General features: G+C 51.1%; 1 protein-coding gene across 2 annotated transcripts; it reads left to right on the forward strand.

Moving 5' to 3' along the window:
• The first annotated feature begins 68,123 nt into the window (after nucleotides 1-68,123).
• On the forward strand, nucleotides 68,124-106,907 carry JDP2 (Jun dimerization protein 2). 2 transcript variants are annotated; one of them, XM_045823751.1, is made up of 4 exons: nucleotides 68,124-68,889; nucleotides 77,509-77,732; nucleotides 98,954-99,058; nucleotides 105,838-106,907. In XM_045823751.1, the coding sequence occupies exons 1-4, from the start codon at nucleotides 68,709-68,711 to the stop codon at nucleotides 106,021-106,023; spliced, it is 696 nt and encodes a 231-aa protein (XP_045679707.1). In that variant the 5' UTR covers nucleotides 68,124-68,708; the 3' UTR covers nucleotides 106,024-106,907. The 2 variants fall into 2 exon arrangements, with proteins under 2 accessions (XP_045679707.1, XP_045679708.1); XM_045823752.1 differs by lacking the exon at nucleotides 68,124-68,889 and adding an exon at nucleotides 69,019-69,297 and having other exon boundaries at nucleotides 105,838-106,905.
• The last annotated feature ends 35,457 nt before the right edge of the window (nucleotides 106,908-142,364 follow it).

A 142,364-nucleotide genomic window follows, 5' to 3' on the forward strand; every position in this document is an offset into this window, starting at 1 on the left:
CCCCGCCTGCAGAGATTTGGACTCCGTAGGTCTGGGGTTGGGGTGAGAAATTTGCATTTTATTTTTATTTTTAAAAACTCTATTGGTTGGGGCTGGCATCGGTGAATAATATTATATAGGTTTCAAGTGTACGATTCTAGCACACATCATGTGCACGTTGCATTGTGTGTTCGCTACCCAAAGCCAAGTCTCCTTCTGTCTCCATACACTTGACCCCCTTCCCTCTCTTCCGCCTGCCTCCCGTCCCCCCTTCCCTCTGGTCACCACCCCACCGTCGTCTGTGCCTGTGAGTTTTTGTTTGTTTTGTTTGTTCAGTTCTTGTTGCTTTCAGTTTTATGTCCCACACATGAGCGAATGCATATGGTTCTTGACTTCTTCCATCTGACTTATTTTGCTTAGGCATGATATTTCTCAAGACCCACCCATGTTGTTGCAAATAGGAGGAATTTGCATTTTAAATAAGGACCCTGGTGACTGGGAAGAGGTGGTGGAAGGAGCATAGCTGGGGACAGGGAAGATTCGGGAAACACGGCAGCCCTGTGAGGAAGGTGATATTATTTTCATTATTCTCAGTTTCTAGATGGCTAAACTTCAGCTCAAAGGGTTGAACTAAACTGCCCGAATCTCAGAACTAGTAAAAGGCAGAGCTGAGATTCCAACCCAACTAAGTACAAACTCCGCTGCTATCTGCGTTCTGGGGAAGAATACTAGGGGACCCAGCTGAGAGCATCCAAATGCAGTTTGTCTCCTGGCACCCCCTACATGTGCTCTCTGTTTCAGCCAGGCCAGTGACCCTGGAACAGGCAGGCTAGGTGATGCTAGCTAGCAAATGACCATTCCAACCAGTAGGGGGCTCTATTCATTCTGGTCAGTCCCCGACACAGGCTGATGGAAGCTCCACCTGGACATGTTTCCGCTATTGGAGAGGTAGGGAAGGGGGACAAGGGCTCTTGAACCATACATTTCTGTCTGGAAATGACATGCGTGTCACTTTGGCTCCAACTTCCTTGGCCAGGCAAGTCCCATGGCCAAGCCTGAGTACATCGGGGTGTAGAAATGTAAACAAGAATGGAGCTGACCACACCAACCCACTCATAAGACCTGAGTGTGTCTTCCTTCTCACGTCTGTGCACAGGCCATTGCAGCCGTCTCAAGAGTCCTGTCCCTGCTTCTCAGCCGGGCTAAGTAGACCCAGTGTCTGATTCTAGAATCACCTGCCACCCGCTCTGGGCAGCCTTCCTCAACCCACCCAGGCTGGGTTGGGTTCTCCAGCCTCCAGGGGGCGCTGGGCTTATCTCTGTCAGGGCACATGCCACATGCTTGCTTGTCTGTCCCCCAGCCCACTGGACTGTCCCAGGAGACGGGAATGTGTCATAGTGATAGGTCTTGCAGCTGTGGCTCCTGGGAGACAGGGGGACAGGAGCTCAGGGGAGAAGACCAGAGTGATGAAGAGGTGGATGCTGGGCGCTGGGGGGCTGTCCCCCCTTTCCCCAGTGGGACAGAACGGCTGGGGGCTTTAGAAAATGGGGAAGAGGAAGGCAAGAATTCTAGGCCTTCAGGATGAGCCAACTGCCGATGGGGGAAGAAAACCCCCTGCAGAGGGGGTGGGTTTTTTCCACAGCTTTGTTGCCCCATCATGGAAAGACACCTCAAACCCGGGTTAGTCACTGTCTGGAGCGGGCTGTGTCACCGCAGGGTGAGTGTCAAGAGCCCAAGGGAAGGACGTTCTGCAGCTGGGAGAAAATCCTTGTTGTTCTTGCTCGGGGCTACTGGTGCCTGTTGAAGGTCAGTGTTAGCAAAGGGGCAGGTGTCAGTGGCCTCCTCAGAGAGAGCATTGCCTGGGCCCTGCCCCACAGCCTCTGGGTCCTAGGGAAGGGTCCTAGGGTATTTGAGGTCAAGAACGGGGTCAAGAAGGCCTGTCCAGCAGGAGAGGCCTGCCTGATGTGGGGCTCTGCACGGGCTGGGCTGCCTGTTGGGTGCCCACATCTGGAGCAACTGCAGGAGAAAGGCGAAGAGGCCCAGAACTATGCACGGGAGTGCAAAACCAGGTTCCCTGAGCTGCACCAGGCAGGACCTACCACTGTCAACAGGGCTTCCAGGCCCCCATTGTCCCCCCTGCCCCACTTCCCACCTTACACCTTGGGTTTTGGGGGAAGAGCCGTTTCAGTTCCCAGGGTGTCCCATGCTCTCTCGCTTCTGGGCTGATGGATGCACTAACCCAACACAAATCTCGGCCTCCACACTGCATTTTTCCCCAAGACCCTAAACTCTTTAGGGGTTTTGCCTCTTTGTGGTGTGGCCTTTATTTTATTTTATCTTTTAAAATGGATCTCCCAGGCAGAAACTGGGACATTTCACAAAGCAGCCCAGGAGATCCAGCCATGGTGGGCCTGCATTCCAGCATGGCCCAGCCCCCGGGGGCTGAAAAGCTGGGCCTGTGGTAGCTCCGCTCTCCCGTCTGCCAAGGGCCTCTCTACTCCGGCGACTTCTGCTTGGGTGCCGCCTCAGCCGAAGCACACACACAGGGGGCAGCATCTCTCCTCACCCCCGCTGTGGGGCTCCGGCAAGGCTTGCAGCTTCCTGGAGACCCCTTCATCTGTGAGATGGAGTTTCTGATGGGCCCCAGAGTCTGGGATGAGGATTGGATGAGAAAGTCCTTGGGGAGCGAAGGCGCTCGGCCCTCCCGCATGTGCTGCTCCCTACTTCCTCTTCCTTGGGCACCCACCCCAGACCCCACTGCTTCTGCCTCTGGACTGGCTCTCCAGCCGGCCCAGGTGGGTCCCTGCTCAGAAGCTGGATCTGCCTTCCGGGTGGGGAGAGCTGTGGGCAGGCACTCGCTGCTGGGGCCCCTGCGACAGTGTGAGGTCTTCACCCAGGAAGGATGCACATGCCACGATGAAGGGGTGACTGGGATTTAGGGGGGCTCTGAGTCCTAGCTGGGCTTGGCCTCAGAACAGTGAAAAATGAGGTTTGAGCAGTGGCCAACCGTCTGCCTCGGGTGACCACCACACGGGTGATGGCCACCGAAAAGCCCTCCCTTTCCAACCCGAAGGTCCTCGTTCTAGAACCAGGTCTCACAGCCGCTGCTGGGGAAGTCAGCTGGGTTTGCTCGGCTTTTCTGGGAGGCACCTGCCTCTTTCCCCTTGGAGCTATTAAGCTCCTGTACCCTTTAAAAAGATTTTAAACTTTTATTGCTTCTTTAAAAAAAAAAGCATTCTGCCTATTTCAGAACAAATGACACTTCAAATGGACTTCTCAAGACTTTCTTGTTTTGATTACAAAGGTAATCCATCCAGACTTTTTATACAAAGACTATGGAAATGTATAAAGACACAGAAAACATGAAAACCTCTCATAGTCACTTAATATTTTGGTGTATGTCATTCTAGGCTTTTGTCTGCATACTCCCAATCATTCATATTATTCATTATCATTATTAACCTACTTTTGCCCACCCCTGTATCTCTATGTATATATTTTTCACATATACATGCAAGAGTCTTATTATACTCACTATTTTATAATACACAGCATAAGAGCTGGCAAATGGTAGGCGGTAAATAAATATTGCCACTGCTAACAAGCATCACTTACTGATTTGCTTACAATATGTTAGGCATGATGTTCGGTGTTTCATATGTTCTATATCATTTAGTCCTAATAACAACCCTCTGCTAAGGAACTGTTCTGTTTATGTTTTACAGATGAGAAACGTGAGGCTCAGAGAAGTTACGTTGCTTGTCAAAGGTTACAAGGTCCTCAATGAAATGGACAAAACCTGTTCTTGTATTTTTGTATAAATGAAATGTACATTCGCTGGTTTAAAGGTCTTTCAAAAATTTACTGAGAGTGGTGTGGACACACGTTCTGGAGGCAGAGAACCTGGCTCTGCAGCTGACGGGTTGTATGACCTGGGACAAGTGACTTAACCTCCCTGAGCTCCCATCTCCTCGTCTACAAAACAGGATTTGTGTGCAGACACGGGGTAGGACCTGCCGGGCATGTAGGAGTAGTTGATGCGATTGACAAACGTTGATGACAACTGGAAAAGATCAAGAAACTGCAAAAGCACACAACATGAAGCTGGCTCTTGTTCCTCTTGTTTTTTTTCCCACATGCTCAACGCTGGCTTTTTTTCTCAAGGCTGGGATCCCGGAAGGGGCTGTCTGGAACATAGACTTCTTTAGTGTTTCTTCCAGCGACTCATGCATGTGCATGCTCAGTAGATCTCGCTGCCTTGAATCGCGTCTGATGGATGGCTCTTTCCTGCTGACTTCTCCCCCAGCTTGTGCTGTAACCCTCGGGAAAAATTGCTGCAGCCCCCGAGGCCGCACACACCTGAGCTCTTGGCTCTGCTGAAAATGACAGCTGCGGAAGTCCAAGGGCCTGAGTGCCACCCCTGAGGCCAAGGAGATGGGCCTCTCAGCCCCCCTCCGGGCCCCTCTCGGCCACCTGACTTGACATCAGCGCCTTTGTGGGACAGCTGTGGCATCAGAGGTGAAGATGCCTCCTTTACTTACCTTGTTGCTGCTTTAATGGCTACAGCAGGTCCTTCTGTGGTCCCACTAGGTAAGGGGTGGGGGCGGAGAGAAAAAGTTAAACATGAAAAAAGTGAGGAAGGAGTAGAGTGAGGACCTGGCTGTAGATTTTCAACATTTGTATTTCATTCCCCAGGCTGAGCATGTCATTAAAAAGAACTTTCTACCCGTTCAACTCCTCAATTATTTCTAATAGTTTACCACTAAAAGGGAGACTAAAGATGAATTAAAGTGAAATAACTGACCTTCTGGGTAGGGCAGAGCTGAGGGCTGGATATGCTGATTTGTGGGTCTGAAGTCGTCCCTCCCATCCCATCATTTCACCGGTAAACACTTCAAAGAGTGTATCTCTAGTAGACAAGGACTTTAAAACTATGACTGCAATAACGCCCAACACCATGAGCACTAGTTCAGGAGGGGGCGTTTTACAGACCGGGGAGGGGTGTGGTAGAGCCAGAGTGTCCCACCACTGTGCTTCGGGTCGGCGCAGGGCTCACTCCTCCGGCCCAGCCACACTGGGCAAGCAGGAGCGGCCAACGGGGGAAGGAGCCGGAGTGAATTTAGGGAAGCACAGGACTGTGGTGAAGGAGGCTAGTTCAGAGGTCAGCAGCCCGTGGGCCAGAAGTTTGAGGGAGCCAAGGGCAAGCCCTCAGCCCTGGGGGGGGGGGGTGGTCCCTGGCAGGCAGGGGGTCCCTGGCAGGCAGGAGGCATGGTCTGAAAGAGGGAGAGTGGCAGTAGAAGGGATGGAGCAAGATGCAGAGAGAGAAGCGGTGGGAGGAGAGAGAGGGCCTGGTATTGAGAAAGGAAAAGAGGAAGGGGAGAGCAAAACTAAGTAACTGAACACCCACAGCATGCCAGGTGTCAGGGGGTGCTGCCTCTGCCCCTCCAGGTTCCCAGGAGAGGCCCCCTCTACCCGCCCCCTACCTCCTCTGAGCGAACCTGCCTGGTTTGTTGCTCACCCCCTCGGTGAGCTCCTCTGTTGCGGAGTGAGGCTAGGGGCTAGTGTTTGTTTACAAGGGAAGAGGGCTACGTGCCTCAGGCTCAGGAGGGGAAGGCTCTGCCAGTGCCGCAGCAGCTGTGGGCAGCACCTGCGGAATGGGGCCCCGCAAAGCAAGGGAGAAGGAAGGCCGCAGAAACGAAGGGGCTGTCTTTTCATCAGGGGGCGCCACAAGGCAGCAGTCTCCCCAGCCTTGGGTCTGCGCGGAGCTGGAGTCTACGCCAAAGCGTTGGGTAGGAGGCGCGCCCTGCGCCCTCCAGCTGGTGGAGGGCTGCCTCCCTGGTTTTGGCTGTGCAGCCCGCACGGCGGTGGGCGGAGGCCGGGAGGGAAGCGGCGCAGCTTGTGGGGAGGGTGAGCTGGGGAAGAAGGAGGGGTCTCTGTAAGTAAGCGGGAGAATTTCCTGAGCTCCTCGGGACTGGGGCAGGGGGCAGCGTGGGGATCAGAGCGCGGCCGGCTGCGGCTGCTGCGGTGGCGTCCAACTTCCTCCAAGTTGGAAACGCTGCGGGTGATACCACCGGTGCGATGGCAAACCTCGAGGCCAGAGTGCCTTCCTCGAGGGCTTTGGGGCAAAAGGCGAAGGGGGCTGTGCCAGCGGTACACTGGACGTCCAGAGGGGCTCCAGGCCCCACACCCCCTGACATGAATGGGCCCACGCCCTCCTGGAGCTCTCTAGTGCCATCTTATATAAATGCTGGCTCATCCTCCAAACCGGCGCGAAAGTGCCCAGGAGAACAGAGACTGGCAGTTACTCAATGGCCACTTTGCCCTTTGACGCCGCCCTGAGTGCACAGTGGCTGAGTGCTTCCCTCTGGAACCTTGTGGGTTGGATTGCAAGAGGCGGTGGTTCAGTGAGGCCCCTACCCCAGGGAAATCCTTCTTCCCTCTTGTACTAAGCCAGGCACAGGCTGGAGGTGAGCTGCCTGTGGATTACTATCCTCACAGGGGCTGGTGGCCCCATGAGTCCCGGGGATGAAGTCACCAGCAGCGTGGCTTCCCAGACAGCTAGCTGATGCTGGTGAGCACACAGCCAAAGGAGGCAGACCCAATTAGCCAGAACTGAGGACTCGTCCTGACCTGCGAACAGGAATAATGAACACACGGAGGTCTTCCGTTGTGGCTGGCACTGTTCTGCTCAGATTGTTCTAATGCATCTCGTGCATGTTCTGAACATGCATGATCCAGTTTCATAACATTATTCCTGATTTTACAGATGAAGAGTCTGAACCACTAATAGGTGACGTCACTTGGCCAAGGTCACACAGCTTCTGGAGCCAGTGTTCTGCTCTGTCTTTACGCAGGAGAAGGACCGCGCATGGCACTTTTCTGAAGGAAAAACACGCTGATGTGAGGGATTCTTTCAAGAAAGCAAATTTCAGGGCCACTGCTGAGATCACCACCCATTCAGCAAATGTCCCCCACGCTGAATGCACTTCTGTATCTCAGCACATGGAGTGACTGACGCCACCGTAATGGCCTACAACCGCCAAGGAAAGGTTAAGCCATATTTTGCAAGCTCTATCTAATAAGGTGGGGGAGCGAGTAACGAGCTTTAAAAAGATCTCCATCAAAACCAAATTGCCAAAGTTAAACGCTCAGAGGGATTCACCCCTCTCTGAAAAGCTTGGCTTCTCCCGGTAACACAGTCTAGAGGACGCTTAGCTTTAGCCGTTGTCCCCTCTGTCCCCTCCGTTGTCTCTGCTCTCATGTCACCAGTGTTGCTGCCACATCTGCGAAACAGGAACGAGCCGTCTCTCTCCATTCTTTCCCCACAGGCCCTCCCAGAAGATGACCGGGGGAGGGGGGAAGGGGGATCACGTGGGGGAAGTTCTCTTTCTTCCACTGGTCTCAGTCTGAAATTCCCCAAATGCTCGGGGCTCTGCCACGCTGGGCAGCGGTTGCCCTGGCATCTTGCCCCCTTTGCACAAAGCAATCACTGTTGCAGAAAATGAGGGTCCTGTGACCATTTGGCACCATCCCCTGCCTGGCATTTGCGTGGGAGAAGGAACGTTCTTTCTCCCTGACAATAGACGCTGGTCACAAACCAGGCCTTTCAGGGAAACAGCTTCCCATAGAACGACTGCCTCCAGGTGAGAACCGGGTGGTGCAACAGAAGCGACTTCCTGCGGGAAGCCTGTTAATGTCACTGGGAGATCAGTGACAGCCTGCGAGGGCCTCCGCAGCTTCCCACACCCGCTGGTTGCCATCAGCCTGCACCCAGGCCCCTCTCCCCTCACCCTGTTCCTCTCCTTGAATTTGCTGCAATGGCGGCCTGTCTGCTCCCTGGCCATTGTGACAAGTTAGTGGCCTAGAATTCCAGCCTCACCCCTGAATGCAGCAGGTGTAATAATCCTTTCTTACAGATAGCGTTTCTTCCCTGGGTTACTTTACTGAGAAATCAGCATCGGTAGAATACCATCCACTAAATGCCAGAGTTCCTTTGGATTTCCCCACTCTTTCCACGAGTGTCCTTTTTCTGTTCCAGGATACCATATTGCATCACATCTCGTGTGACCTGTGAAAGTTTCTCTATTGTTCCTTATTTTTCGTGACCTTGACACTTATAGGTATTTTACTCAATGTCCCTCAGTTGGGGTTTGTCTGAGGTTTTCTCGTGATGAGTGCAGGGTTGCGAGTGTTCTGGAAGACTACCGCAGAGGTGATGCCCTTGCTCTTTGCGCCGTGTCAGGAGGGACAGGACACCACCATGACTCATGATGAGGTGAGCCTTGGTCACACGGGGGAGGCGGCTCTGCCAGGCTTCTCCACTGTAAAGTCACTGTTTTTCCCTTTCTAGACTCTGTGAGGAGCGGACCCAGAAAAACCCCTGGAATTACCTTCTGGAGGGCGGTCCCTTGTAGTGCAGGCTCCCCTGCTGGGTGAGGGCCCTAGGAACCCACCTGTGTCAGTGTATTAGCTGGCGGTGCTGTGAGAGGCCCCCTATGGCTTCAGTAAAATTTTTTTTAATACTCCTTGGACGCATCTGCCCATTCCATGATGGGTGATTTATGAGCGCACCTGCCCACACTTGCACTGAGTGTTCAGCAGTTTTTGACCAAAAAATGGCATGACCCTTGTGTCTCACCCTCCCCATTCACCCAATCTCACCCTACCAACTTTTCTTTGTTTCCTCGATGAAGAAAGCCCTCAAAGGGAAACGTTCTGCTGATGTGGAAGAGGTGAACCAAAAAACGGCAGAAGCACTAAAAGGCATCAAATCCATGAGTTCAAAAGCTTTTGAGCGGTGGAAAAAAGTCTCAACGGGTGTACTGCATCAAACGGAGAGTACTTTATCAAACGGAGAGCACTTTAAAGGTGGCCGAAGTTTAAACGTGTAAGAATAAATACACACTTTTTAGTAAGTAAGCCCTGGGGTTATGTTGGGCCCCTCCTCGTGCTTCCTGGCAGTGAGTCCCTCAGTCCAGTCCACGCACAATGGACAGGGAGGGGAATGAGGCGCCACTCTCTGGAGGTGGGAGCATCTATATGTGTAATGTGGACTTCTGCTCTGAAGGTTTGTCTTTTCTCCATGATTTACTTATTTAATCAATTATTTATTTCTATCAGCATGAACTCCAGGATGTTTAGTTTATTATTTGAGCTATAATCCAATACTTTCTGAAATTGTTTCAGCTTTGGGCATTGGGAACTCCTCCAGGTTGGCTCCTGGGTCCTTTTCACATGCCCCCGGTCTCCCCCCCCCCGCCCTTTTCCATTTCTTTACTTCCTGGTACTCCAAGACGCCCTAGGCTCTTCTTTTTTTTTTTTTTAAGATTTTATTTTACTTATTTTTAGAGAGGGAAGGGAGGGAGAGAGAGAGAGAGAGAAACATTAATGTGCGGTTGCTGGGGGTCATGGCCTGCAACCCAGGTATGTGCCCTGACTGGGAATCGAACTTGCGATGCTTTGGTTCGCAGCCCGAGCTCAATCCACTGAGCTACGCCAGCCAGGGTGTCTAGGCTCCTCTTGGATTTTCCCTGCTTCAGCCCTGGTCAGTTCTGTCTCCAGGGAGCCCTGGTTCCTTTCAGTGGAGAATGGTGTTCGGAAACCAGGTTCTGAGCGCTGGGCGTGCTCTCTGCTGCTGGGTGTCACGGCCTCTCAGGGACAGAGTTAGGAAATGTACGTGTACACGCTAACCTGTGCGTAATGCACATCTCTACATGTATCTCTGTGTCTGCGTGTACACTTCATGCCGATATTTCCAACTCTAATCCAGCCCCACAGGATTCACTCTGGGCTCCTTCCTTTTTCCACTGCCACTTCTTCCTCCGGCCGGGAAGAGCCCGGTTCCCATGGTGTACAGTTTCTGTGTCGTACTTCTTTGTTCAACCCTGGCGTGCGAGGAGTTTCAGGATTGCTGATCCTTATGAAAAACAAAACTTTAACTAGAATACAGTGTTTTTGTATCGTTCTTTTTCTCTTTAGCCCTACTATTCCAGTCAAAACATTCTTCAAAGTTACTTGGGTCAGCCCGTTTTTTACCCTCTTGATGGGTACATCTTCGTAATTTCAAAGCATTTCCACATCTGGCTTCACCTCTGCTTGTATCACTGTTGTTCTGTGAGGGAAGAGGAAGCCCTGACTCACGGAGGTTGGACTGGCTGCCTCATGTCACACCGTCAGTTGGATCCATGGTTAGAACTTGGGGCTTGGGGCTTTGCCGGACCACTCTTCCTTCTCCGGAGCTGCCGTTTGCTTGGTGGGTCTGGGCTGCAGAGAGAGCTGTTACGCAGATTGTCTGGCCAAAGCAGACGGTGGGATATGGCTGCGCAGCTTGTCTCTTCCTTGGCCAGGCAGAGTCACCAGATGTTAGAGGGAAGGGAGGAAGCTTAGAGATCACATGGCTCAACCTACTTCCCTTATGGATGAGGAAACAGAGGCTTAGAGGTGATGTGACTTGTCCCAGATGAGCTAGCTGGTTAGAGCCATAAGTGGGGGCAGGAAATAAGACTTGGCATCTGTGCTCTCTTCGGCACTTTGTGTGGGCTACAGGGTCAGAGGTCACAGGGTAGGAAAAAAAGCCCTTTGAAATCATTGAAACAGAGTTGGGGGACTTCACCATGGTTTCCTGAATAGAAAGGTAGATCAAGCTTCCTTCATACCTTGTGCGTCCTGAAATAGGGGGAAGGCTGTTAAGAAATGACTAGTGAGCCCGGAAATTTGGCCCCTACATGTCACACAGTAGAGTTTTCGTTCAAAAGTAGTGACTTCAGGGATCTTGTGAATTCCAGACCTACCTTTAAAAAAAATCAGTGTCATATCCTCTCTTAATTATCATCCCCCTACAACTGAAAAACTGAGGGGAGTAGTATGTGTACTGCCCAGACCATGGGGTTATTTTAAGGCTCCCTACCGAACTGTGAGAAAGGAATTTTTGTCTTTATTTTCTTGTTCTTTTTCTTTACTAACTACTGATTTCCTAATCTCCAGCATAGTGCGTGGAACACAGTGGGAATTCAACAGATATTTATTGAATGAACTAAGGATCATATGAGATGCTTCAGGTAAAAGTACTTTGTCGCCTCCACAGCATCATGCCGACGTAAAGGGTCATTTGGATGTTAACGAATGCTCTGACCTTGGGCATGTTGCTTGATCTCTCTGGACTTCAGTATCCTCATTTGTAATACAAAATGCTCCAGGCTTATCTTATATTTTGAATTAAACTAGATGCTCACTAAGGTCCCTTTGAGATATGTAATTCCGCAATCTCATTGTTCACTGTTACACTGTGAGGATTTCCAGACTGATTTAGGATACAAAAGCATCACAAACCATTGTGGGCTAGAGCGAGGATGACAAGTTGATTTCTGTTCTCGAGTGCATTCCAGGTGATTGGTGGTGGTGGCTACTGGGAATGCAATGTTGAGACAGACTCTGAGGGTCTGTGCTACAGAGTGATAATGATTGATTAGTGATGTCTGTCATGGGCATGGACTACAAAGCAGTAGCAAGTTGCCAAATAGATATCTGCCATCGCCAACCTACGTGCTCGAAACAGCAGCTGTTCTGGCATTTCTTGGAGCCATGTTGTTTTCCTCTGATTTTGCATGATAATGGAGAGGCCATTTGGGTGGGGAGGGGGGTTTCTTGGAGGTAAACCCGGAAGTCCATAGACTTGTAGTAAAACACCCTCCTGCTTTTTATTGCCTCTCTTTTTCATTTACCAGACAAGTGAAAAAAAATTAACATGATTGACTAATTGTTGAGAAGTGAAACCCAGACTCAGAGTGTTTCTACCACCCCGAGGTTCAAACAGATACTATGAGAATGGAGGGTAATATAAAAATTCTACACCTAAACGTGAGCCCATTCGTCCTACAAGTATGTGTTAAACACCTACTATGTGCCAGGCTGGCCCAGGTAAATGCATGATGCTGAAAACACAGATGATCTCTCCAGGAAAAAGGCCTTTTCCCCTTCTCCTGTTTTCTTAGGACAGGTGGTCAGACCGCCGACTGGTTAGTGTGTATGTGTCCATGAGTTTTCTGAATGTAACCCTTATGTTCCCCAGTCTGCCCCAGGGGCGAGGAAGTGATAGGTTTTGGGTGTGAGTCCCAGAATTCCTGAATGAAATATACAAGTGAGGTTCCTCGAGTCTCTCATGGCATGCAGGGCATGCTTGCCAGCCAAGGGCAGACTCTCACTGCCCTCGGCACCGTCCAGTTGCTCATTTTGCTGTTGAAACCCAAGGGCACTGTGAACGTGAGCATGCGCTCTCTCGGAGTGTGGAGAGGCCTCTGCTTTTTTGGTTGGGGGCTCGTGTGTCTTGATCCCACTTGTCACCACTTCACAGCTGTCCAGAAATGTGTCACAGCGGAGGAGTGACATGCCACCCCCCTGCCCTTCTCCCTCCAGGTGGTCTGCCTGGGCTATTATAACTTTGGCTTCCAGTTACCCTCCCTCCAGACTGGTCTTTCTCTACCTTCCAGGCAGTTCCTGAAAAGGCTGCTCTGAGTGAGTGATTACTTCACGACTTGAAATAGCTTTTTTCCTGTCCCAGATACAACACAGTCACTTCCCCAATAGAGCCATCACTCCAAGAGGAACAGGATGTCCTTGTAACAGAGCCAAGAGGGTCACATGATCAGATAGCCAGGGGGCCTCCTGGGACCTCTGTTCCCCTGAAGCTGTTGGCCGGGACTTGTCCACAAAAGCTGATCTGGCAAGCCATCCTGAACCTACACTCTTACAGGGTTTTGGTCCAGAGCAGTTTCTCCGGGAATAAATGTTTGATGAACTGGAAGGGTAGTAGGAGAGAATTCCTGTGCAGCATCTCTGGTGGCCGCATGGAAATAAACCCAGCCTGCACGTGCTTCTGCGCCAGAGCTGGGGAATCCCCATGACTCCCATCCTTGTCCTCAGTGGCGCCCCTCGAGGAGGCTGTACAGTTTGGACACGCAGCCCAGCTTGCTGACTGGGGAATTCTTGGCCTAGCCTGGAGCCAGCTGGAGTGGAGAATGGAAGCAGAGGCAGGAAAGGTTCACCTTAGAATCCAGGTCAGGCAGAGGAGAAGAGGCATTTATGGAAGACGAACCGGCCCTAAGCCAGCCCCAGACCCTCAGACCTCGCAGGCACATGGTCAAGTTTGATTGGGAAGTTACCAGGCACTTCAGGGGACGATATAATTTAGGCAGCTGTGCAGGAGCAGGGGCAGGGGGGCCAAGAAAGGTCTTCAAGAGGCCTGAAGAAAGGGAAAATGAGCTGAGTCAGAAGCCAACAAGAGGAACCTGGACTAGAGGAACTAGGTCCGTACTGTCAGAGGCCGCCTCACGCTGGGAGAGAGGGTTTGTTTTTTTTTTAATCTTAAATTTCTGGTGCCATAAAAATTTTGAAGAGACATAAAGCGATTTACGTTTATTTAGTAAGAATTCTAGTCAAAAGTCACCTTTGAGGTAAATAGGAGAACTCCTAATCGGACTAGGAAAGACTTCCAGAGTGCCAGAACTCTGAGCAGGTTTTCCAAGGCCCTCTGGTCTCGCTGCTCAGCCCCTTCTCTTCTCTCCGAGAGAGAGAAGCAGCAGATTAAACTCAAAAGCCTCAAAGCTCTTGGCCTCTGAACGAATCGAAGCTGGCCACTGCACGGCGGCAGTGTGTGCCTGCGTCATGGGGAGGGTGGGAAAAGCCACGGGGCCAAGTAGCAGCCATCAAAGCTGTGTTGGTTAGAGCGCCCAGTTGCAGTTTAAGCAGGATGGAGTTCATCTGGGGACCTTGGAAAGCTGGAAGAATTGTCAAAAGGGCTGGAGGAGCAGGCTTGAGGCTGAACCTCTATGAACAGTCCCCAGAGCCACACTGCAGGTTTGGGCTGGGAGGGAGCAGCTGCCACATGCAACCCCAGGAGCCTACTGCACCTGCCATCACTTGGGCCTGCCAGATACGTGCCCTCACTCCTCCTTTTTCTCATGTGGGTGCATATCAGTGTCAAAACCTAAGCCATGGGACTATACCAAGCAGCGAAGGAAGATGAGAAGTGTCTACACACAAACACACACACACTCAATCAATCAATTAATGTGGATATCTTTTAAATGTGGCAGAGATGTAAAGTCTTCTGAGAAGTCAGGAACGACAGACAGCGGCTACAAGGTGTCTGTGAGCTGTGCGGCTTGGGATACCCAGGAAAAGTCAATGTGAGAAAGTGCCTCCCTCAGTAGCTCTCTGTTCATTTGGTCTGAGACGAAATGGAGAAGTAAGAAACGCTTGTGTTCTAGGTTGTTCCTGCAACCAAGCCAAACTGTCATCACCATTTAGTTTTAAGATACTTTCAAAAAGAGACTTGAGTCAACCAGCATGTTGTTTTGCATGGTACGTTCTGGGTATTATGAAAGACTGTGGATTGAACTAAGGTGGCATCGGTCCCGTCAACTAAGAAGCCATGTTTAGAGCATGCTCAGTAGAGCAATGACTCAGAGAGATGATGCAACCCCTTGAGCATGCACAGTGCACGTGGTAGACGGCACGTCCTTATCTGAAGGGTAACATCACTCTCTCAGGACAGGCACAGTAGAACAACGTAATCAACACGTGCTTATGGAGGTGGCACAAAACAACACGTGTTCATCAAAGACTGATGCAGTGTTGCATTAAACAAGAATATGGCAGCAGAGGCCTTCGAACAGACAGCTGAGACAGCCAAGAGGAGCTGAAACAGTGGAGAGACGCTCCACTCTCCAATCGACCCTGCTCTAGCTGACTGTGCTGTCGCTGCAGACGCTGCCTTGCAAGATGCTGACCGGCTGCCTCCAGGACCTGGACCTGATCTGGACTCTTGGGACTCAGGTTCGCTATCCCCCAGTTCCCTTGTGTGATGTTATTGCTGATTGTTTCTGAGTGATGGCCATTACTGTTGGATTATTAATAAAAACTGAATGCATAGTCACCTATGTTGATTCACTGTTATTCCTTGGCACTGGTGTTGCCTGTAGGGCTGGTGGTCCTACAGGTGGCCTGGCACCTCCAGTACGTGACAAAGGCTAGTGGCTGGCTTATGGGAAAGACTATAGCTCGGATACTCATAAGGTTAGAGTATCACTCGTGACAGCAAGACACTTACATAGATGGCTTCTAGTCTTAATGGGGAGCCAGGAAATCGTGCTTGCGCTAACGTGATAGAAATAACCACACCATGACAGGCACCAAATGAGTGGCACGGATAACAGTGGTCAAGAAGCCCTGAGGAGAGCTGTGGTTTGGAGTCGTTGGGATGGCTTTTTGGAGGAGGCAGGACCGGAGCTGGGCCGTGAACAATGGTTAGGATTTAGGCAGGCAGTCCTGGAGGGTGGGAATGAGGTGAGCTACGCTCAGAGTGGGTGGGGCATGTGTATATATATGAGATGAATCAGGGAAACTGTAAGTTACAAGTCTGGAAGCCTTGCAGGATGCAAGTAGAAGAATTGTAGAAGACACCAATAGAAATTTGAATTGGGACCATGTTTTGGAGAATCTCGATTGCCCTATGTATTGGTCAGGACTCTTTTAGTTTGAAGTGATAGCAATCCAACTCAAATTAGCTTAAGATAAAAGGGGATTTATTGCTTCCTCTAACTAAAAAGCAGGAGTGTGAGACGTGGCTAAATCCAGGTGTTCAGGTGATGTCATCAGGACTCCGTAGCTCAGTTCCGGGTTCAGCCGGGTTGGTTTTATTTTCCAGCAGCCTCTCTCTCTGTCATGGTTCCTGGCAGGCCCAGGCTTATACCACCTCCCGGTTCAGTAATCTCTTGCCCAACATTTCTAACAGAATTCTCAGAATTCTCAGGGCTTGTCGACTGGCTTAACCTGAGCCATGAGCAGTCCCCCGCTCTCTGCACTAGAACTGTACCGATGGCTGGGAAAATGTGGGGTCTCCCACCCCCCATGGCCCAAGAGGGCAGTTGAGCGCCACCCCAGCCGCCAGGAGGGGTGGTCACTGTAGCAGGTGCTGTCAGTGCCTCGTCCTCACCCCTGGGCCCTTCCCACCTCAGTGGGTGCTGACTCAACTTCCAACCGTTCACACCTGCATCCCTTTGCCTGAGGGTTTCCTCTGACCAACCAGAGCCCACCCAGCACATTCAAGGCAGGCTGGAGGTGCCAGGGAATGAACACCTCCAAGGAGCAGTTTGCAACCGATGGCTGACAGGGCTGGTGTATCAACGCCCAGCTCTCTTGCCTCGTGGGTGGGATCGCTCTGAGGCTCATGTTCTACAGTGTTTCTCCGAGTTTCCTGGTAGGATGAAGTTCCAGGTGCCCAAACCGGTCACTTGACTGATAACAGCCTTTATTTGACTTCCTTTCCTCATTTTCCTTTCCTGCCTCCCTGGTGTTTCCTGGGATCGCCTCCTAAGTCAAGTCCTTGCACTTGAATCTGTGTCTCAGAGTCTGCTTCTGGGGAAACCCAAACTAAGATACCCTCCTACGGAAGAGCAGGGTGCTGTTGCCAGAGCAGGGGGAATGAATACTGAGGAGGCAGAAACAATGGATGCCGACTTCTCTTGGTTGGGTAATTGACACTTTGTTTTCTTGCCTATTACATGTCTTCCCTCTCCTAGGGACAGGCAGTGAGCCCCTTGAGGGGAAGATCATCACTTGTTCACTGTGGTGATCCCAAAATCTTGTGCATAGAAGATGTTAAAAGAATATTTATTGTACTGAATTGGATTTTAGAGGCAATGAAGAGCCATCAAAGAATTTTGTGAACCCGGGACTGGCAGACGTGTTTTGTTTTTCTACTAAGGTAAAATAACGTGGAGGCCGGGCACGGGATACACTGGAGGAAGAGAAGCCGGGGAGAGCCGGTTTCCCAGGCACTGTGCTAGGGTCTGCCTTTGCATTATGTCACTGAATCCTCAGAAGTCCATGGGGTATGCACACTGGGCTCTAGAACCTTGTTCAGCAGTTAAAAAGTACATTCGTCCTACTCCGACACCTTCTCCTGCATTCTCCCAGGAGGACCTGGGTGTGAGGAGCCCTGAGGACAGACCAGCCCCACTGAGGCTGTGAAATTCGCAAGGCCAGGCCTTCAGGGGGTTCTACCCTGGCTGCTACGAACAGCACCGCCTGATCCCAGCACCTCATACTTCCCTTGGTGTCAAAGTCCTTGGGGGCACAGGGTAACCATAGCTCCCAGAACCTTCTTTTCATAAATTAGCAACAAACCAAAAAGGAGACAGCCATATACAGGAATGGTGGAGGGACTTCAGCCTCCTGTGGCCTGTTGACCATGTGGAGAAAGGTCTCGGGACAGTGGGAGTGGGGAGAAGGCTTGGAGTGGATAAAGAGAAACTTTTTTTTGCCACCTTCTGCTCTTCTCCTCTCTTGCTGTTGCCCTCCACTGCCTCGGGTTCAGAGGAACGAGAGCTTTGGCCTGGCCAGAGCTGCCCCAGGGAGAACTGGAGCGCACCCCCTAGCACCCAGCACACGAGAGGGGCTCCTTTCCTAGGCTGGCTCTTTTTAGACAAACAGGAGATTTCACCACGGCACATTCCAAAAGCTCACAGCCTGTCTCCCTACATATAATGTATTTAAAACTTTGGGGGCCACCAGCAGCCCAGGGTGATGCGAGAGGTGTCTGGGGTGAATGGTTGTGGCTCTGCAATGCTTACAATGCCGACCTCCCATGCAAAGTTGCCCCTCTTCCCGTGCCACAGCTTGGATGGGAGACCTTTCCCGGGCCTGCTCCTGCACGCACTGTTCCTTTAAAATGAACTTCCTCTCCCTCAAAGTCTACCTGCTATTTTCAGCAGTGAACAAGTGTACAGCAAATATTTCCTGAAGACCTACTGGATGATAAGCCATGCCCACAAAACGCTGGCTTTCTCGGGGTTTGTAATCCAGCAGCAAGATCACTTACTCAGCCCAGTGCAGAGGCCGAGTTCCGAGTTCTTAGCGTATCCTGGTCTCGCCTTTGGCTCTGTGTGGCGGGAACGTTCATAACTCGTTAGAATTATAAAAACTTCACTCAACCATCCAGAGGACCCCCAGCCCACACGGCTCTCCTCCCTTCCTATTGAATCCTGGAGGCTGCATTTCCGTGTTCAGAACACCAGGACCTAGGAGGGGCTTTGCTCTGACTGTAGTGGGGCCAAGACTGCAGCCGGCAAACATTCTTAGGGGCCCGCTCCAGCACTAGCCGCGCCAACAGAGTGGAAACTGGAGACAAAAGCCATCCTCACGCTCGCTCCAGGCTTGCTGTCTGGGCTTCCAGAGGTACCGAGCTGGCAGGTGGGAAAAAGGAGAGTCGTTAACCTCAGCAAGCACCCCCAGCTCCTCCCGCAGTGGGGTGACCAGCATGCCGTGAATTTGCTGTGTGGTTTGGACAGGATTCCCGAGATCTCTGCCTCGTGCTATGATACCGTCAGCTGTTCCCTCATAGTTTCAAGGTCTGACCATCTCTCTGTTTATACTCAGCAGTACAAAGCTCTGTGAGTTTGTGTACACAGGAGGCCACCAAATGTCTGAAGAAGGAGGAGGGAGGTGACAGTGTGCAGACATTTGCTTAAGTGGCAGCTGGATCCTGTTCTTACCTAGGAAATTGGTCTGAGGTTCCCAGCCTTGGCACTGGCACTCCAGCGCCTGCACGGGTGCCGTGACAGCCTGAACTGACTCGGGGATGGTCAAGGGGCAAAATCCTGGACACTCAGGGTGGAGGGCTTCTGATGTGAGTCTGCCCGTTCGCAGCGCAGCAGACTGAGGTCCAGAGACGTGAGATAACTTACCCTCAGTCCCACAGTCAGCAACAGGGCTGGCCTGGGACTGAGGATGCCTGTCCTTTAATTCACGCTCTTCCTTCCTGTTTTACATTTAACCCATCGATAGTAGTCTGATTTCCCTGGAAGGACATTACAACCCCATGCTCCTAAGCAAAAATCTAATCCAACCAACCTGAACCTGCGGTGCCGCACTTGCTGTGAAATCTGTGGGGGGCGGGGTGTGCCTCTGTACAGGTGTACAGGGATTTTTGTTGTAATAGTTTTTGTTGCACCAATAACTCAAATGAATTTGTGGAAGAATTTGTTTCTTCCGGAAGAGACCATTTCTGGAAGAATCTGTCCTTCTTTAGGTAGATTCTCAGGCATTACTTATTGCCAGTGGTGGTCAGTATCCCTAATTCTTTTTTGTGGTTTTTTTTTTTTTGGCATATGTCGGTGATACTGGAAAGGAAGTACCCAACTTTCTACTCCAGAAGTTCATTCATAAAGTGGTTATGAGGACTGAAAATTCATTCTCCCATAAAAATTATATGTGGCTTAATTAATCCTTATAACTTCATATGTAGTTGAAATGCTGCCCATTTGGACTTTGTGCAAGTATGAACACCACTTTTTCACCATCAGTACTTAAATAGGAAAGCTATAAAATCAAATATGACTAAAAAAATCAGCATGAATGTGCGCGGTGGGGGTGTGCAGCTTTGCTCGAAGCGGAGGCAGATGGAGACTTCGCGAGAGCCCTGACGGAGCCTTCAGGTACCCATTCCGAGTGAATGGTGTGAGTGGTCCCGGTTCTTGGGAATGGTTCACTTCACCCTTGTGCCTTCCTCTGCCTTCCGAAGGCATCCTTAGCCCCGCTGTTTAAATTGATCTGATGGGAATAGGGCTTGGGCTTTTGCTGACAAAGGGAATAAAGCAAAGGAAGAGAGACAGAGGGAAGGATTTTTCCTCCTGGGATCACTAAGTAGGAGTTGGAAGGAAGCAGACAAAGAAACTGCTTGTGTACGTGAGCAGGGACACCACACGATGTGTGAGTCCTCTGGCACTATTTTTTTTTTTGGGCGGGGGTTGGGGGGTAGTAAGGGGAGCAGGAGAGAAGTGATGCATGGCCCACCCACGTGACCCAAGCTCACCGTTCAGTAGTAATCACTGATAGTTCAGAGCCCTGGACTTTCTTTGTTTCTGATCTCAGTTACCCCAAATTAGCATGTTGGCACCATTCTGGCAGCCTAGTGTCATAGGATCCCATGAAAGAAATATATGCTGCTAGCCAGCAGGAATAATCACCTTGCCCTGATGCCCTCCTGATACCTGGACCCAGCCAGAGTTCCAAGACAAATCCACAGACATGAATTCTGGAACCCCTCTAGCCATCTGGTCAACCCCATATATCTGGGGAGTGGGAAGAGGATAGGGGACTGAACAGAGGATTGGAGAGCATCCCAAAGGGAAGACATGGGGTTTTTAGAAAAAGAGAAGGACTTAAAATGTTTTGAGTAGGACGTGAGTTTCATTTGGTTAGACGCATTACTGCGTGAGAAAGCTGTTTGGAGATGGGCCCAGCTGGACCTTGAATGGTAAAGTGGGGAAAGGAGAGGACTTGACATTTCAAGTCTTCCCTGTGAGAGAAGAAAGGGGAGGGTGGGGATGAGTGTGGTAACTTCCCTGCACCATGTACCGGGGACACCCACCTACCCCTGGCGTGGCTCCAGTTAAAGCAGAGTGACGTTTGACGGCCATCTCAGACGCTGGTCAGTGGAAAAGTAACCGTAAATTCATTGTGCTCATGATCCTAACGATTGCTTGGTTTACACAAATAAAGAATTGTCTGAAAATTATACAGTCTATCTATTCTTTTCAATTCTTACAGTCTGTTCTTGAATTACACCAGCTGTGGCTGTAGTCTTCGGGCTCCAGTGGAAATGTTTTTAACAAACTCAACTTTGTTAAGAAGCCATCAATCTACGTTTAGGGGTGTTCTGAGAGACAAAATTATGGAACTCCCTGTCATGTCTATGGAAAGAATACTGTTTTCTTTCTGAGGATCAATGGAAGAAATTTCTCTGAGGCCTTCGTTCCAGGAGGAGTTGTGTTTCTCCTCTACAGCCAGCCTGTAGTTTGCGGACACTGTAGGCCACATCACTGGCCACGTCTCTCGTCCACGGGATCTCACATTCAAGTTTGAAGCAATGGCGAACGAGGGTCAGAGCCCCACAGCCTGAAAAAGTGTAATTTCATCCTTAGCATCTGCATCTTATTGTTTCTTTCTCGTTTCCCCCTTTTCCTTATTTCCTTATCTACCTATTGTTTTGCTTTCATTATATAGCATGTATATTTTTAAAGGTATTTTAAATTGTGTTGGGAATAAGGGGCTAAATCAATACAAAGGTGGGGAAGGGGAGCCAGCTCACACCGGTCCGTCTGCTGACTGTGGTGGGGTGGCTTGAACAACAGGCCATTCATAAGTACAGGAAATTTGCAAGGCTGATGTTAGAAACTCTGGAAGTACCTGCTCTATTTATAGTTGCATTTTTAAACAAATTCTTGAATCTGAGCTGTGAATATGTGCCATTCTAACTGGAAAGGTAATTATCAAATTCCTTGGTAGTCCACTTGGCCATGGTATAGAAGTACCTCCAGACTCAGGGGAGCAAGACGCTGGTGATCTCTTTCATCTAAGCAGCAGTGTTTTCTTTTTAAGGTTAATTCCATGTATATATCCAGTCAAAGATCAAAGTCCAAATCGTTCATCAAAACCACTGATTCTGCAAATCCTTAGCCAATCTTGGATTAGACTTGCAACCACCAAGCAGTGAAGGAAGCAAAGCAAAATGGAACCAGGCCCCTACAAAATACACACTGTATTGAACATAGGTTTTGTTTTATTTTTCCTGTTACTCGATACTGAATGATGTTGACCTTCAAATTATCCCTTTCTCTTCAACTGGGAGCAGAAACAAACTGAGGCTAGAAATGGTTTGAATGGGGCAAAGGAGGGAGTCTACTTTCTAAACGTCTCTCTCGACCTAAGTGTTCCTTCTGTGTCTCCCTGTGTCCTCTGGTCTCAAAAGGGAACAGAGATGGTCCTGCCTGTTCCCAGGTGGAGCGGGTCCAACGGAGTGTCCCAGAGTGGGCAGAACACAGGTGTAACTTAACGGAAGCGATTCGGCCTTCCTAAGCCTGCTTCCCCGCAGGACTAAGCGGAGGCCAAAGTGGGAAGAAGAAGCAGCTTGGTCCTTGTTCCTTTGGCCTTCCTCCCACTGGGAGTGATTCTGACTCTCACCTGCTTAGAGTCGAGGATGCCAAGGAGTTTTCTGGTATAAATACTAACAGTGCAGAAAATGAGCCCAGAGTTTGGATGGGATTTTGAGAAGAAGAGAATCAAGCCCCCCATTGTATTCTTAAAGGGAAGACTTTGAAAAAAAATCACAATTTGTAAATTTCAAATGAATATCTTTCCAGTTTTCCCTTTTTGAGATGGGGCTCTAATAAATACTCATGTGTACCCACTTGCCTTTTGTTAAAAAACCCCTCAGCAATGCACGGTGGTTATCTCTGAGCTGGTGGGATTCCAGAGGAGCATTTTTCTCTTGTTTGGCTCTGTGATCTGATTCCCCCTCAATGGAAGTGGATGACGATATGGTTGGATGCTCTGTCAAGTTCTAGAGGCAGTATGCAAAGAAGAAAATCATGTCCAGTAAAAGTATCATGGACGATAACAGCCTTATTAAAACAAGATACACATGGCTTTGTGCATCCCAAACTAGTTGCCTTGCACTTAAGGGCCAAGACCTATGAAAAGATACACATCCTTATCTTTACACATCAAAATCCGCCAGAGGTGCCCAGTGGTGCAAAGCTTTGTGGGCCCTGATGCCGGCAGTGGAGGGAGTGTCTGCCATCTGGTTCTTCGGTCGTGGAGTTTGTCCTTGCTGAGTGGAACGGCCTGAGAAACATCTTTCGTCTTTCGCATCCAAGTGCTTTCTCTTTCTCTCCTCCTGCTCCCGCCTCCAGGTTGTGGTATGGGGCCTCGTCTTAAAGCTGGACTTGCAAGCAAGCCATTACCTTAACTTGGATTGCATATTGCAGATCAATAAAATTAGCGCTTTATTCTAAGGTGAATGAATTTAATTTATTAAATTCTAAGGTGAATTGGTTCCCATTTCACATAAGACTAAGAAAGCCTGAAGACGGGGAGCATAGGAACGAGGTAGGTCTGGGAGTAAAAGCAGGGTCTTTTAGGAATCCCCGAGGATGAGGATGTTTGCCCGTGTTTGCTCGGAAACCCGACCCGGGAGCTCTGGGCTGCAGCAAGAGTCATTTGTGAGGGTGAATCTTCACTGTGGGTCATTTTCCTATTTGGGGTCCTGCTCTGGTAGGTTGGGGTTTGAGGGTAGGAGGAAAGATTATTTGGAGGGATGGAGTGAAGTCACTTTTATTTAGTTCTCTCTCTCACTCTCACATCTGCAAAGAGAAACAAGTTCCCACAAGACGTATGTGCCATTGAGAGATACTGGGGTCCCAGACGGAGGGAACGTTCACCCAGCACATGCTTACTGAGCACCTGTTATAGGTGAGGCTCCCAGAGTAAGTACTGAGTCTCCTTGGGGGCAGCCTATACACTTTCCTTCCTCCCTGCCAAAGAAACTGACGGAGAAGTCACAATTGTGGCTGTTCATTGCCATCTCATTCAGTGGCTTGTCCAGCCTCTCATATCATGCGGAACAGGATGATGGAGTTGAGACCTGGGTTTTGGAGTCAGACAGACCCCGGTTCAAATCCTGCTTCTAGCTTTTGTGAGCTGCATGTCTTTGATCAAGTTATTTCTGAGCCTCAAGCAAGTTATTGAATCATTCTGTCGGTGGGAATGGTCCTTACTGAGCACCTCCTGTGCAGAAAGGACTGGGGACAGGTACCGAGCAGTGCCCGCTGCCTAAGAACCTGCAGGAAACACTCATGCGTGTGAGTACAAACCTCGGGGGATCCTCCAAAGGGAAAAGGAAGAACCCTGTGAGGTTGTGTAGCCAAGGCCATGACTTGGGTCACTCTGGGGAGAGGGCCTCTCTGAAGGGCTGCTTTCAGCGGGGAGCTGTGGGGCGAGAAGGCGCTAGCCGGAACACGAGTGTGGGAGAGAGCATTCCAGCAGGGGGTAAGGCATTTGTCCCACCTCCAGCCTGTGAGGACACCCCCCAGCCACACACACACACACCATCCCCCCCACCCCACACAGTAGAGGAAGCCCTTCTTAGCTAAAAATAAACTTGCTGAGCCTCTGGGGAAAATCCTGCCGCTGCCCAGAGCCCCCCAGAGAGCCTGTTCTGTGGCTCTAACCCTCCATGCTCCACCCCACAGGATGTGTGGGGCTGGTGGTCCTCATGCGGCAGCCCCCGACCTTTCCGGCTCATTTTGCCTCCCCGAGAGTATGTCTCCAGCGAGGCTGGGCTCCCAAGCTGGGCGTCTGCCAGTCAGTCTGGCCAGGGAAGTAACTATTTTGGGAATTTTTATGATGGAACAATATTTTTTCGGTAAACAAACGGAAAGCTGTTAAACAGGGACGCTCACCCCCTAGGTCTTGGTTCACCTTTCTCCACGTGGAGGTGCCACAGACGCGGCACTGTCCAGGGGGGAGAATGTCCCCAGGGCTACCCACCTTCCACGCACACCCCATCATTTCTCTTGGGATAAACACCTATGGAAATTGGGGAGGTTTCCCCCCACACACACTTCTTGCCTTGGATTCCTTAAAAGCAAAAGCCTTTGGAGAGTGGCCTGGGGTAGTGGGGGCCAGCGTCTCATGAAGGGACCCAGCCTGATCAGCCCCTAGCACTTAAGGATGGCTTGGACTCCAATGTTAGCTGTGGAAGGGACCTCAGCGAACATCTGCCACCCCCTTTTCATCCCCCTTTCCAGGAAGGGAACCCAGGTCCAGAGAGGGAAGACCGCTTTCCTAAGGTCACGGAGCTCGGCAATTACAAGTGAGGTGAGAATCCCAGACGCCAGACCCTAGTCCTCTCCTCTTTGTGCAGGACGATGAGCCAGACCAGTGGTCAAGGAAAGGAGAGAGTAGATTTTGAGCCTGGTGTTTTGCAGAGAGCCTGCAGACCATAAACTCGTAGGAAATCATGAATGTGCTAAGTCCCTAAGCACCGACTGCACCCTCCACCTCACCTGGGAGAGGGCTCACCTTACTTCTGAGGACCAGCCCTTTACCCTGGCCCTGACCTGACCTCTCCAGGGGCGGACACCTATAGTGGTAGTCACCTCCGATGGGCTGCTGTGGAGGCTGCGAGGGTCCCGGTCTCTGGTGCTGGGAAACCGTTCCTACCTCGGAGACCTTCCTCCAGCGGTTCCGTCATCATCTCTTCTTCTACCCCGCGGCTCCCAGGCATCCACGGCTTCCTGGGCCTCGTTTTCTCGGACAGGGCTCTGGTCGTTTTTAATGTTTGTGCTCAGAGAACGATAATTAGGGCCCCCAACTGAAAACAGGATCAGTACATCGCCTTCCCCTACTGACAGAGCTAGGAAGCCACTGCATTGCTAAGGGAGAAACAGTAATAAAGGCCACCTTTTATGGAGCCTCCCCTGGATCCTTAGAGACATCTTTTCATTTCACATAACAGCCACTCGTGGTATGGATTTGTTTGTTTCACTTCACAGGGGAAGGTTCCGAGGGCCAGAGAAACCCGGCATCCCATGACCAGTGGAGCTGGGATCCACTCCAGCTTGCCCTGCCAGGCTGCCTCCTCCCACCACATGCCCGCAACAGGCACCGGGAGGGACTTGGTTTTCAAGCTCCAGTAGGTCCAATGTTGGGGTGGAAGGAAACAGGCGAATAGAACACTTCACCTAAGTTTCGCGTCCTGTATTGGTCAGCAGTCTTCCATTCTGAGTAATAGAAACCCAGCTCATCTAGCTTATGTGAAAGAGACCTTATCTTCATTTGTGTTTCTGGAAAGTCAAGGGTTACAGCTAGCTTTGGGAGCAGCTTGGTCCCGGACAGCCTTTCTTTGTCTCCTCTTGGCTCGGTGTGGCTTATTCTTCAGACGGGCTTTCTCCACGTGATGCTATCAGTGGTTGGTGGAGCCCCAGAATCACCCTCTCCACAGAAAGGGGCCATTTTCTTTCATGGCTTTGGTGAGAAAAATTCCAGAAGGACTCCAACTGGCTGACTTAGCTCGTGTGTCCATCTCTGAGCCAACCAGTGTAGCCAGGCGGATGGAGGATCCTAGCCTGGGGTTGAAGGTGCTTCCCACGGGCTGGGGAGGGGTGAGGGGAAGAGCTTGGGTATCTGAGGAAGGGGACAAAAGGCCTAGGAAGACAGAAACGACAGATATCCTTGGGCTTGAGGACTGGGAGCATGTCGTCACCACTGATGACCAGAAGGAAAAATCAGGAGGAAGAATTACTTAGGAATAATAATACTAATGATCACAACAGAAATGAACAACATGTATTACTTCACTGCTTACAAAGCCTTTTCATACTCCCGTTGAGTCCTCAGCTAACCCCGAACGGCAGACAGAACAGGTGTTGTTTCCGACCTCATTTTACTGATGGGGACAGGTCGGCAGGGATGAATGATGTGCTCACAGCTGCGGGGTGGCAGGTCCGGGACTCCTGCAATGGGCTCACCCTTGAGTCCTCTAAGATCAGGAGGAGGGAAGACCTGCTGAGTGTGAGTGTCTGGTGTCCTGAAGACAGAAGCTACTCTCAAGGTAATAGGCACGCCTGAGCATGTCACCTTGCAGTCATTCAGCCTTGTGTGGTCCCTTGCTAGGTGTTGAGTGGCGCGCGTGCAAGGTTCTTATCTGTCTAGTTCATTGGTCTGCCTTAGTGCCAGGCACTGTGCTTGGCATACAAGAGACACTGAATACAAACTGGTCCAGTTGAGGGGCTAAATCTACTCTGGGGGACACAGGGTGGGGCTCAGAGCTGCGGGCCTAGGACTGAGCCCCGGGGAATGAGTCGGGAGAGAGATAATGAGGGGAGTTGGAAGTGCAGCATGGTTGGCCCCAGCTCCAACCAACCTTTGCCAAATGCACTGCAAGCCTTTGCATCTGCTGGACAGATTGAGCCAGACAGATGGGACCTATAGGCTCTGAAAATGCCACTGGGGCAACTGGACCAGGTTGGCACCTGGTCAGCTGCACCTTCTGGGGTCTGATTGCACTTCTGTTTAATTAAGTTCACGTTAAATCAATCGAACTCCGTTTACTGAGCACCAACTACATGCCAGCATTGTGCATATATTGTGTACCAGATGTATGGTAATAAGACAAAATTTCTGCCATTTTAAGGGTCACTCATTCATTGGACCCCCGTTACTTCCCAGGCACTGTGTTAAGCACTGGGTGTGCAAGATCTGGTGAAATTCTTCTTCGAGGCTCGGTGGAGTGACACATTTATGCCCAGCTGATCATAACACATACGACGTGACAAGGGGTTTGATCAGCATATTGAAAAGTACTTTGGGATTATAGAGATAGAAGTGATTAATTTTGTTTGGGAGATTCAGGGAGCTCTTGCTAAAGAGATGTTAGCTGAGCTAGCCTGGCAGAGCAAAGGATAAAAGGTAAGTGGCCAGCATACCCTGAGGGTGAATGGCGAGCTGTTTGGGGCGGGGAGAGTCGGTGCACAAGGCCCAGTGGTGGGAAATGTGGGGAGGGAAGGAGGCTAAGCCTGAAGGCCAGCCCAGGGGTATCGGTTTCATCCTTTGCTGCTCTAGTGCCTCGGAAGGGAAATCCTTGCCCGGCATGTGTGTCTGTGTTTTGCTGTTCGGCCATCTGTTGGTTTCATGCTTTGCTGTCTGGTCGCATGCCCTATTACGTTTGACCTTGTCGCCGCGTACAATATAAGCCTCCCAGTGGGCAAGGATCTGCCCAGTTTTCATGCACTTTTAATTTTTTTCTCATTGTTAAAAAAGATTTTATGTATTTATTTTAGAGAGATGGGAAGGGAGGGAGAAAGAGAGGAAGAGAAACATCAATGCGAGAGAGATACATCAATTGGCTGCCTCTGGCACGCCCCCACCTGGGGGTCTGGCCTGCAACTCCAGTATGTGCCCTGACTGGGAATTGAACTTGTGATGTTTTGGTTTGCAAGCTGGTGCTCAGTCCACTGAGCTACCCCAGCCAGTGCATATATATATATATATATATTTAGTCCTGAGCCCAGTACAGTACAGATGATCATAACCAGGACCCAGGATCCCAGCACTGCTGTGGTTCAGGCACATCAAAGGGAGAGGGTGGCCATGAGCTCTACTGAGAGGCTAGGGAGCAAACTCCAGGACAGAGTTGCTGACACTGAGCTCTCCCTGGGGGTCCCTCATCTGCCACCTGGGGGTCGCCCACAATGTACACGCTGGAGTGTGCTCACTGTCCACTGACTTCCAGTCCATTTGCTAACAGAACTTCTCAGTCTGACCAGGGCACATGCAACCCAGCCTCTCCTGAAGCTTGGTAGGTCCACACAACTGTGTATGTTCCAGCCACCTTGATGAGAGTGGAAGTGACCCACATTTGAGCTGGCCCGCAAAGGAATGCACAGCTGCTCCCCCGCCCTGTCTCCCTTTCTGCAGCAGGGTGTGAGCGCCACCGGAGAGGTCATCCTGGACACAGCAACGGATGCTGTGTGTCTGAGGATAGCAGAGTCACCGAATGGCTTGGGCTGCCTATCGAGGTCCTGGTGTGTTTTTAAGCTGCTTTATTATAGCACCTTAGTCTGTACCTGAATCTTTTAGTAGCAAGAACCTTGGACAACTAGTTCTTTGTCCCATGGTCTTAGACAAATCACCTTATCTTTTCTCATCTGTCAGCTGCGAATACTAATAACTCTGTCCTTGCTCCACCGGGGACATTTAAAAGGCGCAGATGTGGCTATGACTTGGAAAGCACAGGAGCAAGGCAAAGGTGCATGGGATGCATTTGGGGTGGGCGAGTGTCTCTGATTGTGGTTTACTATTCAACATGTTGATTCAGGAGTTCCCAGTGGCCCGTGGAACTGCTGGCCCAGCTAATCAGAGCCAAGGAGGGCCCTGGGGGTATTCATCATCTGCCCAGAGCAGTTCTTCCCAATCTTTAAAGTGCTCAGAAAACGCAGTTTGTGTTGGCTGCAATGGGCCAGGCCTAAGGAATGATGGGGGGTGAAAGCTCTCATACAACTGTAAGTCATAAAACATGCTGGGCCCAGATGAACCTCATTAAACTGCCGCGGAGGGTTGAGTGTTTGTTTCATGTTCGTGATGTTTGAGTGTTAAATTCACATGAACACACGTAAGCACTGAGATGACGTAACTGGGCCATTCTTTCAGGATGACGAAGGGCACTGGATGGTGACAGCAGTGTTGACGGAACACACTCACTGTACCTGGGGGGCCCAGCTCCCACTCCGAGGGCCCGCCCACTGGCTCAGTTTGCCTTTTCTCATGTGACCCCGTGTGAGGTGCTCACGCAGCACACACACGGCTGGTTTGTAGCAAGCGAGGGGCAGAGTCCGTGTGACCTGAGGGGATCAGACAAAGAGCCGAGTTCAGGAGTTTATTGAAGAGAGAGAAGGAAAAAGAATGGATGTGCAGCAAGGAAATGACAAGGTCGTTGAAGAACTGGAAACCAATTGCTTAAATACCTTAGAGTAAGAGAACAGTAAAACAAGTCACGGCTTAATCACGCATTCCGTTCATTTAAAAAACATCTTAATTGTCTATAGTACATTTAGTTTCCAGGACAAAATTCCTGACCTCAGATTAAGCAGCTATCTTAAATGATAGGTATGAGGTTTAGGCAACAACGTGGAAAATGCATTTGATGTAAATTTAGCAGAAGATGAAAGGGTCAAGATTTGTGCACAGTCCGATGACAACTAGACTATAAAGAAGGGCAGATACAGAGGAGAGTGAAGTGAGGACCACACGGCAAGGCAGTCACAGTTGTGTGAGGTTGGTGACGCCAACCGGTCTTCATTTCCCTCAATTACTACAGTGATCATATTCCATCGGTAATTCAGAACATAAGAAAGGACATCATCTGACACTCACACATTGGCCACGTGGTCCAACCAGCCTTCGACGAGTCCTTCACATCGGACACACCCAGCTCCCCATGCCAACTGACCACGGGCATGCTCCAGGTGTCTGGGCCCGCTGCTCGGAGTCTAAATCATAGACGTTCAAGTTTGGGAGGGGCCCAAATAAACAAGAAAGCACCCCTGTTCTCAGTGATGGCAAGTCAGCAGCTTTCCAGTGGAAATGGTCCCCAATCCAGCACCAATGCGGGGGCTGGTATCCCCTCCCCGCCGACTCTCAGCGCCTGGGCGCCCATCCATTTGGAGCACGAGATGAAAACCTTGGCCAGCGTCCCACCTGGGGGGTGGAGGAGCCAGGCACCAGACGCCAAGCCACAGCCAGGCACTCACAGCTGTTCCTGCCTCTGCTGGAAATGCGAAGGTTCTGTCTGTCCACTCCAGATAGGCCTGTCTGGGGCGTGACTCTGGGACGCGGCTTGGAATCAGACAGATCCGAGTTTTGAACAACTATGCAAATATTTAATTGAAGAACTACGTGCACATGGTTAGAAAAAGAAAATGATTCAGAAGGGCTTACGGTAAAAAACAGACCTCTGTTCCACTGCACCTGGATTCGGTCTTGTCTCCCAGAGGCAATGGCTTTTAATTGTTTGGGTTTTTGGTTCAGCCAGTTTACCTTCCTATCTTGAAGTGGTGGGCTAATAATCCTGCCGTGTCCTGGTGGATACTCTGGGGCTTGGTCTCTCTCCTTCGGGAAAGTAGGATTTAGCTCACTGTACACGTGGGTAGACACAGAGAAGAGCCATCCAGACCTTCCCTTCAAAACAGGCTTGCTGCCCAGCTACCGGGAGTGCAGTCAGCAGATGGCCACCCGCTGCCAGCTCCTTCGGCGGTGGCCTCAGAGGCATGGAGCACCCGCCCCCCCGCCCCAGGTCACACCCTTTCTGGGACAACCGCATCACGCACAATGAGGGAAAAAGGCCAGGCTGTTCCCACTTCACCCGGAATTCTGGGCCCTGGTCGGAGGTTTGAAAGGGTCTGAATCACAGTTTGACTTCTTGCGCCCAACCCTTTCCCTGCCCCTTCTTTCACAGGCGTCCATCCAAATAAACACCCTGTGTCCCTAACTGTTTCCCTGTCTGCTTCCAGGGAACCTACCTGTAACAAGTGTCCTCGTCCCTCTCCCGGTTTTTCAGAATTTATCAAATTGTACTGTGTCAGTGGGAACCACAGTTCCCCCAATTCCTCTCCTACGTGGTCTCAAGTTAGGGTTAGCCAAGAGGGAGGTTTGTGGAAAATTTAGAGGGCAGAAGTGAAGCAACAGCCATTTTCACTCTTTGAAAGTGAGCGTGGGGCCAGGTGCCAGCCCTGCCTGTTGTCATTGCCTTGTCGGAGTGCCCCCAGGGCTCCCCCAGCAACTCTGGGTCCTGGGACACCTGCTTCTCTGAAGGTTGTGGAGATCGGAGGTGGAGAGAGACGGATGCGGATTTCAGGTTGGCCTTGTGGGTTTCAGGCTGTCCCTCCTCTTCCTCACTTTCATCTTTTGCTCCCAACTTCCCGTCCTCCTGACCACAGGCGCAGCACCAGGGGAACACACTATTGAACCAGGTCCCATAACTACATAAGGTCTAATCCCCCCTTTTAAATTCTAACGGGTAACAGTCACTGTTTCTAGCTCTTCTGTTGTTAACTTTGTCTCATCAGCTCTCTGTTGTACTTTACCTTATAAGTTAGGGTGTTGGTATTGCCATCCTTGTCTTCGTCTCTCTTCTTCTTATCTCACCTCTTCTGTCAGCTACCTTTAAATTTGTACATTTTCCAGAGTGGTAACATTACATACTATCCTAAAATCATAGTGACTCTTTCCCTTCTTTGTTTGTGGTCCACTGTAAAAATGTAAGACCAACAAGCAGCAACCGGAGTAGGGTATTTTGTGTGGGTACATGGGCATCGGGCCTACTGATGGTCTGTTATCATATTTCCCCCCTGTATGCTCAAAGACAGACACCTGTGCCACTCAAAGGACAATATCCTGACCTCAAGATCAAATAGATTTTCTTCCATTATGTGTCATCATTTGCTCAAACACATCTTACCCCTCATGTTGTTTCATTTTTGGACCATAACTTTTTTGCTTAGTGGTTTGTTTTTCCCAGTTTTTGATTGCTTTCTTTTTTTTGTTTGGGCAAAAAAAATATGCTAGGTCTTTGTTATCATGTTCCAATGATCTAGTTTTTTTACTTATTTTATGTATGTCTTAGGATTTATTATATTCTCCTAGAAGACTCTCCTTGAAACCCACTGACATTTTGACACCAATTTCTTTTGAGGCTTTTAAAGATATATATTTTATTGATTATGCTATTATAGTTGTCTCATTCCCCCCCATCACTCTCCTCCACCCTGCATACCCCCTCCCACCCACATCCCCCCTTTAGTTTATGTCCATGGGTCATACTTATAAGTTCTTTGGTTTCTACATTTCCTATACTATTCTTACCCTCCTCCTGTCTATTTTCTACCTACCCTTTATGCTACTTATTCTCTCTATCTTTTACCCCTCTCTCCCCCTCCCACTCCTCTGTTGATAACCCTCCATGTGATCTCCATTTCTGTGGTTCTGTTCCTGTTCTAGTTGTTTGCTTAGCTTGCTTTTGTTTTTGTTTTAGGTGTAGTTGTTAATAATTGTGAGTTTGCTATCATTTTACTGTTCATATTTTTTATCTTCTTTTCTTAGATAAATCCCTTTAACATTTCATATAATAAGGACTTGGTGATGATGAACTCCTTTAATTTGACCTTATCTGAGAAGCACTTTATCTGTCCTTTCATTCTAAATGGAAGCCTTACTGGATAGAGCAACCTGGGATGTAGGTCCTTGCCTTTCATGACTTGGAATACTTCTTTCTAGCCCTTTCTTGCCTGCAAGGTCTCTTTTGAGAAATCAGCTGACAGTCTGATGGGAACTCCTTTGTAGGTAACTTTCTCCTGTTCTCTGGCTGCTTCTAGGATTCTCTCCTTAATTTTAATCTTGGCTAATGTAATTACGATGTGCCTTGGTGTGTTCTTCCTTGGGTCCAACTTCTTTGGGACTCTCTGAGCTTCCTAGACTTCCTAGAAGTCTATTTCCTTTGCCAGATTGGGGACGTTCTCCTTTATTATTTGTTCAAATAACTTTTCCACTGGTTGTTCTTCCTCTTCTCCTTCTGGTACCCCTATAATTTGGATGTTGGTATGTTTAAAGATGTCCTGGAGGTTCCTAAGCTTCTCCTCATTTTTTTTTTTTTTGATTCTTGTTTCTTCATTCTGTTCTGGTGGAATGTTTCTTTCTACCTTTTGCTCCAAATGGTTGATTTGAGTCCCCGTTTCCTTCCCACCATCATTATTGGTTCCCTGTACATTTTCCTTTATTTCACTTATTGTAGCCTTCATTTTTTTCATCTAATTTGTGACCAGATTCAACCAGTTCTGTGAACATCCTGATTATCAGTGTTTTGAACTATGCATCTGTTAGGTTGGCTACCTCTTCATCGCTTAGTTGTATTTTTTATGGAGTTTTGATCTGTTCTTTCATTTGGGCCATTTTTTTTGTCTTGATGCACCTGTTACATAGTGAGGGGCAGAGCCTTAGGTGTTCACCAGGGTGGGGCAATTACATCGCTGGGTTGTGACGCTGTATGTGGGGGCGGGGTCCGAGAGGGAACAATGGCACTTGCTCCGCTCTCTGCCAGATTTCAGTCACTTCCCCTACTTCCCACGAGCAAATTGGGCCCCTCTGATGCTAATTCCCGTGTGGGTGGGCTTGTGTATGTTCTAGGACCCTGTGGGTCTCTCCTCTGAACTCTCTTGTGAGGCTGGGAGTCTCTTCCTGTGCCTCAACCCCCACAGGTGTTTTCAATCAGTGACTTGGGGCTTATTTCTCTGCGCTGGGGCCCTGGGTTGCCCAATCCATTCTGCTCCCCAGTTGTTTCACCTGGTTTATCTGCATGCAAATGTGGGACACCCCCAGTCCACAAGCTGCAGCCTCGCCGGGTCCACCGCTGCTGCATTGCCGCAAGTCCTCTCTGTTCAGCTGCCTGTCTCTGCCCCTCCTGCTGGTCCAGATGAATGTGTTTTCTTTAACTCCTTGGTTGTCAGACTTCCATACAGTTTGATTTTCTGTCGGTTCTGGCTGTTTTTGTTTTTAAATTGTTGTTATTCTTCTTTTGGCTGTGCAAGGAGGCAGAGTGTGTCTACCTATGCCTCTATCTTGGCTAGAAGTCTCTTTTGAGGCTTGTTAAACAGCTGTCATACTAAAATTTCCTTTCATTGGATTCTTGGATTAACTCCATTATTTATTATATTCCCACATTATCTCTCTGTTCCCTGGATGTTCACTCAAATTTTGCTGGAATACATTCTTGTTTAGCTCATCCACAAGGTGTGCTCAAGGAGGAAAGATCAAGCACCTGTATGGGGATTCAGCTGTGTGACTTTGGCAAGTTCCTAACCTCTTTGTATTTCAACGACCTCAACTACAACATGGGGATTATGTCACCTACCTCACAGGATCACTTTTTTTTGCTAAGAGATTTGAAAATGTTCCCATTGCCTCTGAAATAAAGCCCAGATTCTTTAGTATGGTCCAAGGCCCTCCATAATTGGATCCCAATTGACTTTTTCACAATTGTTTTTTAGAGAGAGAGAGGTGGGAAAGGGGAGAGAAAGGGAGAGGAACATCGATGTGAGAGAGAAACATTGATCAATTGCCTCTTGTACACACCGTGACCAGGGGCTGAGCCCACAGCCTAGGCATGTGCCCTGACTGGGACTCCAAACAGCGGCCTTTCACTCTGTGGGCCAATGATCAGGGCTAAACTTATTTCTCATTACTCCCTTCATGTACCTTGAGCCCTGTGAAACTCTTCTCCCAGCACACACCTGTGTCTCCCAGCCATCAGGCCTTGACTTTCTCTGTCCCCTCTGCCTGGAAAACTTTTGCCATAATGTGTGTGTGTCCAAACCCATTTCCCCTCTTCACCATACATCCTTCCCTGATCTCCAGGTACAATCTAGATGCTTCCTCTGGCTTTTGTCCCTTTCTAGTGGGTATTAGAGGTATTATGGCTACACCCTTGCCTGGCCACCTGTGGATGGACCAAGCTCTCCCAGTGCTTCTCTGCAGCTGAGGCAGCCACAGTGGTGAATGATCCCCTTTTTACAGGCTGGACAGAATCCAGAATGTCTCTAGGCAACATTTTCAGAGAGCCAGAAAACGGCTTCTTTCCTCTCTCTTGCCAGTGTACCTTCCCTGACCCATAAACAGCCCCTCTCTACCCTCACCCATGGAAGAGCCAACTTTGCTTTTGTGGGTGCCACCTATTTCATGAGGTCTTAAGGCTACTGAGAACGTGCTCTGCCATGAAGCATCTCTCCCATTGGGATTTAGTTAGAGAAACAAAGTGCCCATGCCATCGGGATGTATGTACATTAAGTATAACATTATTAACATTGGCATTCACTCACTCACTCACTCACTCACCCATACTGTATTTTTCGGAATATAAGACGTACTCACCGCCCCCAAATTTGGGAGGAATAATGGTTGTCAATGCTGCTGTTGAGTTCTATTTACATTTACATTGGCGAAATATTTTGTTATTTATGTTATGAAATATTTTACCACATTTTTGGCTTCAAAACTTTTTTTCTTATTTTCCTCCTCTAAAACCTAGGTGCGTCTTATGGTCTGAAAAATATGGTATGAGATGACTCTGTTGTCCCGGGCACTGGGGAGGACCTGGGGACTCAGAAAGGAAAGATATAATCCTGCCCACAGGGAAATCACACCTAGCTTAGATTGAAGGTCACTTTCCAGCTGGAGGCAGGCTGCTGGAGTATTTGAGTGCTAGGAGCGGGTTGGGTGTGTGGGCGGTGATGGTGCAGGGGCAGACGGTGAGGCCCTGGCTGGGGCCTGGCTGGAGGAGGATCCGCAGAGAAGTGCGGTGCCTGAGACAGAGTTTTCTTCTTCTCCCAGTGTAGCCCTCAGGTGTGACAGAGCCTCACTAGCCACCAGGCGAGGCAGGAAGGAGACTGGAGAGAGGGTGGAATGGGTGATGATGTAGCCTCAGAGTGCAGGGTTCACCCACTATATTCATGTGCCAGACTCTCCCCTGCCCCAGGTGAGACCCTGGACAGCTCCTTACAACACTACCTGTGTGGCAACCACAGGGAAAGGAAAATCCCTGAGTTCACCCAGTCACATTCCTGGCCATGTTTGCTCTTTTTTAGGGCAGGCGTAGGAGGTGTGGGAAAAGAAGGGTGGCCCAGGCTGGTGCTCATCCCAGGCCCTCCTCCCCGCTGCCAGGCCAGGCCCAGTCTCCCCAGCCCAGATCGATGCAGACGGTTTCCAGCGCTGGAGGTGCAGAGGCTCGGCATCGTGTGCTTCTGAGCAGACACTGCAGCCTATTAAAGGGTGGATTCCATCTGGTGGTCACATCCTGAAGCTGGCTGCCCCGCGGCAGACAAAGCTCCTTCTGTAACCAGTGGGACCAAGGGAAAGCGGAAGCTGAGTTCTTAATGTGGCCAACCAACTTCCAACTTATATCAATAAATTTATTCCTGGACCTTTCCAAAACAAAGCTTCGCTAATGTGGAGACGTGGGGCTGCGGGAGCTGGCTGAAGCCTGGTGGTGTCCGCAGGCCCAGGTTCTCCTTGCTCTTGGCCAGAGCCAGTTTGCGGCTCAGACTGTGAAGTCTTGGGACCCCAGCTTTTTCACTGGGCTTCTGTGCCGGCTGCCCTGTCCCAGAAGAAGGCTGTCAGGGGGCCCACGCACACCAAATCAGAGGCCGCAGGTTCTTGTAGCCGGATGGGTCCTCAGAGAGGGCCAGTCCAGTGCTTTCATTTCACAGGGAGGTGGGAGGGAGGGTGCTGGATCTCTGTAGCTTACAGAGACAGTGACCAGGCTCCAGGTGTCCCCACTCCTCATCAAGAGATCCTTTTCCTTACACCAAGCAGGACTTTTCTTCTGGAAATGCGTATGCTTCAGAAAAGGATAAAAGGAAGAGGGCAATTAGCTCTGGAAAACCAACCGATGATGGTGGAGGCTAAAACAGCATGACTGGCCTACGGGCCAGGGGCCGTCCTGCTTGTCCCCACATCCTGCTCTAGACCAGCGGTTCTCAGCCTTTTTCATCTTGTGACAACATAGACTAATTGCAAAAATTCTGTGGCACACCAAAAATATGTTATATTTTTTGCCAGTCTGACCAAAAAAAAAATCGTTTTGATTCATTCACACCAGACAGCTATTACTGTGTTGGCTGTTGCCTTTTTTTCATTTGACAACGTAGGGGAACAGAGGTCAGCGCCGTGGCACTCGGCTGAGAGCTGCTGCCGTAGACGATCTGGAGACCCAAGGAAGCAATGGCAGAACTCCGAAGGCCTGAGGACCACGGTGGCCAATATTGTAACTCTCAGTCCAAGGGCAGAAGGCCAGTGCCCCAGCTCAAAGGCGGGTAGGAAGAAAAGGGGGCAAACTCCTCCTTCCTTCACCTTTGCTCTCTACAAGCCCTCACCTGGTTAAGTGATGCCCACCCACACTGGGGAGACCAGTTCACTGAGGCCCCCAGTTCAGGTGACAGTCGTGTGTGGAAACACCCTCACACGCACACCCCGAAAGAGCGTCCAACCAACACTCTGGGCGTCAAGTTGACATGTAAAATTAACCATCACAGGGCTTTAAATCTTCTTTTTTTCCCTGGATCTTGAAAAGAAATCAACTACAGCCCCTCATCGCCGCTAACCCTCCCACACCTACCCAGGACCCCCCAGTGACGCAGAGACTGGGTGGGTGGGAGTGAGAACTGCAGTGCGTTCACGATGTGGTTACAGCTATGGACAAATGCCCGCTAGAAATGTAAATCACAGCCGTTTGTTCTGTTGCTGAGATGGCAACGAACAGCTTTGGGGGGACTATCTCGATAAGTCTTTTCAGGGTCTTACCCACCTTGCAGGAGGCGATATAACCAGACATGGGCCTGCCTTTAGAGCTCAGCTCTGCCGTGATCTGCTGGCTCTGTGGCCTGTGGGCAGTTACAGAACCCACCTGTGCACAGTTCTCCCCTCTGTAGAATAGGGATAATATTGGGGTTGTTTGGGAGCATTAAATGAATTAATCCATATGAAGTACCTAGAACAGTGTCTAGCACATGGTAAATGCTCAGTAGATGTTAGCTATTATTATTATTATTGTTATTGGAGAAATGAGTGAAAACAATGAATGTCTGTGGCATGTTTGGGTGAGGTATTGCATGAGAGATGCCAGGCGTCTGGGGAGATACGAGGGTTAATAAGAGGAGTAAGACCCAGGCCCTGGTCTTGGGTGCTTTCAGTCCACAAGCAGAGAGCGGATACGAGCGAGTCAAGAGGGAGGACCCCATGTGACTGCAACCGATAAAGAGACTCCTGAGTTTTGAGAAAGGGGATGGGATCTCACAAGGGGCAGAGCAGAAATCAGGCCAAAACCTGAACATTCTGCGATCTCAGAAATGGGAAAGTCATTCTGAGTGATTTGGGGCAGTTAGAAAGATGCAGTTTTTTCAGGTCAGAGGCCTGGGTGTGTGTGTGTGTGTGTGTGTGTGTGTGTGTGTGTGTGTGTGTGTGTTCCCACTCACAAAAAGAAAGGCCACTTTTTAAAAGAAGTTGAATTTTTATTGTATTTTTTCATTACATTTAACCCCATACGCTCTTCCACCTCCACCCTCCCCCATGAACCCCATTGTTGTCCATGCGCATGAGTTTCCTTTCTTTCTTCTTTTTTAAAGAAAACAGAGAAAGAAACGTTTCCAACACCTCCCTGTAACCTCATTCCCCTTGGTGGCTTCATGAATTCATTAGCTCATCAACTGTGGCACCTTTGTTCCAGCGAGCCCAGCCCCCCGGAAACCGGGGGGTTCTGAGAGGCCGCCTCTGCCTGTGAGAGACAGGGGGAGCCCAGCAGAGGTGTCCAGGTCAGAGCCGCGCCGGGCACCTGTCCCTGCTGGAGCGGACGGGGACCCAACCACCTGACGCAGGAGCAATGGGGCCCAGGAGCCATTTCTGTAGAGGCCGATTGTGTATAAACTTCTAAAGCATTGTTGTCTTTGTCTTCTTAAACAATAACTAAGATTTTAAAAAAGGAGGACTTGAACCTGATTTAGAATCTCTTCACCTGGTTACTTTGAGCCTCTGTAGTAAGACCTCAAGTTACATTTTTGGAACTGCAGAGGAGTAAGCTGTCCCAAAGGGTTAAAACTTGGGTGCTCAAACTTAAAGTTAAATCATGCTGATGGGCTTTGAAAAAGTACACATGCTTCTTCGCTTTTTTTTTTTTACTAGAATATTTGGAACGTGATTTACCCTTCTCTTGATGACTCAGGGTGCTTTCCATAGTACTCTGCTGCCCTTACGCTTTTGTGAATAAGACGACTTGACCCCACATGAAGTGGGCCCAGACTATTATGTACTTCAAATTTTATTTTATTGGATGGAAAAAACCCAAATAAACTCTGAATTCAGCTGCGGCATGTAAAAAGCTTCTTTTTGTTATTCCTGCCCTTACAACAAGAAAAGGCTGTACAAACTAAATGTCCACGACTTCTCTTGAACTACGCAGAGAATTGGGGTTAGAGGGCAAATCACCACCTTGAAATCCGGAGTTACAGATGAACACAGAAACACATGGCTTAGACAAGCTCACCTGGACGGTGTGGGAGCCATGAGCTAGCGGGAACACAGGCAGGATAATCACATGCTTTGCTGGAGATTGAATGTGGACTCTCATGGGAGTGAGAAACTCCTGGGGGCCATGATCTTAGGGGCCCCCACATTTCTGTGGGTTTTAACTCCAGGAGCTCCACCAGGTTCTCAGGGTGAAAATCAAGAAAGGGCCCCGTGGCTCTGGCAGGGAGAGGGAAAGCAACCGCCTTGAAATGCGGCTCCATGATAAAGGGCTGCTGTCCAGGGAGAAGGCTCTCCCAGAGCCGTAGCCCACCCCGGGAAAGGGCACCAGCCTTCTGACTCCAGCTTTCTTCAGCGTTTCTGCCTAAAGTGGGGAGGAAGGCTAAGAAACATCTGTGAAGGTCTCAGTCCAGAATACAAGCCCACTAGAAGACTGAGATTAAGTCATGAGATGATATAACACACCCTCTTCTCACACTTGACCACACCAACAGGGCTTCTGTATGGCTGAAGAAGACTACGGCTGCAAGAGCTGCCAGGTGCAGATTCTATGTAAGAAGGAGTTCTTAGGGCCCTGCCTGGTGTGGCTCAGTGGATTGAGTGCCAGACTGTGAATCGAAAGGTCGCCAGTTCAATTCCCAGTCAGGGCACATGCCTGGGTTGCAGGCCAGGTCCCCCGTTGGAGGCATGTGAGAGGCAACTGATGGATGTTTCTCTCACACATCCATGTTTCTCTCCCTCTCTCTAAAAATAAACAGACAAAATCTTAAAAGAAAAAAGGAGTTCTTAGGGAAGGTGAAAGGCAATGGAAGACACATTTTTAAACTTTTCTAATGGTAACTGACGTGTGATCACTGGCCAGCAGTGATCACGCAACGCTGCAGATGGTTCGTCGAAACACGAGAAAAACATACACAGAGACAGCCAGGTCCTGTGGGGGAATCGGGATGGCAGGGCCACTCCTCACGTGGGGAGCGCTTAGGCCACCCTCTCTCCTGGAGGGTGCCATGGCCACTCCTCATGTGGGGAGCACCTCGTCCCCCTGCACAAGCAGGGTTTTATTCTTCAATATCAATCCAGTTTGCAAATTACAAGTAGTTAGCTTTTGAAAGGTGCTGGCAGATTTCCTACTGGGATCCCAAGCCAGAGATTTTGGGGTTTTATCATTTAAAAAGACTACAGGACTTAAAGCTTAGTTCTGTTTCCTCCCCATGACTTCGTATTCTAATTAAAGAGCATCCTCCAGCAAGCAGATTTCACAGGGTCTTTCATATTCTATGTCTTAGGCCTGATTACCCCGGGAGTCCGTCATTTCTGGTCTGGACTGTACCGCCCCTGTTACTGCCAACGGGCCTCAGTTGGGCAGAGGAGACAAAGGCAGCTGGGAGACTTGGATTTCTCACATCCAAGAGCAAAGACTCAGGCTTTGACAAAGCCGAAGGGGGCAGGGGTTGATGTCTGATCACCCCTTCATTTCCACAGCCCCCTGAGTTCTGTTCCTGTCATTCCTTTGTGAACGTGTCTGTCTTAGGTTTATTCTCTATCCAAGAGAATTGTTACCCATCATTGACTACCGTTCATGCCGGGGAAATAAGTTTTGTCTCCTTCAGTGGCTCCTGGTCCGGAGGTCTTTCTCTCAGCCTAAGTCACGGGGGGTTACAGCTTCCTGAGACCAGGCAGGGCGGTCCCCAACAGGTAATATTAAAGAAAGTAAAAATAGATTAATCCAATATAACTAAAATGTTATCATTTCAACATGTAACTAAGATAAAAATTGTTAATGAGATACTTTACATGCTACCTCCCTTTCTTGCACTAAGTCAAAATCCCTTGTAGATTTCTCAGTTTGCACTAGTCACACCACAGGTTTGCACTAGTCACACTGCAGGTTTGCACTAGACACACTGCAGGTTTGCACTAGTCACACCACAGGTTTGCACTAGTCACACTGCAGGTTTGCACTAGCCGCACTGCAGGTTCTCAACAGCTACATACGTGAGACAGCAGGGCTCCAGGGGATTGTATTGAGCTAGAATTAGTTTTGACAACTAGTGTCAGAAGTAGCTTAAACAAGACAAAAATGCATTTCTCCTATGTGAATGCACAGGTGGGCATTGAGTGCTTTTTGATATGATACTCTGTGGCAACATTCAGCCCAGGCTCCTTCTGTCTTATTGCCGCACCATGCATGGATGGGCCTTATTTCCAGATTCGTCAACGGTCCAAGATGACTGCTCCAGCTCCGGTCAGTGCGTCCACATTCTGGCCAGCAAAAAGGGAAAAGGGAAGGAGGAGAAAACGCTGCTCTCTTTCAATGACACTTCCAAGAAGTTATGCTCATATGACTTTTACTTTCATGTCTTTGGCCAGAATTTGTCGTGTGGCCCTAGCTAGCTGCACAGGAGGCTGAGAAAATGTAGTCTATGGTCATGTGACCAGCTAAACTTCTGGGCTTCTGTGACTGAGGAAGAAAAAGAGAACAGATGCTGGGAATTGACTGGTACGGCTGGTCTCAGAAACACGAAAGAAATGCAGATTGGAATGGTAAACCAGAAAGCCAGTTTATTAAGAGGTGATGAGACCATCATCGCCAGCCAGGCGGGAGTGCCTGAGTCTGCTGACCAGTGCGATCACTTCCCACTAGCTTCTCACTGGGATACTCTGTGTGGTTGGAAGATGAATGGATCAGGCTATGGGGGCCTGAAAGACTCCTTTCTGCTTAAGGATATGCTGGCCTGCCAAGCGAACTAAAACATTCCTGCCAGCCACGAGAGTCCTCTCTGGGATGACGCTGGAGACCCCTGGACTAACTGCTGCTCTCAGTGTTCCTTTACCTGAACTTTTTGGGGGCTCCATCCTTCCCTCGTTATAGTGTTCCACATTATAACTCTGCCTACCTCTGTTACATCTTCAATTTTGAGAAGACTAGACTTTGAAGACAAACCAGCTCCTTGTTATAGACTTTGGAAATACTGTTGTCTCTCATCAGCAACAACACTTGTTCACTGGACAAACATTTATTGAGCACCTACTGTGTGCCAGGTAGTGCCTTATGCTGAAAGTGAGTAAGACCCTAGCCCCTGTCCTTAAGGTGATCATAATATCTAGAGAACAGGGAAGGCGACGTTGGGCAAGGGCCTGGAAAATGAGTGGGTGGTCACCGAGCAGGAGATCCCACCTGGGATGCACAAGCTGGAGCAGGCGCTGGAAGGGTGCTGCTGTGAACGTGGTGGCCTTCTCAACATCCATTCTCTTGGTAACTACCGCATTTTCCTTTGGGTATCCACCTTCCCTACACTTCTCATGCGCTTTAGAGGAAGTGGACTCCACCCTAGGGGTGGGGCGAATAGCTTCAGTACAGACTCAGCAAAACTCTTTCTTGTCTGAAAGTAAGCAAGTGACCCAATGCTGACCCGAGACTGGAGAAGACTTTGCTGGTAGCTTCAGGGAATGAAGCTCTCTCTTTCTCCTTCTACATGGCATGGAGTGTGGGCGTGAAGCCAGGAATGGCTGCAGCCATTTTGTCACCATGAGAGAAGCCTCTCTAAGGATAAAGACAATACCATGGAGGGCAGAGAGAGGATATCCAGAAGGAAGCAGGGACTTTGATGACATTGTTGAGCAATGAAGTCAAACCTATCCTGAAGCCCACTCTACCCCTAGGCTTTAAGCAGTTTTGGGCCATAGTGTGAAGGACCCTGGGACTTGGCCTGCGTTCTGGGGGCAGTGGGAACTACCGGTGGTTTTCTTTCCTTCCTTCCCTCCCTCCTTTCTATGTTTATTAAAGACTTACATGGGCATGTGTCATTCCAGAAAAAAAAAACCCATTAGAAGGTAATCCTTACATGGTTCTTGCAAACCATTTTATATAATTACTTGTAAGGGAAGGGAAATTAAATGTTTTGGTAAATTTTTGTTCATTTTACCCACCTACTTGGTCATTCCCTTCGGGTGCTAGCCTCCTTCTGCCTAGTAACCTCTATTTTCCTTCCCTCTGCCTGTCAACCCCAGAGGGTTTCATGTTCCTATTACCATAACAGCATTTTCGTTTCTGGTCCGTGTGCCTCCTCCCCCCAGTCTCACGTGCTGCCTCTCTTCCCACAGGAGGCTGTCAAGCAGGGGAGGTTTGGACCTGCGTTGTAGGAAGTGGCCTTGGGTGTTGAGCACAAAGAGCCTGGACCAAGGCTAGGAATGAGGACCTGAGCCAAGACAGGAGAAAAGTGGGGGGATCTGAGTGGCCCCTCAGGCTACCCCGCCAGACTGACCAGACTAGGGGGCTCGAGAACCAGGGCGTGCTTCGGCACGACTCTGCAACTCTGAGCCTGATCACGCCAGTGGCGACTTCCTCCCTCCCTCTGCCTGCAGCGCTGTGGCCCCATGAAATGCTTACCACTGCCAGGCTCTTAGCTCTCCGTGGTGCATTCACACCTTTGATTCCAGTTCCTCACGGGCATGCCTGGTCCTCTAGAGCAGAGGCCACGCCTCGCCATCTTCACATCCCCGGGAACCAGCCTGGAGCACCGTTGGCACACGGTTGGCGCTCGGTCAACGCTGAGTTGGACTGAGTGGATAGCGCACCGGTTCTTGCTGAGCTAGGCATTAGCTGCACCCTCCTCCTGCCCCGGGGGCTTAGTCATCTCTTTTATAAGCAGCCTCCAAAAACTGCAGCCACCATTCCCGGCTTCCTTCTGGCTGGCAGGTGTTGGCAGCTCGAGTGCCAAATGCCGGGGAGCCAGGCACTGGGAACACGCTAGGATGGTGAGCATGAGCCAAGGAATCAGGGCTGTGTACACTTATGAGAGGCATGAGTGTGCTCCCCAGGAGATCTGCCACGACACCCCCTTTCCAGGAAGCAGAAACCAGGCCTCTTCCTTTCTTGTTTCTCACCTGTCGTGTCTTGTGGCCAAAAGCACATTCATTGGCTCTCCCTGCTTCTAAAATAAATCAGCTCAGGACCACACCCTTCCAGGCTACTCCAGGTTTGTTCCCAGGGAGCGTTAATCCCTCACCATCCCGTCAGGCCTAACGGGCTGGGGTTCCACTTCACAAAAATATTAACTCTGTAGCTGCCTTCAGAAGAGGGATCTCGGTCTGCCTGATGTTGGCTCCGTACGGTTTCTCCCTCTGCCAATAATTCATCCCATGGGATGATGGTCGTGGGCTGAGCAGCATTGTGGGGAGCAATATGAACCTTTACCAGCTTTGCAAAGCACTCCTCCTTTTCCTTTCCTAGGACCCTTTTCTGAGTCTTGAGGTGCTCCTTCTTCCTCCAGCCCCAAAGGGTTCCCCATCACCTTTCCAAGATTTCAAGCTTTTCCCCTTGTCTGCGTCGTGATGGAAATTCCTGGCCCCCTGTGAGCCTGCGCGGCTGGGAAAGGCTCAGACACTCAGCTCTCCCGGCTGCCCAGTGTTGTGTTGTTTTCCTGGGCGGTCGCTATGGCAGGGATTAAGACGTGAGCCGTGAAGGGGGGCGGAGGGAAGGATGTGAGTGGGGAAGGGTAAGACCAGGAGAGCGGGACAGGGAGAGCCTGATTGGAGGAGACAGAGGGGACGGAGGGATTCCTGTGTTGTTTTGTTCTGTGTTGGTTATGGTTTTTCGGTCTGGGTTTGTTTCCAGAGGTGAGGAGGCAGCCGCGTACTGCTGGATCCTCTCCCCGATGCAGAGTCGCAGCCGAAGAAACCCTCTTCAGTAAGTCAGGGATCCAGAGGCGATCTCCAGACCTCAGTTCTAGTAGGAAAAACTCTCAAAATAGCTTCCAGCTAGTCCTGGTTCACTTTATGGTCAGGCCTGCCCAGTCGGTGTGACAATGTGGCCTGGTGCTACCCAGGACGCAGGCCAGAGGGCCTTGACCTTTGGAGATCCCTGTCTGGGCTTCCCCGTGTCCTTGGGGTGAGAAGAACTCAGGACCAACAGAGATGCCCAATCAGAGCCCATGCCCACACCTGTCCTCGTTTAGACCTTGCTCCTGGGACTCAGGACCCCAAAATCTCCGCCCCAATGGCCCAAACCTGCTTCCAGGGCCCATGGGGGCCTGTTCCTGTGGTGCACTTCAGCAAGGGCGGCCCGTGCAGCCAGCTCCCAAGGGGTGACTGCTTGGGGCACAGACAGTGGACAGAACTTGGAGGTACGGGGCAAGACGCCCTGCTGAGGGTGGGGCCCGGAGGGGACAGGCCCTGATCTGGGACTGCAGTCCCCATGGCCGCCCATGCTGGTCTGAGGGGTCCGAGAGCCCTGAAGCCGTGTGTGGCCTTTCAGAGTGCTAGGGAGGTGCATCTGTGAAGATAGGGTGCTGAGACATATTTTATTTAACAATACATTTGCTTGACTAATAGCTTTTTTAAAAATTATTTATTTATTTATTTTTAGAGAGGGAAGGGAGGGAGAAAGAGATAGAGAGAGAAACATCAATGTGCGGTTGCTGGGGGTCGTGGCCTGCAACCCAGGCATGTACCCTGGTTGGGAATCGAACCTGCGATGCTTTGGTTCGCAGCCTACGCTCAATCCACTGAAGTACGCCAGCCAGGGCGACTAGTAGCTTTTAAATATTTAGATACATGGTATGTGGATCTTGATTTGAATTCTTGCCCTGGTCCCACAAACCAGTGAAAAAACAAAGTTTTGCCTGCCTGGCACAGATGCCTCTATTTCCACCTGTGCCTCCAGACTTTTTTTTTTTTTTTTTTAACTCAAGGCTTTCCAACACCCTTGTTTCTGAAGACTCTTCTGATGGGGCAGAATTAGATTTTGGAATATTTGGTGTCTCTTGTCCCAGGGCTATGCGCCATCTGCTCGCGAAAGCCCTGGTATTTTGGGAGGATACCAGCAACCAAAATCAAATATGAATTTAATGAAATTTAATACAAAATTAAATTAGAAGTGTATTCACAGGGCAGCAGCACTTCCCTTGTCCACAGGTGATTTATACAGCAACCTCGGTAATTTGGAACACTGTTAGGCACCCCAAAAAGAATAAAAATTTAAAAAATCGAAAAGCAAATGAGGAAACAAACAACCGTCCTAAAACAAAACAGAAACCACAATAATTGTCACAGAATTCTCCCGCTACCGTCTTTGTACTCGCTCACAGGCAAGTCCCGCTCTCAGACCTTCCTTCGGAGCCCGTTGACCCTTCGGGAGGACGCGATTCACGGGACAGCGTGGGCGGAAAACTTCCCACCCCACCGCGGATTTGGACAAGCGCCTCTGAAGGGGGGCGGGGGGGGAGGGGGGGGACGGCGGCTGGAGACCCGCCTCCCTGATCGGCGGGACGAGATGGCTGTCAGTTCGTGCTAAAGGCAGAGGCAAGTCTGGGACTTAAAGTGGACAGGGGACCGCAGCGCGGCCTCTGAGGCCGGTCTGTGTCACGGGAACAACCACGAGTCAGCGTCCGGAGCAGGAACGGGGAGGCGGTGCGTGCTGTGGTCTGAGTGTGTGCGCCCCCCAGCTTTTATACGAGAAACCCCGGCGTCCAAGTTGATGATGGTACCAGGGCGTGGGCTTTTGGGAGGCGCTGAGGTCAGGAGGGCCGAGCCCTCGGGACTGAGATTAATGTCCTGACGAAAGAGGCCCTGGAGAGCTCCCGAGCCCTTTCGCCCTGCGAGCACACAAGTCCTTGGTGACCCAGAAATGGGCCTTCCCCGGACCACACCGGCCCTCTGACCTCGGGCTTGCAGCCTCAGGGACTGTGAGGGCTCAGTTTCTGTAGTTTATTAGGACAGCTTGAATGGACTATGACCTTGTAGTTCATGAAAACCCTGGGTATCACGAAAAGTTCAGAAAAATGTAAAAATGGGTCGTATCTGGGACTGGTGAACCAGGGCATCCCCCCACTGCGGCTGCGAGAATAACCCCTTAGGAAGCTGGTTCGGCAGCACCTTGTGCCCCCGAGCATGTGCAGACGCCTTGACCCAGCGGTTCCACTCCTAACTACGCGTAGACAGAACCCTTCCTTGCATGCGGGTGTGGAAGACATGGTCGTGCCAGAAAACTCAAGGCAGCGAGCGCCGTTTGTAATCGTACTCAGAACCCCTCAGACGTCCATCAAACAACGGAATGAATGCCCGCATTGCGGCATACGGTGGGCGGCAGAATAGCATACAGCAGAGAAGATGACCAGACTGTGGCCACACCCGACAGCAGGGATGAACCTCAAAACCAAAGTTCAGCAAAAGGAACTAGTCACAACACGTGAGCAGGGTTCAATTTATAGAAAGTCCAGGAACCAGCAAAACTAATTACGTTGTTTGGAGCCACATTCATATTGTGTGAAACAATAAAGAAAAGTAAAGACAGGATGAACGAACAGATCGGTGCCGAGGTTCCCTCTGATGGGAAAAGGGGGGTTCCTAAAGTCCTGGGGTGATGCTCTTTGTCTTCTTATTGGGGTGATGGTTCTGTTGGTATTTACGTGATTTATATTCTTTAAACTGTACATGTATGTTTTGTTCATATATATATATTTCACCAACAGTTTTTAAAAGAAGGAAAACATAGCAGCAGGCAGGTTCTGTCCGATTTACTGTTTAAGAAGGCAAGATAGAGTTCGATAACATTAATTCGAAACATTTCTACCAATAGCAACAAAAAGAAAAACAGTTTCGAGCACGTGGAGAGCCGAGCCTCAGGGACCTGGAGAAGTATCACTGACGGGCCACGGCAGCTCAGACCTCTTCCCAGGTGCTGTGGTAACGGCCAGGGGTCCCGTCTCTCTGCAGGTGGGTTTCCGAACTTCCGTGCTGGCCGAGAAAGAAAAGAGAGAGGAGCCCGAGTGGGAGCCCCCGCCGAGGCCCCGGGCGCCCTCGCCGAAGCTCCAAGGCTGCCTTCTGGCCTCCCTCGCTCTGGCTGCCTTGGCGCAGGGGGCCTGTCACAAATGCCAATCCAGGGCCTCACCCCGGAGCCGCTGAGTCGGAATCTGTGCGCAAACAGGATCCCCAGTGCACGTGGAAGGGCTGCTTAAGTCTAGACTGTGAGCAGGGACCGAATCCTCAGCTCTTTACGTTTTCAGGAAAAGTCTGCCGTTTGGAAGGGGCCGAGGTGGATCCTTCTTGTACTGAGCTCCACGCTGCCGTGGAGAGTGCTCAGAAGACCTCGCAGTCATTCCTTCGTGCAATTGATATTGTGATGAATCATATGACGTTGCTATTCTATAGGTCACAGGTGGTTAATATTGTCCATTTGATATGGTCTCGTTCTCAATACTTACTGAGCTCCTACTATGTGCCAGGCACAAAGCCAGGTATTGGGGATGCAGCAGTGGGCAAAACCGGCCTTGGTGGCTGCCCTCGGAGACCTTACCATCTACCAGGACGGATGGTCATTAAAAAAAATCCACGCAAATAGATATAAAATCACAACTGTGGCAACAGCTACCAGGTGGGCGTCAACAGCTGCAGGAACCGCCCTTGAGTCGATGTGCTCAGGAGGTGTGGCCAGAACTGCATCTGCAGGGTGAGCAGGGGGTGGGAATGAGGAGCAGGCAGACTCCAGGGCGGGGTGGGGGTGAGGGTTTGGGGGGGAATTCTGGGCAGAGGGCGTGGCAGGTGCCAAGGCCTCCTGTAAAGGGTTCCATGGACAGTAGAGACCTCCCCACCGCAGGGCCCAGCCAGCCAGGCCCAGAGTCTCTCCTCTCCCCAATGAGCTTGCTAGCAAGGCAGCTGGGTCTGTCCATAGCAGCTCCCCAAGCTTTCTGCTTCTCCTGCAGCCTCTGTGTTTTAGAAGGCGGCTGGTGCCTTTTCTTTCCCACTGGAAGGGACTGGCTGTTCGATGGTCCTGCCGTTCCACTTGACTCACTTCACATCTGTGTGCTCTGCTTTTGATCTCTCTGGTCTGCGTAAACTTGGTGGCCTCTGGGAACTTGTTCCAATTCCCTGACTGCCTATGATGTCTCTCTTTCTGCCAAGTCTTTGCACATGCTGTTCCCTCTGCCTGGAACACCGCATGGGCAGCCTGCCCACCTCCGTCCACCCCAGATACCTGGCTAATCTTAGTCATCATCAGCGTCCATCCAGGCAGCCTTCTTCCCCTCTCTCCCCAAAGTCTGGTGCTGCTCCCACACTACCTCCTATCATTCATCACCAACCCCTCCCCCCATCCCCCGCCCCTGCACCCCATCCCCGTCCCCATCCCGGTCCCTGTCCCTGTCCCTGAACCTGGCCCCAAGCACCAAATCTGCTTTTCCTCATCAATCCTCTCCAACACTCAGCTCAGGGCACAGGAGGTGCCGGATATTCACTTGTTGAGTAGATAAATGAAACATTGTATTTAATCTGAGGCAAAGTGGCGGCCCCACGCTGGGTTGGCTTCCTTCAACTGCTATTTCCTCCTTCTTCCTTGCCTGCCTTCCCTCTAGCGGTTGGTTTGCTTTCCCAGCCTCCCTATTGCATAAAAGTGACCATGTGACACAGTCATACCAGTGAGATGTCTGCTGGGGGTTTCTGGGAATTTTTTTCCTTTTCTAGAAAAGGAACCCATAGCTGGTTCGGCTCCCTTTTCTTCTCCCTGCCTGGAATTGAGCTGTGATGCATGGTGCTGCAGTAGCCATGTTTTACCATGAGGGAAAGACCAACAGAATAAAAAAGACAGTAGTTCTGATATTGCGGAGCCACAAAACCAGAGTTAGTGGCTTCTTATCTCTAGACTTCTCCTTATTTGAGGAAAATGAGTGCCTGTTCAGTCCATTGTGGCATAGTTTTCTGTTATTTGCAGCAGACAGCATGCCCGCAGGGGTGTAGGGTGGAGGAGAAAATAGTGGGGAGAGTCCACCTGGCTTGTCAAAGAAGGACGTTAACATTTGTTGAGTGTCTCTGTGTCCCTGGTTGTTGCCTTTATATTCATGACATTTAACCTCACCATCCATCCAAGGAGAGTTCTGTTATTACGCAGACGAGGCAACGAAGTCTCGAGACCTGAGTGAATCACCCCATCCACCCAGCTGGCAGTGGTGGAGTGGGATGGGGCCATGCTCTCTCTGCCCCCTCCCGCTGCTGCCCTGAAGGTGAGCGTGCTGGGCCCTAGCAAAGTCAGTGGAGCATGGTTTATTTATTTTTAGAGAGAAGGGAAAGGGGGGAGAAGGAGAGGAAGAAGATCATCAATGTGAGGTTGCTTTCCATGCGCCCCCTACTGGAGACCTGGCCTGCAACCCAGGCCTGTGCTTTGACTGGGAATCGAACCCCGTGAGCCTTTGGTTCACAGGCCAGCACTTAATCCACTGAGCCACACCAGCCACGTAGCCAAGGCAGCACTTTCTTGCTTCCTTACTCAAAGTGCCTAGTGCTCTTGTGTTTTCTCAGATTCCTCTACTAAAAGAAAAACAAACAAGCAGACCAGCTTACAGCCCTGGTTGCATCAAAGTGTTGGCTATCTAATAGTTCCTTTCGCCTTTCAGGCCCTCCTCCCCACTGTTGTCCAACCCTGGTAGCTGGACAGCGTGTTACTAATAAATACCCTATCCCGGCCTGGACAGTCAGAACCAGCCCTGGTCCTTGGCTGGGGATGTACAACAGTCTTCTTGGCTGGTCTTACTCTGAGGCCTTGAGACATGTGCCAGGATCTGCGCTGGGCTCTGTGCTAACAGACCTATCCGTTAAGCATGACGACCCCATTTTACAGGCTTGGGCACTGAGTCCTAGCCAAGGTCAAACAGGAAGGACTCAAACCCAAATCAAGTGGACTTGAAGCCTGAACATAAGGCTGTTTCTCACCTGACCCTTCAAACACCTCCCTCCTGCTTCCCACTCCTCCCCCCACCCTGTTCTCAAGGAGCCCAAAGCTTCCCTGTAAAGAGATTTATGCCTTCAGGCTGAAAGCATTTTGATTTTCAAGAGTCCCCATTAAAATGCAAAAGCCTCTGGGAAGTATAATCCCCTAAACCTTTATCTTACAGCCTGAGAGAAGAGAGAGTTTAATGGGCCAGCGTGTGGGAGGACCAGAAGGGAGAGCCCGAGGGCAGGCGGAGAAGGGCAGAGTGAGAGGTTTAATTGGCCCAGGCCCCTTGCCCTGGGGCCTTGATGAGCCCGAGGTTAGCTTCCCATTTGATTCCCAGCGGCCCTGAGGCTGAGCACGTCCAGCAGCTACTTCGGGAGGGCAATTATCCTGAGAGCACCTCCACCCCCCACCCTCCTCCCAAGTACAGTCTCACAAGACTTCCAGGAGTCCTGGGCTTGGAAAGCTGGGTGGAAAGGCAGAAGGGCAGGCCACATGCCCTCCTCTCTCAAGCACAGGACGCCACCCCTGAGGCTCAGAGAGCCCGGGGTCCTCCCAAGGTGGGTCTGAGCCTGTGGTGTGTGCTCCGTGTGGCCCATGGAGAGGCGGGCAGAGGGTATAGGGTTCAAGTCCTGGCCCCTGGGTTGTCATGGCAACCTCTCCTTGAGCCAGTCGTTTGGTGACCCGGGTGTTTCTGAAGGCAGGCTGATAACTTCTTGGCTGACAGCGCTGGTTTAAGCCGAGCTGTGAAACCCTCTGGATCAAGGGACCGCAGCATTTCTGGCTTGACACCCGAGGCCTCCGGGGCTCAACCTCAAGAATCAATATTTTTATTTCTGTCTTGTGCGGAAGTCTCTTTGCTGACCTGCAGGAATAAAATGGCCCCTCCCCATTCTGAGTCAGGGACCGAAGGCGGGTGACAAATGTCCCCTGAGTACAGAAGGACCATTCCATGGGCTCCCCTTCACGGTCCCCCTCCCCCCCAGGGCTGCTGCCTGGTCCGCCTGCGTGTTCCCCAGGGGATGGGGTGCAGCTCGTCAACCTGCTGGGCATGGCAGGTGAGGCACTTTACACGCCTCATTTGCCCTCACTGCCGTCAGGGCGGGCACAGACGAGGCCTCGTGTCACACGTGAGGGCACTGATGCTCTGGGAGGCTGAGTGGCTTGCCTGGGGTCGCAGAGCCAGCTGTGACAGAACCTGGGTCTGAGCCCCGTCGCCTGACTGTGGAGCTGGACCCGCCAGCTCACCGCGACCGGGCCCGAGTCCCACGAGCAGGCCACCGGGCTGCAGGGAACCTGGTGACGCGTAGACACGTCGTAGCTAGAGGAAATCTAAGTGCAGCCCAGGACGGAGCGGCCTGCCCTTCACGGCCATTCCAAACTGCACGCCCTGAGTAAGAGACACCCTTTGCAGGATTTCATTATCTGGAATAAATATCAACGTCCCCTAAAAAGTTCACATTTGGTTTAAAATAGTGACGCAGTGATTTCCAGTCTTTTCAAATCTGCTGCCTTCTGTTGCTTTTGGTTGTCGCCATTTCTTTCATGTTTGTAGATATCTCTTCTGTAAAGGAATATTTATCTGTGATAGGAAATTCCGTTAAAACATGTGTGCTTCGAAGCCTTCACTGAAACCCCTTAAGGTAACTGGGGAGGCCCAACGATGCGGCCTGAAATTAGTGGGGCAGGTAACCAGGTGCGTCCCCTTGGCGAGCGCGCACCCGGCTGCACGCTTCCTGTTTGTGTGCCTTTTTGTTTGCGTAGTTTGATAAAAAAAAAAGTCAGTTAAGTGTTAGAGAAGGAAAAGGGCGAGAGCAGTCTCCGAGCAGTGTGCGGGTGAGAACAAGGGTGCGCGTGTCCACCATCTCTGCTTTTTGGTGGAGCTGGTGGGCTCTAATGCCAGACCTCAGGGACACTCTTGGGGGCCCTGCATGGGCTGCCCTACGGCCACTCCCCTGGGAAAAGCTTTCTCATGGCAGCCGTCTGGAGGTCTTGTATACGTGCCTTTTAGCTTTCAGGGGCTCGCCACGTAGGGTTTGCACAGGGTTGAGGGTGATGCCCTCGTGTCTGTGTGCATGCGCACCTGTGGGTGGGACAGACGCTGGCCACCAAGTCCAGGGTGCTTTTATTTGCAGGCAGCCCCAGTACATACTAGCTGTGTGACCTTGGGTGAGTGAGTCCCTTCATCTTGCTGAGCCACAGTTACCTCATTCACAGGGTGTGAATGCTAATATGGGCCACATCACAGAACAGCAAAGGGAAGGCTCAAACAGGATAGCGTGCAACACTAGGTCCCTGGGTCTGGTACACAGTGAACACTACAACAGTGTATGGAGTCAGGATGTCTGGGGATGGGGCCTGGGCCTGCCGTCTTGAGCAAGCACCACAGGGGATGCTGATGTATAGCCAAGGTTAAGAATTACACTCTGATCTGGCCTCTGTCCCCATCACCGCACCATGGAAGATCTAGAGTGTTCATTCTCTTCCTCTCTCATAGACTAGAGCAGAAGTTGGAGGAGCCTGCCCTTTGGAAAGGGTGCATGGAGGCGAGAGGACAGTCCTTCCTCCCTCCCTCCCACATTCACTAACTGTGGGCCAGGCACGGTGTGGGGGAAGGACAGCTAGACGGTCAGGTGTGACCCCTGTCCTCAGGGAGTGAACTGCTCACCAAGGAAATTGCCTGATGACACGCCCTTTGGTGAGGAAGCACTGAGGCCTCGGGCTCTGGTTCCAGCTCTGTCCCATCCGAGTCTCTCTGGGGCGGACTTTTCGCACCTCTAAAACAAGGGGCTCTGACTGCGCGGTTTCTGAGGGGCTCCCATCCCTGACTGTCCATGGGTCCATAAGTGTGTCCTTGAAAATTCAGCAGTAAGAAAATGAACAGACCCATTAAAGAGTGGACAAAAGACCTGAACAGACGCCTCACTGAAGAAGACACACAGGTGACAGATAAGCATATGGAAAGATGCTCCACATCCTATGTCCTTAGGAAACTGCAAATTAAAACAACGAGATCCCATCACTAAACACCTATTAGAATGGCCCAGACCCAGACGCTGGCGACACCAAATGCTGGGGAGGATGTGGAGCAGAGGGACCCGCGTTCACTGCTGCTGGTGGGAGTGCAAAGTGGTGTGGCCACTTTGGAAGACAGGGTGCTGGTTTCTTGCAAAAGGTAAACGCAGTCTTACCATGTGGTGCAGCAGTTGTGCTCCCTGGCATTTACCCAAATGAGCTGAAAACTCTTGTCCACCCCAAAGCCTGCATGAGAATGTCGATAGCAGTTTTATGCCCTAACTCAGACGTAACCAAGATGTCTTTCAGAAGGTGGATGGATAAATAAACTGTGGTCCATCCGGACGATGGAATATTATTCAGCGCTGAAAAGAAGTGAGCTGTCAAACCATGAAAAGACACGGAGGAAGCTTACATGCATATTAACAAGTAAAGGAAGCCAGTGTAAAAAGGCGACACACTGTGCCATGTCACGTCTGTAACATTCTCAAAAAGGCAAAATTACGCAGGCAGGACAGAGATCCGTGGTGGCCAGGGGTTAGGAGGTGGCGATGACTCTGTGGAGCCCGGCGAGTGTTTGGAGCAGCAACACTACTCTGTACGGCAGTATGAGGGCCGGTACCTGTGGTGGCACACCTGTCCAAACCCGCAGAGCGCAGGACCCCAGCAGCAAACCCTGGTAAATCTGTGGGCTCTGGGCGGTAACGACGTGTCGGCTGTAATGAGCGAGAGCTCCCCTCTGGCGCCGGTGTTGATAGCGGAGGGAGTTGCATGCATGTGGAGGCAGGGCGTGTGGAAATCTCTGTAGCTTCTCCTCAAGTTTGCTGCGGGCCTAAAACTGTTCTAAACCATAAGTCTATTAAAAACACAAAACCACAACCAAATAAAGTGCCATGTAACGTGTGTGGCGAAGAGCCCAGGCTTCGATGCCCCGTTGTCTGGGTTGGAGCCCTGGCTCTGCCTATTAGCCAGCCCTGGTCGACAGCAGAGGAGCCAAACACCCTGTGCCTCAGTTTCCCTGCCTGAGAAGTGGGGATAATAATAGTGCCTGTTTCGAGGGTTTTGGTGAGGATTAAGTAAATTAATAGATCCAAGGCCTTGAGCGTAGTGCTTGGCATATTTATTATAAGTACTCGATCAATATTAGCTACTATTAAAAAAGTGAACCTTGCCCTGGCTGGCATAGCTCAGTGGATTGAGCACGGGCTGCAAACCAAAGTGTCGCAGGTTCGATTCCCAGTTAGGGCACGTGCCTGGGTTTGCAGGCCATGACCCCCAGCAACCGCACATTGATGTTTCTCTCTCTCTCTTTCTCCCTCCCTTCCCTCTCTAAAGATAAATAAATAAAATCTTAAAAAAAAAAGTGAACCTTTTGAAGAGCCGACTCCAGCCGATTGGCTGGCACTCCCCTTTGGCCACAGCGATCCCTTGCGCTCAGGACAGACCACCAGACGCCTGACGGGACGTCTTCTTTTCTTTCTGTGTTGGGGTAGATCTTTGCAGAGTAGAGATCCACGCCCACGCGTGTCCTGAGGCCCGGAGAAAATCCTTCCTGATGGGAGCTTGCCAATGGACCCGGCGGCAAAAGCAGGGCTGTATCTGTGCTGGGTCCAACTAAGAGTGGCGTTCAAGGCTGAGGCGACCTTATCTTTTGATCACAGCCACCAGCCCTGAGAGCCGTGGCCTTTGAGAGATTAGTTGAGAACCACGGATGAACTGTGACCTTCTTTGTGTACTTAAGATGCATTTAATATTTATTGGAATTCTTCCAAATAGCTCTAATGGCATAACTGTGCCACATATACATATCAATACAAGTAGTTTGCATTGCAATTTAGGATTATTTTTAAAAGGACACATACCTTTTAGACCCTAAGACCCTAAAATGATGTATGTATAATGCTTTTAGATAAAGAATTATTAACAAAAATAACAGGTAACGATAGTTGACCTTGGCCAAAAAAGGGTCACTTGGCCACAGGCTGTAAAAACCAAGGAGTGAGTGCCCGAGGTAGCAGCTACAAACCCTTTCCCTTCCGTAGAAGATCTATTCGTGTCACCCCACTTTCATTGCTAAGGACGACTGTGAGGGGGAGGACGTCCGATAGTGTGGGTTGTACTAGTCTGCCAAGGGCTTGCGTGAAGACTGAATCTCCGCATCTGACCCTCACCACAGTCTCACCCAATGACTCCAAGGCTCCCAGGGGCCAGGAGTCCCACCCACTCCAGCTTTTTCAGTCGGTAAGAGGCATAATTTGGATGCAGCTCTGTGGCTTCAAAGCCATGTTCAGTCCTTTATGTTTTTACACTTTCTCCTGTTGCTGAGTGTGAACTGGTCACCAGAGTAGGTTATCACTGGTTGTGCCTCCAACCGCCCACCGCCCCCTTTCCTGTGGGCAGAGCCTTAATTTATTTAGTCCAGGTGCCCATGCTGCTTCCAAGCGACCAAGCCAACCATGATCTTGTCTGCACTCTGGCCAGGCATTGGCCTTGAGAGGGGCGTGGGACTAAGTCTGGCCAATGAGAAGCCAGGGGAGATCTAAGGAAGCGTGTTCTCTGACCTTAACAACTGAGTATGGAAGAAGCTGTCTTCTTCCATACTGATGGGTAGAGCTCAGGTCCTGGAATAACTTCATTCAACATCATGTCATCATATTGTTGATGAGATGCCAAAGGAACTTCACTCTTTGTATCAATAACCTAGGGTGCGATTGGTTTTGTTATTCGTCATTCACTTCAAGTTGCAGAACCTACCCACCTTAAGTGAGGGCTTATTGTATTTCCCTCGGACTTGTTTTATTTTGATGGTAATTTTATTGCTCCTACTCCTCTTTTAAAGAGCCCTGGGCTAAGGGGTGCTCCACTCTGGGCCTGTGGGCCTGGTTTCATCTCTCCCGGCACTGAGGCTGGGTCTGCAGGCTGCTGGCACTTCGCTTCTGTTCCACGCTGGCCTGAGGCAGGGGAGCCTCCCTTGCGGAGAGGGCACAGCTGTCCCAGCTGACTGGGTCTGAGCTGCTGGCCCAGCGGTAACATTTGTGGACTCAGGTCCTCAGTTGCTCTAGGGGAGGTTGAAAGCCAAGCCCCTGACCTGATGTTTCATTAACATTCGTGGGGGGGGGGGGTGAAGGACAGTGACACCTCCCTTAAGCGAGCTTTCCCCATGCGACCAGGATTACTAAGCACTCAAGCTTGGGAAAGGCACCTCTTCTTTGAGAGGCCCAGTCCCACAGGACAAACCTCCAAGAACCAGAAACTAAGTGCACACATGGGTATGAACCCCTTAGCTCTTAGTGCCCTGGCCAGCCTCCCAAATAAATTTAGTAAACCTTCATTGGAAGGGGAATGGGAACAGCACAGACCAATCGTGGGGCATTTCTCTTTTCAGAGTGAATCTTCTATTGCTTTGCTCTATTCTTTCGTCAGCCCAGGGAAGAAGGTAAGAAAGGGATTACCAACCAGGCCTGTGACCCTGGGAAGCGCCCCTAGGAATACCTACACAGCCATACCCAGGCCCTGGGTGAGGTGCCCCTTCTGCGGTCTCAGCCAGCCCTCATCACGACCCTGTGCCGTCGTGGGGTCGTGGGGCTGGGATGTGGATCTGGTCCCTGTTACTCTCGTCACATGACATCTCCGGGCCTCGATGTCCTCGGATGGGAAATACTGGGGCTGCAATGTGGGCTCTCTAAAGTCAGCTTTAGTCCAAACTCCATGGTTCTAACAATATTGCCCTCTGCCATTAGACAATGGGGCCGAAGCATGGACATGATCTCTGTGGAGGGCCACAGAAGCAGCCGGAGTAGGGGAGCCCTGCTCCACACCAGGGCCCTGGGCTCCCTCCTCTCTGAGGGAGCGACGACGCACGGTTGGAACGGCTCCTGCTGGTAGGGAACTGAGATCAACATGTTGCGCACCCAGTTGGCTTCGGCGCTCTCGTCTGTTCAGCTTCGGGCAGTCTTCTTTGCTGCCAGGGACTCGTCTCTTCTAAAAAAGTTCCAGCCTCTCCTCTCAGGCAAGCAGCAGCCTGAGATTCCGACCCAGGCTGGGTTCCAGAAGCCGAGGCTGGACACCTCGTCGGGGGAAATCCAGACTATAACGTCCAATATCCCTCTTCCCGAATCCGCCCTCGTGCTAAGCACGGTTCCAAGTGCTTTGCAGGCAGTAACTCTCTGTGTATTTACGTATTTAAATCTTTACAATACCCCTGTGGGTTGGGTATTATTACATACGCCCCATTTGAATGGTGATGAAATTGCGCCCAGAGAGGTGAAGCAACTTGCCCAGGGCCACACAGCTAGCGTGCACCGGAAACATGATGCAAACAGGGAACCTCTGGTTCCAGAGTCCGCCCCGTTTGCTGCGGTGCTTTATTGCCTTGCATGATGTGTTACTCTTCTTAAAAGACCAGCTAACTAGGTGGAAACTGTATGTGATCGTGGATGACAACCTGAGACCCCAACATGGAGAATGGGCCTGGGAGAATTAGGGCTGGACAGTGGTGTCTGAGGAGGTCCCCTGCCACCCTGAAACGTTGACCTGTGGCAGGAAGGAGCATGCAAGTCCCCAGGGAGGCTTTCCAGAGGACACCTGCCCCTGTGCCAGGGAGCAGGGTGGGTCTAGGACACCAGGCCGACCGGGATAAGAGTTTTTGACAAGTTGACAGAGGCTGGTTCTGACGGTTCCTCTCCAGGTCTCCTAACTCCCTTTCATTTTCCTTTGTACACTTGTAATTCCTTAGTCACCAAAGACCTGGACCAGCCTTCTTCGCGGTTGAATTGCCACGGCCCTGCACATACAGATAATCAAATATTTGCTGAATGAACGTACGAGCAGAAGTCCGGCCCTGAAGTCTAAAGTATACTTTCAGCCAGAGCTTTTGGGGAGGGCCCTTAAAGGGAGGGCACTAGAATAACAAGTTGGCATTTGAGGAAGTATTTGAAAGGAAGGGCAGACTTTAAAAAGGAGGAAGGAGAGGATTAGGGAGGTGTATTTAAGAGACAGACCAACACGGGCAGGAGGCAAGGGGAGGGAACTGTGGGCATAAAACCTGAAAGGGAGCCTGTGAGCCCAGCCTGGCTCCCAAAGCAGCCCTTGTCCGAAGGCCTCCCTGGGCAGGGTGCACGACCCCCCCACCACCCACCCACAGCCTCTTCCTGAGGCCCTCCGAGTGTCTGCTTGTGCAGGGATGAGTTCTAATTGTGAGCCTTATAAACCTCCTTGCCCGACGGGAGCAGCCTGCCCCCAGGTCCTGAGGGTGGGGAACTTCTCTGGCTCCTGGTGTGAGTTTCTGTGAGCTGGGTCTGGGGACTCCCCCAGCCCAGGTGCTGAGCTGGGAGAGCAGCGGAGCTTTCTGGAAGCTCCTTGAAGCCAACTTCAGGCAGAGTGCGTAGGAAAGCAGGTTTCAAAACCTGGCCCAGATTGCCTGGAACTGGAAGCGCTTTCCTAGAAGTGAAAATCCCCCCTCCGCCCCCCCCCCGCCCCCGCCTGCCCCACTCAGGCCCACACAACAGTCCAGTCATAGGCCCCCGGGCTCCTTCCCACACCTCTGCCTACCACACCACCGAAATCGTTGAGTGTAAGAGGAAACGCCACCTCCCGCAGAAAACCTAAGGGACGTTTTTCTCCCCTTCCATAAACATTTGCTGAAATAACTTTTTATTGGGGGTTGTTTTAAAACACACAGCATAAAAAGAGTCCTGAGAATTAATCCCATCATAACTTTTGTTCGGCTGGATCTGTGTCATCAGTGCGGACCTCCATTTCCTTGTCCATAAAACAGGGCCCCCCCTCGCGTGGGTGTTCTGCACGTGCGGGCCGCAGCGGGGGGTGGCTGATGGTTACGTCCCACTCCGCATCTGTTCTGGAGTGTGCTTTGAGTGCCAACGGCCCAGGCCGCTTCTGACATTGCTGGAGATACGAACGAAGCGTCCTGGCCTCTGCCGGGCGTTTATTCAAGTGCCCATTGGGTGCCTCCCAGAGGTTCAGTACATGGTCGACACTGTGGGAGTTTTAAAAATGTAAGATGTTGTCCCTACCGCTCAGGTAACTTCAAGCACATCGGAATGACCATTCCTGGGTGAATGAAAAGGAGTGTAAAGTAGCACACAGCTGACGTGACAGGGGCAGGGAAGTGCTGCTTCAGGCTGGAAGGGGGAGGGGTGGCTGTGGTTTGACAGGTCTGCGGAGGCCATGTGACAGCAGGGCTTGGGGCGGCTAAGATGCAATGTTGCAAGGTGATGATGGATGCAGCCAACTTTATTGAACTCTTAGGATGTCACAGGTACAGATACAGTGTTTGTTTCCCTCACCCCAGGACATGCTTATTGCTTTTAGCAAGAGGGGGAGAGAGAGGGAGAGAAACATTGATGTGAGAGAGAAACATCAGTCGGTTGCCTCTCGCCCCAACTGGGGATTGGACCTGCAACGGAGGTATATATGTCCTAACGGGGAATCGAACCTATGACCTTTTGGTTTATGGGACGACACTCCAACCAACTGAGCCACACTGGCCAAGGTTATAAGTAACACATTTACTTCTGATATCAACCCTCTAATGTAGGTATCATTATTGTCCCCATTTAACACATGAATAAACTGAGGTCCAAATATTTTATTAAAGAATCTGACCAATCCAGCCCTGGCTGGTGTGGCTCAGTGGATTGAGTTCTGGCCTGCGAACGGAAAGGTCGCCGGTTCGATTCCCTGTCAGAACTGGGTTGTGGGCCTGGTCCCCTGTTGGGGGCATGCTAGAAGCAACCAACTGACGTATCTCTCACACATCAGTGTTTCTCTCCCTCCCTTCCCGTCTCTCTAAAATGAAAACAAATACGATCTTAAAAAACAAAAAGGACCCATGGTAATGGACAACAGAGGGGGGACTGACTGAGGGGTGAGCAGGGGAGAGCAATGGGGAAAATGGGGACAACGGTAATTGAACAACATGAAAGAAGGAAAGACAGGAAGGAAGAAGGAAAGAACTTGATTTTTAAAAAGTTATTTAAAAAAAAGAATCCGACCAATCCAAAGTAACACCTCCCGGGAGTGAAGGGGCAGGGACTGAGAAGCAGGGGGAGAGGAGAACTCTTGAACTCCCCTAGGAGCAGCACTATGGGGGTGCTAGGTAGAAGTATCTTAGTAACACGAGGTCTACGTTTTCAGGTCAAATTCCCTCTTTTATGAATGACTTCAGGCAACGACTGTCCTCCTTCGTCACCCCTAAGAGATCTCAGGGATGGAAATCTCTGAGGAGGGAATGGGACAGGCACCTAAGTCGGGACACGTGTGGAATGGGGAACCTGAGACAGAGAAACAGCCAGGCAGTTTACAGCTGCCCAGTGAGCCACAAAAGCCTGTCTTTTCTACTGAATATGCTGAACTCCTCCCTAAACAGAGGGTAAATAGCTTAAATCACCCTACCCTGGGAGAAACACAACAAAAATCCAATCAGTGCCTTTTGTGCCAACCACACAGGAAGACACAGGACTTGCCAGGGGAATAACCCTCATTCTGGCGCACCAGCAGGACGCTGATGAACATTCCATTGAGACCCTCCCCTAAGACCTCCCCTGAACTCCAGCGTTTAAAACCCTCAAGTCAAGGGCCCAGGGTGAATGCTCTCCTTGGGACCACGCCCACACCCCCCCGGCCCCCCTCCCCCACCCCCAGGCACATTACCTTCCCCTTTCCCTCTCCTAAGCTCCGAGGGCCCTTCTGCCTTCTTCTGCCTTCTTCTGCCTCCGTAACTTGTCTCCTGAGCCTGTGCGGCCCAGCTGGCTCACTCCTACCACCTCTGTAACTTTCTAAATAAGCTTTCACTAGTAATTTGAAAAGGAAAAAAAAAGACTTTGGGCCTCTTGAATATACATCCCTAAGGTTACGTACATGGTACCTTCCAGATCTCAATAAATACAATGGACTCATCTCGGATCTTATTTCTCTGTGTTATGTTTGAGCATATTGACCAGCTATTTTGGCAGCTGCGGCAGCGGGGAAGCCCGCCGCTGTGTTAAGGGAGAGGGGATGTGAAGAGCCTCGAGGTTCCGTGATTCTATGTCTACCCAGTTCCTGTCTTCTGGGGACCTGCTTCGTCTCCTCCGATTTCCCCAGCTTGTTCATTGTCAGCGTCTCCTGAGACCGAGTCCTAGGCCGGCTTCTGGTCACTCATTCATTAATTCAAAATGTATTTGTTAATTACCTGTTACTGGACATTTAATATTTCCGAAAATCACCTTTGATCGAAAGGAGTTCGGTGGGTCTGTCTCCAACGCTGGCTTCGACTCCCGGGAGCCCCTCTGTGGGGGTGGCTCTCACAGCGACACCCCCAGCGCAGGCCTTTTGCCTTCTCCCCGGTGTCGTCAGGACAGACTTTGACCGTAATGTTCACTCCAGTCCTCATTTTCCCATTTTTATGAATATCATCCGTCCTTCTGGGCCTCTTGTCCATCACCCTGTATGGGCAGGGATGATCACTTCTTTTTGCTTTGCCTTCTCAGATAGGGTGGCGCGTGGCCTGTGGCTCACAGCACATGGTTAAATGAGGCTGCCTGACTAAAAAAAAAAATTACTATTTTTAGAGAGAGGGAAAGGGAGGGAGAAAGAGAGGGAAAGAAACATCAATGTGTGGTTGCCTCTGGTGCGCCCTCTACTGTGGACCTGGCCGACAACCCAGGCATGTGCCCTGACTGGGAATTGAACTGACAACCCTTTGATTTGCAGGCCAGCACTCAATCCACTCAGCTGCACCAGCTGGGGTGACTAAATTATTTAAATGACTAACTGAAACTTGAGGTGCAAAAAGGCAACTTGGGGGCAGTTCTGTATTTAGCTTCAGCTGGTTGAGTGGTGTTTAATGGATGAGGCAAGACCAGTAAGCAGTTCAATTCCACGGTGTCAGTTCAGCAGTTCTGTATAACATTGACTTGGGGCCATTTTATTCACGTATTCCTCAGCCTTCTTTGGGTGTCAAGGGTCAGAAAACTTAAGCTACCTCAGCAGGAAGAGAAAGGGGGTGCGTCGACCCCATCACTGCGAAGCCCAAAGACCTGTGCAGCACGCTCTCGTGGCGTGTTAGGTTCAGAGACCCCGATGCTGACCTCACGGCCGTTTCTTTACGTGTCTTGGTTCTCTCTTCTCTGTGTATTAGTTCCATTTTCAGTCACACTCTTGTCACCTGACTGGAAAATTGGCCACAGACAGCCACAGGCCACATTCTTACATGGGTGTTTTAAAAGAAAGTTGCTCCCCTTTTCCTTCATATCCACATGTCAAGCCTTAGGGAAGACTCTGGCCCTGTTTGAGTCATGTGCCCATCCCCGAACCCATCACCGAGCTCTGGAGATGGGCCAGCTCAGGTCACGCACCCATATTTGGCTGGGGGTGATGGGGCACCAGGATTGGCACCCCTCCAGGGCCCCAGGGAGAGCAGAGTAGTGATTCTCCAAAGAGGGGAATGCCGAGAAAAACAAACAAACAAAGAAACAAACAAACAAACAAACAAACAGAAAGGAATGCCGAGGAGACAACAGACATCCACTACAACCCCCGCCTCCTCCCGCTGCAACCCCACCTGGCCCAGCATTTTGACTAGAGAATTTGCTATCTCCTCACCTTTCAAAGACTTACTGTGTTAGGAGATTAAAGATGCTGGGCTTTTCCCAGAGGGGATGCATTTCTGTGAGCACTGATTTATTATTAAACCTTTTAGACATGTTGCCTGTTGTTTTATAAAATTCTCATTGGTGATTATCGGAAGAGAAGCGGTACCATTCTTCTCAAATATGTCAGCCTGTCTGGGAAAAGTCCAACCATTATTAATATAATGAGAATGGTTTGCGTGACACTGATATAACTAACTGGGCAGCCGAGGCGAGTGGACTGGAATGCGCATGCGTGAACAATGACGCCTTCACTGCACTGGTCAGTGGGGGCGGTAGATGCCATTGAGTAGGCATGTGCACCGTGTGGCTGTCACATTCAAAATGACTGAGTGAGTAGAGCAATGAACTGCATCAAATTTTATGTTAAGCTTGAATATTCTTCCACGGAAACTATTCAGATGATTCAGAAACCTGCAGCTGTGGGCAACTGCTGATTGGCAGCTTCCTCAAGACAATGTGGCCGCTCACTCATCGTGTCTCATGCAGTTTGTTATGATACATCAAATCACCTAGTGTGGTCTGTCCAGAAGGTATCCAGCCATGTAATATGAAAAACAGAGATATTTATTGAAGAAGATACAAGATACAAGAAACACTGTACACAGGACAATGACACCTCAGTGCCCTTCAAAGTAGGCACCTTGGGACCTCACACAGTTCTCCCAATTGCCATCAGCTGCCCCATCATATTCTCCTAAATCTCATCGATGATCTGAAATCTCTTCCCTTTCAAAGGTCATTTTAGTTTTGGAAAAGCCAGAAGTCACAGGGTGCCAAATCTGGGTTGTAGGGGGGCTGAGTCACCTAGGTGATTTGACGTTTTGCAAAAAAGACTACATATATATAAAACTTTAGCCCTGGCCGAATAGCTCAGTTAGTTGAGCATCTTTCTGACATTTCAAGGTTGAGGGGTCAATCCCCAGTCAGGGCACACACATAAATCAACCAATGAATGCATAAATAAGTGGAACAAGAAATTAATGTCTCTCTCTCCCCTTCTTCCTTTCACTCTAAATCAATCAATCAGTAAAAATTTTAAATATATATATATATATATATATATATATATATATATATATATATATATATATATATATATTGTGAGAATTCAGTGGTAATGCCTGCCAGAATTCAGAGCCAATTTAAAAAATAAGTAAGTGGATAAATACCTTTAAACCAGAACCCCATTCCTAACTTAAATTACTACCATGCAGCCTCCCTTCCCTTGTTGCCTGACTTTGAACTTTTTCAAGAGGCTCATTTCTCCTGGTCTCTCCTGGCAGGTGTTTGATTGAGCAAGGGAAGAGCAGGATGAAGAAACCATTATAAAACAGGTCTGTGTAATTGGCAGAAAATATAACAGCTAGTCTCAACTTTTTGTTTGATTTTATGATACACTCCTGCCCTTCACCTAAGAATTCTCTGTGATATTTTTTATGAGAAAATCAAATGTTTTTGAAAAACCTGTGATAACTCCATGGATTACCAGGGACACCTGAAAGATGGATGTTGAGACTGGCTTTGTCTGTGCCAGGAGCTGCAAAATCAAACACCCCTAGGGGCGAGGCAGGCCCTGCTAATAAGCTGGCAGTCTGGGTAGAGACTGTGTCAAACTGTGGGTTAATTCCCATCGCAAGGGCACAGCTTCTAGTGGGCTGCAGCCCAGTGTTGCCACTAGGTAGTGCCTGCTGTGACAGATATTAACTATAGTAACTTTCACTAATATGTGGTTTCTTCCTCCTGCATCGTATACCAGAGGACTGAATGTCTCTACCTCTGTGACAATACGAATGGCCATGTGACTTGCTTTGGCCAATGAAATGTAAGCTAAAGTGACAAATGTCATTCCAGGAGGAAATATGTAAGTGTTGGCACCTGGCCCCCTCTCTTCTTCTCCCTCTCCCCCCACCCCCCGTTGTGACCGTGGTTGCAGTTGCTGGTAGGGAGGTTCCACACTGAGTCATCACCTGCAGGGCAGCTGTCCTGCACAATCCCCTTGATTCACAGCTGTCTCGTGTGGGTGGGAAATAAAACTTGCTCTTGGTAAGCCACTGAGTTTTGAGAATACTTGCAACTTTAGCCTAACCTATCTTATTTTAACGATGGCATGTTGCCTGAGTGATTGTTTTCAAGAGAAGTTAGAGATTTAGACTTTTGTGTAAAATCTTTGATAGGTTAAAAAAAAAAAGAACTTAAGGTTGAACCAACAAAGCCAAATGCAGCCTGCCAACTACCAGTCCGCAGTCTGGGGTCTGCGCAGGTTGAGTAGAGGATGGGTTGGTCAGTAAGTGACTGATGTTTCTACGTGCGGCGACCCTGTCTAAACTCTGACGGGTTTTAGTGTCTGACACATATCAGCTCTCAGTTACTCCTGGTCAGTTACGTGCTGTTCATTAACATTCAGGTCAATTTCCTCACTAGGTGGGAGGTGGGGACAGGTAAGGAATCATGTCTTCAACTTTGTGTACCCAGGCACATAATAACATTTCAATAAATTAGTATAAAGACTAGTTAATTACTCAGAATTACCATTTCCTCCTTTGATAGTGGAAGAACACCTTGGGGGGATTAATTAATTATTTTGCCTTCCCATTGCATATTTTCTCGTTCACAAAGAGCTTGGGAATTCATCCACATCCGTTAACCTTTGAAACATCATTGTCTAAATAAGTCAGAGATGCAAAATCCAATGTATTCACCAGGGCTTGTCTGTTGCAAGTAAAGGAAACCTAGATTCAAATTGCCTTAGGTAAGCTATAATTTACTGATTCCTATAACTAAAAACTCCAGCGGCAGAGAGAATATTAGGCATGGGAGGATTCAGAAACACAGACAAAGCTATGTGTACTTGAGCTGTTTTTCCCTCCAGTGCTTGGCTCTATACTCTTCTTTGCATTAGCTTCACTCTTTGTAGACTCCCTCCATGTGGTAGCTTCTGGCAATTTCAGGTCTAGTTTCTGGCAGCTTCTCTTCCTGGCAAAATTCCCACTCCCATCGGACTAACTTGGGATACTTGGCAACCTCTGACCAGCCAACTGTATGAATCAGGACTTTTCCAGCTGCAAGTGATAGGAAACCTAAATTCAAACTGCCTTAGGCCAGGTCACTTGTCCTTCTCTAAGAACGGGCAGTAGATGAGCTCCATCCCGCCAAGCAGGCCAGTGTCTACATAAATGGGCCCATCGATGGCCTCTTCCTCTAGCCACTTCCAGAAGCAATGACTTTGCAGAGGGGCCTGGAGGGGGCAATGTGGTAGAAGGGAGGTCTGGAAGCTGTGTTTACATAGCATTCTACATGAAGTTGAAAAAAAAAATCCACATCAAATAATGGAGGAGGCCTGATGGCTATTACAGGGAAATGGAGGGGACCAGCGATCCCCCAGTTACCCCTTGGTGCCGCCCCTGTAGCATATTTAACTTATGGGGGAAGCAAAGGCCTAGGAGGACTGCCAATGGCCCAGTCACACGCAAAGCAAGCCCTGCACAGGACTTGCTCTAACCACACACACCAATCATTAGTCCCCACACAGAGATCAGCTGAGTTTTCTCAAAGGCCCAGACAGAGCTGCAGAAAGTAACACCCCTGGTCAGTGCTCTCCTCCATGTAAACGTCCAAGCCTCAGTCCCAGGGGGAAGCTACATAAGACAGTTTCACAGTACCCAGCGTGGATCTTCACGCTGCAGTAAAGGTGCTTTAGCTGGTCCCTCTGATGCTGAGACTCATGCTCTTCCACAGAACGATCAAATTACTACTCATTTTGCGTTGCAGATTCTTTCAGGACCTTACTTTCTTTTCATGTGCTAACTTCAATGTTTTCAGGACCGTGCCGGTTAAAACGGTCAGGATGTGATCTGCCTTTCTCTGCATAAGACCAGTGCTCTTCTCCAGACAGATTGCACTGCCCCGGGGGGTGGGGGGCAGGGGGAGATAAGGAGAATACAACCTCGCTGTACTCTCACTGCAGAGCAGGCTCATCTGGCTTTGCTTATCGGCTCCCATCTGTCTCAGGTCTTGTTGTTGCTTTCACTCTGAGCATCTGCACTCCAAGAAGGCATGAACTTTTTCTTTCACTTCCTTTCTTCTTTGGGTGATGACCTGACATCACTCTGAGAAGAAGGCTGACAGTCGCTGAATATAAACAGTCACTGCTTTCTGGCTTAGGTACAACCGTAGGGGGTTGGCTGAGCCCCCAGGGAGTGTGGAAGTAGGAGATGCCAACCACGGAGTGAGGGTCTCAGGTACCACATGTGCTTGAGGACTCCAGCCTTTATATGCTGGAGGGCACCACCATGGAACACACACTTCCTCTGGAGCCCCCTTAACATCTACCACTCTGGGAGGACGGAAGGTGGGAGTAGGTGGCAATGGAAGTTGTCCTGAGGAAGAAGGCTATTTGGGGTGGGCGGAGGGCCGGCTCTGCTCGGTCCATGAGAGGAAAGGAGAGGCTTGAAGGAGTGGGAGGAAAAGCCCAGGGGTCAAAGACCCACCAGGAAAGAGAAACCGGTCGGCTCAGGCTGCAGTCCCAGAGGAGGGTAGGCCTCTTTCGGTGAATCACCTCCAGGCTTAAGGGCACCTACGGTTGCCAGGTGGGCTAGCGGGTGGGGACAGAGGCACCCATGTGCCTTAATCTTCTGCCCATCCTAGTCCATGGGAGCATAAAACCGGCTTGCGAGATCATTTCCTCACTGACTCAGTCGTGAAGAGTCCAAGAACGAAAATGTGCTGAAATCCTCTCTATCTGCAAAAAAGAGCTAAGAACTGAGGAAGATGGTTCAGCACAGGCTACGTTACGCTTCAAGGAGCTTTCGACCTGTCCCGCCGCCGCCTGCTCATTTCTCTCTCTCTGTTTCCGAGCCGCGGCTTCTCTCTCGGGGTGGCCGCCGGGCGGCTGTGCGCGGGGGATGCTCTTACATAACCGCTCGCCGCGTCCTGCTCTCTCGCGCGCTCCTGAGCCGCGGGGTGGGAGAGCCGGGGATCGCGATGGGGCCCCGGCTGCTGCTGCGGGGCCCGGACCGCCCCTGCGGAGAGAGGAGTGCGAGAAGCCGCAGGAGGAGGGCGCGAAAGGCGGAGGGGGAGGTGAAGGTCAGTGGGTGTGAAGCGCCAGATCCACACCCCCCTCCTCCCCTGTCCCCTCCTTCCCTTCCTCTCCGTCCCCCTCTGACGTCTGGAGCTGCTGGCAGCTCGGGCTGGTTCCGCATTCCCGACCCCTCCCCGCCGCCCAGGGGCCGCTATATAGCCGGGGCTGATGCAACTCGTCCCGCCGCCCGCCACAGCCTGCGGGAGGGACGCTCGGCGGCCGCGACGGGGGGCGCTGGCGGCGGCGGACGCTGCAGCAGCGGCGGGGCTGGCGCCGCGGCGGCTCCCGGGCCGGGACGGGCCTGGGCACCGGGCGGAGCTCGGCGGCCGGGCAGCAGCGGCGCTGAGTGGGCACGGCGCCTGCAGCCGGGCCCCGGCCCCCGGGGCGCCGCCTCCGCCTGCGGCTTTTGCACGGTGGGTGCGCGCGCGCGTGGGGGGCGCCCGGGCCGGGCGGGGTGGGGCGCGCGGGCCGCGGGCACCTGGGACGACCGCCCCCGCGCGGGCAGAGCGCGCTGAGCCCCGGAACCCGCCGTCCTGCGGGGAGGTTCACGCAGTCCCGGGACCCCGAGCTGCCCCGGCGGGGGGCGCTGCAGCCCGGGCTGTTCCCGCGAAGCGCCTGGAAGTCGGTGGCTTCTCTTTGGTTCCCGCCCTGGGGCAGGAGGCTCCGTCCATAACCCGGGCAGCCAGGGCACTCCCTCCGTCTTCCTCCCGCGCTCTCCTCCCCCGTGCTTTTGCAGAGGTGCTCTCCTAGAGCGGCGGGGAAGGCGGGTGAGTGGGAAGAAAACTGCCCGGGGAAGACAGGCCTTGGGGGTGCAGATGGAGGGTGAAAGGCCAGGGAGGTGCAGAGTTCTGGTGCTGGAGAGATGACAGCGACCTGCTGGCAAGTCCTGCCGCCCCCACCCCTCGCAGGGAGGAAGCGAGGCTCCCTGAGGACCTGGGAGAGGGCTTCTCTCCGGGCCATTGCCCTGGGGTCCTGGGCTGGGAGGGTACCTAGGGGTGGCCCGGGTCCCCTTTGCGTTCCCCGGCTCCCAAGTCAGGTTACATAAGGAGGCATGCCGGCTCTTCTAGGTAACCAGCCCCTCCTCTCCTGACCTGCCTAGTTTAGGACGCTGTCTTATGCCCCTCCCCTCAAAGGAGGCCGAGGGATTGGGCCTTATGGACTGGACCCCAGACCCTGGGAGGGGCCCGGAGATAGGGAGGCCTTGGCTCTTCTGCAGGGATGGACGGGCCTTGCGCGCGCGGCTGAAAACGGAGAGGCTGGTGGAAGGGAAATTAACTGACCCTTTGGGTCAGCTCCACTTAAAAAGGTTGCCTGACCCTGGCTCAGTGTGCGGCCCTCCCTACTGGCTTCCAGGACATCAAGCTGCGTCCTGACCACATGTACTCAGGGCAGATGAGCCTAGTCTGTCTCTCAAAAAAGGGCTTGCAGACTGTGGGCATGTATAGCCAGGTTTAAATCTTGGTGGCTCTCCCCGGGGTCTTAGTTTGCGGGGCACCAGAAATTGAAGCTTTAAACCACGATTGTGTGCCTGCTTGTCCTTTACGGCCTTAGCTGTGAAGTGTGTTCACATATCAGCTCCCCTCATCCCCACCTGCACCCACACTCCCAACCTTCCTTCCCTGAAGGTTTTTTAAAACACCTCCCATTTGCTTTCATCTTTCCAGCAAATCCGGCTTCAGCTTTGATGGCTGCCTGGTCTTCCTTTGCAGATATCTAGGGGAGAGTTTAACCGGGTATCAGGTGTGAGAGCATGGCTCTGATTAACCTGAGGACCAGGAAAGAAAAGCAAGGTCTATTCTCTTGCCTCTGGCTGGCTAAGGTTTTACCTGGGTTAAAACAGGGAGGACGGATTTCTCAAAGGCTCTTCTGTTTCCCTTCTACCTTGGCTTTGGTTCAGAGCTGCAGGCAGCTCCAGAATCTTCCTGAAGAGCTGGGTGCTGTGAGATTTGAAAGGCTCCTGGAAGATGGGGGTGTGGAGGCCTCGTTTGCAGCCACCTGCAAGGAGATGTGCTGATAAGTGGCAACGGTGTCCCCCAGGGAAGGATTTGGACCAGGGTCTCCTCGCTCACTCACTGCCTAGCTTTTGCAGCCACCCGCGTCTGTCTCCCCCACCTGTTTGCAGGCTGTGTGGGCAGCCTTGCCAACCCTTGGCAGGATGAGAAGGGCTCCGCTCTCCAGGCCTTCTTTGTCGTGGGGCTGCTGGTGTTGCAATGGGCTGTCTCTCACCAGTGTTTCTGTTTTCCAGCCCCGCTCTGGAGGAGAGGGGCCAGGGCAGCCTCTAGGCTGGCCTGCTCTGTATTCATTCAGCTCCAGCTCAACTTGAGCAATCTGAGCCAGGGCTGAGGGCAAGCAACATTCTTTTCTGCTTTTCTGCTGCAGGATGCAGTTTGCTTTTTTCCATGCGAATGAATTATATTTTGAAACTGAAATGGGAGGAAGAGAAAAATAGAGTGAGTGTGTATGAATATGTGTGTGTGCATACCTATATAGGCAGGGGGAGAGCAGCAGGCACATTATTTTTCCATTTTCCTTTAATTAAGGCTCTGTGGAGGTGTGTTTGAAAACAGAGGGTCTCCTATGCCTTTGAGGAGGGTGAGAACACTGTTTTGGCTGCGTCCCGGGCCATATGCAGCGTATGGTGGCCAATGAAACTGTGCCTGGCTCGTTCTGTTGCTTGTCTTGGCAGTCGGTTCCGTGGCTTGTGTTACCCGCTCTGGAACTTACGGGCTGCCAAGCTCCGTGTGCCTGTGTGTATGTGTGTGTGTTCACTCTTGTGCGTGTGTGTGGTTTGGCCTCTCGAAGCTCAGCAGAGACAAATGCCTCAGCGACCCAGGGTTGGAATTTTAGCCTGTGTTTCTTTACACTCATTGCTGGCTGTGGGAGGCCCGGCCAGAGCCCACCATTCTGGGGATTTTTTTTTTCTGGTCTTTTTTTTTTTTGTCCCGCTGCAGCCCATGGGACTCCAGTTGTGGAGCTTCGTTTCCAAAGCTTTAGCTGGCCAATGGCATTTTTTCAAAAGGGCCAAAGGATTGATCACACACTCTGTGTGTGTGTGTCTGTGGAGTGTTTCCTGCCATGAACTCCTGACACCAAGGACCAGAGACAGAGTGAAGAGGGAAGAAAGCATAGAGGCTTGTCGGTGGCAGTGCCTTGCCAGCTTCATCTTGCTGCTGGGGGTGAGGATTCCTGGCAGAAGCAGCTTACTGTGTATTTACTGAGCACCTACATCAGGCGGGGGAGACAGTGCTCGCAGCCTGGGCCTTGTCGAAAGCATTTCTCTGGTCTCCTGGGAAGAACCTTTCCTGGGGAGAGGTTCCGGTTTCTTCTGCACAGGGATCGTGGATACCCGTGTGCCATGGTGGTGGCTTCTCCTGACCACTGCTGCCCCCCTTTTTCATCTTAGCAAGATCTGAGGAGTGGCCCCCTCCAAGCAGGGCAAGGAGAGAGTAGGCTGAAGGACACAGAAGGTGCTGGCCCTCTGCTTCCGGAGGCAGGGGTGGAAACCCAGCCAGCTGGTGGTGCCCGCGATCTAGGCAGCTGTGTTCTGGAATGCAGGGCGGAGGAGGCCTTAGGGGAAACTGGGGCAAAGGGCAAGTGCTAGGCCTCATTTCTGCACCTTGGTGCGCAGCCCTGACCTGGCCCCTTTGTTTCTGTTCTGCAGTAACTGCCTGGATGCAGGATGCCCCTTGGGGTTAAGAGCTGGAAAGTAGGAGAGCAGAGAATCCTGGGGGGAATCCTCTTTGTGGCTGTAGGAGAAGGAGACCAGTGGTGGGTGGGAATGGCACAGAAGTGACCTTGAGGGCCCTTGCAGCAGTGGTGTCCTCCAGGGAGGGGGGGTCCTTGTGGTCGCACTGACTTCATACTCCCTGGGGGCAGGTGCTGTTCCAGGTACTTTCCAAGTTGTCACTAATTTAATGCTCTCTGCAGATTTACAGGGCAGATAATATTATTATTCCCACTTTACACCTGAGGAAAGTGAGGCACAGAGAGGTTAGGGAACTTGCCCAAGGTCACACAGCTAGTAAGGAGGAGAGCTAGTTCTCCCATTCAGATGATGTGGCTCCAAAGCTCCCACCCATAACCTGCCTCGCTCTCCTGCCTGTGGGGCGGGACAGCCGCCCGAGAGGGGTTTCTGCTGCTTGTCCTTGTTCTCAATCTGGGCGCTTCTCCGCCCTGTTGCTCCTTGCCTTCTTTCGACTCTTCTGGTCTTTTTGCAGCTGGTTGACCTACGTAATTTCAGATTTCAGGAGAGAGATCATTCCAGATATTTCCTTATCTCCAAGAACAAGTTTGCTGTTTAATTCTCCTTGATTCTTGATAGTTAGCACTGTGTTCTGTGATCACTGGCCTGGCACCTTTCTGCACTGCGCCCTGCCCCCGCCCCCCCCCCCCCCCCCATTTTCCTCCTGGGAATCTTCCCAGGCTCCAGCTCTCAAGACCTCCCACCTGCTCTGGGTGATTCCCAGGTGCTGGCTGCCAACTCCACCAGTGCCCCTGGGGCCTAACCCCCTTGCTCCTTGACCTGTCCTCACTCACCTCCACTGTTGGGAACCTTGCAGCTTTAGGCGGCCGGCACTCACTTGCACACCCCTTCCTGGCTCCGGATGCCAGCCTGGGCCAGCTGTCTGCCCGGAGGGGAGCTAACCTTCTCAAAGAGGCGCAGGAATTTTAGAGCCTCCCTTAAACTTCTGTTTCTATGGACAGAAAGTTCGTGGTGCAAATCCTCACTTTCTCTCAACCTGTCCTTTTTTTTTAATCTATCTTCGCCATTCTAGATGGAGATGCCAATGACTGAGCACTTTCTAATAAAAATCGCCCTCTGCAAGTCTGGTCCATCAAAGCAAGACTGTTATTTACTTGTGGACACTCCCTTAAACAATTATGATATCTCACAGATTTACATACAGTAAACCAGAGACAAAAATAAGAGGGAAAAACTTAAGTTACTTTCACCTTTTAAAAAAATTTCATCTAAAATGGTGTTTTATGTTAATACCTCCCAATGGGGTCCATTTTCTGGACTTGAAATGTTTTCTGGCTTTTCTTCTGCTTGTATAAGACGGCGCCCCAGCTGCTCGCCTGCGGGGTCCTGAGTAAGTCAGAACAGAGAGATACTGGTACTGGGTCATCAGGCTCTTTCCCCACGGCTCCATCCGCTCCCTGTTTCTCTGGAGCTGGCTGTCAGGGGCCTGCATCGGATTATTCATAATCTTGGGCTCAGCAACGGTTTAGGGTCCATGGTGACCTCCTGAACCCTCTCTGTCTTATTCATGCCTTGCTCGTCAGTCCCCTCTGGCTCTGTGCATCCCCAGTTTTTCTTCATTGGCTAGTTTCCAGGTTGTTCCTGGTCAGTATCCCAAATTGCCAAAGCCTTTTTGGATTCTAGGCCTGTCTTTGAGGCACAAGCTTCATTCGCCAGTTTTGGTCTTGTGCCAGTGTATAGCGTTTGCCCTTTATTTATGCATCCTGGTTACTAATGGAGACACGGAGGGTGTTTATCTTCCTTTCAGACCTCCTGGGCCCTGAAGGGAAAAAAACAAAAAAAAACAAAAAAAACCCTCTGGGTTCTTCCCCTAAAGCTTTTAGTGCCTAGTTCTTCTTTTCCTCCTAAATTGTTTCCGTATGGAACAACCAGTTTGGGAGATGATTTCAGCTCTTGTCATCTTTCCTGTCTTCCTTGAAGTGGGTGAATTCCTCTTGGCTGTTATTGGTTCCCGGCCACTACCCCCCCCCACCCCGACCCCTCCTTTTTTTATAGATCTCTAAATCACATCGGATTGTCTTATTTTTCATATCGCCAAAGTTGCCTTTCAGCCCTGGGTTGTCAGCCAGCTCTTTCCAGTTAATGAGGATCCAGTTCTGAAAGGCAGCCGCTCCGCCTCCTCCCTCTCTCCCCATCCCACCCCCAGAGCCGCTTCGGATGACTTCTCACTCCTGAACGTCAGCTGTTGTGGTTGTCTCCTAGGAATGGCATGTGTTAAGGACTTTGTGGTTTGTATGGAGCAGTTAGGGGCGCCCTTGTGGGGGAAGGAGAGAGAGGGGGATTTTTTGCTTCTGCAGAGGAAAGCCTGGAGCCCGATCCCCTGAGTGAGGTCGTTGTTGGGTTGGGTTCACAGGGAATCCGGAATGGCAGGAATGTACGGGGCTGCTGCTCCCACGGGCTGGTTACCCCTCTTGGAGGGGTGGGTTCCACAGTAGCAGATATTTTGGGATCATTTGTTAGTGTCTCATTTATACCATCTGTATGAAAATAAACAGAAGCTGCAAGCAGAGCCTATCGTTCCCGGAACAGAGTGGGGTCTGGCTTCCATCTCTCAGAGATGGCTGAGGCAGGGGAACACGCAGAAGTATGTTTCCTGGGGTCTGCCGTGGGAAGGGACAGCCTGGAGGTGGGTAACGGGCATCTGAACTGCCAGAGGGGGATCCTTACCCCACTCACTGAATTTTGCTCTGTCATGAATTTGTTATTATTTGTTTGTTCATTCACTTATTTATAATTCAGTAAGTATTTATTGATGACTGTTTTTATTGCCAGAAATTGTGCTGGGCACGGGGGTCACATGGGGCCACAACCAGCTACCCCCTGGAACCACCCCTCCACGTGCTAAGGGGCACGTGGCACATTTTGCCACACGGGAATGGGCCCTTCCGGTTCAGGGAGGTTCTGGGGCTCCTGGCCAAGGAGGGGATGCTGGCCTGCATTTTCGCTTTGCTCCATGCCTGGGGTTTGTGTTGGGTTGAAGCACCGGGCACGGAGCATTTTCCAGCCTCCCGTCTCCTGTTCGTTTTGACTTGATCAGTGAAGCATCCTTTTCGGGGTCACTGACTTCTGGTATGACCCGTTCAGGTCTAGATGGGGGATTTTGTAGGGTTTTCTCCTCTTGTGAGAAGGAAATGTGAGTTCCCTTTGTCAGTTTGGCTCAGGTAGCCTCAAGTTACCCTCCTCTGCCTGCTGTGTGTCCATAGGGCCGGACCCCGGCATCTTTTCGCCACACAGGAATGGGTCCTTATGCTGGCCCGTTTCTTGTTTTCCCCGGGGAGACGCGCAGCTCATCGCCGTGCCCTGGAGCAGCCTCCTGGTGTGGCTCGGGTTTGGGGCGGGTCACAGCACACTGACCCACCACACCTGAGATGTCTCAGGGGCCATTTCTATGTCTGGGCTCCCACCCGAGCTGCCATGGGGTTATTCGGGGAGCTTCCTAAACCTGGATCTTAATGGGAGGTGAGGTAAAAGGTCCTCTGTGGAAGACAACCATCCTCCACTGTGGGCTGGTATCTGAAAGTCTCTTGTCAGAAGGCCGTTCCTTCCGCATTAACATCTCTCAGAACCCAGGAGGGGAAACAAACTAGGGCAGGATGGGAAAGCTCTGGTTCTAAAATCCAAGGACCAGGAGTTAAGCTCTGGCTCTTTCTGGCTCTGCTGTGTGACCTTGGACAAGTCATTCAACCTCTGTGAGCTTCAGTTTCCTCACGTGCAGAATGAGGATGTGGTGTAGATAAGCACAGGGCCTCCTGTTGCTCTGAGACTGTCACATAATTGAGTGAGTCTCAGATCCTTTTCTGAGATGGCCTGGGGGCTCTGGGTGCTAAGGAGGGGGTAGAATGTGCCTCCTCGCTCACCATATTTTAGGTGGTCAACCAGCAGATGGCTGGCTGGCTGGCTGGGTGGGTGGATGGATAGGAGCCCTCGAAGGGACCAGATAAGTCTGCTTTATTGGAAGACCAGCTTTCTGCACTGTCATCTGTGCCTTGAAGAGACCATTTTTTACCCCTGAGCTCCTCCCAGTCAAGAGAGGGAGGAAATAAGAATTCTCCTGGAGTTGACCTAATTTATGTCTTTCATGCCTGAATCTTTCTTCCCTGGCAAACCTTCTGGGCCTAGGCCATCCGAATCTGTGTTTGCTTGGAGAAAGAGGAGACCCCGGAGGACTGGTCTCGTACTGGTCTTCCCTGGGAAAGCACATGCTAGTTAATTCCATCTCCTTTGCCTCCGTCTCTTCAATCATAGATACCAGAGGCACACGCCCAGCACACACACTCCCCTTTAACTCCGATTTGCTTCATTTCATATTCAGGGTGCCTTAACAAGTATGCAGAACGGGATGTGTGATTCGAGGGGCGGCACCATGCCAGACCAAAAATAGCTCCCTCTTAAACAGGTGCAAAGGTGCTTGAGATTCCATCGTTATAATCCATTCTCTTGGGAGGCAGTACATCGCAGTTTAAATCCCAGCTCTTCCAGTTTTAACTGTGTACAGCCTTTGAGCGAGTTATCTTTCTAAGCCTCAGCTTCTTCTTCTGTGTCATGGGCACTGACCCAGTCTTATGGGGCTAATGGGAGGATTATGCAATGGCAAGCACATAGCAAATGCTGAATTGATGAGCCAATGGTTGGATTAAGCCTTACCTGCGGTGCAAGGATAACCTTGATGTGAATTAATGGTTGAAGTTTCCCTCTATAACAAAATGGACTTAAGGGCAGAAGGAACCCCTGGGTTGGGAAGGGGTTCAGGGGGACATTAGTGAAAGAAGGAAGGAGGTCCTGGCAAGACGTGGGGCCTAAGCCCTGGTGGCACCTCCTGTGGCTGACAGCGCGTGTCCTGCTCTCCTCCCGCCTCCTCCAGGCTGCACTGCCGCTCCTCCTGCTATGATGCCTGGGCAGATCCCAGACCCTTCCGTGACTGCGGGCTCTCTGCCCGGGCTCGGGCCCCTGACCGGACTCCCCAGCTCGGCCCTGACTGCGGAGGAGCTGAAATACGCCAACATCCGCAGCATCGGGCCCATGATCGCCCCCTTGCACTTCCTGGAGGTGAAACTGGGCAAGAGGCCTCAACCCGTGAAGAGTGAGGTGAGTGAGCCTTGTTTTCCCAGGCAGAACCCCAGGGAAGGCTGCCTGGGTTAGAGCCCCAGGTCTAGCCCTACTCCCGCCCGCCTGCGGGGTGACCTAAGTGTTGCTGTTCAGCGTGGGCTCTGAGGACCAAGAGCATCCACATCTCCCTGTGGCTCATTAACAATGCAGAATCCCAGGCTCCACCCTAGACCTTCTGAAACAGAATCTGCATCTCAGTAAGTTCCCCTGGGGAATTCAGGGACGCGTTCAAGTTTGAGAAGTCCTGGGCCAGGGCAGGATGCTGAACGTGTCTCTGGTTCTTTGAGGGGCAAGGGAAGAGTGATTAATAACAATAAGGAATAACAACACAGGGACAGTCTCTCTGGCGCGTTGGGAGAATGGGGAGAGATGATGGAACTGTGCACACGCTTTGAAAAACATACAAGAGAATACCAATATTGGGTTATCTTTAAAAATAATCGTTAGTCCTGTCCTCGTTCTCCCAGCCTTGGCCCCTGGCTACAACCGGACGTGGGAACTGGGAGGAAGGATGGTGTGGCCTTCTTCCCAAGGAGCTGCCGGAGCTGGGCACGGCCTCAGCCACATGTGATGGTCTGCTGTAGATGCTCGCAGGGGACCCACACGTGGAGCACTCCCGCCGCGGGTCCCTGGCAGCTGCAGCTCTCTCGAGCCTCACTCGCTGCAGAGCAGCTTTTCCCTGGGGACTAGTGAGAAGCAGAAGTGCCCAGAGCAGCGGGGGTGCACATTAGTGCCGGGAATGCCCCCTGCCACTTCCCCAAGGCTGGCGATTCATCCAAAGGCCTGAGGTCCCCAGCAGGGCCATTTCTTCAGAGGCCTGACAGGATAGCTGCCCACCTGGAAGGGAGAAGGAGCCAGTGGTGGGAGGTGGAGAGGTGGCTGGGGGCAGAGATGGGGGATGGGACATGGGAAGCAGCTGAGTATCAGGCCCAGAGGAGAAGGAGCACCCACAGGCAAAGGTGCTGCTGGAAGGGGGCTCATGCTTTAGGGTGGAGCTCGGAGGCTAGACATTCTGAAGAGAGGGGCTCCTGGGTGGGGAGCAGGGTGTCTGGGTCCCGACAGCAGAGAGTTGGGCGTAGGACGCAGCTACTGCTCTGCGCCCCTCTCCCCCGAGTACCACAAACACTGCAAAGAAGGGACGCTGGGGGCTTGGCCAGGGGTGGCAAACTGGCCACTTGCATCCTGGATCTGGCTCTCAGATGTGTTTTGTTTGGCCTGCACGGTGTTTTAAAAGAAACTTGACCCAACACTTCACTTAAAAAGCTGGATTTTAATCTCCGATTAAAAAGTCGGAAGGCCTGGTTACACCATGCCCTGTCCTGGCATGGTGTCAGCTACAAGGAGGCAAAGACGCCCTCCACTGTTCTCCTCTTTCCAGTTTGCCACAGGTCCCCATGCCTCTCTATTACTTGATATTTTTTTCACACTTTTGGTTTTGCTTCTGTTACCACCAGCTGCCTTCATTTACCTTAACTGCTTGGCCCCTGCTGTAGACGTGCGTACTTCAGTCACCCGGGTTTGATGCATCATAGATGCCCACTAAAGACTGTTGATTTCAAGATGAAGGTTGATGGTAATTACGTTCTTGTGAATTGACTTTGTAGATCAGTGTGCTGTCAATAGCTCTTCCTGGCTTACTTAGAATTCTGTTTTCCTTCAGGAGGGCCCTTGCCTTGGGTTCTCTGCTGTTCACCTTCCCAGGCCCATAATTTGAAAGCACCCGTTTCTGGGTCATTCTGCAGTCTAATCGCCATTTAAAATCAGTACCTGAGCAGTGTCCCTGGGCTGCTGAGGCTGCAGCATTGATGAGAAGCTTTAGACAGGGGCTGGGTTTGCCAAAGGTTTGCCTGCGAGGTGCAGTTGCCACCTCTTCCCTCTGCAAAAGGTGTTGGAAGAGCCTTCTTTTTTTTGGCAGGGTGAGAGGGAAGGTTTTTATTTGGGTTGGGTATTTTTACATTTCACAACCTCCCCCGGCTTGGTGGCATATGCCCCATACTTGACAGTGACGCGCCGTCTTCACAGGCACCCACAGACACACCATCCAGGCCATGAGAATAACCAGCTGTTGTCAGGGCCGATTTGCATGTCCTCTCCCTCCCGTCAGCTTGCAGCATGGGTGCGGGGTGCGGGGCGGCAGGTGGGGGGCGGGCGGGGAGTAGATTGTGCTGGCGTGAAGTAAGGTCAGCCCTGCACTGGGAACTGACCTCCACATGCTTCCTAGGTCAGACTCAAGGTGGGTGGGTGGGGCTGGAGGGGTCCATTCTTAGAGCAGCGAAGTGGGTGGGGGGAGAAACTTGTTGCTGTGGGACCCTATGTCCCAAAGATGTATTTGCATATAGCAAGCTGCCTTTGGTGGACTTTCACGTAGGCATTTTAGGTTGGTAAGTTTCTTGAATTATAAAAGACACTAGCCCACAGTATTAAGCATTGAATATGTACCAGGTCCTATGCTAAGGGTTTAACATGCATGATCTTGTGTATTCCTTACCTGATCCTGGCGACTGGCTTTGTCCCCTGTCAGAGAAGAGGAATACGAGATCCAGGGAGGAGGCGGTCAAGTCACCCAGGCTCCTAGTGCTGCAAAAGCCAAAACTGGGCCCCGGGGGAATGGTGAGGCTGCTGCTGAAATAGCTATGTCTCAGCTACACTGGGCCAGGCACCAGGCACGGTGCTGTGAAATATCTCACTGGGCTTGCACAAGAACCCTTGGAAGGAATTATTGTTCCTATCGTTATTGTTATACCCACATGATGGATGAGGGTAACAAGGCTTGGAGAGGACCGAGGCCATGCAGCTGGGAAGCTCACTTTAGAGCCAAAGCTTTAACCTTATGCTGCGGCTGCCTCCCTAGCAGGCCGAGGAAGGGGGTGGGGTGGAACGAACCGGCCCCGGAACACTGGATCATTTTGATGACAGGCCCGATTAGCGCTGAGCCCGGCAGTTCTGTGGCCGCATTGTCTCCCAAGGCCCAGAGAGAGTGGGCCGAGCCGCTATGCAGGCAGCTCTGCCTGCGCAGGCTCACGGACGGTCCACTGTGCGGAGGCCAGCGGTCTCTTGGGCCAGGTGCAAACGCATGAAGCAGTTTGGTAAAAGAAAACTGGAAGAATGAAGTTAAACAATAGGTTTTGTAAATGATAAGGTGCTTTGTGTCAATGCTATTATTACGTGGTTGACACGTAATGCTAAACCGTTTGGCTGCCAGCCGCTTGCCGGCAGTCCGTTTGTCCTACAGATACTCGCTAAGCACCCACCTACTGTGTGCCAGGCACTGTGCCAGACACTGGGAGCTGAGCCATAAACAAAGTAGACAAGTTCCCCCCTGCCCTTTTTCTTGGAAATGTGTGTTGTAGTGGGGGCATCCAGAAATTAAAACAAGCAAATTAATATACAATAGAAAAGGTCAGGTAGTAGTATCGTGAAGGAAAACTAAGCAGACCAAGTGCACGGTGAGTGGCCGGACTGCTGATTTTGATGGCTGGCTAGGATCTGGGGATCTTACATTCTGCGTTATGGGGTTTTTAGAGCCCATGCTCTTTCTTGTCTTTTTCTCTTTTTAATTGACTTTATTGGGGTGACATTGGTTAATAAAATCATATAGGTTTTAGGTGTCACAATTCTATGCTACAGAGGTCCGGCAGAAGTAACACGTGCTTCGGTGTGGTGGGCAGGGTGCGTGAATGTCTCGCACAAGATGGACAGCCATTTAAACATTTCACCAGAAGTGTCACATGCTGTGCTTGAGTGAGATATTGGTATGTTACAGAACTACCTGCTTATGATTTTGCAATAGAAGATTTTGTAATGAAAAAGGGGCATTATTTGTGCTGGAGCCTGTATATATCATCTGTACACTGTACTGTGTGTTCGCCACCCCAAGTCAAGTCTCCTTCCATCACTGCTTATCCCTCCCACCCCCTCTTCTCCACCCTGACCCCCTTTTCCTCTTCTTTCTTCCCTTTTTGTTCTTCTTTCCTTCCCAGTATTCCACTCCGGCGTTCTCCAGAGCTGTCCCTCCCACACTTTTTAATCTGCAGCCCATTCCAGCTGGACTCCTCAACCAACCAGTCCCTACTGGCCTAAAGATTTTGGTCCTTCCTGGGTCATCTATGAGTGGGCTGCTGCGGCTGCAGGGGCCACACCCTCTGGGCCTGGAATGCATTTTTGGTGTGGCTGCGGGGAGCGGGGAAGGCCAGGAAGCCCCACCCTTTCACACACATATACCAACCAAGCACTTACCTAACCACCTGCTAGATGGGACCCCTTACCCTCTGTGCCACTGCAGGGCTCTAGAGAAGACTCAAGTTCAAGGGTGGTTGGACTGGATGACCTCTTAGGAAAGAGGCTGTAAACTGTCATTCTGTGAGCAGGAGTCAGCCTACAGATGAATCTCATTTGGCCCTCACACTGTGGGGTTTTTTTCCTTTCCTTTTTTTTTTTTTAATTGAATGAGTTGCTATATTTAAAAGTCAGGAAATGTGAACTTTCTGGCTTCTTTTTAAAAACCAGAGTATCTGGCCACTCTAGGTCCACACCCTTATGTGCAATGAAAGCTACAGCTGAGTAGCAGATGCTGACAGTATTAACATGTGGCCTTGATTTTACTATAGGCCCCACTATCCCCTGTTGCCTTATACCCAGCCCACTTCATCCTGTCTGTGTTACCAGCCTGCTTTTGAGTTTGGGCCCTGCGTTTAGGTCCCAAGGACAGGGAATAGGTCTTACCTTTCTTTTCACTCCTACCAGACTGTGCGATGCCTCGCATAGACTGAATGTTCAATACGTGCTTGTCGTTTTAAATATTAATTAGCTACGTCACCCTGGCAGGTCACTTAAATGCTCTCTACCTTGATTTCTGTCCCTCTCAATTCTTCCCTCCAAGCACTGTCCATTCGTTTTTCTGTTTCTGACCTTCAGTGACTTCAGGCAGAAAGAGCGAGCACAGTGAGAACCAAAACAACCACCCCCAAACCTGGCTGATCATCAGATTGCTTGGAAACATCTTATAAATACAGGTTTCCAACCCCTGCTGCGCCTTCGGCCTGGGCCCACGGGCTCAGACGCTCTGAAGGCAGAGTCCAGGGAACCTGTGTGTGTTCTAGGCTCAGGGACGGCTGTGTTGATCACACGTCTCCCGGGCTCTCCTGCTCCTTGTCAGGGAGCACTCCGCGGGCTTCGCCTTGAGGAATCAGTGTGCGCATTCCACCGCAGACCGCCTTTCCAGCACCCATTCCCCATGGTGACCGGCCGGACCCAGGTCGTCGTCGTCTTCAGAGCAGGAGAGGAGACTCAGCTGTTTGTGGCTTTCACGCTGGTCACTTCCCACCTTCCCCAGGGACCCCGGAGGACATTTAGAAAGGTTCTACCTTGGGATGAAATGTGCATTTGGTGGAACCTGGAGGGTTTTTTCAGGGGGTGTGCTTACTCTCAGCCACAGGTGGTTCCCCGGAGTTTGCTCACCAGAAAGACCAAGTGTTCCCCGTGTTTAGCCTGAGCATAGAAAGTTGCCCCCAGCCAGCTGATGTGCTGGGTAAATGTTGGTATAAGCATGCTTGTGTTTTTAGTGATTTAACACATAAAGGCAGCCCACTGACATTTTTAGCAAGCCTCGCATAATTGGTTTTTAATTTGTGGCTCTTCGGAACAGCACTGGCCCTCTTCCCCCTGACTCAGACGCTTTTTCTGTCTCGTACTCGTTTGGCAGAGAGATCCAATCTGCCCCTTTCTTGGAACAGATTCTCCTGACTCGTCTTTGAAATCCTGAATTTCCATTTTAATTCCGTTAGCACATTTGGAAAAGCTGTTAGCTTTCTTTTCCCTTTAATAGTTTAATTTGAGGGGGAATGAGCGGCAGCTAAAAGCAGCTTTGACTGCGTTGGACGGCGCCCCCTGTGGTATTGAGTCGGATCTGATGCCGCAGCCTGAGCATTCACAGGCGTCCTGAAGCTCTTGTTTGACATCAGAGGTCGGTCATACCTGCTGTCATCATCCTAGCACGGGCCCCTTGCAGAGGTGATGGTGGGGATGTGGCTGGACACGTGTGTTCTTAGCAGAAATCAGATACCTCTGAAAAGTTCAGGGAGCCCCAGGCTGCCTTCTTCGATGCTCTGTCTTAATGTGGGAATAATATTAGTACCTACCTGGCAGCGTTGCCGTGGTGATTAAATGAACTCACGCAGGGTAAGGATTTCACACAACGCCTGCTACTTAACTGAGACACACAAGAAATGGAAGATATGCTTATGCTCTGCTTTTCGAATGTGCCCATTATGCAAATTAGTTTTATAATTTATTCAAAAGCTGTTCCTTGGGCTTTCATTTCATTGAGGGTGTTTTGTCCTTGGAGGTGGTGTGTGGCCGCAGTGCACGGAGGTGCCCACGTGACATCGGAGCAGGACCGCATCCTGCCTTCCTAAGCAGAGGGGCTGTTTCTGGGGCCTGGGAGGAGCTCTGGGTTCGACTCAAGCTTCTGGGTTCAGAGTCTGGCTCACCGTATGCAATTGGCTGTGTCGGCTGGTCTTTTCTGAGCGTCATTTTTTTTTTTCTCTATGAGAGGAGGAAACTGAAACTCACCGAGTTTTGTCGTGAAGGTTGAGCGAGGCACCGAGTGTAAAGATGACCTTGACTGCAGCGCAGCCCCCTACACATCACGCTATTAAGGCTGAAGTCCATTTGCAGGGAATGGCTGTACAAACTCCGGCAGCGCTGGCCTTCCCAGCATGCCGCGCCCGTGACCTGGGTTCCAGGAGAGCGAGCAGACCTTCCCGTTTCTGGTTGTTGATGCGGCAGAGATGCAGCCCGAGCTGCAGTTTCCATCTCGAGCTGCAAGTGGAAAGGCCCTTCCACCCTCTGGTTTCCCCCAAGCTGCCTCGTGTGACCCCTTATCTTGTTTCCTCTGATGTTAAGGTCATCGCTGCGTTACCATGACCCATCGGTTTTTTAGCAGCCGTACCAAGTGGCCTTTCCTGTCAGTGCTGGTCATCCCACTCTGGCGTCCCCAGATCCACTGTCAGCATGGACTCAGAGTTGGGAAACTGAGCCCTCTCACAGGTGACCTCCTCTGGCCAAACAGCTCTGGGGTCAGCCACGTCTCCTTCCCCTCTTCTGTAACCCAAAGAAACTCGGCTTGAGGATAGAGCTCGGTGACTAGGAGGACATTTGGGCGGATTCGGGCAGGCTGCAGAGGGGCTGGGCGTGACATTAAGGGCCTCCTCTGGCTTTGGCGACCCCTTGAGGGGACTCACACCCTGCCCTGTGCTGGGACTCATTGGCTGTGCTTTGCTCTGAGGCTGCAGTGTCCCCTTAACCAAGAATAGTGCGTGTGCGGGTTCTCGGGGAGCAGCTCCCCTGGGCTTGGCTCCTATAGTGCTCCTCCCACCCCCACCTCCTCTCCCAGCCACCACCCATAATGGGTCTGGGCTCTTTGGGGGCCCCACAGGACTGCCGCATTGGGACTGTTTAGCTCTGGAGAGGTGACTGGGCGCTTGGGCTTCAGGTTCCTTCGTTGTAAAACTGGGAGGAGGCGGAGAGAGACAGCCTGTCTGACCACGAGTGCGAAAATGAACTGGGCATGGATCAGAGACCTAACGTGAGAGCTCCAACTGCAAAACACTGAGAAGAAAACAGCAGTAAGTCTTTGTGACTTCGGGTTAGATAGGACACCAAAAACACAAGCAACAAAATAAAAAACAGGTAATTGGACATCATCGAAACTAAAAACTTTGCACTTTAAAGGACGCAAAGTAAACAGTCCACAGAACGAGAGAGCATTTCTGCAAATTACAGATCTGAGAAGGAAATTTTATCTAGAAAATGCAAAGAACTATTACAACTCAATAATAAAAAAAAACAACAACAAATAGTCCAGCTTAAAAATGGGCAAAGTATCTGAATGTATATTTCTCTCAAGAAGCTGTGTGAATGGGTAATAAACACAAGAAGAGACGCTTAACACCAGCAGCCGTCAAAGATGTGTGAGCCCAAACCACGCTGAGACACCACTTCACACCCACTTGGGGGCTGTCATGAAAAAAGACAGATGATCACAAGTGTGGGTGAGGCTGGGAGAAGTGGTAACCTCGTGACCTTCTGGCGGGGAGGTAGGACATCCCGACCTCTTTGGGAAACGGCCTGGCAGCTCCTCAGAAGGCCAAACGGGGACCCACACCTCAGGACAGCAGGTTCCCTGCGAGTGTGCAGCCCCTGGAGGGGAGAACGTGCTCACACGAAAACCTGAACAGGAATGCTCACAGCCGTATTACTCATGACATCTCGGAAGGGGAAACCACCCAAATGGCCATCAGAGGACGAATGGATAGGTGACGTATGAAGCCCATACACTGGAATATTATTTGGCCGTAAAAAGCAGCCAAGCTCAGACCCACGCTACAGCATGCACACACCTCGAGAACGTGACATGAAGTGAAAGAAGCCTATCACAAAGGACCACCTGTCGCAGGATTCTGTTGATGTGAAAGGCCCAGAATAGGCAAATCCATGGAGACAGAGAGGAAAACCAGGTCCTTGGTGCCCAGGGCTGGGGGAGATGGGAGAAGTTGGGGGTGGTGGTAGCTAAGGGGAGTGGGGTGTCTTTTGGAGGTGGTGACATGTTCTAATGACTGTGTTGACAGTCACAACTTTGTGAATATACTAAAAGCTGCTGAGTTGTTTATTTGAAGTGGGTGAAATGTATGTGGTATCTCAATAAAGCTATTTTTTAAAAACAGGGAAGAATGACCCCTGCCTCTCAGAGGGGCAGTTAAAAGGGGTGATGCGCGTACATCGCCCAGCACCTACCTGTGCTCAGACTTGGTAGCTAAAGCTATTAAAACCCCCTTTCCTGCCAACGGCGGTGGAGAGGTCCGGACCTGGTCGCGACATTTTCTCTCTTTTCCACTGCTAGAGGCCATTCAGCAGCAGCGAGGGCTCTTCCGCAGGATTCTGTGCCGGCCCCGGGAGGAAACGCGGAGCGATCCTGGCTACCCGTGAGAGTGCGCGGGAGAGCGGTTGCGGACGTATTGACGCAGAGTCCGGAGATCTTGATACCAATGGTCTGGGTGCGCCCGGCAGGTGGTTCCAGCCGCCATTGGTTGAAAGCCCTGGTTCAGTATCAGCCGGCCCCGGTCTTTGAAGGAGTGAGGTTATCTGCGTCCAGGACAGAAGGCTCCCTTGAGCAACGCACTTTATGGTTTGCAAACTGCTTTTGTGGACATTGTTTCCTTTGATCTGTTCAATTACCCTAGGAGGTGGATGTTGTTAGTACTGTTAGTTGTTAGGGAATCAAGGCTCAGCAACATTAAGTAAATAACTGGCTGGGGTCATTTTTAAACCACAATTTTATGTTTGAGTTTTTTTTCTTTTTTTTTTGAAGAAAGCTAGATCCACTCACATGCTAATACCTATTAGTTATCAAATCTAACACCTTGGAGAGCACCGCCAAGGTGACCTCTGGTGCCAGGTTAGTCTATTTTGGGTAGACTTCAGAATAAAGCTTTTCCTGCTACTTTTCTTTAGCTGATGAGCATCCTGAGAGTGCAAGGCGAGGTGACAAGACTTTATTTACAAATACAGTCACGTGCTGCTTAGTGAACGACGGGGGTACATTCTGAGAAATGTGTCGTTAGGCCCTGCTGTCGCTGTGCAATCACCAGGTGCATTGCACACACCTGGATGTTCCAGGTTCCTGCACACCTGGCTGTATAGTGTAGCCCATTGCTTCTAGGCTACAAGCCTGTACAGCATGTTTCTGGGCAAAACAACACCAGATTAAATCAAACACCAGAAAAATGATTCAGTCAAGACTTGCAGTAAACAAGAGCTGAATGAGGCTGCTGCTATCATAACACGGCATCCTGTGTTACAGCCAACTTTTTTTATAAGTAGAGTACACACTGAATTAATGATTAGAAGTATAGTAAATACATACCTCAACAACATAGTCGTTTATTACCATTACTGAGTCTTCATACTATATGTAATTGTGTGTGCTGTGTTTGTATGCGACTGGCAGCACAGTAGGTTTAGTTGCATCAGCATCTCCACAAACACCTGAGTGATACCTGTGCTTGGACCTTATAACAGTTATGACATCACTGGGTGCTGGGAATTTTTCAGCTCCAATACAGTCTTATGGGACCACCATTGTAGATGTGGTTCACCATTGACCAAAACATGCAATGCACGACTGTATGGTGTGCCTATATATATATATGTATATGTATATGTATATGTATACGTATATGTACATACACTTTTGGTAACTACTGATCTGGATGGAAAACGTAAGGCAGGAATAATTTGGATCCTGAGGCTGACAGGAACCTGTAACCAACCCCATGACCTCTGAGTTAAAGGTTTTGTATCAACCACAACTCATTGGGTTGTTCTCAGTGGAGAACTATAATAAGCATATGATACGACTGTGAGTCCCTTAAGAAAGCACGGCCTTTGTTTACTATGTTATCATTTGAACAAGACCTCCTACTGCTGAAACCAATCTGAATTCCCCTGGTTTACATCAGCATCACTCAGAGTGGGGTCCTCAGGCCAGTGGCGCCAGCATCTGGGAGCTTGTTAGAAGTGCAGATTCTTGGGCCTCACCCTAAACCCCTGAAGCAGACTTGAGTGGGTGATGCCCAGAAGTCTGTGATGTAACAAGCCCTCTGGGAGGTGCTGACACTCTCTGCATTTAGATGACCTGGACGTCCCAGCTGAGTGGCAGTGCTTGTGTCTGAGAATGGCCTCAAGGGGCCAAAACCACATTCATTGCCAAACCTATCTCAAGCTTTTCGGAGGGACCCACACACCATCGGGGATTCATTAATGTATGTGGTACCTGAACCTTTGTAAGGCCCTGAGCCAGCAAACACTGTGGCATTTCCAAACCAGTTATTTAAGGTCCTGAGATCCTCCCCGCTGCCAGCGTTCACACCTGAAGGGACTTCCGAATTGATTAAGCTGTGAGTTTATCAGTAGGCTGGTCTCTTTATTGTTTTAGAAGGGAGAATCAGACAAGCCATTCTGATGCCAAAGGAGCTCCCATTTGCTGTGTCTGACCAGGAGTTCTCAGCCGCTCTGGTCTAAGAATGCGGTGGGCGGGGCGGGGGGGGAGGACTTTCCGCTCTGTGCCTCAGCACCCCCTCCCCCGCCCCCATCTGCCTGGTGCTCTGCAGCACCTTCCCCCACCTCTGCACTTCGTTTGCATCCATTTCATTACATATATCACTCATGGTGGAACCATTCTGCCACCATCCAAGCCAGGTGTTCCTCGTAGAGAAGTCACCTGGCCACGTTACCTGGGTGGGATTTGTATTAGTTCAGGGCCCACAAAGTAGAGGACGCCATTCTGCTCTGCAGCCTGTCCCCTATCTGTGCCTTGTGCCTGGAAGGAATTGGCTGAGATCCGTGCTTTAGCTCCACAGCCTGCATGCAGATTAAACGGACCCACGCTGGTGGAGAATAATTAAGCCAAGGACCTTGCTTTTCACCTTCATGATGAAAGACAAATGACTTCCGAGGCTTTCGTAGGATGGTGGGACTGGAAGTATTCTTCTGCTTTGGCCATCTCCGGACTTTCAGATCTTTCCTGTTCATAGATATTCTCTGCGACAGCTGCATTTTCATTTAATTATCGATAGTCATTTTGCAGGAGCTCTTGTCTTTGTTTTGGGAGGTCCCCCCCTCCCCCAGTGTAATCAAGGTATATTACGCCGCTTGTTTGTGTTATTGTTAAAGACTCAGATTGGAGTGTATTATTAACTCTTTCTGGGAGAAGACGGATTTTCCCCGGAAACCACATGCAGGCAGTCTGCTTCGCACCAGCCTTTGGGAAGTGGGGGAGGCTCGTCAGGGCCTCTGTTTCTCCCTTTCTCTCGGCTCTTGAAGCAATTGTCAAGTGGGCAAGAAAACTGATTGATTGCCTCCTGGAAACCGAACCTCAGCTAAACTCTAAGTATGAAATGGGCCTGAAATAGACGCATTTCCACAAAAAAGAGCCGTTCACATAGCTCTTCTGCAGCAAATGAACTTCCAGTGAATCACGGTCCCTTTTCTCCTCGATGTCAGGTCTTCTGCCCGTGCCAAGGTGAATTCCCCACGTCTCCTGGCCTCTGCCTTGCTTGTGTAGTAACAGTGTTTGCTCTGTCCTTAGCAGGACCACCCGCAAGTGGGTGTCGCCCTGCCCAGCCGGCCTTTTCGGGCTTTGTTCCCCCCGTGCTGCCAGTTCTCAGCAGTGGAAATGAGCTGTCCTCCAGTGCTTTCTGAGAGAATGGCCTTCCCTATTCTATTTCTATAAACCAGCCCCAGGCCTCCATGGCCTATTGTTTTATGGGCTCCCTTAACCCCGAGAAGGTTTTTACTGGGGGCATGGGGGAGAGGTGGAGGCTGGGAGGGCCAAGGTCAGTGCTTCATCCTGCTGAGATGTGAGCAGCAGAGAAGTCTTTTGCATGGACCCCCCTGTGGGTTCTGCTGCCCAACAACGACAGAAGAGGCAGGCTTTCAGTTCGCAAAGAAGGCGTTCCCTGCCTCTTTCCAGAAAGCAGTGTGTTCTGGCTGGCACTGGCACTGTCTGGCCTAGGGACCCTGGCAGACTCACTCCCTTCCCCTGACCTCAAGCGCCCTGGCCTGCGGGTGCAGCAGGGAATGAGGGTCTCTGGGTCTTCTCAGTTCTCGAACCTCAGGGTAGAGCTTAGCTCTCAGCCCCGCTGCTCCCCACCGTTTCCTGCAGATGCCAAGAGTGCTGAGCAATAATTGCTCATCCACCTGCGCCCCCAGCCGGGGGAGCTGAGTGACTCAGCTTGGCAGGTGGAGCCCTTGCCGCTGCCAGCTCTCGTTCAGAGCCTTCACCTGGCGGGTGGCTGGGCTGGGCTGACGCTCTGAGTGAGCGTGGCGACCGACCAGTGTGGGGGTTTGTTTGTAGGTCAATACGTTTGGTTAGAATGTGGCACTGGGGGCCGTTGGAGTAAAGTGGAAAGGGCACCAGGCCGGGAGGCAGGAGTCTTGGGTTCTGTCCAGGTCACTAGTTCTGTGGGTCAGGTCTCCCTTTAGCAAACATTTACTGAGATTTACTGATGGCCACAAACTCAGCGAGGTTCTGGGCACACAAAAATAATGTAGACTTTGCCCTCATGGGAATCCCAGTTTAGTGGGGGAGGCAGGAGTTGAGTGTAGAACACATCACAGTAAGGACCAGGATAAGCTCAGAGTTCTGTGGGAGCCAGAGCAGAGGGACCCCTCCCCAGCCTGGAGGGGCTGAGCATCAAGGAGGACTTCCTGTAGGTGGTGATGCTTGAGCTGGGTGCACAGGCTTAGAATAAATCACGGGGACAGCAGGGCAAAGGCATAAGCTAAGGAAGCACAGGGTATATATAGAGAAGCTTAGCATTGCAGAAACATGGAATATGGGGTAGGGATAGATAGGAGGTGAGACCACAGCAGATGGGGTCAAGTCACGAGGATCCTTGCGGGACACATTAAGGAGCTTGGGCCTGAGAGTGATCACCCCCTACCCTGGCTACCCACCCCCCACCTCCAAAGGCCAATAATGGGATCAGATTTGCATTTTATTTTTTTTAAAGATTTATTTATTTATTTTTAGAGAGGGAAGGGAGGGAGAAAGAGAGAGAGAGAGAAACATCAATGTGCAGTTGCTGGGGGTTATGGCCTGCAACCCTGGCATGTGCCCTGGCTGGGAATCGAACCTGCGATACTTTGGTTCGCAGCCCGCGCTCAATCCACTGAGCTATGCCAGCCAGGGCCAGATTTGCATTTTAGAAAGATCCCTGTGCTGCCTGGGGTGGAGGAGGTCTCCTAGGACGTGTTCCAGGAGAGAGAGAAGGCCTGAAGGACAGCACTGGGGTTGGAGAGTGGGGAGCAAATCTGAGGCAGATTTAGGGTGCAGCACTGGATGGCCCATGTGGTTGGAGCTGGAAATGAGGAGAGGGGCGGGCAAGTGGTAGGCCCGGAGCTTCTGACCCCAGTGAATGGGGCGGAGAACAGAGACGAAGGCACCAGTGGAGGACACAGACTCCGAGGGGCTGAGGGACACCTGGGCTGACCGTCCAGCTGGCAGGCGGGCGTTTGGTCTGAAAGTAAAACCGGGCAGGCGCTGGTGTGCTGGTGGCAGTGGAACCGCGTGGAAACGATGGCCCACAGGCGGCGAGAGAGGAAAGCAGCGAGACCTTGGCCTGCAAGGGACTGGAAGGGGGTCCCAGGCAAGAGACAGAGAAACAGGAGAATCCCAGAGAGAGGGAGTCGGGTGGAGCCAGGAGGCCCCGGGGCTCCCATCCGCAGTGTCCCTTGGTCTTCGTCTTGAGGACTCAGGTCCTGCCCTCAAGCGGGTGAGCCTTGGAGCTATGCCCTTCCTTCCCTGGGCCTCAGTTTCCTCATCTATAAAGCCTGGGGATTTGCCTGGGTGCTTGCTAAGGGCCCCTTTCTGGTTCCCCTCAGCCAAGCCAACACTGCCCCTGAGGCCCGAATGAATAAAAACCCAGGGACTGTGGGGCTCGGTGTGGCTTTGGGGGGTCTCTCTCCGGCCCGCTGGCTGGAAGGGAGCAGGGTGTAATGGAGTGGAGTCCCTGTCTGCTCCCAGCGGGGAGACCTTGGGCCGACGTGCTACCTCGTCTCCTCACCCGTGAAACGAGGCCCCTGCGACCACCCTTGCAGAAAGCTGGAAGGTCGGTGAGACGTGGGGGCCGCTGCGTCTGCTGACGATGAGCCGGGGCTGGGGAGATGAGATGGTGGAGCGGGGCCTCGGCGTGTGGCGTCGCGGTGGCTGGGGCCCGGTGCCTGATGACCGTCCCCTGGGGGTCGCTTGTCAGGGCCCGTAAATCAGCAGCCCGCAGCCGGTGCAGTCCACAGGTGTGTTTTGTTTGGCTCCCTCGGTGTTCTTTTCAAAACGGAATTTGTTGCCAATGTTAAAAATTGGGAGATTTTACTTAAAAATCTGCATTTTCAGCTAATCTTGAAAATTTGGAAGATTTCGCAGCAGTGAGCCTGCACTACCCCGGGGGCCAGTAGGGGTGTCCCCCTGGGGCCGCAGCTCGTCTCGCCCTCCTCCTTCCCTAGTGGCTATTTACTTGGCCCCTCGAGGTGACCTGAGTTGACAGCTGCTGTCTTAGGCTGACCGTGCGTCTTGAGGCCCTGTCCACTGTTCACAGAAACGGTCCAGGATTTCACGGCTGAGGTCCAGACCTTGGCCTTTGGAGGGGAAGGGCCTGGCTAGAAAAGATGCGGCGGGGGGGGCGGAGTTTCCAACAGCTTAGCCCCAGGGGAGATGCTGGCTGGGAGGGCCTCACCCCTGGGCATTACAGTGGGTCAGCAAGAGTCAGCGAGAGCACTGGGCAGGGCCCTGGGGTTTCCTCCTTCCTCCCTCAGGGGTGAGTAGAGGCAGAGGGATTCACGGGCCGGCTGGCTAGCCTGCCCAGTGAGGTCTGGTCTCTGGCCTGCCTTACTTTTTCTGTTGGGGGGGGCAGGGGGGAGGGATCGCTCAGAGCAGCCTGTTTGTATGGGGGAATGTCTGGTATGTTTGGTATTTGGGTGTTTACTTCCCAGGGTGCTCCTGGGTCCCTGGTGTTGAAATGTCTCCTTCACGTAGCAGGGAGGGACCCTGTGGGCCGGGCCAGGGCTGGATCTGGAGTCCATGGGCTGTTCCTCCAGGTCTGCCCTCTCACAGCTCCCAAGCCCTGACGCACCCCTGCCTGCTTTCCCTCGCTCAGGTCTCCGTTTATGCCACAGTCCACCCATGGGTGCTGAAGGCAGGGCGTACCCCGGGCAGCACTACCCCTGCTGTGCTGCCTCGGCTGAGAGGGCAGGCAGGGGCCCTGGCGTTCGCCGAATCCTCCCTGTGTCCCAGCTCTGGGCTGGGACTTAGTCCTCATCACGAACCCGTGCAGCAGGGCTCGGAGCCTTCCTCAGACAGGTGAGGAAAGGAGGCTTGGAGAGGCCGAGTGACTTGCCTGGGAGCACACAGCCAGTCCGCAGCAGAGCTGCTGGGGGACCCAGGCCTCTTAGACCCTGAAGCCCACACTGCCAGCCCGACACCATGAGTCTCCGATGGGCCCGGTCTCTGCCCGCGCTGCAGTTTCAGTGTGAGAAAAGCCTTCCTTCCACACCTCCGCTGCTCTGGTCGGTGCTGGGGATTTGATTCCCGTGTGCCTTCTCCCGCCCCAGCACCCCAATTTCTGCTCGTCACCTGCCTTGCTCTCTTCTCTATTGCTTTGTCCATATGACAGTTTCTGTATTTTCAGTGCCTCGGGTTAAACAGTATCATTGCTTTTTCTCATCTTACCTGCGTGTGGGTCCCACAAGATACATTTTTGGAAAGGCTATGAAATGTCACAATTCACAACCACAACTGGGCAACTGTCACCATTGTATGAAAGCCACAGGGCCTGCAGACGGGGCCTGAGAAACAGGGCCACCAGTGAGGGTCAGGCAGGGGTGGAAGGGCGAGGGGGAGGCCCTCCTTGAAGCCACGCGGCTTTAATGCTACACATTCAGTGTTACTTGTACAGCAACAGTTTTTCATTTTAAATGACGCGGAGAGGGAAAAACAATGGTCATCGCCCTCAGAATTCAGTCCTATGGCCAGGATGGAGCTGAAAGGGTGGGGGCAGGGGCCTGTTACCATGTGGGGGGGGGGCAGTGCCCCGCACAGCCCACCTGCCCTTGGAGGAGCAGCGGGCTGTCACTGACCTGCCAGGCAGCCCTGATAGCCTCGGTTTCCTTCCCGGTGAAGGTGGCAGGGTAAGACCGTCCCGGGTGGTTTACTGAGGCCGTTGAACCCGCTGCACTCCTGGTCCAGGGCACCTGACCCCTGCCGAGGGGGCCTGCCTCTGCGTGCTCCGGGGCCCTTCTGCACCCAGGCTCTGTCACTCTCCCACCTGTTCTGGAATCCTGGCCAGCAGCGACTCCTCCCCGATCCCTGGGGACCACCTTCTACGCCTCCATTGTCACCCGGCATCACGTGACTTCACAAGGGTGGGACCCTGGTGTCCTGGGCGTCTTTCAGTGACAAGCGGCAGAGACCGTCTCAAACTCTCTCCAGGTCAGAGGAGCATGCAGCACAGATTCAAGGGCATGCGTCGTCAGGGACCCCAAGGACAGGAAGTGTAGTCAGGCCTCTCCGGGGGTGGAACTGAGAGGATGGGATCAAGACAGTTTCCCTCTCCGTGTGTGCTTTCTGTGTGTCCACTCCACCTGTCTGTGCCGCTGGCCTCTGTCCGTGTCTCCTCGTGTGTCTCCGGCGTCTGCCTCTCTCTCTTTCCCTCTTTCTTTTTGTCTCTTTGTTCTCCCTTTCCTCTCTCTCTTGGTCTCCACCTTGCTCAGTCTGTAGCTTGTGTGAGGCAAGTAAGATGCCCAGGGCCTGGCATTTAAGGAGGCATTCACTCCTGGGGGCTGACTCCGCCCTTGCACGAACCCCAGAGTGAGCGCCTCCTTAAATGTGTCTCCTTTGGGACCTAGCTTGCCTCCCCCTGGTTCAGGCCCTGTTTTTCTCCCTGTCACCCAGTCCCTCTCTTTGCCTCTGTCACTCCCTCCTATACCTGAATGAGAGTGTCTCTCTTGTCACACGGTCTCTGCTTGTCTCCGGCAGCCTGATCTTTCTGCTCCTCTGGCCACATGGCTGAAGTTGGTTGCTTCCCAGCCCAGTGGTCCGATTTTCAATTTCCAGGAGGCAAATACATCCCAACTCGGGTCAGCCATCCACGCTTCGCCCAGTCGGCTGTGGCCAGGGCCTGGGGTCCCCCAGCCCTCAGCAGGGGCTTGCGAACAGGCTCCCTGGGGTGCGGCAGCTCAGCAGGAGGGCCCTCTTGGCACGGGTCCCCAAGTCCCTTCACATGAAGCATGGCCCAGGGGCGCCCCTCACTGCCAGAATGCAGACAGCTCTGCCCCGGGCCTTCCTGGGGATCTGGGGAAGACAGAGCCGGCACTAAGTCTGAGAACAGGCAAAGATATGCTCCCACCCACCCCTAACCCCATCTTTTGGTCCTTTAAATACACTGAGTGTCAAGTTGCCTCCCCCTCAAACACCCTGGCTCCTCCAGCTGTATCTGCAGGGAAAAACAAAATGCCACCTCCCATTCTGGGATTCCATTTTTAGACGCCTGAAAACAGCCCGTGCTGTCTCTGACCCCCTGGTGGCCAAATGCTTCAATCCGGGGAGCTCAAGGAGGCAGGGTGGCAGCCCAAGTCTGGGGGTGAAAGACACTGGGAGGAGGTCTGGGGGTGGGGGCCCCCAGATGGTCCCAGTTGGGGTCTGTACTTCACGTAGGCCCAGGCCAGAGCTGGCCCGTGGGGATGGAGGAGGCTGGCGGGTGCCGCCCCACCCCACATTTCTGCTGGGGCCTCAGCAGCTGTTGGTTCTGCGTCCTTAGGATGGTTCTTAAATCACAGAAGGGGTGTTTTGGGGAGACCCAGCGCCATGTGGCAATGGGGCTCTTGGGTCCTTTCTTGCCTTCCTGGGAGATGTTAGTCAAGGCGGGCATGGATGCAGGGAAGGCCGGGGGTGGGCTTGGGAGCTGGTGGCAGCTGTGGAACTGGAGGCTTTAGGCTTCAGCACACAGCCTGGATACTTCCAGGGCCCGCTGAGGATTTGTGCAGACCTGCCTCAGCCAGCAGGGGCCCGTACCCCGAATCTAGGCTCTGCCTCCAGCCAGTGTGCTTCTGAGAAGACGGGACCCCATCCCCAAGCTTTGCTGGCCGCCTGCAGATAGAGACAAGAGTCCATCCAGCAGAGAAGGCTCCTTCTGAGCCCTGGGGGAAAGGCTGTGCCGATACAAAAATAGGCAGTAAATCATTTTTATAATGATAGAATCCAAGCCCGTGCCATCTTTCTCCAGAACCCTCTGTGCATTCATTCATTTGACATTTGCTGAGCTCCTGCTAAGTGCCACGTTCCGTGCCAGGTGCCAGGGGTGCTCAGGTCCCCGGCAGGGAAGGCAGGTCCCCCCATCCACAGAGACAGGGTGGGATGTGACGGAGACTCTGCAGCGGGGCGCTCACAGTGCTGCAGCGGCACAGAAAAAGCTGTTGTTCTATCCTGGGGTGCAGAGAGCCTTCCCAGAGGAGGCGCCGTTGGCTCTTGTAGGTTGAGTATGTGTTCCCCAAGTGGGAAAGGAAGGTCCTCTCAGGAGGGCCTGGCTGGCTTGGAGAAGGGCGAGATGTTTGGAGCAGAGGGCGGTGGCAGGAGGGGTTGATGTGGCTGGAGGAGTGGGTGGAGCAGCCCTCTCTCTCTGGGCATCGGCCAGGCCCAGTAGGTCTCTGAAACTTCCAGCGTCGAGCTGAGCCTCTTTGCTTCTGTTGCTAGAGCAGCTTCTGAGCGCCCCCAGCTTTAGGGAGGATGAGGCCCTGCACGGGGGTGGAGGGTCTTGGAGGACAGAGGTTGTGTCTCCGAAGAAGCAGCAGCTCTGCCAGAAACCAGTGCGCTCCGGGGCAGGGCTGGAGGCCTGTGAGCCCGGCGGTGGTGCTCTGGTTGCATGCATCACCTTAGCAGTTTGTGGGCAAACCCTCCTGGCCGAGGGGAGATTGCACCGCCTGCCACTTCCTCCAGTTCCTTCCCTCTGCCTGTCGTCACGGTTACCTCTGCTTTGTTGGGGGTGAGGTTGAGGTTGGGCGGAATCGATTTTGTCCAGGTTTCTATTTTCCCAGATGCGGGTCAGCCAGAGGAGCTGTCACTTCTGGTTTGGTTTCAAAGGAGGCCGAGGGGCCGGGAGGTGCTTGGGTGCGGCGGTGTTGGCCAGGCACCTCTCCCGGCGGCCTCCCGGGTTGGGGAGGCGTGGGCGTGGGCGTGGGTCGGGGAGCAGTTCGGAGGCGGTGGAGAAGGAGACGGGGCTGCCTGGCCAGGGCCTGTGACGATGGCCGTGGGTGCTGGTCTCGGGCCCAGGCTCTGGGTCCTGACCTCCTGGAGCATGCCGGGAGTGCATGGAGAGAGGCTGTTTATTTTCCTGGCCCAAAGCCGCCTCGGCGGAGACCGTGTTCCAGGCCTCATGCTGCCAGAATCGCCCCCACTAGCGCGAGAAGTGAGAGAGTTGGCAAGCCCAGGGCAATCTGTGACTTCCAGTGGCCTCTCACTCTAGCCTGTCCCCAGCCCAGTTGGTCGTGTGTGTCCTCCAGAGTCTCCTGTAGGTGACAGACCACGAGAGGCATCACATCAACGTGACCCTGATGGGCTGGGGCTGGTGGGCCGCGGGTTAAGAGCAGGAAGGTTGAAGTCACAGAAATCCGAGTTGGAATGCCGACTCTGCCATTTCCTAGGTAGATGGCTTTGGATATGCTGAACTGCTGGGCCTCAGTACCACCATCTGTCAAATGGGACAGTGATAGTACCTTTCTCATCCAACTTTGATTGTGAGGATACATGGCCTGTGTTTAAAGCATTTAGCAAAGAAGACAGCTAACAGCAGCGCTTGCTGGTATTATCGAAACAACAATAAGGGCCACTTTGATTGGCAGCCAGTGTTGGTGGGCAGGGAGTTTCCTCCTTCCCATGTTGTGGGCCTGCTTTCATGCGAGGTGCGTTTCCTAAAGTGCCTTGGGGAGGAGTGAGCCCAGAGACTCGGGGAGCCCCTCTGCCTGTGTCCTGAGCGGGGCACTTTAGGGAGCCCCTGGGACCCCAGGATACAGGTGGGTGTCCTGGGGAAGGACATGCAGGGAAGAGGATTAAAGGTGCTGAGGAGGCTGGGAGACTGTTTGGTAGACGAGAAGGTAGATTCAAGCACGTGGAAGGACGCAGAGGGAGGGAGGAGATACCTCTTGGAGAGGAACGTGGGTGGGGCAGGATGCAAAAGCTGTGCCCGCGCCCAAGGCAGTTCTAAAGGACGTGCCTGAGAGCCACTGGCCTGGCAAACAGTGTCCAGAGGGCTTGGGCCGGGCAGGAGAACAGACCGTCACCGTTGGGTGCCACCTCTGTTTGTGTGAGTAGACTCCCAGGTTTGGGCTCCCGAACTCTGGCAGAACCCAGGCAGCTGTGCCCTCCTGGGGCCCTGACGACCCCCACCCAGGGGTGTGCACCCACCTGCTCCGAGAGGCTCCTCGGGCTGGATGGGAAGCGTCTCCGTTTCATTGGCTGAGAGGCCAGGGAGCCAGTAGATGGAGACAGCTTCCTCAGCTCCGAGACGCGGGTTGGCAGGGCCCACATCTGAGTGTCGGGAGAGAAGCTGTACTGCAGGCCGGCTCAGCGTCTAATCAGTGGCTCTCTGCCCTCACAGCTAGACGAGGAAGAGGAGCGGAGGAAAAGGCGCCGGGAAAAGAACAAAGTTGCGGCAGCTCGTTGCAGGAATAAGAAGAAGGAGCGGACGGAGTTTCTGCAGCGGGTGAGCAGGGCAGCTGGCCAGGGCGGGAGTGGGCTTGCACGAAAAGACCTCATCAAAGCTGTGGGGTCAGTGTGTACCTGGGCATCTGCCCCAAGTAGCCTCGACCCCTCTGCTCTTCCCTGACTCCTTCTAATGCCCCACCCCGAGCCAAGACAGTCAAGGCCAGCCTGCAGCAGCTCCGGCCCATCCCAGTTCCAGGAGGAGATCTATGGGAGGAGCCGAGCTCCCTTCACTGAGGTTAGACCCTTGGTGCTGATTGACCCAGAGATCCCAGAACTGATGCTACCCATTTTTTGATGCTGCCCTGTTGGCCGCCAAAGTTGTCTAGGGTGGGTGCTGATGAAGTAGGTCATACCGCCACGCATGTGGGCAGTGGACGCAGCACCCGGGCAGAGAACAGCTGCGTCTTAAGCTGCAGGAGGCTCTTCCAGCTCTGCCTCCCAGGGACCAGAGGTCAGCTCTGATGCAAAGGCCAGTGGAGGGTTGCCTTGACTCGTGGCATCTCCGAGCAGGTCCCTGCCCTTTCATGGGGAATGTATCAAGCTGGTGTCTGCTCTTTCTCTGCTGAGTCCCATCTCCTAGGCCGTCCCTGGTTCTCAAACACGGTAGAGGGCAGTGAGGGAACACGCAGTCTCCAGCCTCCCCACCCCCAATCCCTTCTTCATTTCTAAATAGTAATGGTAACAATGTAGCATAATAACATCATGAGTCAGGCTCTGTCCTGCAGTGTGCAACAATTAAGGATAGTTGGTAGCATTTGTAAAGTTGGGCGCTGTGCTAACTGCTGGGTGTTTGGGTCTCATTTATTGGCCTAACAACTAAATGAAGTGCATGCCTTTGTGATCCTCCTTCTACAGCGGGGGGAACTAAGGCATGGCAACGTTTAATAACTTGCCCTGGTCCCTCAGCAACTCAGTGGTAGAACTGAGATTCCCGCCTGGGGACTAACTGCAAAGCGTGTATTCTTAACACTTCTGTACTGGCTCTAATTCATTCATTCATTCATTTGTGCATTCATTTGTCTGTGTGTCTGTTTATTCTTTTACTCATTCATTGAGTTGTTGGCAAGTGTTTTTAAGCATGTCCTAGGTGCCCAGCCCTGTGCTAGCTATCATGGGGGGGTGGGACGCACGTGTAGGAGCGGACGTGGGTCCTCCCACGGGAGCTGGAGAGACAAAGCCGTGTTGGTCTTGCTTTTCTCTGATGCTGGGGAATCTATGGGTCTCTCCTCAGGTTTGCAACAAGCAGAGAGCAAATCTGAGGTCGTGGTGTAATCAGCATGGGACCTGTGGACATGTCTGGGCTGTGAGCATCTAGGCCAGGTTAGACTCCTAGATCTCGGAACTCCCCTTGGAAGAGGTGGTGGACCAACATCGGGCTGGATGTTTTCAAGCAGTTTCTAAGACACTGGTCTTACGTGGGCCTTTAAGAGGGATGGAGCGTGGCACGCTCATGTCCAGCACTGGGTGTCTGCCCAGCTGGAGAGGCACAGCAGAGCACAGAGAAGTCTCACATCTGATCCCTGCCTTCGGGGCTGGTCAGCCAGGGGGCAGACAAGATCTGCCAAGTGACTGTAAACAGTCAACACCGGTGCAGTAAACAGTTGGTGCCAACTGAGCATTGCCTACTGCTCTTCACCTTCCAGTGGCACTTGCTGAGCACCTACTGTGTGCCAGGCATCACACATGTCTTATGTAGTCTTATAACATTCCAGGGAGATAAATATTGATTATCCCCATTTTAGACATTGACCTGTAACTGAGAGAGGTCAGGTTATTTGGCCGAGGTCACAGTGCTAGCAGGTGGTAGGGCCGGGATTCATTCATTTGTTTGCTGATCCATCTGGCCACCCAATACGTGTTGAGCGAGTGCCTGCTGCACAGAGGACAAGCGAGCGATGTCTGCGGCGGGGGGCGGGTGGGGGGGGGTTGCTGGCAGGCGGGAAATGAGGAATAGGAGCGGGTGCTGAGCCTTGCGTTGGGCAAGCCCAGCGAGCTGTGAGAACATACAGAGGGGCCCTGGGTCTAGGCTGAGGAAAGACTGCGTATTGAGCCATAGGAGAGGAGCAGGAGCTAGCTGAGGTGAAGGACAGGAAGGGAGGCGTTACCAGGAAGGGCACAAGCAAAGGCCAGAGGCAAGAGGTGTTTAAGAATGTGGTCAAGGAATTGGAAAGAGTGGCTGGAGTTTTGGGGGCACAGGCGGAGGACAGGGAGGCAGGCCGGCCTGGAGCCACGCTGTGTCAGGTTGTCCCGGCGTCCCAGGGTGTGCTGCTGCCCTGGCCTGGGTGCTGATACCACCTTCCTCCAGTCTCACAACCGTCCACGTTGGAATGGTGAATCTGGTCATGCGGAGCCATGGGAGGGTTTCGGAAGGAGAGAGAGACACACACCTTAGCAAGATCCCTCCGCTGTAGTGCGGGGCCGGGTAGGGGCAGCCGAGAATAACTGGCGATCCCGTGTGTGGCTATGGCATTGCCCTGGTGAGGGCAGAGGGCAGCTTCGAGCCCAGGAAGTGCAGCCTCTGGATCTAGGAGGAAGGTTTGCGCAGGTCTGCACAGGTCTGAGGGGCCTCGGCCCAGTCCTTCCCTTCGCCCCCCCCCCCACGCCCTTGCATCGGTCTGCAAGCAGAGGTGGGGTGTGAGGTTCAGGCAGGAACACAGGGGGCTCTGTTGGCAGTGTCCACAGACCTGGGGAATTCTCTTGAGATTCACTCTTAGCAGGTAAAGTATTTTCAAGGCCAGAGGTGCAAAGGGATGTATATGCACAGGTGTGTGTTTTGTGTGTACATATATACACACTCACATACATACATGTATGTAAAAAAAATCACTTTTCCATCCTTGACCCCTGGACACCCCACATCCACCCTGGGAGGTTCCTGTATTGTCCCAGAGCTCCATCCCCTGCACCAGCCCAGGCCCTGGAGGAGGCAGGCGGCAGGTCTTCGCGTGGGTCAGACGTCCACCTGCACGCCCGGGTGAGCTCAGCGCCTGTCCGCAGTCAGGAGCAGCAGGCCCGCTGGGCTGCCCGCTTCTGTAGTGCCAGCCCCTGTGACCGCTGTGCAACACAGCTCCCCTGCGTGCCGGCAGCAGCGACCTGTGGCACCCTATGCCACTCTCTCCTTGGTGGTCACGGCGGCCTGGGAGGACGCAGGGCCGCCCCATTCCACTGAGGACTCTGACACTCCGAGGCCTGGGCTCCAGGCCACGCGAGGGCTGTGTCAGGACTGGAACCCAGGGCTTCCTCTCGTGCCTGGCGCCCCCTTCAGGCTGCCCCGGCTCAGCAAAATGGAGAATGTTGTTCATGGAGGTGCAGCTGGCAAGGTGCAGAGTCAGGCCTTTAATTCAGGTCTTTTGGGTTCAGAAAGTTGCCCCAGGCTTCTTCCCAACCCTCAGGGTAACTTTAATACAAACTAGAGTCAGAGAATCTTAATGCTTAAAGTCCCCTGGGCCGGTCATTATATTTTCAGGGAGGAAACTGAGGCCCAGAGAAGGGGAGGGACTTGGCCGAGGTCACACAGCCGGGATGCCCAGCCCCGCAGCCTGTATTCTGTCTGTTGCCTTTGCTGACCACCATGGAGGAGGAGAGCGAAACTTCACGTTCTCATTCTATTCTAAGACAACAAATGGTTTCATTTTCTCTAGGGCAATAAAGATCTACCAGAGGCAAAATGATAAAACATGCAAGCCGTTATTCACTTCATAATTAACATGTGAAGATCCTAGCCCACGATCCTAATTAATTAGGAAAGCAGAGATCAGGTAATTGCTGTTATAAAGCCACACGCCACTGCCACAATCACGGCTAAAAAGAGATTCTTCTGAACTCACCTCGCTAGCACCAACTGATAAAACAGAAGGAAGTAAAACGGAGAAGGTTAGTGACACGCTGAACGGCCAGCCAGGTGGTACTCTAGGGCACGCCCTCACGCCGTAGAGCCAACAGCGTGCGGTGGCGTTCCTGCGGCCAGCGCCTGTGTGCAGCAGGGTGCCACCACACACCTGTCCGGTCTTCCGTGTGACACAGATGCTCACGTTCAAGGCTGGGTGGCCCTGCAGTCACTTCAGGGAGGGGGCCCGTGCGCAGTGCTGGACACTGCCCCTCGCACGTCCGTTTTTAGCTTCCACTCACCGCGCTGCAACCCCACCCCTCCTTTCCCCCCTACTCTCCGGACCAGCTCCCCTCCCCCAGGCTCACGGCCGGCTCTGTCCCTGGCTCTCATTCTCCAAATCCAGGTGGTCACCAGGACCTGCCAAGCTTTCTGTGAAACGTCCTCCTCTTCTCCCCTTTCTCCTTCTTCATATTCTCTTGCTCACAGCTTAAAGAAAAATTCCTTCAGCCTCCCTAAGCCTTTGGTTTACATGCAAGGTCACAATCATCATCTTTTTGCCGGTGAGATGACCAAGGCTCAGAGGAGTTCAGGAACTTGCTCTAGACCCCTACTTCCAGCTCTAAAGCTGTTTTATCGGTCTGGCTCTGCACACACCTTCCCAGCGTCCTGCCCCGCCACGCCCTCAACTGACCTGTGGTCACAGATTTTATCTCCCAAATGCATCTTGAGCTTTTCCACATCTGTGTCCTTGCTCACTCAGGGCTCCCTTCGTGAAACCTCTCCCCATCCCCCGGGACGTTCTCTACTCAACCCAAGGTCAGACCTGGCCGCTGAGCCCCCCTGAAGGCCTTGCGGACTCCACCCAGCTGATGGGCACAGAGCAAGCCCCACCCTGTAGGGGTTCCCCCTCCCCCCAGAGTGGGAGCCACATGAGAGCCGCGCTGGGGGCTCAAGTGTCTCCGGATGTCCCCGGAGCACTCGCTGCACACAGCAGCCCCCCAGCAGATGCTCACGGGTGGCTGAGGCCGAGGCTCAGGACTCAGCGTTGGAGCCTGGGCTGGGCAGAGCCGGAGGTCAGAGGTTTTTTTGAGAACTTCCCAAGGTCACCAGCTCCTCAGACTCAGCGAGCCAGTGGCTAAGGCAGGCACCTAACTGTCCTAGACTGATGGGTCACGGGCTCCTGGTTCCATGAGGGGCCTCTCTTGGCCCCCAGGGGTGGACTTCTCTCAGAATTCCAAGAACGGTGGGCCAGGCCAGCCTCCCCACAGTGCCTCATCCTGTTGAACTAAAATCACCGTAGCCGGTTTTTAACATTTCCCCTCTGAGCATTCCCCCCCCCTTTTTTTCTGTTCTCCCTCAGCACGCAGTCACGAGGACTGCACGTCTCAGCAGTTCTGAGGTCCCCAGGCGCTAACGCTGCCCCCTCAGAGACTAGCACAAGGAACAATTTAGTCAGACCGGCTGGGGTGGGGAAGACAGCAGCCCGGGGGGTGCGGGGGCCCCCCAGGTGGAGGGGCCAGCTCACAGCTCTAGCCAGGGCCGCTCGGCCTGCTGGCACACACACAGTTGTGGCCGCAGCTTGTTCCCAGACTAACGCAGGTTGCTCAACCTCAGCACTGTGAGCATTTGGGACAAAACAGTTCTTTTTGTGGGGCCACCCTGAGCATTGCAGAGGGCTGAGGAGCATCCTTGGTGTCCAGCCACGAGATGCCAGTAGTGGCCCCCTCACCAGCTGTGACAACCAAAAACGTTGTCCAATGTCTTCCAGGAGGCAACACTGTTCCTGGTAGGGAACCGCTGGTCTAAAACTTTGCTGGTCATTGGATGAATTCCAGCTCTCAAACTGTATAAGTTTTGTCCTGGCCAGGTGGCTCATTTGGTTGGAGCATTGTCCTGTACAACACAAGGTTGCAGGTTCGATCCCCAGTCAGGGCACATATGTAGGTTGTGAGTTCGATCCCCATTCAGGGCACACATGGGAGGCAACCGATCAATGTTTCTCTCTCACATGGATGTTTTTCTCACTGCCTCTCTCTCTTTTCCCCTCTCTCTCAAATCAGCACAATATAAAGATCAAAAAAATCAACTGGTTATAAGTTTTTAGACTCGGTTCAAGAAAAATCATTCAGGAGCTTTTTTATTGTATTATTTTGGCCCCCAAGCCTTTAATCAGCGTGCCCATCACTATAAACAGGCAGCCCTCCAAAATCAAACCAGCATTCTTCCCTCTCCCTGGCGCCTCTCCAGCTGAGCTGCAAGTTCACTGGAAATCTCTCCTGAGGTCTATTTGAGTCCCCACATTGGATCCAGAAGGGCGATTGTTATTTCCTCCCAGTGGGCAAAGCTTCTAGACAGAGGTGGTTCACACAATTACAGGCTAATAACCAGGAAGCACATGTTTTAGAAGGAGCTACATGACCACACAGGGCTTGTTCATCCCACAAGCCAAAAGTTCTGCAACATGCGTTTGTCACTCATCAGAGCCCTTTGTCCTTTCGCCACCACCCAAGGGCCACCTCTAGCCCCTCGGTGGACCCTTCGCAAACCTGTCCTAGATCCACCAGGCCTAGTCTTCTCCCACCTTTTGTTTCTTATGCAAAGGCCCCAATGCAGGAGAGTGCCTGGCATATTTGAGCAAGGGCAAGGAAGCCACTGTGTTTGGGGAGGATCGAGTGAGGGCAGAGAGGCGGGACATCAGCCAGGCTGGCTCCAGATGCAACTTGGGTTCACGTCACTGGTGACACGGGCCAGTGTCACAGGTGTGACGGACTCTGCTTGTAGGTCAGTTATCCCAGGGGCTCCAGAGCAGGTTCTGTGCTTCCTCCAGTGGGGACCTGGCAGACAGCAAGCAGGGAGGGGCCAGCCTTGTGCCGACCCAAAGGCAGAGCCTCTCCCCAGAGCCAGTCCCCGGTGGAAGCTTAAAGCCGTGTCTCTGTGTTTGCGCACAGGAGTCTGAGCGGCTGGAGCTCATGAATGCGGAGCTGAAGACCCAGATCGAGGAGCTGAAGCAGGAGCGGCAGCAGCTCATCCTGATGCTGAACCGGCACCGCCCCACCTGCATCGTGCGGACCGACAGCGTTAAGACCCCTGACTCAGAAGGCAACCCGCTGCTGGAGCAGCTGGACAAGAAGTGACCATGGGCTGGGAGGAGGAAGAAGAGGAGGAGGAGGAGATGGGGAGAAGGAGAGGGAGGAGGGTCCCAGATGGCCCTTCTTTGCTGCACGAAAAACTTTTGGATGAGGCTCAGCACAGCCAGCATCGGCCGCGCTTTTTTTGTGAAACTCCTGTCAGCCGCACCAGGGGAAGAGCAGGCTGATGAAACCCAGGACCAAGCGCTGAGACCAAAGTAGCCCCGAGGGTGGGGCTGTCCTGCCTGGGGCCAGGCTGGAAGGAGGCAGGACAGAGGCTCTGGGCCGGAGAGACGCCCAACCAGGCAGCTGTGGGCACTTCTCCGGCCTGTCCTCCTGGGCACCCACCCAAGGGACCTCCGAGCAGCCAGGAAAAGCCATGAGTTGCAACCAGGATGCGGCTGAGGATGGAACTCAGAGTGAAACTGCAATCTGCCTGCCCCCGCCCCTGCCCCTGCCCCTGCCCCTGTGCAGAGCTGGAGAGGGGCAGTGCCAGGCCCTGCTGCACCCGCTCACCATGGTCCAGCACGGTCCTGCCCGGAGTGGCAGCCGGGGCGCACCCTCGCCGGCCCTGCTGGAGTCGCTGTGGGCACGAGGCGCGGGCGCCCTTCCAAAGCACATACTCACTGAATGTTTACAGACTGGCTGTCCTGGCAGGGCTTTCAACTGCACATGTTTTTTTATACTTTCTTTTTTTTTTTAATATTTTTTACAAAAAAAAAAAGATTTTATACAAGCAATATATATATGGATTTCTATAATCACTCGACGTGATACAGTATAAATATGCTATGGTTTGTTGGTTACGAACAGATACTCAGCAGTTATGGCCGTCGTTTGTAACTCCTAAGTACTGTAGTCTCTGGGCGTGGGGGGGGCCGGGGCGGGGGCGGGGAGCATTGCCATCCTGGTAAACCCTTCATCGTACTCAGTCCTGTATCGCTCAGTAAACATTACTCTTACTTACCCCGCTGCCTCCTGTGGTGACTGCCTGAAAAGTGGGGCGCGGGGCATGCTCGGTGGGCCCCCTGGTGTGCAATGTGCACGGATGTTGGAACATTGCCGTCGGCCCTTGGTTCTCACAGCAGCCCTTCCAGGTCAGCGTTCGTGTGCCCATTTTAGAGATGAAGAAGCTGAGGTTCAGAGCCATTAGAAAGCTACCGTATTTACTTCCTTTATTTGTTCCATGTCTGTTAACCGAGTGCCACCCCGTGTGGGCCAGGCCCCCTGTGAGGCACCGAGTGGTCAGTGGGGAATAAGACAAACCCAGGCCCTGCATTCCTGGAGCTTCCGGTCGTGGGCTAGATCCCATGCATGCTCCGCACGAGGTCTCAGTTCACCTTCACAACAGCCGTGCCGGGGAGCAGCAACTGCCCCCAGGTCAGAGAGGCCCTGGGAGATAAACCTGAAGCCACCGTTTGCTGACAGGTAATGTCACGCCGTCACTGTGTGACAAGCAGGTGTCGCCTCATTCAGGTCTCCCGACGGCACGATGCCTGGTTTTTGCCCCCACCTCACACATGACTGCACTGAGAGGGTGAGCGACTTACCCAGGGTCGCCCAGCCCGCGAGGGCAGAGCCGGCGTTAGCGCTGCCTCCGGAGGCCCACGGCGCTCCACCTGGCGCCAGCTGACCGTGCGGTTACCCCTGCGGTTGGATGTCTCACCCGCCTGGGACAGGAAGCCTGCGAGGCCAGGCTTGCAGACGTAGTTCCCGGAAGGGCTGGACAGTCTCAGGCTCTGCCGTGTGTTCGAGGAGCGAACCACTGGTCCAGGGAGAGGTGCACCTGGCCCAGGAGAGAAGGTGTGGACGACCTGGCCAGGTCCCCACCTGCACAGCTGAACACCTGACTCGGAAGAGCAAGGATGGCTCGGTGTGACAGGTGGTAGCTGCCGTTAACTTGGCGCGCGGCAGCTCACAGGCACTTCAGCGTGTTATCTCGTTTCCTATTGCAGCCCTGCGAGGGGGGCGGGGCGGGCCTCTCGAGCTCCACTGAGAAGCTCTGCAAGCCGAGACTTACCAAGATGAAGGTTCACCCAGCTACAAAGAGGCAGAACTGGGAGCTGAACCGCCTCTCCTGCTTTATACGGTGCATCCACTCTTCTCCATCTCTGGGGCTACATAACCGATGATGAGGCTTCAGACAGCAGTGACCTTGGGTAGCTTCCCAGATCATGAGTGAGACCTTCTGGGGTGGATGGGAAGTGAGACTAGGTCATCAATATATCTTTGGTTCCTTACTCATCTTGGGTTCTCTCCACCCAGCACCCTTGGTGTGGGCCACTGGGCCCTGCCTTGGAGGCAGGGCCTGGGTGGCTCACCGTCAGCTGTGGCAGCCACGGTGCATCCCCTGGCTGTAATCTTTGGCACTTTTCAAGCCATGAGAAAAACAAAGCTGTAGACTGGCAAGGGTCCCTCCAGTGAGCTGGTAGAAGCTCCTGCCACCTGCCCTCCAGAGTTGGGCCCTCCGAGCCCCTGCGGACGGGCCGCCCCAGAAACGTGGCTAGTGCCATGCCGAGGCCTGCTCTTGGCGTTTTGCCCTCATCAGGACTGCCCCGCCCTCCTGGGGTGGCCACAATCGCAGTCTTCCTCGTGAGAGCTAAGGCTGGTGTGTCTCCTGCGTGCCTGGCACTTTAGATGTGCTACTGAGGTTGGTCCACAGGACCTTGCCAGGAAGTGCCATCACCCTCACGTTACCGAGGAGACGGCTGAGGCACAGGGAAGAAGTAACTTGCCCAAGGTCCCTGTCCCGCTGGGCGGCCAGAGCCTGGATGTTCTTAGGGTCGGACTCTAGGCGTACAAACAGGAGGGCCGGGCCTCACCCTTGGGGGAAATGCTCCATGTTTGTGGTGTGACCTCACTTACAGGGAAACAGAAGAGATGACACATGTGGAGAATTTCCAGCTCCCAGACAACCATCTCCCAGTGAACGGGAAAGACATGCTTGGAAGGCAAATAGGTTGAAAGCCGATCTTCTGCTGACGAGCCACGAGCCTCACTTTTATCTGTAAGGGGGGATATAACCCAAGTCTCTTTTCAGGGGTCGTCTGGGGCAAGTGAGGAACGCATGGAAAATTGTCTTATGAAATATAAAACTCCGGAAAATGGTAATTTCTTGCCCTCTGTGAGTGTGGATAGTTGTTGATGTTTACCACATGGTACAAATTACATGAATATCTTTTCTTCTCTGAAGGTGGCTGCAGAGAGTGTTCTGGCCATGTGTCCGGTTCCCACGGTGATGTGCCTGGGATCTTAGGCTCCTGGGTTTGGTTGGCTCCTGATTGGCCACAGCTAACTTTGCGGGCTCATCATTCCTCCCCTGGGCCTCCCACCGCCCACCGCCAGGTGGCCATACATAAGACCTGTGCCGCCTGTGTCCTGCGTTGCTGAGAGTCAGCTGTGCAGTTTAAGAAAGATAAAGGCCGTGAGCGATCAGATAGGCAGAAGCTGCTGTGTGCCGGCCAGGATACAGATTAGAGGGACCTTGCATACAGAGCCAGTGGGAAGCTGGTATGACGACTGAGTAAAGCAATTTGGCAATGACCAGTGATGCTAAAGCTAAACACATCCTTTGACCTAGCAATTTCCCTTCTAAGTATATGCCTTGGAGGAACTCGAGCACAGGGGCACAAGGAAATGTACAAGAATGTTCCCTGGATCTTTGTACTAAAGAGACGTTGGAAACAACCTAAATAGCTATGAACAGAAAAGCAGGTCAACAAACTGTGTGTTTTCATAAAATCGAATATTATTCAGCAGTTAAAAAAAATGAACCAGAGCAACAGGCAGCCATGTGGATAAATCTCAGAAACATGCTGAGCTGGAAGAAAAGGGGGTAAGTTGCAAAGGGCTGTAGGTACCATTTGGGGAATCTTTCTAGAGGTGTAAACTGATGTTTTATCGTTTATGGTTATGCACAGATCTAGGTAAGAGAGACACACAAGCATGCCCAGGATGCTCTCCATGTCAACGCCAATGACGGGAGAGGTTCCTTGGGGTGGGGAGAAGGGGAGGTGGGGGTGGTATCGCAAAGGTAAGGAGGACACTGAGTTTCAGCCATACATGTAACATTTCATTTCATTTCTTTTTTAAATTCTGAATCAACTGTAGAATGATGTTAGCATCTGTCTGAGATGGGTGTTGTGCACTCAGACAGAATTATAGTCTCTCCAAACATTTCTGTATGCTTGCTATTTTGCATAATAATAGAGAACAAGCCTCGATACAAATACAAGGTTTTGTTTTCCCATGCTTTCCTTAGCAAACTCAGGGAATAAAAGCAAAACCCGAAATTACAATGGAATTGCAGCATATGGTTTTTGAATTGACGCAAACTTAATTAGGTGCGTGAAGAAAGAAAGGATTTGAAGAGTGTGATTGATGGAGCTGGCCCTCACCTCTGTCGGTGTCCCAGGGCGAGGACACTGTGGGGAGTGTCGATCTGCTCATTTTTGTGGATCCTGGTCCCTGCCCTCCAGGTCGTAACTGAAAGCACACTTGAGACTAAGTTCGATTCTGCATGTTCTCATTTACGTGCTGACTTTCACCCCAGCCCCCGTGTAACATGCGGCCCGTGGCACCTCTGAGCGAAGGCTGGAAGGGGAGCCAAGGGGAGCGTTTTAAAGACATGAAGCCAGTTTTCACAGGTCAATTGGTTTCCTTTTGCTGCTATGACAAATGACCACAGATTTAGTGGCTTACAACAACACAAGTTTTATTTTGTTTTTTTTAAAGAGTTTATTTATTTTAGACAGAGTGGAAGTGGAAGGGAGGGAGAGAAACATCAGTGTATGGTTGCCTCTCACGCACCCCCTACTGGAGACCTGGTCTGTAACCCAGGCATAAGTCCTGACTGGTAATTGAACTGGCGACCCTTTGGTTTGCAGCCTGCGCTCAGTCCACGGAGCCACACCAGCCAGGGCTAAGAGTTGAAGGTTCTTACCTATGGCCGCCCTCACTCCCTGGCAAGCCGTGCTGTTCTCTGTGTGAGTGCCGTGAGGGTGGAGTCCCCATACAGGGCACCCTGGTGCCTGGCACAGTGCCGGGCACCTACTGGATGGTCAACACACACAGCGCACAGTGCAGAGAGACACACACACACTCACAGATGTGTGTTACAGTACAGACACAGACGAACACAGTCCCACACAACACACAGATACACAGAGAGATGCAGACACACGTTCACTCATAGAAAGTGCGACTAAGCATGCGTAATGAGATTGAGGCCGGCCATACTCCTTCATATTACGTTTGTGTACTTTTAAAATGAGCTTGTTCTCCATACTTGCAAATCAGCTTTTACGGGGAAGAGCTAAATGGCGGTTAATGATGAGGGTAATTAAGCTGGGCACACTGTTTTGGCTTGGAGCCAAACCCTGCCAGAGACTGGCTTTGTTGTCGGGCTCCTCAGCTGGCTCTGTGGTCGGTTCCTCAGGAAACGGCTTCTGACACTTCAGACCATTGCAGTGAAATTTAGCATCAGCCTCACCTGCTGTACTCGGCTGGGTGGGTTGTACTGGGCACCTGTTGCGCCCCATCTAAAACTCGCTGAGTCCAGTTCTGAGCAGGCGGGAGCCACTTCACACAGGTGCGCACTGGCGAGGCTTCCCCACTGGCCCTCGCCCTGCACCTGCCTGCCTTCCTGTCCTGGGGGGACACACCCATGGCCAGCCCTGGGGCACTAACACATAAGCTACCTGGAAATTCAGAGGAGTCCATGGAGGGTCTCTGTTGACTAATTGGGGCGAGGGGACAATGGCTAAGTGCTTTCCCCTTTCACTCTCCAGGTGAAGAGCCCTGAGATGCTTTTCCTAAGGTTCCGCAAAGGGTTTCGCAGGGTTAAGCAAGGCCCATGGAAACGGCCGGTAGAGGTGGCCCTACGCAGGGCTGCATCCTGTGTGGGTTTCTCTCCTTCCCCAGGTCACTCCCCTGCTCCCTGGGATCACTTCCCAAACCAACCACCTGAGCACAGGGGCTGATTTGTCTCGGGCCCTTCTTTGGGGAGAGCCCAGGCATAAACAGTGGATCCAGCAGTGGTCCTAGAAGTCAACCCCTGAGGATGGGGTGTCTGGAGCTGAATCACTTTTCCGTCAGATGGCCCGACAGTAAGTGGGGGAGGGCGGCTGCTCCCCAGACGGCCTCCCGGCAGACGGAGAGGTGATGCAGGTGGCAGGGGAAGGGTGTCTGTGGCCCCCACCCCAGTGGTGGGGGCTAAGTGGCAGAGCTTGAGGGGGTCGCCTTTTGTTAACTGTTTCTGGAAGACTTGGAGAAAGACATAAAAAACCGAGTTCAGCAAACTGTAAATTCAAGACGTGCTGTGAGAGCCAGGAAGCGTCTCTGGCCGTTTAAGGAGACACTTACCTCTTCCAGCGCAGGGTGTGCTGTGCTGAGAATCTGGCCTGGAACCACGCTGTCAGGGTGGCCGGACCGTCGAGGAGAAGGAATGTGCACCCTTGAGGGATTTCCCGTGTTAAAGTCAGGGTGCTAAAAGGGGAAAATGTAGACCCTTGAACCCGAGACAGGGACATTTGGCTAAATGAGATTCTTGGGGCCCCAGCCTTCCTGGAACCCTCTGGCCTTGGGGACCTCTTGGGCTTTGGGGGTGACATACTTGTATACACAGCCCTTAGGAACACCACTCTAACCCATTTCCCAGTGACCCGGAGGGCTGCCAGCCTGGAGTGGGGTTCTAGCAGGTTCAGGCTGCAGCCCCATCTGCCCTGGCACTTGCACTGTGTCGCCATAGGCACTGTCACCTCACCGCCTGGAAAAGCCAGCGCAGCTGGAGGTGTCCATGCTGCGTGAGGTGCTGCCTATTTGGAGTGCACACCTCATGACAAGTTAAAATACAACTTTATATGTTATCTCCCATGATCCCTTTGAAACTCATCCGACAAAGATTTTGTATGTGTGTGCCCTGGTGAAAATTCCAGAAGGCCTGGAACTCCTTTCAGGCAAGAGGCAGTCCTGGGCCATTCTGGGTCTCAGTTCGTTGACTGGAAGGTCCAGTCTGAGATGAAACTGAAGCCCCACCTCTTTACCCTTTCTCCGCTTGCCAGCACAAGTCCACTCTGGCCTGCCGGTCTGCAGGCAGCGGGGAGGCCGGGCGCCTCTGCCCCACTTCTCGCCTTGCCTGGCTCTCCTCTCCCTTCCTCCAGCCCCAGCTGGCCAGCCGGTTCCTGGCCCCTCCCAGGGAGGAAGCAGGGGGTGGGAGCAGTAGTGAGGGGAGAGGAATGGCCTGATGACCGTGAACTGTTAGGGTTCTAAGCTGGCTTGGGTGTCCATTTGCTTGGGTCCTGGCAAATGTTGAAAACTGGTTCTTCCTTTCATAGGTTCTTTTCTGGGTTCTTCTGACGTTTCTTTCTCCGGGGACCTCTCTTCGGTGGGCGTGCCTCCCCCTGAGCAGAGGTATCTGCAGGAAGTACTTCCCTCAGGCCCAAGAGAGTGTCCCTCACCTCTGGCTTCTTGCAGGTACATCCCAGCATCCTCTAGATGACCTTACGGGACAGACCCAGGCCAGCCCAGGCCAGTGCACACTGGCCCCAGGGAGCTCCCAGGCACCCCTTACCCAGAGACACCCGGGGCATACGGGCCTGGCCCAGCACAATGGCTTCTTCGGGAGGCCCCATGGCCGCCCCTCCTTCCACGGCCTAAGGGAAAGGAGGCAGCAGGCCCTCCCTGCCTCCTGGTGCAGGGCAAGGACTCGGCACCTCAACAGTTCTCCCCGAAGAAATGGCTTGACAAATGGTTTTCCTATCTCTCCATATCTGGAGCCCTTTTTATATCCTCGAAGTGCATACGGTTCAATCACCTTGGAATCCAGTCTTTGAAATTCCTACTGTCTGTCTTGGCGACGTGGCTTCCCGTTCATTGTGCTTTGGTGTCTCACTCAAAACTTTAACGTGAATATACTGATCAATTGTTTTGGAGTCAAAGAGTAGAGAACGAGTAGAAAGGATCACGGGCTGCTGTTGCCTCTCTGCACAAAAGGAGGTCGCTGCACCACTGAGGCAGACCGTGCAGCCCCCAGTGGGGGTGGATCGTGGACCCAGAGGGCAGATACCGGTTTTACTGAGCAACACCATACGCTGGGCTCTTGGGAGGTGGGCGTTAAAACTTTACATCCATTTTATTGACGAGGAAACTGGGGCAGTTAGCACCACTGGATTCAACTCAAACAGCATTTGTGCAGCCAGGCTGGAAGACAAATACAGATCCGACAATCCTTGCCTTCAGGGAGGTCACAGCCCCTTGGAGGGGCAGGGGCAGACGAGGGCAGGTCCAGGGCAATAGATCAGGATCTTGGGTCAGGGGACTCTCAAGTGTGTGCTCTTTTCGCTTAAGGGAAAATAAAACCTCATTCCGGCTGGACACACAACAGGGTTTAGTGGTCATCTTACCCCTTTGCTCCCCCAAGGCCACTCGCAGGTCAGTGTGCGAGTCTTAGATGGCCGTGCTGGCCCCTCTGATCCTGATGGCCAGTCAACGGTGCATGAACTGCTTTCATCTCAGCGACCTCGAAGTCGCCTCGCTCAGGGGACCCAGAGGCTGCCCTGTGGTGGTGGCCTTATCCTCGAGGAGCCTTTCCCAACCGGTGCCCATTATGGTCACCTCACTCCAGCTCATAGCATCCTCCTGCTGTCGGTGGAAATGAGGCTCTTCCATGGAATCACGAGGAAAACATTCCAAAGACCCACGCGTGGGAGGTTGTGGCATGGTTTATTCTGTTCCTGGAAACAGAAGCTGCTCCGTGGGTCTCCAGTGTCCCATCTCCCTCTGTCCCGCCACAGAAAGAGTCCCACGGTGTCCTGGGCAAGGCCAGGACAAACACCAGTGTCCAGAGGTTTTGCTTCGTGTTAAAGCTTAGTCCTTTGGAGGCCACGGGCAGCTGCTAAGCCGTCTCAGTCCCCGTCCAGGCAGCTTGGCTTGTTCCCAGCTGCTCTGGTAGCCGGGTCTGCGTGGTGCCGGCCGTGAGGCTGTCAGACCACATGGCTGTGGAGAGAGAACGCAGGGAGCGCAGTGAGTACCTTGCCAGGTGGGCAGTGGCAGTGGGGGGGGGGGGGGGGCGGGTTTGCGTGGAGAGAAAGAGAGAACAAGTGAGAGCATGCTTCTTTGTTCCCCTGGGATTATATTACCTTGGGTTCGGAAGAGACCAGAAGCTTTTTCCAAATGACCAATAAACTCCCCAGGCTTCACGGGCTTTGGATAGGGTCACTTCCCTACCAATTGTTTCTTCCCCCAGGCTGGGCGGACAGACCTCTTCGGCCTAGAGCCGCGCCCGTGCCTGTTGGACTGCTACTGTGCATGCGCCGGCGCAGTCTGGAACCCGCACGGGGAAGGGCAGGGAAGGGCGGAGTGCTAATCCCCGCCGCGGAGCGCGGTGCTGTGATCCCCTGGAGTGTGAAGCTGTAGCTTCCCGGTGAAGCACGCAGGCTCCTGCTTCCCAGTTTGTGAAGCGCAATGCCTAGTCCCCTTTGCTCGCCTTTTCTAGCTAAGTACTGCCATTAACACTTCCTGTGAGGAGAAACCCTGACAAGCAGCCACAGGCCTCACTGCAGACTCAATCTCTGGAAGGCCCCAAATCCTTTTTCCCAGCCCGGCTTACTGTGGTATTTATAGCCCAGATGTGAAGGGTGTGATTATTCTCCTTCTCTGCCTTTCTTTGCTTGAAATAAAGATTCAGTTCACCCTTCTACTAAGGAAGATTTGCATAACAGTGCTGGGAAGAAACCTACTCAGGGACCCAGAGAGACCAGAGCCTCGGGATGCCCTGCCTTGATGCTGTGCAGCGTTCTGACAGAGTTCTGTTCCTCTTTGAAGGCTCAGGGGCAGACTAGACTTCCCCAAAATGCGTTCCCTTACAGCAGCTGAGCCTCTGCATTTCTAAAGCACTCTGCAGCCCACACTGCTCTGGAGGCTTCCCTTCCTTCGTCAGAGTCCAAGGTCAGCGCTTGTGAGTCATAAGAAATCAGCTCCAGGAAAGCCTTCAGCCTCCTGGGGAATTGGTTTTGGGGGCAGTTGGCCTCTGTCCCTGAGTGGGCTCCCCACCAAAGTGCAGGTGGCTCTCGCAGGTCCCCCAGAGTCTAGTTCCTAACCCTCCCGAGTACCAAACTCCATTTCTTTAATGGGACCTGGCAAAAAAGGGGAGTTTCTTTAATCACTAACTACTGGTAAACAATGGGATTTACTAAATCAGTTACATAAACACAAAAATGGTGTAGAAGTGTAACACATAGGTGTGAATTTCATTTTGCTGCCAATTCCTCCTCCCCAGGAATTAGGACTAGAAGCCGGGCCAGGCAAGGAGGGCTGACCTGAGCCGTTCCTGCTCACCTTCTTCTTCACTTACCATTTACTAGAAACACCCAGAAGCCTTCAAGATAATCTCTAATTAAGAGGATAAGAAGGCAAGCCAAGATTAGGAGAAAATACTTGCCAAACGTATATCCGAGAAAGGACTTGTATCCAAAATATACAAAGAACTCTAAAAACTCAACAATGAGAACACAAACAACCTAGTGAAAAATGAACAAAAGATCTGAACTGACACCTGATCAAAGAAGATATACCTATGGGAAATAAACATATAAAAAGTTGCTCAGCATCTTATGTCGTAAGGGAATAACAAATTAAAACAATAATGAGAGGCCACAGGCTTATGAGAATGGCTGAGTCCAAAGCAGTGGCCACAGCGAGTTCTGGCGAGGACGCGGAGCAACAGGAAGAGTTGCTCGCTGCTGGTGGGAGCACATGATGCTACCAGCTCTCTGGAATATGGTTTGCTGGTTTCTTACAAAGCAAAAGATATCAAACAAGCCCTGGCTGGAGTAGCTCAGTGGATTGAGCTCGGGCTGCGAACGAAAGTGTCACAGGTTCGATTCCCAGCCAGGGTACATGCCTGGGTTGTAGGCCATAACCCCTAGCAAACGCACATTGATGTTTCTCCCTCTCTCTCTATCTCCCTCCCTTCCCTCTCTAAAAATAAGTAAATGAAATCTTTTAAAAAAAAGATACCAAACAATCCAGCCATCCCACTCCTTCGTGTTTCCCCAAATGGGGTGAAAACTTACGTCCATCCAAAAGTGTATAGCAGCTTTATTTACAATTGCCAAACATTGAAAGCAACCAAAATATCCTTCAATAAGTGAATGAATAAGCAAACTGTGGTACTTTCAATAAAATATTTAGCGATGGAAAGAAATGAGCTATCGACCCATGGAAAGACAGGGAGGAGCATTAACTGCACATTACAACAGGAAAGAAGCCAGTGTGAAGAGTGTTCCTACTGTGTATATAGTTTCAATTGTGTGACATTCCAGAAAAGGCAAAAGCACAGAGACAGTCAAAGGATCAGTGGTTGCCAAGGGCTCAGGAGGGAGAGAGGGAGAGAGAAATACAAGGAGCACAGAGGAGCATAGGGCGGTGAAACTATTCCATTTGATACTGTAATGGTGTATAATGGTGTGTGTGTGTGTGTGTGTATCTCCCAAACTTATACCATTACACATTTGTCCAAACCCATAGCACTGTACAACACAGTGACTGACCCTAATGCAAACTATGAACTTTAGCTAATAATGATATACCTGTGTTGGCCCATCAGTTGTAACAAATGCACCACACTCGTGCAAGATGTTAATAGTGTCGGGGAGGGTGTGGGCCAGTGGAGGATGGAGGAGAGGGAATATATGGAAAGTCTCTGTACTGTCAGCTCAATTTTTCTGTAAACTTAAAATTGCTCTGAAAAATAAAGTTTATTAGTTTTTGAAAGACCTATAATACTGTCTTTTTAAAAAATCACATAAAGTAAGATGTGAACATTCCTGCCTATTTCATTCCCCACTCTACACATTCCCAGTAAGGTAAGTATTATTTATAATTGGTATGCATACCTCCTGCTTTTTTTCCCTTAAGTTTCTACAAATCTCTCTATCTGTAAGAGAGTGCAGCCAGGGGGCCCCCAAAAGAAGGATTTGTAATGGGGTCTAGAACTCAGGGTATCCAGGAAATATTAAAAATATGGGATGCCCTCACCCCTCACAAGTCTGAGCTGAAGGATGGGACGCATGGAGCAGGGCCACTGAGAGTTGTTTTACATAGCAACAGTTTTGTAGATAACTTCTAGAACGGTCATTTAACATATCTATAACCTTTAACTGGTTTCACAGATGTGTTAAATAGCTGTGGTCATGCTTTGAGCCAGGCAGAAGGGAGAGACTTCCACCCAGGATGTAACTGGGGGGCAGGTCTCTTGAGTTACAGTGCCTGCATAAGAGCTTGGAGATGATTGGCTCCACACCATAGAGCCACGCCTGCCTGGACTTACTATGGCAGCCCAGAAAAGCTGGAAAATACGGCAAGTGTAGCCAATTGTAGGAGGAGTCAGAAATGGGGCCGCAGAGGTTGCTTGGCACTGGGGTTTGAACCCAGGCATGACAGCCATGACAAGAATTGCCACTCGGCTTTAGGCAGGGGAGAATCACGCAGCTTTGGGTCTCCATTTGCCACGCAGCTTAGGAAGCTGGAAAGCAAGATGAAACAGGGAAGTAGAGCTCTCTCACAGCAGCTCGGAAGAATGCAGGAGAGATGCTGCGGGAAGGAAAGGGGTGGAAGGACTCTTGCTAGTGAGCCATGAGAAGGTGCCATGGGGGTTTGGAATAAGAACTGGAAATCCTGGTGACACAGCTGAGGGTGCCGGGAACCGAGGGAGACCTACCAGCCGAGCACAGATAACTGGGAAGAACCAGGGACTACCCGAGCCACGGACTTGTATTTCTTTTCCTGAGATACGGTACCCCAGACCAGGCAAAGGGGGAGAAGGAAGGACTGTGTGTGTTTGTGGGTGTTTTAAGGAACTTTGGGATTTTAATGAAGACATTAAGTCATTAGTCTTAAATTTGTATAACTTTTGAATAAATAATTCCTTTCCTTTTCACCAATCCCTGACATGGAGAGCTATAATTCCCTGGCAGCAGGCAAGACGAACCTAGTACAGGGGGACCCCAGGAGAAGGGGGTCCTTTCAGTAACACTGTGCGACCCCTTCTCTGGTGGCCAATCAAGGAAAATCACGGGAGACCACATGCGCAGTAGCTTTAAAGTAATGCAACTACTTGTACATACTCAGTAAAAGCCCACCAAAACTAGCCATGGAGGATCTGCCCTATAAGAACAGAATCCTTCCAGCCCATGAGGTCAATCTCTGCTTGGAGTTGGCCTGCTCCCATGTTCTCTGCTATAAACTCTGGGTGTTTGGTTCAATTCTTTGTCCCGATCACCAAGAACCTGGTTACCTGTGCCCACCTGTGACATATCTATTATCTATCTGGCATCATATATTAAAGAAATAAAGATGAAATCCTGTCTCACACACTAGTCTGCAACTTGTTTGTTTCACTCACGTTAAGGGCTGTACTCGTGTCAGTTATTTCAGTGAATCGGCTTGTGCACGTCCAGCGGGGATCAACCCTCACGGCGCAACGCGGTCTGTGTGAACTCTCCTCTACTAAACCGTTAGGTTTATCCTGCCCCCAGGCCCCCCACCCCACTGCGCTTACAAACCCGGGCACAGTGCACACAGTCACACATCTGCCTCCAGGTGCTCCTGCGTTGTTTCTGCAGCGTGCATCCCTCAGAGGAAGATGTTGCCCAATCGCTTCCCATTGCTCTGCATGATCTGTCCTTTGCGTCTTCTCTCCTGTATTCTAGGAGGGTAGGGACTCACCGAGCGGCACTGCTGTGCTCTGGTGCTCGGGCTGCTGTCAGGGTTTGGCCGTCCTCCCCGCAGGCCCCCGACGTGGCCCCCACTCCCGCTCCCTGCACCCGAGCCTGTGCCCACTGTCCTCTGTCTCAATTCTCTTACCCTCTTCCTCCAAACCGGAGGGAACGGGATTACTTCAGGGCTCTGTGCACAAAGAAGGGGCCCGTTACTCTGAAGCAGTTCTATTATTTTCAGGGACCCCATGATCTGAGAGAACATGCACCCACAGGCCTAAGCCCAGGGAACAGAACAAGTCTCCCACGGGAGGGGCTGATTGGGTGCAGCAACAGATGAACTCCGTATCACAAGGGCTCAGTTAAAGAAGACCTGGGTTTCCATCTTCTAAAGTTCCAATGGCTGCAGAGTGGGGAGCACCCCTCAGTCCCTCAGTCCCCCCCACACCCCCCCCCCCCAGGGAGCTGGGTTCCTCCCACTCTGTGCCTCTCCTCCTCCGGGATCCAGTTCTCTCCACTCGGCCAGCCTGTGGGGAAAGGGAGGCCAGAGGACCACACAGGGTTTTCAGGCTTGAATGTGTGATAGGTAGTGGTGGCTTCAAAATAGGTCCAGAGACCGAGGGTCCTGATGACTTTGCTTAAATTTAGTCTTAAGTCCTAGGTCTAGAAATCATCTCTCTCTAACTCGGGGACCTAGCCTTTCCCCTGAGGATCAGCAACCCCCCAGGCAGCAGAGGACAGTGGCCTGGACCTGACTAGAGGTCACATGTCTGGACCAATGGCAAGCTAAAGGTAACATCTTTAATAAAAAAAAAACATTAAGTGTATTGGGATGACACTGGTTAATAAAATCATATAGGTTTCAGGTGTACAATTCTATAATATAGCATCTGTGCACTGTAGTGTGTGTTCACCACCCCAACTCAAGTCTCCTTCCATCACCGTGTACCCCCTTTACCCTCTTCTACCACCCCTCACCCCACTTTCCCTCTGGTAGTCACCACACTGTTGTCTGGGTCTGTGAGTTGTTCATATTTTTTATTTTTTTTGCTTAACCTCCTCACCTCTTTCACCCAGCCCCCCAACCCCCACTCGTCTGATGGTTGTCAGCCTGTTCTCTGTCCCTGTGAGTGAAGACGACATCTTGACCTAAGTTGTGTTTCAGCTCCTGAGACTGAGATGGAGCAGCCCCTGGCTTCTTTCCCGTGGGAACGGACGGAGTCACACAGGAGCAGACCTCCGAGCTGTCCTCGAGACCTGTGGAGACGACTCACCTCATCTCCGGCCAATCGGCATCCAGCAGGACCTGAACCCCTAGTCCACAGTGTTTTGTGATTTCGCTCTATGTAATCTGTAATCTATACGCCAGCAGGCAGCTCCGGCTTTTGCGCATTAGTTTCCCATTCTCCTAGATGGCGCCATTCAGAATAGAATAGCTAATATCCTCCACTGCAATGAATTCTCAGTGTCTAGTGTTTGGCTCTGCTAGTGCCGGATGGATGAGCTCTTTGTGTTCTGTAACATATTCCTTCCTTCAAGAGAAGGAGCTTAATGCCCTTCCCCTGGAGCACGGGCTGGACTTAGGAACTCACTTCTAACAAATAGAATTCGGATGTGATGGCCATTTTCAAGGTTTGGTTAGAAAAAGACAGCAGCTTCCACTTCAGGTGTTGTCACTCTTGGATTGCTCACTCTGGGGAAGGCCGTGCCTCAGGCAGTCCCGTGGAGGAGCCCCCAGGGAGAGGGACTGAAGTACCCCCACCCCCTGCAGCAGTCATGTGACAGAACCTCCAGTCTCAATCCAGTCTTCAGAGAATATGCAGCCCTGGCCAATAGACCGACTGCAACCTCATGAGACACCCTGAGCCAGAACCACCCAGGTAAGTAAGCCATTCCTGGGTTCCGGACTCTCAGAAACTGTGTGAGGTCATTTCTGTGGGTTTACACTATTGACTTAGGGGATAATTTGTTACACAGCAATTGAGAACTAGAACACATTTCTACCTGTATGTTATTGGCCAAAACTCAGTCACATGGTCTCACTTTGCTGCAAGACAAGGTGGAAAAGATAGTCTAGTTACATCTCCAAGAAGAGAGGGAAGTGGGTTTGCTGGGCAGCTGCCTAGTGCCCGCTGCACCATGGCATCCGCACTGTGATTTATGGGATCCCAGTCCCACTCGGCGGGAACAAAGGTCGAGTCTGTCCATTCCTGAGACGGGACGAGAGCCAGAAGGTCTCGCTGGGGACAGTTTGTTACCTGTTGTACGTGCACTACTGCAACACCCTTGGATGTGCAGAGGAAAGTAAGGAAGGCTGAACCCAAATTTCCGTTTTATTTCATATATTTTCATTGTAATAACAATTCTGGTTTTTTTTCTGTTGGTTATTTTTCTTGAAGCTTCTACCGAATTGTTGACAGAAAATAACTGTATTATGTATGATTTCAATGTTGCAGGTGGAAATATGTGTTCAGCTGCCATAAAAAAAGACCGGAAAGAAATATACCAAAATATTAAACAAGGTTCTTCCTGCCCCGTGAGATGACCGATGACTTTTACTTATTTTTCGTGTGTGTCTATTTGTAGTTCCCAGTTTCTTTCCTAAGATTAAGATGTGTGGGTTATTTTGTCACCAGAAAGATCATTGTCATATAAATAAAGATTATAAAAATAAGGATAATGATGATAAAAATCGTATAAATATTATTATAAAAAATAAAACCCCTTCCCTCTGTGTGTGTGTGAGTTACAGAGTGAGCAGGCAGGGAGGGGCCGGCGGAGTCGCAAGTCCTGCTCAGGGGAGCCTGGATGTGACACTTGAACTCTGGGGAGTCCCCTCTGCACTCGTCAGTTCCCCGACCTCAGGGGGAACCCAGGGGCCCGCCTTCCCAGGGTGACTGAACGTGTGACCCTCTGCTGTCATACTCGATGTGGGCAGGCCGTTCTCTTCACCCGAACTCCCCCCCTCCACACATGGGAGGCACCTGTCCACCGGGAGGACTTCTCCCAGATGCTTCCCCACCCTCTCGATTTCACAGCCACCTACTCACGAACAGATCTCTGTTTCAGTTTCCCAAAGTCGCCTTGAGCGGTGGCTCCCTCTGGGGCACGCGTCCCCAGGTGCCTGCTTCTTTCGCCCTCCTGTCTGCCAGGCTCTGCGCTGAGCATCACAGCTAGAGGCTGCGGCTGAGGGCATGGGTCCCAGGTTCACACACACGTGCGCGTAGGTGCACACACACACACACACACACAGATACCACCACTTCCTATTGTCATTTTGGGCAAGCCACTTGAACACTTAGCCTTAGTTTCTTCCTCTGTGAAAGGGGGCTAACCCCTTCATACCTGCTGTCACGCGTTTAGAGAGAGGCACAGAGTGAGAGCCCTGGGCATGTTAAGCACTGGAATCATGAAGTTAGACAGGACTCCTCCCTTCATGGAGCTCACAGCTCAGGGGGGAAAGACAGACAGTGAATGTATCATTAGAGATGTCATGAGTGATTTTAAAAAAGGAGAAGAATTCAATAAACCAAGAGTTAGGATTTATCAGATGACCCTTTCTTTAGAGAAGGAAACTGGAGCCCCCAACTACTGAGTCCCTTTCCCGAGGTCCCACTCTTAGCTGAGTGGCAGAGTTGGATTCAAGGCTGACCCGTGTCACTCTGTGACCTTGCACTCAGGGCCACACGGTGACATTCCTGAGCTGAAGGCACCTTGCCATTGTGGGCCCCTTCCTCCATTTAAAAAACATTAAAAAATCATGTTTTTACAATCGCATTGGTATAGAGATATAGGGAACCCAGGCCGGGCCCTAGGCACTGTCCACGCTGCTCATCACAGGAAGCTGGTTGGGATATGATTCTAGTCACGCCCCCACCCCGACCCCTCACCCAAGGAGCTTCCAGGCCGGTGGGAGAGGTACAGAAGCAAAACAGCTGATATGAGTAACAGTAATTCTAGTCTGGAGGTATTGGTTGCTGCTGATCTCATTTAAGTCTCTCAATAACCCAGGAGTTGGTAAATAACATTGTTTTTCACTTGGCGGGCAAGACCCCCGAGGCCCAGAGGGCTGGCATTGCCTGCCCACAAGGAGGCACTCACTGGTCGGGCCCAGGGGCAGGATGCAGACCTCGATCTACAACCCACGCACCTGGCCTCCTCCCTGTCCGCTGAGCTGCCTCCCGACGGCGGCAGCCGAGGAGGCGAATGGAACACCCGTTGTAGCCGAGGCGTGAGCAAAGCCTCTGCCGTCACCCTCCATGCCAACGGAGCGGGCCGAGAGGCCGGGTGTGCCGAGCTCTGGGGAGGCTTTGCTTCCGGCCATCGTCCCCAGTGTCCTCAGCTGCCAGGAAAAGAGAACTCTTTCCTTTCCTCCGTCTGGCTAACTTCTCTCTCCCTCGGCACCCCACGGCCCGCAACGTGGCTAGACTTGAACATGACGGAACAACCCCTTTGGAGCCGTGAGTGTGACCAGCATGGATCTGGGGGGGTGACAGGGCTGGGAGGGAGGGCCGGGGTGGGGAGCCGGTGATGGCCACCACAGAGAAAGACCAGTGACGCAGATTTCTACTTTATAGAGCCCGTCCTCAGGTGCATTCCATTGGTTTTTACCATAACTCTTAACAAAAAAGATTGAATTTGTTTATTTTAGAAATAGGGGAAGGGAGGGAGAAAAAGAGAGAGAGAGAAACATCGAGTGGTCGCCTCCTGAACGCCCCCACCAGGGGCTTGGCCCCCACCCAGGCATGTGCCCGCACCCCAGCGACCCTTCGGTTCGCAGGACGAAGCCCCACCCACTGAGCCGCACGGGTCAGGGCAGTTCGTACCATGACTCTTGTGAGACCAGTAAAGCAGACACTACGATACGCTATTGCTCGGTGTAACCCTTCCTTAAAGGCCTGCCATGGCTCCTGGCGGCCCTCCTGCCACGGCTCCTGGCGGCACCCAAGGCTGTCCCCTTGGCTCCCCCTGCTCTGTCTCCTCTCCTCCCACGCTCCAACCAGGCTGAACGGCAGATGCTTCCCTGAAACGGTTCCATTTTCCCCTCGGCCCTGTCCCGGAATGCCCAGGATCATGTGACTTGCCCCAAAACACACAAGTAGAAAGTGATCGAGTTGATTCAAAACCAAATTTGTCTCAGTGCAGAGCACAGGCCTGAGAATTTCCACTGGGGATCAGGTGTGTCGCACCCAGTCATGTGAATGATGCAAGTCTCGCTTATGAATCCAGGTGGTACGCGACGCCCCGCTTCCCCTCTTCTCAGCTGGCGAACACCGGTGTCTTCAAGACCCAGTCCAAGTACCACCCACACTTCCAGTGAGTGGGGTGTGCTTTTTTTCTTAAGGCTTGCAGCTCATCTAACAATGATTGAGGGGGTCACAGGGTAAGGATGCTGATGTGTTTCTTCGGGAAGACAAAAAAATGGTGCCTCTAAGTGCTGCCTGGGCCCCCCACCGTTGGGGCAGTGCCGCCGCCTCTGGCAAAAGCGTGAGGTGCTGGTGTGTGAGCAGGAAGTGGTAACTCCTTAACCTTGTCACTCCTCCTCACACTCCGTGTGACTCATTTTGATGAAATTCAGCAAAAGCGGAGCACTAAGTGAGGTCTGTTTTAACTGGAAGGCTGTACAACTCCCCCCCTGCCAAGACTTCAGGAAGCTTAGACCCAGGCTGTGAAGAGGCCCATCAGAGTGACCAGTGGACCTCAGTGGACACTGTTCCTGCCTGGTCACCCGTCCCCGTGCCGGTTCCCTCACCCCTGTGCTGGGTGCAGTGGGGACTGGCCCTTGAGAAGCTCACAGCTGAGCAAGTGAGAGACACTGGACAAATAATGCCATATACACACACACACACATACATACATGTATATATATAACTATATAACTACATGTGACTATATGCATATATTTTTGCTGTAGTTGAGTTTTGAAACGTGGACCACCCATGTGTACATACTGACCGAGGTCAGTTTCACAAAGCCAAAAAATATGTAAATGCATATCTATATGTGTTTATATACCTAATATTCATCTATTTCTATATCTTTTGAGAAGAATATTCATTAAGATGTGAACTAACGCCACTTTTCTCTGGGTGGTGAGATTAACATGGTTTGATTGATGTTTTTTTCTGCATTTTCCAAGTTTTCTACACTTAGCATACATTAGTTCCATGATCTGAAGAACAAACTCAAAGCCCAGCCTCTTTTAAGTGGCTGCAATCCCAGGTCCAGGGGATGCTCCTTGAGTGATGGAGGAGGGCCTTGCTCATTGCTCCTGTCCATCTCCTGTCCTTGGACGATGACCGACTCCAGGAAGAGCCTGAAGGGGCCTCTGCCTTCTCTGACCAATGCCTTTGCTGCCCTCTGGTGGCCATTTGGATCCTTGGCAGATCCAATGACCATCCTTTCTTGTGGGGCAGTGACTTCCACTCTAAGTTTGCCTTCCAAAGATCCGTTTCTTAGAACTGTTTTGTTTCGTTCCTTGAAGCTGAGCATCCTTCTGCACTCAGTGAGGTTTGTGCTAGTGTCCGCTTCTTGTTAAAGCTCTGGTAGATCTGTCATTCGTGTGAAAACCAAAGCCCCTCCGCCCTGACCTCACGGCCGGAAGGCTCCAGCTTCACCATGGGAAACGGGCAAGTGCTCTGGGCACGCTCACCGGCTGCTCTTTCACAGTTGACTGAAGCAGTACTTGGTTTTGGTCAGCATCGTTACTGCCAAAGCCACCGGCACACCTGCTGGGACGCAGAAGGACGATGCTTCTCACGGTCAAGGGCGCTGCTCTGTACTCCCCCAGAGTCGCGATCAGTAATGACAGGCTCTAGGGCCCCCAGCCCGGGCGACGCTTTGAGACTGGGTGGCTTTAAGCACATTGTGTCACTCTCTGTTTCTTCATCTGCAACTTGGGAATTGCACCCATGCCTGCCAGGATTTATCAGCCACTCACCTTGGACAGGTCACGTAACATCCCTGAGCCTCAGTTTCCTCATCGGTGACACTGAGGGGAAATAGCGCCTCATTCATTCACGGAGCTGTGAGAATGGAATTAGTGCACGTGAGTGGTTAGAACAGTGCCTGGGACACAACTAGTTCCCAATATATATTTAGTATTATTGTTACTGGTACCGGTTACTGGAGTATACTATGAAATGTCATTCTAAGAATGCATGTAGTTAGAAATAAGAAATTTGTTATTTGATAAGCCTCTTACGTCTTAGAAACCATTCTGGTTCTATTTATTGAATACTCACGGCAACCCTTCAAGGAAGGTGCTGTTATCTTCATTTTACAAGTGAGAAGACTACGAGTCCGTTGGTTTAAGTAACACACCCAAGACCACACAGCAAGGAAGTGTGGACCAGAGTTTGATCCCATCGGTTTGGCCCTGGAGCCTCTGTTCTTTCCTGTCAATTTGGTTGACCGCTGCCTCCTGGTTGTTTTTACTAATATTTTTTTTCCAAAACACTTTATCCCTTACTCCTGCTTGGTTATAAGTCAGGGTGATGCCAGCTGCTGTGACAGATAAATCCCAAATCTCCAACTGTATTTCTCAATTATGCAATAACTCATGAGGGTGATCCCATTTGGTGGGCAGGCCTCCCCTGGGTGATTTGGGGACCCAGGCTCGTTCGATCTCGTGGCTGTGCTCTGCCCTGGGGCTTTGGATTCCTCTGCATTTAGCTGGTGAGTGAGCAAAGAACATGGACCAGGCCTGGAAGTGGCACCTGTGAACTCTGTCCATATTCCATTGACTTAAAGTTCAGTCACATGCTCACACCTAACTGCAAGGGAGGCTGGGAAATGTAGTCTTGTGCTGTGTTCAGGAGGCAGAGGATATGCAACCTTGGGGCCAGTCCAGTGTCTACCACACTGGCTTATGCCCTTTTTTTTTACCCTTAAGTGGAGACATCCTTATTGATTTTAGAGGGAAGGGAAAGGAGGGAGAGAGGGAGGGAGAGAAACATCTATGTGAGAGAGAAACTTTGATCGGTTGCCTCTCATACGCATGTGCCCTGACCTTTAGGTTTATGGGACCAAGTCACTCCAACCAAGTCACACTGGTCAGGGCCCTGCCTTATGTCTTAAACAGCCTTGAAATCTTGGTTTAAATTTTAATTCTTCCAGTAAGAATCCTGACCCCTGGGGTCTGGATTGGATGTCCCTCCTCTGTACTCCCTCTCTTGTGGCATTCAGTTCATGGAATTATAATTATTTACTCATCTGTCCCCCCACTATTCTGTGGGCTGCATTAGGGCCAGGCTATGCCAGTCTGGCTCACTGCTGAATTCCCAGCTTACACAGAGCCGGGCACACAGTAGGTGCTCAATAATTGTTGAATAAAGGATGTCTGGGGAAAATGGCTGAGGGGCAGAGGAAGTGGTTGGGAGTGGTCTCTTGGCCCCCCAGTTCCCAGCATCACTAAGTTTCAGAATCACCGACGGCAAATCCCGAAACAGGGCTAGAAAGCCCTCTGAGGTTGAGGTTGGGGTGTCTGTTCTTCAAGAGTGGAACTGAGATGCCGAGTGTGGTCACAGGTTGTCTGGGCCTCTGCACCTGCCCCCACACCCCCACAAGGACCCCCGCAGGCAGCTCCTCCTTCCGCCTGTTCCAGCACCCGTCCCCAGCAGGGCCGGGCTCCACGCTGAGGAAACAAGCCACCGCCGTAACGATGAAACGATGCTCAGCGTTTGTCTGTCTGCAGTTAGCGTTCTCTCCGCCTCCCAGGGAGCTTGGCGGCAGCTTGCAGATTGAGCCCGATGAGAGGAAGGGACTTGCATACGGATAGAACCATAGAACCAGTCAGGCGACAGCAGGTCCCTGAAAGCCTGGCGGTTCCAGACAGGAAGAGCATTTTGGCCTCCCAAGCCTAATCTTTATTTTGGGTCAACATTTAGGATTTATTTATTTTTTTAACGTTGATCTCCTTTTGTCCCCCTTTCCCTTGTGCTGTCACTGGGTGTCTGGCGTGCCTGACGCTCAGTCTGCAGCTGAGGTTGGGAGTGGGCAGGGGCTCGTGGCCTTTCCTTCCAGGGTTTCAGGCCCCTTTCCCGCTTCACCCCCTGAGTGCTGTGCTGCTCCTCGTCACTTTCTGTAAATCCCCTGCCAAAGCCTTGAGTTAGGATGGAGGTAGTTTCCTGGACAAAAATGCAGTCCCGGCGCATGGTAACTGTCCGATTGAACAAGACAGAAGGGGATGGGCCAGCATGGGGATGAGGCAAGAACCCCAGCCTGCCTGGTGTCTCCTAGCTGGTGGCCTTGGCTTGTCACATCATGGTTCTGAGCCTCTGCGGTCTCATCTGTGAAAGGGGGTACCAGACACCCCGGGTGGGTACGAGAGTTCACAGTGACTCAGACGCCCTCAGAGGGACACGTGTTACATCAGGGACACCTTAACGAGGGCAAGTGTTTCAGGCTATTGCCATCAGGACCAGCTTGGTGGGGTTAGGGGCGGGGGCAGGGGCGCTGTCCTGAGCCTGGGATAGGCAGGGATAGTAGAGCAGGACTGCAGGGTCACTTAGCTGGGGTGGCTCTTCCTGGGGAGGAGGTCAAGGTACTCTCATGATGCCCCAGGGGGAGACGAGTTGGAGGTAGGGGGAGGGAGATCACAGTCTCTCTGCTGACCTCTCCCTTTGTGAGGCATGTAGAATGGAGGGACGCCCAGGTCGCCTCTGGGGTAGGGGGTGGGAGAGGGAGCCAGGAGTCTCTTCTCCGGAAGTCCCAGAAGCTCCTGGGGGCAGGGAGGGCAGGAGGCCGCATGGAGCCTGGGCTGATGGCGCCCTGGGGCCAGTGAATCCCCTATAGGCAGAGAAGCACTAGGATCACAGCAAGATTTGCCTTCCAGAAGCTTCTCTGGCCCAACCAGGCCAATCCTGTGCTGACTCATAAAAGGGAAGGGAAAACACCCTAGGTTCCAAAGGAGCAAATTTGCAGTAAGCTTTTAAAAGAACCAAAGCCCATCTGAGCTGGAAAAGGGATTTCCCCCAAACTCTCCCTCCACACACTCAGCAATTGCAAAGATGTTCAAGAAACTGCTCGGAGGTGAGCCCAGAGGGAACTGGGTGGGGGGAGGGGCAGCTGGGGATGAGGCATTTATCACCAGGCAGTCCGAGGCCTCTTCCAGGAAGGCTTCCGGCCTGCCACCCACCCGGGTGTGAGAAAGCACCCTCTCTATCCTGTAGTCGGAAGTACCCAGCACTGCGGAAAAACAACAGATGTTTACCAAGGAGAAAAAAAAAAAATCCCGGTAATCTTATCACCCTGTCAAATCATCCGTTTTTATTTTTCTGGGCTTCCTTCCATCCCGATCTTCATGGTTTAATCATGGCTCCGCTGCACTTAGGATGTTCACTGGTTTTCTTTCTTGACATCGTGCGCTGCTGGGCAAGTTCCTGGTTCCTCATCTCTACAGCCGGGTCCTCCCAGCACCCACCTCACAGGGGGGCGTGAGCTCTGACAGGGATCATGATTCTGAAGTGCACGGCACATAGTAGGTTGTCAGTAAATGGCAGCTGTGGAGATTATTTCTGGAAGCCTCTCTCTGGTTTTCATTACAAGTTCTTCTGCTCTGTCAGGATTTCTAAAACGTTATATATCTATGAAGGAGGTAAGAAAAAAAATTTGGAACTACTTGTTTGAAAAAGAAGTCAGGTCACAGCATAATATCACACATATGATCGGCCTCTGAAGATTTGCATCAGCAAACTGGTAGTTACAGAATAGCCACGAGGGCGTAGATAGAGCACAGCAGAGGGAATCTCGTCAGTAATATTGTAATAACTACATACGGTGCCAGGTGGGCGCCAGACTTATTGGGGGGATCATGTTGTAAGTTAGAGACGTGTCTAACCACTATGCTGTACACCTGAAACTAATATCATATTGAATGTCAACTCTAACTGAAAAGTAAAAATTAAAAAAAAATTTGCATCAGCAGGTGCACATGTGTCCCACTCTTGTAACGAGGGGGACCCAGTCCCTGGTCATATGCTCATTTCACCCTGAGAAGGTTTTGCTGGGGCCAGGGGTAGGGTGAGGCATGGGGGTCTCTTGACCTCTGAGGCTTTTCCAGAAGCCGGCCGTACCAACAGCGCCTCTCTTCGAATGCAGATGGCACCACCCCCTGGGGTGCTCTGGCAACGGACGCCTCAGGGCCCCTCGGACTCTCAGCTTGGTTGCCCACTCACTGCCTGTTCTTGGAGAGGTGAGCCTTGTCCCTTTGTCCTTGGGGCAGAGACATCAACGTGCTGGACTCTTTCCCTCTCACGCTGCAGAGAAAGGGCCACGCTGAGAAATAAAATGGTTCCATCCGCACAAGCAAGAGGCTCTTTTTGAGTCCAAGTGTGTCTTGGGTGGGCGTGAGTTTCCCGGGATCGCTGCCCGTGGCAGGTGTTCCTGCTGCCGTATCCAGCCCACTCGAGCGTGAGTGGGCAGCAGGGACACCTGGGAGGCTGGTGGAGAAAAACAACCATATACAGACAGGGAATTTCACACCCAAGATGATCCACCCAGGCAAGGCCCGTCTCCTCTCAGGAGCTCAGTTCTCTCCTCGGGGAATTTTCAGTCTGTGAAAACGACTGGATTAAGTTATTCTCGGCTCTGGAGAGGAAGTGGCGAGGGCAGTGGGCATTTGCTCTCAAGACGTGTCACACACCGCGACAGCTCGTCACCTCTCGCACTCTACGCTGGGGGCCCTCGGAGGGGCAGAGGCGGCAGATTGGCCTGGGGCTTCACCGCTGTCATTCCCTGAAAGACGCCTGCGTGCCTCAACTGCGCTGGCCGCTGCCGTGAACCCCGATGCGGACGGTCACGGGGCCCGGCCCTTACGGGCCCCACCGTCAGTTTGGGAGAAGAAGAGACAGGACTTTACCTGTGCTCACATGAACAGCGACGATAGCTGCCATGCACCAAGGGCACCAAAAGCCAAATCTCATGCCACATCCCAGACAGCTGCAGGACGAACCTACTGGCGATGTCCTCATTTCTCAGGTGAGAAAACCGAGGTGCTGAACCATGAACTAAGCTGCCCCAAGTCACATAGCCAGCAAGTGGTGAACCCATGATTCATTTTTGTCTAACTATAGGTGACCAACCCCAACTCCTTTTTTATTTTTTAGTTATACTAAAACTTGTCTTGCTGTCATTGAATACAACTTCAGATTCAGCCCATGCGTAGATGGACATCCGAGATGGCTAACATCTCAGTGTAAAAGCGTTCGCTTTTGTGTTATTCCTCGGAGTGGAGCTTCAAGGCTCCTCCCATGAGACATCTCACCTCTGACACCTGGAGATCCCATCTGCAGGCACAGAAAGCGGGGACATCATCGGCGTACAAAGACCCCACGGCGTGAGCTCGCAGTGCTGCTGTGTGACAGTCACTGCGTGGGTCTCTGTGCGGTCCCGAGGGGCTGACAATTGCTTTGTTTCTGTGTCTCAAATTTCAGTGGCATTTTCTTCTGCTCTGTTACCTCCTCCCTCTCCCTTTCCTGCTTCTGTTTCTTCTCCTTCTCCTCCTGAGCCTTCTTTCTCATCATCTTCTTCTTCTATGAAGGCCAAGATATTGAAAAATACTTGGGACCTCTGCTCTCATTACTCTTCGGACATTAAACAAATGGAAGGTGGCGGATTTCCAGTCCCACAGCAGTTCAAATGGCCCCATGGTATCACTGATGGGATTTAGTCAACATTATAACCCTAGGTTAGGTGACCGTGCCGGTACCAGGGGTAGGGCCCGCGGGCCTGCGCTTCCCAGTGCTGTAGAACCTCATGCCATAATGCCAGTGAAACCCCCGGATGTAGCTAGGAAGGCACAGGTGCTACTCAGATCATCCGGAGCTGATACGTTCCTGGGTGTGCAAGGCCACTGGCAGTGGGAGGCCTTCTGCTTTGGCAAAGCCCACGATACCCCGGGAAACAGCCGGACAGTCCATGCCAGATCATTCTGCAGGGAGAAGAGACTGCAGAGGATGGGCAGGTGTCATCCTCAAAGCCTGCTCTTAACCAATGCACAGTACTGCGTTTTCCACCTTGGAGCATCTTGCAGTTGGGCAACTACAAAGGGAGCTGTGTCACATGGATGTGACATTCTAAAGAAGTTCCTGGGAGAAGGAGGCAAAAACATTCCATAGATTCTTAAAGTTTTAAAACTCCACCAAAGCTTCCCTATAGTAGATCAAACACCTTCAGCCCATAAACAAGGCAACTGAGGCTGGACGGATGGGGCCTTCCAGGTCCCACGGAGGCGGGACCACACAAGTCTCAGTTCTCAGTTCTCTCAGCCACACCGCACCGTGTCCCTCTCTACACGAAAGCAGGTGTGGCGAGGGAAGGCTTCGCTGAGGAGGAGAAATGTGACCTGGGCCTTGAGGACTGGGTGGTGTGTGGGTGGGCCTGGAGGAGGGGCAGGCTTCCTCAAGCCATTGAAGGCTCCTCTGTGACTTTCTCAACTGAACCGTTAGCTCCTTTGGTGTGGGCATTATTATCCCCTCTGCCTTCCGTCTCATTCAGAGGTCCTGGACTGGGGCTGGCGTGGTGTGGAGTGGCATGGCATGGCGTGGCATACTGGGGAACGGGATGGGACCCGCCCCCCATCCTTCTCCAGAGAACTGACTTCTTGTTTTAAGATATTCGTTGAAGCATCTGGCACTAAGTAGAAACTCAGCTTATATTTCTGTTCTGCTCCCTTCTTTATTTCCTATGGATGACACTTTTGCGGGTGTGTGCCTAGCCCACAGTCAGAATTACCCAGCCCCTTAGGAGTGGGCCCTGGCAGCTGTGTTCACAGGACCAGTCCCTGACCACCGGGAGTGGCGGAGCGGCATGGGGGTGGACCCTAACTCAAACCGGACCCAGTAGAGCCTCTCCCGGTCTGGAATTTCAATTCTGTGGGACTCCTCAAGCTCCTCCGACGTTGGGACTGAGGCAACGTTAGCTCAGGAGCCGGGAGATGTCCATCTTCAGACACGGAGAAGGCCGGTGCGGGGGAGGAGGGAGATGAAACAGAGGCCTGAGGGGCTGCGGCGCTGAGAAGCCCCGGGGCCCCAGAGAGAGACCCTGAGAAACCAGTCACCCTGTGCCCGGGGAGGCTGCTGCCCAGAGGAGGCCTTCACCTCTTTTGAAGGCCCCACCTCCACTCACACAAGAAGGGCAGCCTGTTGCCTGGAACCTTTACCATACTCTGATGTTATCGAGTTTCTGCAGAAGGAGCTCGCCCAGCCGGGCTTATGACAGAGCCACCGGGGGAAGTCCTCGGTTATGCTTCGTGCCGGAGGAACCACAGTCCCAAAGGGGGGATGTTGTTGAAGGGGAACTTTCTTCTTTTTCTTTAAGGGGGACTCTTGGCCTGGTGTGCAAATTGATCCAAGCTCCAGGAGTGAGACTCTGGAGAAGACATTAATTCTTTTTGTTGTTGTTGTTGTTTTTTGCAAAGGTTTTCAGTCAGCGGTCTTCGCCCGGGCATGAGTTGGGGGAGGGATCCCAGGGGTCATGGAGTCAACTGTGCTAGGTACCAAGGAACAGAGATGAAATAAGACCTTCCTGCCTCGCAGGGAGTGAGATGGACGTACGGATAGAAGTTCATGACAATGAGCTGTAAATGTCCTGGTAAAGAAATCCACAAGCAGGGGTGGTCCCTTAAGAACATCCAACCTGGGGGTCCGGGAATGTTACCCAGCAAGAACGACACCTGAGCGCAGGCCCACACAGTGAGTCGGGGCTGGCTGGCAGAGGGGTAAGGGACAATCCAGAGGAAACAGCAAGAATAGAAGAGCAGAGCTAAGAAAGAGAGTAGTGGCTGCCGAGAAGCGCTAGTGGCCAAAGCAGCTGGAGCATGAAGTCTCTGGGTTCTGGTAAGAACGCTTTCCAGGAAGGAGTGACCCCGTTGGGGCTGGGCCTCTGTCCTGTCGACCCGAGTTCTCCAGACCTCTTGTGTGCTCCACCTGTTAAATTTTCCTGAGCATGCAAGAAATGTTTTTACATGTATATTTATAACAGAAGTATATAGTGCATGTACAACTGTTTACAAAGCAGAAGTGTGCAAGGTAGACATTTGTTCCTGTGCTAATGTGTTAAATATAACTCTTTAAAAATAAAAATAAATACACACAGAAATGCTGAAATAGTCTCCACATCCATGCGGAGGCATGGCTGTGGAGGATTGCTCTGCAGACACGATCGGGAGCCCCAGGAGACTTTGGGCATCACCTCCCTCGTCAGAATCAGCCAGATGTGTAACTGTGGCTCGAGCTCAGTCTCTGTGCTGGGTGATTCAGATCAGGAAACCTCAGTAGCAGGCCAAGGCTCTGGGTTGCCTCAGGTCAGACTCTAGAAGCCCCTGGGCCTGATGGTTTGGGGGTCTAGTCTCCCAATTAAATACATATGTATTTTCTGAAGAATAATAGCACGCTAACCTGATTGTTTCTTAACCTGCTGTTTAATTTAATATATTTCGAACATCTTTGTATGTCATTAAATTTTTATCACATATTCTTTTGCAACGTTATTTTTAGTGGCTGCATAGTTCTCTATGGTTTCGTTGTCTCTCTAGTCAGTCTCCTTTCATGGGCTCAACTGGACTTTTGCTCATCAGCTAAAGAACTCATATTTCTGCCCTGGCTGGTGAGGTTCAGTGGACTGAGCTCTGGCATGCAAACCAAAGGGTCGCTGGTTTGATTCCCAGTCAGGACACGTGCCTGGGCTGTGGGCCAGGTCCCCAACATGGGGGGCATGTGAGAGGCAACCACACGTTGATGTTTCCTTCTCTTTCTCCCTCCCTTCCCTGTTCTCTAAAAATAAATAAATAAAATATTTTAAAAAGAAGTCCTATTTCCAACATTGTCTTTGATACCACAAAGTATCTTTTAGTCTTCCAGAAATACATCAGAATCTCTGGTTTATGGATGTCCTCTCCTCCCACGTCAGCTTTGCTACGAGTCTGTTCCTTGCTTAAATGCACTTCTTTGCATTTTTGCGTCTGTCATGTCAGCAGGAATTGGGGAAGAGTGGTTCCCTTAGCTGGACAGCATGCTCAGTTCCAGCAGCCTTGCTTCTGCAGAGGGCAGTTGTTTTGTGCGATTGTTTAGCATTTTATGGCACACTGCCTATCATGCTCAGCCTTGTGTGTCACCTTGACTAGGCCCTGGAGGGCCCAGGTATGTGGTCAGACATGATCTGGGTGGTTTTTCGAGGGTGCTTCTGGATGAGTTTAATGTGTAAATCGACGGGCTGAATTAAGGGGATTGCCCTTCTTGTCAAGAGTACTGTGAAGCTACTCCATGGCATTGCTGCCTCGGTGTTCATTTTGTAGGGCCAACTGGCCTTAAAATGGCGCTTCTCCCCACAGATAAACACGCGCCCTAGACAACAGCAGAGCCTCAAGCAAATGTAAGCTCCTACTATGACTCCCTGGCAGCTCTTTAGGGGAAGAACCACCCCTACTTCTCAGGGCTTTCCCCTTGTGTGCCCCTAAATAAGGCCCCTATGAAGCTTACGGAAACCCTACGCTTTTGTGCTTTTTGGTTTAAATTGATCAATCTGGCGTTAGCCCAAGAACCTCAAAGCACTTCACCAAGGGACTCTAGTAAAGGCATGTGCCCCAGATCCTGTCACTTTCCCTGCCTACACCTGCCTTGACCTTCCTGTGCGGCCCCTCAGGCATGCTGTGTACTTCCTCCAGGACCTGTGGCTCATAAGTGTCTCTATTTCAATTTCTCTTGCATTCAATCATTCACTCTCTCTCTCATATAAAATCAGGGTTCTTGACTCAACCAATGACTGCATTAATAAGCAGAACAACAAATTGCTGTTTCTGTCTCTCTCCTTTCCTGTCTTCTAAAATCAATGAATAAATATTTAAAAATAAAATAAAATAAGGGTTCCCCAGAGAAACAGAAGGAATGTATATATATATATATATATATATGTTCTGTGTATATACACACATACATACATACACATGTCTCTCTATGTATATAGACACAAAGATACACATATGTAGATATAGATGTATCCTATTGGTTCTGTTTCTATACAGAACCCTGACTAATACAGTGCCTTCTTCCTTAAAAAAAAAAAGTAGACCATGCTAATAAAAGTAGATTGTGCTAATAAAAAGTGAATGTGCCTGGCTGGCGTAGCTCAGTGGATTGAGTGCGGACTGCGAACCGAAGTGTCGCAGGTTTGATTCCCAGTCAGGGTACATGCCTGGGTTGCAGGCCATGACCCCCAGCAAATGCACATTGATGTTTCTCTCTCTCTCTCTCTCTCTCTCTCTCTCTCTCTCGCTTCCCTCTCTAAAAAATAAATAAATAAAATCTTAAAAAAAAAAGTGAATGTGCTAATGCAAGTCACAAGAAAGGTAGATCTTTTAACCTTATAACAAGTGAGACCAAAAAATATCAACTGAGCATGCTGAGAACCACGAGTCTTCAACCATTGGATGTAAATCAGTTCACTGGATAGTCAGTTGCACAGGGGGAAATAAGTACATAACAGAACTGAGCTGTTAGAAATAATATCATCCTGGCTGGCGTAGCTCAGTGGATTGAGTGTGGGCTGCGAACCAAAGCATCACAGGTTCGATTCCCAGTCAGGGCACATGCCTGGGTTGTGGGCCAGGTCCCCAGTGGGGGCCACATGAGAGGCAACCACACATTGATGTTTCTCTCTCTCTTTCTCTCGCCCTTCCCCTCTCTAGAAATAAATAAATAAAATCTTAAAAAAAAGAAATAATATCATTACAGTGGTGCCTAACAACACAGAATTCCATCAACAAATAAACAGGTAAATAGTAGTATATTCATTCACCAGAATACCAACAGCAATTAGAAGAGCTACACTGGAACAACACTCAATAGACAAATACATAGAGAAAATGGACAAATGATAGAGAAAAATCAATGAGATGAAAAAACAGTTATTTTTTAAAAAATATATTTTATTGATTATGCTGTTACAGTTGTCCCATTTCCCCCTTTCGCTCCCCTCCACCCTGCACACCCTCTCCCACCCACATTCCCCTTTTTAGTTCATTCATGTCCATGGGTCATACCTATAAGTTCTTTGGCTTCTGCATTTCCTATACTGTTCTTACCCTCCCCTTGTCTATTTTCTACCTACCATTTATGCTATTTATTCTTTATATCTTCCCCCCTCTCTCTCCCTCCCAGCCCCCTACTCATAACCCTCCATGTGATCTCCATTTCTGTGATTCTGTTCCTTTTCTAGTTGTTTGCTTTTGTTTTTGTTATTTTTGGGTTCAGTTGTTAATAGCTGTGAGTTTGTTGTCATTTTACTGTTCATATTTTTTACCTTATTTTTCTTAGATAAGTCTCTAACATTTCATATAATAAGGGCTTGGTGATGATGAACTCCCTGAACTTGGCCTTATCTGGGAAGCACTTTATCTGCCCTTCTGTTCTAAAAGATAGCTTTGCTGGATAGAGTAATCTTGGATGTAGGTCCTTGCCTTTCATGACTTGGGATACTTCTTTCCAGCCCCTTCTTGCCTATAAGGTCTCTTTTGAGAAATTAGCTGATTGTCTAATGGGAACTCTGTTGTAGGTAACTCTCTCCTTTTCTCTTACTACTTCTAAGATTCCGTCTTTATCTTTAATCTTGGCTAATGCAATTACGATGTGACTTGGTGTGGGTTTCCTTGGGTCCAACTTCTTTGGGACTCACTGAGCTTCCTGGACTTCCCAGAAGTCTATTTCCTTTGCCAGATTGGGGATGTTCTCCTTCATTACTTTTTCAAATAAGTTTACAACTTCTTTGTCCTCCTCTTTCTTTCTGACACCCCTATGATTCAGATGTTGTAACATTTAAAGATGTCTTGGAGGTTCCTAAGCCTCTCCTCATTTTTTAAAATTCTTATTTTTTCATTCTTTTCTAGTTGGATGTTTCTTTCTTCCTTCTGCTCCAAATGGTTGATTTGAATCCTGGTTTCCTTCCCATCACTGTTGGTTTCATAAATATATTACAAATGTAATATGTTTACATTAAATGTAAATATATTAAACACTCCAGTGGAGAGACAGTGATTTGCAGAATGAATTAAAAAAATATGACCCAACCACATGCTGTCTGTAAGAAACACACTGTAGTTCAAAGACACAGATAAGCTGAATATAAAAGTATGGGAAAACATATCATGCAAACGATAGCCATAAGAAAGTTGGAGTGGCTATGCTAATATCAGACAAAATAGACTTTAAGACAAATATTGCTACTGTTGCAAAGAAAGGCATTTTACAATAATAAAGGGCCAACCCATCAAGAAGGTGTAATTATAACCTTATGTGTACCTAACAAGAGAGTCCCTAAAATACATAAAACAAAAACTGAGAGAATTGCAGGGAGAAAGAGACAAGTAAGCAATAATACTTGAAGACTTCAATACTCCACTTTCATTAATAGATGGAAAAACTAGATATAAGATTAACAAGGAGAGAGAAAACAAACCTCTAAGCTAACTAAACCAGACATCAATAGCACATTCCACCCAACAACAATGGAACACACATTCTTCTCAAGTGCACCATGGAATAGTCTCCAGAACAGACTATTTGTTAGGCCATAATGTAAGTCTGAAGAAGGTTATAAAGACTGAAATCATACAAAGTATGTGCTCCAACCACGATGAAATGAAATTAGAAATCAGGGATGGGAAAAAATTCATAAATTTCTGGATGCTGAATAACATATTTCTAAAAAACCAGTGAATCAAAGAAGAAATCACAAGGGAAATTAGAGAATACTTTGAGATGAATTAAAACAAAAACATAACAACCCAAAACGTATGGGATGCAGGTATAGCAGTATTTGTAGGAAAATATTTAGCTGTACATGCTTAACCTAACCCTAACCCTTCACCATAAGAAAGAAAAAAATATAAAGGCAAATAACCCAAAGGAAGCAGAAGAAAAGAAATAATAAAACTTATAGCAGAAATAAATAAAATGAATAGAAAAACAATAGAAAAGTTCAATGAAATCCAAAGTTTGTCCTTTGAAAATATCAGTGTGGTTAGTTGAAAAACCTTTAGCTAATCTGACAAAAGAGGGAGAGAAGTAGAGGAAGAAAGAGACAGAGGGAGAAGACTCAAATCACTAAAATCAGGAATGAAAGGGGGGATGTTACTATTGATCTTACAGAAATAAAAAGAATTATAACAGAACACTATGAAGAGTTGTGTGAAAATAAAGTGGACAATATAGATAAAATAGAAAATTCCTAAAAAGACACAAACTACTGCAACTTAAAAAGAAATAAAAAATCCAAATAGAGCAAAAAATAAAGAGACTGAATCAGTAGTTAAGAACTTGCCACAAAGACAAGCCAAGGACCAAATGTCTTCACTGGTGAATTTTACCAAATATTTAAAGGAGGATGAATAGCAATTCTTCTCAAATGCTTCCAAACATTAGAAGAGGAGAAAATACTTCTCAACTCATTCTATGAGGCCAACATGACTCTGATGCGTAAGCTAGAAAAATAAATTACAATAAAACTATAGACCAATGTCCCTTATGAATATAGATACAAAAATTCTCAATGAAGTATTAGCAAACTGAATCCAACAACTTATTAAAAATGATTATACAATACAACCAAGTGGAATCTATCCCAGGAATGCAAGATTGGTTCAACCTGTAAAAATTAATGAATGTAATATAATACATCATTTTAAGAAAATAAAAAACATAGATGATCATCTCAATAGATGCAGGAAAAGCATTTGACAAGATCCACAACTTTTCATGATAAACTCAGCAAGCTAGAAGTAAAGACAAAGACAACTTTCCCAAAATAATGAACAAAACAAAACAAAACAAAAACAAAAACAAAAAAAAACTATGGAAAATTCATAGCTAAAGTTATGCTTAATAGTGAAAGATTAACTAAAACTTTCCTGCTAAGATCAGAAACAAGAAAAGGATTTCCACTCTTACCACTTTTATTCAAATGTGTACTTGAATTACTAGCCAGGGGAATAAGGCGAGAAAAGAAATAAAAAATATCTAGATTGAAAGAAAAAGTAAAACTATATCTATAGGTGGCATGATCTTTTATATAGAAAATCCTATAAGAAAGCCACACTTCTACAAAACTGATAGAGCTAGTAACCAAATCCAGCAAGGTTTCAAGGTACAAGATCGATATACACAATTCGGTTGTATTCCCATCATGCTAGTGATGAATGACCTAACAATGAAATAGAGAAAACAACTCTATTTGTATCAGTATCAAAAAGAATAAAATATTTAGGACTAAATCTAACAAAAAAGTGCAAATCTTATACATCAGAAACTATAAAACATCATTGAAAGAAATTAAAGAATAGTCAGATAAATGGGAAGACATCTTATGTTCATGGATTGGAAGATTTAACATTGTGAAGAGGGCAATACTTCCCAAACTGACCTACAGATGCAATTCATATCATGTTCCAGCTGCCCTTTTTTTTTGGCAGAAAGTAACAAACTGATCCTAAAATTTATATATTGCAAGTGTTCCAAAATAGCCTAAACAATTTTGAGAAAAGAATAAAGTTGGAGGACTCACATCCTCTAATTTCAAAACTTACTACAGGACAGGGTGGTACTGGCATAAAGATAGACATATAAGTCAATGGAAGAGATATGAGAGTCCAGAAATAAACCCCAATATTTATAGTTAGTTGATTTTCAACAAAGATGTGAAGACCATTCGATGGGAAAAGAAATGTCTTTTCAACAAACGATGCTGGAACAATTGTATATCCACACGCAGAATAATGTGTTTAGTCTCCTACCACACACCATAGAAAAATTTACTCAAAATGGTCCAGAGACCTTACTATCAGATCTAAAACTAGAAAACTCTTGGGTTAAGCAATATTTTCCTAAATACGGCACCAAAAGCAACCAAAGGAAAATATATACAACTCACACATCATTAAAATTAAAAATTCTTGTGCTTAAAAGGACACTATCAAGAAAGTAAAAGACATTATTTTGACAAAAAAAGTAAGTCACCAATCTCAGGTTCAGCTTTAATTTCAGCAAGAGCACAGCAATAGTTATATTTGGAAGAAGATTTCAATTCATCTTCCTACAGATTTGTAATTAAAACCAGTCATTCCAAATTATTTCAAAATCTTGTGTCAGCTATTATAAAATGAGTATGCCATATTCAACAACCCCCAAACCTCAATAAAAATTCAGTCTAGAATATAAAATATCAATCAGGTAAAATCCTCTACACCAAAAACTTGAAACAATGTAGCATAAATTTCATACAAAAAGTGAAAGACAGCCCACAGAAAATATTTGTAAATAATATAGAGATCTAGTATCCAGAATATATAAAGAACTCATGCAACTCAACAATAAAAATATCAATTTTTTAATGAAAAAGATTAGATATATAAATGGCTAAAAAAGATGTATAAATGGTCAATAAGCATATGGAAAGGTGCTTAACATCAAAAGTCATAGGCAAATGCAAATCAGAACCGCCATATGATGCTGCCTCATGTTCACTAGGAAGACTATAATAAAAAAGATGAATAACAAGTATTCACACAGATGTGGAGAAATTGAAAGCTTTATAGATAGATGGCTGGGGAATGTAAAATGGGGAAGTGTCTGTGGAAAATCATTT

The sequence above is a fragment of the Phyllostomus hastatus genome, unplaced genomic scaffold, assembly GCF_019186645.2.
Source record: "Phyllostomus hastatus isolate PE091 unplaced genomic scaffold, TTU_PhHast_1.1 phas_scaffold_501, whole genome shotgun sequence".
In the NCBI taxonomy this organism is placed as follows: Eukaryota; Metazoa; Chordata; class Mammalia; order Chiroptera; family Phyllostomidae; genus Phyllostomus; species Phyllostomus hastatus.

Coding starts and splice junctions, on each gene's coding strand:
- JDP2 (XM_045823751.1), top strand. CDS start 68,709: ATGCTCTTACATAACCGCTCGCCGCGTCCTGCTCTCTCGCGCGCTCCT. Junction 68,890..77,508: donor AGGCGGAGGGGGAGGTGAAG/GTCAGTGGGTGT, acceptor CGCCTCCTCCAG/GCTGCACTGCCGCTCCTCCT. Junction 99,059..105,837: donor GGACGGAGTTTCTGCAGCGG/GTGAGCAGGGCA, acceptor GTTTGCGCACAG/GAGTCTGAGCGGCTGGAGCT.